This window comes from Thunnus thynnus, chromosome 8 (genome assembly GCF_963924715.1).
Source record: "Thunnus thynnus chromosome 8, fThuThy2.1, whole genome shotgun sequence".
In the NCBI taxonomy this organism is placed as follows: Eukaryota; Metazoa; Chordata; class Actinopteri; order Scombriformes; family Scombridae; genus Thunnus; species Thunnus thynnus.
Genome location: NC_089524.1, coordinates 743,976 through 867,938, shown reverse-complemented (window position 1 = coordinate 867,938; position 123,963 = coordinate 743,976). Strand labels below are relative to the sequence as shown.

Here is a 123,963-nt window from a genome sequence, read left to right as displayed (position 1 = left end):
GTAATGGAGTATGTTTACATGGCTGTACTGGTTTTTGTGGGTAATGTCGGCAGGTTTTGACCAGGAAGAAGAATATGTGGAATAAAATCTCTGATTCTTTAATATAAAATTAACAAACGTCCATCACGAGTCTGACGATGTTACAGGAGTGAAATAATGAATCTGTTGTTCCGTCCTCAACCTCCATCTGTCCACACTGCCTTTTAACAGTCGTTGTGTCCTTGAAGGCGACACGGTGATCAAAGAGTCACCACACACGCGCGCACACACACACACACACACACACACACACACACACACACACACACACAGAGTTTAAATAAGGGACAAAGTCTCCTGAAGGTTTCATTGATCAGAGTCTCTTCTCTTCTCGGCTGCTTTCAGGTCAGTTTGGATGATTTTATTTCTCTAATTAATGTTGATTATTGTTGTTCTACTTTTTCACAACCAGATTTGGTTTATATGGGAATATTTACTGTGTGTGTGTATCTGTGTTTGTGTGTGTGTGTGTGTGTGTGTGTGTGTGTGTGTGTGTGCGTGTGTGTGTGTGTGTGTTATGTAACGTGGCCCAGCTTTCAGCTGTGATGTGCTGAGGATGACGAATCAAAACCTCACGGAATAAAAACGAGCTCCATCCTCCAAAAACCTCTGCAACACTTCACTGATGTTCCTGTAATATTCGTATGATACTCCTGTAGTATTCCTGTAGTATTCCAGTAGTATTCCTGTAGTATTCTTGTAGTATTCCAGTAGTATTCCTGTAGTATTCCTTTAGTATTCCTGTAGTATTCCTGTAGTATTCCAGTAGTATTCCTGTAGTATTCCTGTAGTATTCCTTTAGTTTTCCTGTAGTATTCTTGTAGTATTCCAGTAGTATTCCTGTAGTATTCCTGTAGTATTCCAGTAGTATTCCAGTAGTATTCCTGTAGTATTCTTGTAGTATTCCAGTAGTATTCCTGTAGTATTCCTTTAGTATTCCTGTAGTTTTCCAGTAGTATTCCAGTAGTATTCCTGTAGTATTCCAGTAGTATTCCAGTAGTATTCCTGTAGTATTCTTGTAGTATTCCAGTAGTATTCCTGTAGTATTCCTTTAGTATTCCTGTAGTTTTCCAGTAGTATTCCAGTAGTATTCCTGTAGTATTCCTGTAGTATTCCTGTAGTTTTCCAGTAGTATTCCTGTAGTATTCCAGTAGTATTCCTGTAGTACTCCTTTAGTATTCCTGTAGTTTTCCAGTAGTATTCCTGTAGTATTCCAGTAGTATTCCTGTAGTTTTCCAGTAGTATTCCTGTAGTATTCCAGTAGTATTCCTGTAGTTTTCCAGTAGTATTCCTGTAGTATTCCAGTAGTATTCCTGTAGTTTTCCAGTAGTATTTCTGTAGTATTCCAGTAGTATTCCTGTCGTTTTCCAGTGGTATTCCTGTAGTTTTCCAGTAGTATTCCAGTAGTATTCCTGTCGTTTTCCAGTAGTATTCCTGTAATTTTCCAGTAGTATTCCAGTAGTATTCCAGTAGTATTCCTGTAGTATTCCTGTCGTTTTCCAGTAGTATTCCTGTAGTTTTCCAGTAGTATTCCTGTAGTTTTCCAGTAGTATTCCTGTAGTATCCCTGTATTATTCCATTAGTATTCCTGTAGTTTTCCAGTAGTTTTCCAGTAGTATTCCTGTAGTTTTCCAGTAGTATTCCTGTAGTATTCCTGAGTGATTGATAAACAGTGATTGATAAACAGTGATTGATAAACCGAGTGATTGATAAACATTGATTGATAAACAGTGATTGATAAACCGAGTGATTGATAAACATTGATTGATAAACAGTGATTGATAAACCGAGTGATTGATAAACATTGATTGATAAACAGTGATTGATAAACAGAGTGATCGATAAACAATGATTGATAAACCGAGTGATTGATAAACATTGATTGATAAACAGTGATTGATAAACGGAGTGATTGATAAACATTGATTGATAAACAGTGATTGATAAATAGTGATTGATAAACAGAGTGATCGATAAACTGATTGATAAACAGTGATTGATAAACCGAGTGATTGATAAACATTGATTGATAAACAGTGATTGATAAACCGAGTGATTGATAAATAGTGATTGATGAACGGTGTGATTGATAAACAGTGATTGATAAACGGAGTGATTGATAAACGGAGTGATTGATAAACAGTGATTGATAAACCGAGTGATTGATAAACGGAGTGATTGATAAACGGAGTGATTGATAAACAGTGATTGATAAACGGAGTGATTGATAAACGGAGTGATTGATAAACGGAGTGATTGATAAACAGGGTGATTGATAAATAGTGATTGATAAACGGAGTGATTGATAAACGGAGTGATTGATAAACAGAGTGATTGATAAACGGAGTGATTGATAAACGGAGTGATTGATAAACAGGGTGATTGATAAATAGTGATTGATAAACAGAGTGATTGATAAACAGAGTGATTGATAAACAGGGTGATCGATAAATAGTGATTGATAAACGGAGTGATTGATAAACGGAGTGATTGATAAACAGGGTGATTGATAAATAGTGATTGATAAACGGAGTGATTGATAAACGGAGTGATTGATAAACAGAGTGATTGATAAACAGAGTGATTGATAAATAGTGATTGATAAATGGAGTGATTGATAAACGGAGTGATTGATAAACATTGATTGATAAACAGAGTGATTGATAAATAGTGATTGATAAACGGAGTGATTGATAAACGGATTGATTGATAAACAGTGATTGATAAACAGAGTGATTGATAAATAGTGATTGATAAATGGAGTGATTGATAAACGGAGTGATTGATAAACATTGATTGATAAACAGAGTGATTGATAAATAGTGATTGATAAACGGATTGATTGATAAACGGAGTGATTGATAAACAGAGTGATTGATAAATAGTGATTGATAAACGGATTGATTGATAAACGGAGTGATTGATCAGGCTCTCTTCATGATTTTGACCTTCAGGATAAAAACTTTTCTGATCTTTAAAGAAAGAAAACAAATTGAACAGAAATCAGTTTAAACACTGAATCAGCAGTTTTCACAGATCAATAATCTGTCAGAATAACAGGAACCTTCAGCCAATCAGAGCAGAGTATCAATCACACACTGATTGATTATTGATACAGAAATCAGAACATATTATCTGATAAACATTTTATATTTTAACATGATGAAGACATGATGAAGAATGTTTTCCAGAACTTTCAGCTTCCTGTTGTGTTCTTCCTCAGCAGTTGTCATGGAGATGGTCCATGACTGCTGAGGAAGACCATGAGAGACAGATGAAAGCTCTGGAAGATCTGTCAGGTTTTAGAAAGGTTCTCCACAACACTGATGATGGTTCCACAGAGAACCGTCACGGTTCTGTCTGGAGAACATCAGCCTCAGTAAAGTTTGTTTGTTTTTTTGGTGAACGTTGTTAGAACGTTTAACACAGAACTCAAAGGGTTCTTTAGAGGTTTCACAGTTTGTTCCTCCTCCTCTGCACCTCCTCATCACTTTGACCTTCACTTGTTGTACTCCGTTATTTTCTCCTGCTCGTCTCCTCGTTTCACGGATGACACCTCCCCGCCTGTCTCCTCCTCTGCACCTCCTCATCACTTTGACCTTCACCTTTTTTGTTTACTTCTTCCCCACCTCCTCCTCCTCTTCTGTCTGTGAAACCTCCTCCTCACCTCCTCATTTTAATCTCCTCTTTCTGTTCATCTTCATGCCATTTTTCTCCCCTTTAGCACCTCCTCTCCTCTCCTCTTGTACACTCCCTTCACTTTGTCCTCCTCCCTAACTCCTCCTTCACCTCTTCTTTCAATCTTTCCCTTTGCCTCCTCTTTTCCTGTCAGGATCCCCTCTCCTCTGCACCTCCTCTCAGTCTTAGCAGCAGGAGGAGAATATGAGGAGGAGCAGAGGAGCAACAGCTCTCTCCTCTCAGCAGCAGCAGGAGGAGTGTCTCGGTGTTTCAGTGGAGCAGGAGGAGCAGCAGCCTCCTCTCAGCAGCAGGAGGAGCAGGAGTGCCCGCAGCAGCAGCCTCTTGGTGTTCCAGCAGCACGAGGAGAGGCAGAGAGGGAGCAGAGGAGCAACAGCTCGCTCCTCTCAGCAGCAGGAGGAGCAGGAGTGCCAGCAGCAGCAGCGTGTCAGTGTTCCAGCAGCCGGAGGAGGAGCAGCAGGAGTGTCTAAGTGTTTCAGTGGAGCAGGAGGCGCAGGAGTGTCTCAGTGTTTCAGCGGAGCAGGAGGAGAATTGGAGGAGCAGGAGTTTCAGCAGGAAAGAGGAGCAGCTCTCTCTTTTCAGCAGCAGGAAGGAGGAGCAGGAGTGTCTCAGTGTTTGAGTGGAGCCGGAGGAGCAGCAGCCTCCTCTCAGCAGGAGGAGGAGCAGGAAGGAGGAGCAGGAGTGCCAGCAGCAGCAGCAGCGGGTTGGTGTTCCAGCGGCACGAGGAGAGTCGGAGGAGCGGCAGAGCGATGCTGAGAGCGCGGCAGGATGAATTTCACCTCCTCCTCCTCCTCGTCCCGGACACTTGGAACCTTCCTCCTCCTGCAGCTCCTCCTCGTGCAGCCGTGCCTCCTCCACCCGCAGCCGTGCCACCTCCTGGCTCAGATCGGACACTCGGTGCGCGTCGGTGCGCTCCTGCCGGCGCAGCGGGCGGCTCGCGTGCAGGTTCAGGCGGCGCTGAGCCGCGCGGCGGCGGCGCTGAGCCGGGACAACTTCCTGCCCTACAACCTGAGCCTGGAGCTCGTGCCCCGGCAGCCGGCCGCCGCGGACCCGGAGTCGCTGTTCCGGTGCTTGTGTCAGGGCGTGGTGGTGCAGGGAGTCACCGCCGTGCTCGCCTTCCCGCAGAGCCGCGAGGAGCTGCTACAGGTGGACTTCATGGCCTCGTTCCTGGAGATCCCGTTCATCAGCGTCATTGAGCACGAGGAGCCGCTGGACACACAGGTAGGAGCGTTCACCGGCCATGTCCCCGGGGCTGCACGCGCGCTCCGGGGAAACATGTGGCTCCGGAGCAGCCCGGTCTGTCGCGGTCTGTCCTGGTCCGTCCCGGTCTGTGTCGGTCTGTGGCAGGTTTGTGGTTTTTGTGATCCGGTTTGACCTTGACCTGTCTGAGGCGGGTTTTGGTTAAAAACATGAAGCGCGTGCGGCGGCTCAGTAACAGCTGATACGAGGAAACAGCTGCGTGTTTGTTTATATGTTTATCTGTTTGTTTGTTTTCTAAAGTTTAGAATAAACAATCTCAGCTGCTCAGTTCATGTTTTAATATTTGTTGCTTTTGACACAACACACACACACTCACACACATATACACACTCATACACACACACACACACACATATACACACTCATACACACACACACACACACACACACTCATACACACACACTCACTCACACACACTCACACATACACACACACTCACTCACACACACTCACACACACTCACTCACACACACACATACACACACACACACACACACACACACACACACACACACACACACACACACACTCACTCACACACACTCACACACACTCTCACACACACACATATACACACTCATACACACACACACACACACACTCATACACACACACTCACTCACACATACTCACACACACACATACACACACACACACTCACTCTCACACACACACACACACACAGAAGTCAACAATGAGGTCACAGTCAGATGAAAAGCTTTTATCTCCAGATGTTTTGATTTCTGATCAGTTTCAGGATGAATCTGATCAGAATCATTAAAACTCATCAGTTTGGGGATATGAGGTGTGGAGCTGGACTTTTCCTTCAGTGAGTCACTAGAAACTCTTTTAATTGTTTTTATTTCCTGTTTCAGCTGCTGAATGAAACATTAGTGATGTGTGTCTGTCTGTCAAACATGTGACATGAAAACTGTCGTAATGTTTTCATGTTGGAACTTTTGATTGTTGGAACTTTGTGTTTTCTGGGTTTTTCTGTATATTTCAGATGAGATGTGAATATAATATGATGTGAATATTATTTCCGGCTGCGTTGTGGATGTTTGATGTTTCTGTTCATTCACTTCATCTCTACTCGTCATAAACACTGATTTATTTCTAAAAAAACACTTTGACCTTCAACACCTTAAAATCTTCCTCCTCCCCTTCCTCTTCCTCCTTTTTCGTTTGTCCCTCAGTGACCCAGAAAAGTGCGATCACTTCCTGCTGGAGGGTTTCAGAGTAAAAGGATTTTCACCTCCACGCTGCCGCGGCTGAAAACAATCCGGTTAAAGCTGCCGTCTGATTTCAGGGGTTTCCTCCTTTTATAACCACGAGATTCACGCTGCAAGAAAATATTATTCTACTGTAATCCAGGATTCACACAGTTTACACAGGAAGCTGGACGGAGACGGACAGGAGGAGGTAGAGGAGGAGAGGAGGAGGCAGAGGAGGAGAGGAGGAGGTAGAGAAGGACAGGAGGGGGTAGAGGAGGAGAGGAGGAGGTAGAGAAGGACAGGAGGGGGTAGAGGAGGAGAGGAGGAGGTAGAGGAGGAGGTAGAGAAGGAGAGGAGGAGGTAGAGAAGGAGAGGAGGAGGTAGAGGAGGAGAGGAGGAGGCAGAGAAGGAGAGGAGGAGGCAGAGAAGGAGAGGAGGAGGTAGAGAAGGAGAGGAGGAGGCAGAGAAGGAGAGGAGGAGGTAGAGAAGGAGAGGAGGAGGTAGAGGAGGAGGTAGAGAAGGAGAGGAGGAGGTAGAGAAGGAGAGGAGGAGGTAGAGGAGGAGGTAGAGAAGGAGAGGAGGAGGCAGAGAAGGAGAGGAGGAGGTAGAGAAGGAGAGGAGGAGGTAGAGGAGGAGAGGAGGAGGTAGAGGAGGAGGTAGAGAAGGAGAGGAGGAGGTAGAGGAGGAGAGGAGGAGGCAGAGAAGGAGAGGAGGAGGTAGAGAAGGAGAGGAGGAGGTAGAGGAGGAGAGGAGGAGGCAGAGAAGGAGAGGAGGAGGTAGAGGAGGAGAGGAGGAGGTAGACATGGGTAACATGGGTTGGTGCTGCTCTGCAGGGAACATGGATACACGTCTGCACAGCTGTTTGTTTGTTTGTTTGTTTGTTGTTTGGTTGTTTGTGAGCGGTCGGTGAGCCCGACATGTATGATGAAGGCGAAGGACTGAATGATGACGTGTGTTTTGGGACAAACTGACCCTCTTATAGTCTTCAGAGACAAACAAATGGTCACCGATTGGTCAAATCATACAAACTTATGGATTACAGCCAATGGCAAACAGCCATGAGGTTTATATTACATCACATACATGTAAAACTAAACCAACCAGCTGCTGGTTTACTCAGCGGAAGAGCTTCTGTCTCTGTGGGGAAACAGGCTGGAGAGAAGATGCACAACAACGGTTATTATCTACTATCCTGGTGAGGCAGCTGGATTCACAAGATCACATCAGAATCCATCTTGTCAGGTTTCTCGTTACGTGTTTGTGTCCATTACCAGTGATTCCAACCAATCAGCGACCTTGAACTACCGGCAGCTACAGACGTTGTTTAGGTATGATGACGGCGAGAAGCGATGATAGAGAGTTAGAGAGAGAGAGAGACAGTTTCTGAGTCTTCTCAGGTGTTTTAAACCATCAGGTTAGAGTAACACGAGGACGAACTCCGACTCTTAACGAGCCGTTGCTCTGAGTACCTGCAGACAGCAGAACCTGTAACCCGGATGTAGAACTGTTATTTATGAGTCTCAGACCGTTCTGAGTCTTAATCATTGCAACTGAAACACTGCACTGCCATGTTGTCGTGGAATTGCTGCTAAACACTGGACACAAACACAGAAATAAAAGCACAGACACTGGTTGATCTGAAGATTAATGGACTTATTATTATTGATCAATAAGGAGGCAGAACTCTGTCTCACCGTACAAAGACAAACTGAGCTTCTTATAATGGTCAAATCATACAAACGTATGGATTATAGCCGATGGCAAACAGCCATGAGGTTTATATTTACATGCCCATGTATGTTAGATAAGAGCCCTGACCTGTCTGTGACCTTCGACCCTTTAACCTGTCCTGTTAACTCAGGATGTTACTTTATCTGAGACGAAGCCAGAACAGAGAGAAAGGAGTCGGTCTCCTGAAACTCATTCCTTCTCTCAAGGACATTCTCACATTAACAGAACAAATGATCATCCTTCCACAACTCTGCACATTCAAATGATGAGCAAATCCTTTGACCTTTCATGACCTTTACAAGGTTTTGAACAGTATATTAAACGTGATATCAGGTCATGTAAAACATGCATACACAGCCGTCTGTCTAACTCTGACCATAACACTGATCACCTGATCTCCACATACGAGGCAGCAAACCTCTGATTAAATCTATCAATGCATGAACAGATGACCACAACGATCAATATAAGTTCCATCACAGAGGAGGTGAAGGACTGTATGAACAGAGAGAAGCAGGCCTTTCAGACCAACGATCAGTTGAACCGGAGTTTCAGAGAGACGATGGAGGAAAAACCTCCAGACTCTGAGACTCGATGAAAACAACCAGCAGATTGTAGATCAGACGTGTCAAAACTCATTTTCACCACATCAGCATCATCGTTGCCCTCAAAGGGACAGATGTAACTTTTCAATGTAACTAAATGTAATGTAAAATAAATGTAACTACTCCTTAATGTTAAATAACTCTGAATGTATTACTTATTCAAGTTACAAATATTATATATATATATATTTATATAGATGTAAAACCTTGCTCAGGTTATGAAACCTACGTGACTCCATCAATCAACCATCAAACTATCCAAGAGAAGAAAGAAAAATAACATCAAACACAAGTTATGACGTTAACTTTGTTCAAAACTTTTTAGTCGTAGTTGAGAGAAGCAGAATATTTTTATCATCCTTCGCTCTGTGTTTGTTGGATCGTTCTCTGAGACCACCGACGCCTCAGAACACAGAACACAAACATGTTTTCTTCTTCACGTCTTTCTTGAAACTTCCTTCCGTCTGCATCAGTTTTTCTCTTTCTGGACATTTTGGGGTCATTATTTATATTTCTCAATTCCACTTGTTGGGAAAATCGCATTGATGAGGATTCATCACCGTCTAGCGGCGGGAAACCGTCACTTCCTGGGTAACATAATCGGCATGCATTGTGGGAAATGTAGTTTTCGGTCGATGCCGCTTTTGACTTTTTTTTTTTTACAATCAGACATTTTTCTCTCGTGGGCCACATAAAATGACGTGGCGGGCCACATTTGGCCCGCGGGCCTTCAGTTTGACACACATGTTGTAGATGAACTGAATGTTTTTATAAGCAGTTTGAGTTGTGATTTCTCCGCTGAATGTGATTCGCTGTTAGATGCTAGTCTCTGCTATAGAGACTGAACCTGAATCCATCAACAAAGTCCTTCATAAAATAACTCCTGTCAACCAGACGGCAGGTCCAGATGGTCTCTCTGCTTCTCTGTTAAGAACATATGAGATGAACTGACGTCTGCCTGGTGCCTCGTTTTCCAGAAGTCCTTCAATTCTCACACTGAACCAACACAATTATCACACCTGCCCTAAGAACCGTCCACAGGAGAATAATGACTTTAGACCCATCTAACCTCTGCTGTGATGAAGTGTGTGGAGAAGCTCATGGTGAGCAGCTGGATCCTCCCAGTTCACAACAGCAGAGAGCAACTGATGATGCAGACAACAGTAAAGTGCACTTAGTGACTAAACTTTAACAGCCTGCAGCCTCACATCTGACCAGCAGGTCAGGAACCCTGTCTGGACCCCTGAGCATCTGCACCGGCGCCCCCCCCCCCCCAGCCATGCGTTAGTTCCCCGGTCCTGTTCACCATGTACACCCGTTAATGCACAAGCAGCACCACTAACAATTACATGGTGAAGTTTTGACGCATCAGATACAGCCGTAAACAAACATGAGATTCAGAACTTTGTCCAGCGGTGCAACAAACATTTCTTCAACATTAGGAAAACAGAGGAGATGGTGTTTGACCCCAAATCCATTGGAGATCATTGACCAGTGGTTATCCATGACCAGAACATAGTGGAGGTCGACTCTTACAGGTACCTGGACCGACACCTGGACACCAGACTGTTCAGGTAGAAGAGGTCTGCTGCAGTACGGCGTCTCAGCCTGGTTCAAGCCCCGATCAGCGGCTAACACAGAGAGCATCATGGGAGTCGGGCAGCATCACACGCTCCAGGCTGTCTTTAATTTCAGACCCCCCCCCCCCCGTGTCCTCCAGCCCGAGTAGCGGCTTCTTCCCTCAGGCGGGCGCTCCAGAGTCCCCCGGCGGCGGCTCGGCCTCCGTCCCCCCCCGTCCATCAAAACCCTGCTCATCTAGCCAGAGATGAAGCCTGTAACACTGCTTTCAGTTCACATGTTCACACGTTCACATGTTCACACGTTCACATGTTCACGTGTTCACTTCATGACGGCTCTGTGTTGATGAGGCTGCTTTACTCTCACTGCACATATTATGATATTATCTACATCATTATAACGACTGCAGGTGTGTTTTAGATGAGCAGCGTGCAGGTTGTTGGTCGATGTCAGTCTGTCTGTCCAAGACACATTTCCTTCTTATCTTAGAGAAGGAAGGAGAGAAGGAGGTAGAGGAGGAGAGGAGGAGGTAGAGAAGGAGAGGAGGAGGTAGAGAAGGAGAGAAGGAGGTGGAGAAGGAGAGGAGGAGGTAGAGAAGGAGAGGAGGAGGTAGAGAAGGAGAGAAGGAGGTGGAGAAGGAGAGGAGGAGGTAGAGAAGGAGAGGAGGAGGTAGAGAAGGAAAGAAGGAATCAGTCGGAGGTGTTTCAGGCGTCTGCTGTGACATCAGAAGCTACTTTACCAAATTAAAGTATTGAACTGTAAATCAGCTGCTTGACAAAAAACCTGCCGTCTAATGAAGACATTAACACACACACACACTCACACACACACACATTCACACACACACACTCACACACACACACTCACACACACACACACACACTGTTTTAGACTTATGTCTAAAATATAACTATTATTATCATTATTATATTGTGTATATTGTTTCTCTGTTGAACATTTAAAGACGAGATGTAAATACAGACATTCATCATGTTCATCATGTGACTCATATATTAATATTAGTCGTATTAGAAATATTTGTGTAAAGAATGAAAACAGCTGAGAGAGAAGTTGTAACGCCGCCTGTTTTCACATAATGAGAAAATGTATCTGTACATAAAATCAGTAAAATGTTGTTTTTCCTCTCAAATATCTGATCTGTCTGTTATAAACATCTGTGTGTCTGTTCAGTCATCAGAGAAACATATGAGTGTTTGCATATGAATATAATCAGAGAGAGAAAACACAGAAACTCTGTCTGAGCGAGTAAAACCAGGCGTCTGCTGCGTCTTTCAGATCACCTGATGGATTTAACATTTACTGAAGGACTGTACTTAGTTACTTTCCACCACCGCCTACAACAAAGATCTGTATCAGTTAATGGTCGATGTCTCCTGTGGTGTTCCTCAAGGCTCCGTCCTAGGTCCTCCTTTTATTTTCATTATATCTGCTTTAACTGATAATCTTCAGTCTTTTAAGTCGTCTGGATGATGTTAAACCCTGGACGGTGAAAACTTTTCTTCAGCTAAATGAAAATAAAATAGAAGTTCTTGTTGTTTGTGCTGAAAATGTCCCGACTGGTACGATCAGTTCTCTGGAGTCTCTGTCCTCATATCTCAGTTCACCAGCCATCTCCAAGACAGTACGTCCATATACGACTAAACATTGTGTCATCAAACGTTATCTCTGCCTTGATGATGTTCACAGTAATGAAGCTACATTTCTATGTGTCTCTGCAGTGGGAGGGAGGAGGTCGGGGTGGATGGGGGGGGCTACAAGATGCAGGACTCTGACAGCAGAGACCAGGTTCACATCCTGAGTCCTGTGTGTGTTCAGGTTGGTGAAAGATGCTGCTGTGGCTTAAATGTTCATAAACATGTTGAGATCAGGATCCTTCTCTGACCTGAACCGAGAGTCTGAACACGACCACAAACACTTTCATGCTGCTGCAGTTTCTATCAGCTGATGTTTTACTGCAACAGCAGATATTTTGGTGGGAAAAACGTTGCGTCTGAACGTTTCACTCCTACATTCAGTATCAACATTTTTGTAACTTACCAAATATGGTAATTAACAACATTTTCTTATTATGTTGAGAGAAAACGTGATTGAGCAGCGTTACGTTTCTATCATTTAGTCGTGTATGAACGTCATTTATAGGAGACAGAGTTGCAGTTCACATGCCGAAAATCTGACTCACCTTTAATATGTGACAATTTCTTCAACAACCAAACAAAATCTACATTTCTGCTGGTTATCGACACTAAATACAACACCAGGTGTGTGTGTGTGTGTTGATGTAGCAGGTGAAAGAAGGAGGCAGACTGTTAATATCTGGTATCAATATTCTCATTGATCATTTTAAACATGTTTCATTATCAATAATGTTTTGAAATAGATGTGTGAAGTGTAGCAGCAGAGGAGTCGGTGTCAGCGGCTGCAGGTTGCACAGATCAGAGGATTATCAGTCAGTCACATGATGAAGCAGCAGAGTCACAGTCGATCCGGACTCTGCTGTCGGCAGCAGAAGAGCCGCTGCTGAGCGCCGCACAGACACAAAGAAACAGAGAAGGATGGAGGGAGGTGTGTGTGTGTGTGTGTGTGTGTGTGTGTGTGTGTGTGTGTGTGTGTGTGTGTGTGTGTGTGTGTTCGCGCTGGCCCAGTTCAGCTGCAGCAGATTAAACTCACAGGTGATGAGTCATCAGACGGGGAGCCTATCAGAGATCAGCAGGTGGAGGCTGACAGGTGGAGAAGTTTCAGAGCGAAGAGTTTCTGCACTGAAACAACTTCAACAGTCAGATAATAACTGTGAACATGATGAAGACATGATGAAGACATGATGAAGACATGATGCAGTAATAACAGATCTGAAATAAAGCATAAAAGTTTAAAACAGTGAGTTTCTGCTTCTGAGAATGAAACAGTTCAGAGCGTCGTCACTTCCACCTCAGACGCGTGTTAAAGGACAGGAAGTAGAGCTTCCAGAGAGCTGCAGGTATGTTTGATATGAACACAGTGCAGGTTAAATGTCTTTGATGTTGACAGACAGCTGATGGTGTTATAAACTTAGTAAGGAAATGTGTGTTTGGTAGTTTATTACTTTGTTGTAACGATGCTTCTTGGTAATAAATCTCATCCAGTTGGAAAGTCTGTTTATTTCCCTTTTAAATGGAGCCACATTTGTAAGGAACATGCGTTTGTGGGATGAGCAGCAGAGTATGTGGGTTGCGCCCATGAAAAATATGCCAAATCTTCTCTGCCGACGCCAAACAGCTTATTCTGCCACGATCATCCCCTAACTCGTGGTTATTACTGTCGCCATGACAACAAAGATGGCGTAACTTTAAGGAAGTAGTAACTTTAACCCACCACATGTTCCTCTAACCTTAACAAATTTGAACCCAAACCATCATCTTTAAACCCGACCAGACCTGAACCACATCATCAAACATCATTATTGTTCAGCAGTGATGTTTGACGGTTTTATTAAACACAGACAGATGATGTTCGTTTCTGAACTGCTGCTGTCTGTGTTGCTTTGCTTGTGTTTGCTGTTAGAAGGAAATTCCAGTATTTTTCAACCTGAATCCTATTTTCTCATCATTTTGGGTCAAAGTGAACTTTTGGAGTTGGTCCAGTATTGAGGGCGATGATGTCAGCCAGCAGCCACGAAACAGGCTGTAATGTAATCCTCCGGGGCAACTGCGCCGGTCAAAGTACGTCCACTAAAAGTTCTAGTTTTTGCCACCGACAGGATCAGATTGTTGTTATAAGTGTCTGACAGCGTAAGTAAACACAGGAACTAGCCGCCTGTAGCAGCATTATGGCTAACTGCATTAGCATCTATATCCGGGGCAGCTTGTTGGTTAACCGAACCACCAACATATTCATCCGCGCACGCTGTGTTTTTACACGTATGAGGCTGACTTTCACACCAGTTAGACTGTAAGGAAACTAACTTATCCTGTGGACTAATATGAGGACGATCATGAGTCATTTCACCTTAACTTGCCATCTATATTTATTTGAGGCAGAGTACACAGAGAGAAGATTTAACAACTGAAAGAAGAAAAACAAAGAATGAAGACAGAAAGGCAACAGGACCGTCAGTAAAGTCAACGTTCCTGCCGTCACTGCTCTCTTGAACACCGAAGAGGAAAACCTTTTCGGACCTGTTGCTGCCAAACTCGGAAAATCTATAAGTGTCCACAGATGAGAGAGGCATAACCACGAGGTCTAAGTCTCTATCATCCATTAAAACTGCACAGTGTGGATCTGCTCATTTTATCCTTGTCATCTGGAAACCATTTTATTTCATCTACTACATTACTAACGTTACTTCTCTAGCAGGAAGCGACGCTGAGCTTCAGATGTAAACAAAGCATTCTGCCCTGGATATAGATGCTAATGCAGTTAGCCATAATGCTGCTACAGGCAGCTACTTCCTGTGTTTAGATGTCAAATGTTGTCAGATACTTATAACAACAATCTGATCCTGTCAGTGGCAAAAACTAGAACTTTTAGAGGACATACATGGACGTCACCAAGGATTACATCACTGGACCACTTTCAGAAGCTGAAGTAGTTACTTTGACCCAAAGTGATGGTTGAAAAATACCAGAATTTCTCTTTAAACGCACAATATGTAATTTCAGCCGCTAGGCGTCTCAAACAAAACAATAACAACAGACGGAGTGTGATGACGGTGTGAAGTAGCAAGGGATCATGGGAGTTGTTGTCTTCGTTGTTAAATAACCAGCTTCAGCGGGATAGGATTACTCCAGTGTTCATCATTCAGGATGTTTTTACCCGCAGAGGTCTCCTCCTCTCCAGAACAAACGGACCTGGTGATTACAGGTAAAAACACTGAATAAAATTGTTTCACCTAAAAAATCAGTGTTTCTCTGACGATGTACGGCGACCACCGGACTTCCTGGAGGGGCTGTTAGCCGAGCTGCTGCTAACGTTTGTCCAGTTTATTTCTCTTATAACTTAAGATCCAGACGTCCAATGACTAAAATCCTTCTTCCGGCTAAAAGATATAGTTAAAAACCACCTAAATTTATCATGAAAATGTGTCTTAAAACTGAATAAAAGTCCATTTTTAACAGTTTGTGTGGAACAACCACAACGCCGATGTATTATCTTGTATGTGTGTAAGTTACTCTTTGGTAGACGCCATTGTAGCGGACAAACACAGCGCCGCCGTATGCATCTGGTGCGTGTTTACTCTTTGGTAGAGGAGGTATGACGCCATCGACAGGCGACCAAATGAAACGGTCCGTTACTTTGATTAAATTACAGATTTCTCTGAGTTTGAACATTGTTGGAAACATTTGGGATAATGTAAGTACACAACTCAACAACATATATAACATAGGTCTAGTTGTTTTTACACATTTTAATGTGGAATAATTACATATTATAGTTTTAAGTTTTCATTTACAACATGAGTGTGACTCAACCTTCAGACAGGATGGGCGTGAAGATGTTTTTGTGTAATTCAGCATCATAATCAGTGTTTCGATGAGACGGACAGATATGTTTTATTTCCATCCTGCAGCAGCAGACGTCAGCTGATCTGTTTCAGGGTTTCTGACTCCACTCGTCCTCCTGCTGTTTGTTGTTGTTGTTGTTGTTGTTGATTTTTGAAAATCTCTGAAGGAGCTCCAACATCTGCCAGAGCCTCAGAGAGGGAAACTAACTGCTGTTTGATGTTACAGAACAGATTCCTCTGATCAGGTCAGAGTCAGTCAACAACAGCTTTTTATTCGGGCTTGTTTTTGTTCATCTGTTGTTTCATTAAAACAGCAGCTGGTAAAACCTTTGAAAATATGAATGAAGTTTGGTGTGCGGTTGGTTGTTGTTTTCTGTGTCACTGCAAACATCATCTTCTTAATCATAAAACATCTGACTGAAGTTCAGCGTGAAGTCTTCTTGACATTCACAGTTAAAGAAGCTGATAAAACCTGTGAAGTTTGGTGGCTGGTTGCTGGTTGATGCCTGACTTTAAATGTCAGCCGTCTTCAGCTGACAGCTGCTGTCGCCGTGGCGACACACTGGCATATCCAGAGAGACAGATGAGTTGACATCAGATCAGAGTTATTGATCTGAGCTGCTGTTGGTTTTGGAGACGAACAAACAGATTCAGATCAAACTGCAGCTGGAAACGTGTTCAGTAACTGGAAATATTTCTGGCTGGACAAACGATCAGCAGCAGGTTTATAACAGCAGCAGACTGACTGATGTGGTTTACTGAGTCTCAGGTGATGTTTCTCAGGTAACCTGCGCCTGTCTTCTCTGTTTTGATGAGTATTTGTTTGTGTTATTTTAGAAGTTGAGTTGCTATTTTCAGCGTTAAAGTCAGACTGATGGTGAAATAAATGAATCTTTTAATCCCTGCGAGGACGAGCAGCAGATTAGTTTCCAATCATGCCTCACTTGTCTCTTTTTGTTTGACCTCAGCAGGTCTCACTGGTTTTATTTAACCTCACAGATTAAAACTCACACCTGACTGACATCAAACTAAACATACTGCAGCTCAGAGCTCTGCAGGGACCAATGAGCTGCCAGGAAACACATGACACTGCACAGGTGGGTGGGAATCTGGGCCACACACATTAGTAAACCCTTTAAACAGGTGCATGTGGTGCCACTTAAATTACAATGTCCTGATGTTATACTGTGTTCTCTGAGATGTTTGATAGATGAATAAGATGCAGTGCAGGCAGAACTACTGCAGCTTCTCATACAAGACACAGAGTTGAGAGAGGAATTTATCTGCTGCGATGAAGTGAATATATAGAATATCATTGTCATCATATAAACAACTAAACATCACTTTATTTAAAGTTAGAGTGAGCTTCTGTCTTCTGCCCAGCAAAGAAAAACACAGTTGATTTCTAGACAGAAATCTAGTTTTGATCTTTTCTGCTGAGGTGTTGAATCATAAGTTTGTGTTCTAGACAGTTCCTGAATATTTAAAACATCAGTACTTTCAGTTTTTGGACCCTGAAGTGTTTGGTTATGGACAGAAGTCTGTTTGATAAGAGAGAGAATAAGAAATCAGACAGCAGGTTTGCCGTGGCCACATTCAGAGAAGAGCTGCTGACATATAAAAGTGTGTCATCCGCATAAAAATGTACATTACAATGTGAAGAACCACAGGTCATATTATTTTCTGTGTGTAGAGAATAAAAGTGGACCCAGTGTAGAGCCTTGTGGGACACCTTTACTCACCTGCAGAGCACCAGATTTAGAAACTACTGTAGAAAGTAAAATATCATAATCAGCAGTATTGATTGCTTAAAAAAAAGTGTGTTAATAATGTCCAAGACAATAACAATAAGCTGCTGCTCTGCTGTGACGCTGCTCAGGTAAAATAATAGGGTTATGTTTCTTTGTGACAGAAACATGTAAGTTGTGTTAGATGACAAGCAGCAGTGAAATGAGACGATGTTGTTGATACAAACAAACACTGGTTTAAGATGATCTACTGGAATATCTTTGCATGATTTCCAGTTAAAAACTCCTTATTGATCTTCTACTGGTCCTTTATGCAGCCCCTCAGTTCAGCCTCTGTCTGAAACAGGCCGTTTTAGCTCCTGTCTCTTTAAGCCCCGCCTCCTGATTAGCGCGCTCTGTTCTGATTGGTCAGCTTTCAGGAAGCCTCCTCCGGCTCCAGAGGCTACGTAAACAAACTATAGTAGCAGGATTTCACAGCTGTTTATGGGCGCGATGAGCCGACGTCAGCTCGTTAGCAAGATAGAAAAAAAACAAATAACTTTGACCACATTTAACACCCGACATCAGAACAAATAAATAACAGAAATGTGGTCTATAAAATGAAGCAGAGTCTACTTGAACCACTCGACACTCATTGATGTCTGTGAGCAGTTTTAACCAAAAGTTTCATTAGAATAATTTCAGAAGTTGTCAGTGTTTCCCTGTTGAGCTGTGGTGGAAGTATAGTAACAAAAAGAGGAACTTTGGCACTAAAAAGATGGGATGTCAGTTTTCGACAGAACTTTGCTTTCGACAGACTGACACCCATTAACTGATAACTAACTGGTCAATTTTTAAGAAAAGTTGTGACGTAGCTTTCGTTTGTGAGAGCTGTCCAGCAGTCGGTGGTCAGAGCTAACGTTAGCTTGACTTTTAGCTCATCCTTCTTCTCTTCAAAGTGTTTTCAATGTGTTTAGTCGCAGTAGCTCTTGATGGCATAACGTACCTGGGCTCGAGGTAAGAATATAAATAATAATACGAATATAAGGCAACCCTGATTATAAGACGACCCTCCCTTTTCCAGCAGCTGTTTTTGGAAAAATAATGTTACTTTTTGAATATAACTTACATCATAGTATAGTCACATACTCACACACTCTCCTAACAGGGTCTTGGAAGCGGTAAATAATTATTTACTTCAGCAGTTAGCATTTTTAAGACTGCCTGTTTGTCTTTTTGAGCTCCTTATCATCTGCCACAGTGGTATTTGGCAGCTTGATATATTCCGTTTCTGCAGTAGAGACGTCGGAAGACACTTTGGACTCATCATGAATTATTTCCTCCGTGGCAGAAAAACACGTTACATGAGCCTTCAGAATCCCTGCAGGTTAAACTGGACTAACTGACTGTAACACACTCACTATAAACAGACTTAAAGACACTTGCTAGCCTAGCAACATTAATGCTACAAACGACCCATAATGCAACATTAGAAGTCGTGTATAAGTTGGTTTTACGCTGTACTTTCCCCATTCAAAAAGAAGATCTGATGTTGCGAACATGTAACTGTCTTGCCGTTACTGGAGTGTGTTTGCAAATTAACCTGTAGACCGACACGTTTAACCGTTGACATCCCTAGTTGAAGATATCTACTTGATTTGACTCATTTGGACGCTGAAGCTTCATATTAGCTTCGGATAAACTTAAACACATGAGGACTGTGGATTTTGTCCCCCATCACTTCCATTGTAAGGTCATTATGAAGGGATCTTCTAATGGTCAGTATGAACAGGAGGAATGATTACAGCAAGAAACACAGGTTTCATTATTCATTTGGGCTCCTGACTGTTGGTTTAAGACACACTTGACCTTCATCCGTGATGAACTCAAACATGCCTGCTGTTACTGGTCATGTCTTCACTGCAGGGCTGAGACAGCAGATTCACGGAGTTAGTAAATAAAATCTGCAGACTGACGTCCTCTCTGACACTTCGTCCATCACAGCCGACACACTGAAGGTTATGTGGAGCAATGCATGATGGGAGGGCTCAGCTGGAGATCATTTCTCATTGATATCAGCATTTCAGTATCTGACAGTCTTTCAGAATATAAACCTCTGAATGCATCCTGCACCGAGACACCGTAAAAATAAAAGCCTCCAGAAAAACAAGCTCCGTCATGATCTACGTCAAACTTCTTCCTCGATACTCTGAACATCATAACTGTGAAACCGGAACATACAGACATCATACATGTGTTTTGTCGGGCCCCTCCAAAGGGTCAGCAGATAAATCTGAGGGGTGGTGAGATGATTAATGGGAGAGGAAAGAAGAAAAAACAAAGTTCTGATACACAAATCTGTTTTCAGTTTTTGGACTTTTTCTCTAATCTTTGATTTTTGCTGAACATTCATCATTCATTCATCATTTGAACATTTATTGAAATGAAAGCATGTGAGAAGTTTAGAGGGAAAAGGCTGTGGTGTCATCAGGATATCAAAATGTTGTGTTGTCGGCTGTCACACCGGCCAGCGGCTGCAGCAGCTGATAACATCAGCACAAATTTCCAAACAGGCGCTATTTGGATAAACTGACCACATACTGGTCATCTAAATGGTTACTTTCTTGCCTCAAATAAATATTAAAACTTAATAAACTGACATATTAAAAGTCCTACAGCGAAACTTCCAGCAGCTTTCAGCCTGGTTCAAACCGTTGCTGCCGCGGTGGCTCAGAACAGCTCTGCTTCTTCTTCTTCCTCTCATGTTGGACTGAAGGCAGACTGGAAACTAAGGTGACTCACTATCGCCCCCATAGTACAAACTGGTATTAAGAGACAAGATTAGCTAGCTGGTTAGCATGTTAGCTTCAGTAGATCTCTGCAACACAATACACAGACATCTGTGACATGATGTCAAAACTGAGATTTCTTCACATTCTTTTGATCATTTTAATTAATTTTTGAACATTTTAAACTAACGTTCTGCCCAAATCTTACATAGTGCCCCTTTAAGTATAATACTTAAATGAATGTACTTACTGAGTTTCCACCACTGAGTTTGTTGACATTTTTCCAGCTACTGTCTGCATGTAAACCAGAAGTAACTCTGTGAAGCAGATTCACCATCATGTAAACAAATAATAAGATATTAAGTTGTGATGTTTCATTTTTATAATGAGAAGAAGTCCAGATGAATCTAAAGTTGGTCTGAAGGCTGTGATGAAAAATTAGAAAGATATTGATAGAAGAAGGAAGAAGGTCCAGATTAAAATGATTTAATTTAGTTTGAAATGTGAATTTAAAAAGCTCCGTCTGCCTGTTAGATTCACTGTGGAGACGATCTCTGACTTCAGCTGCAGCTTCATGACGATCATCAGGTAAAAATATCACCTGTGAAACATCAGACAGCTTCATCTGAACAACAACTGATGCAAGTTAACGAATGTCTGAGTGTAAAACTGCAAACTATCACTTTGTTTACATCCTGCTGGCTGCTAGCACTTCCTGTCTAGGCTATTACCATGGCAACAGACAACAATCACCTGTCTGATACTGACGAATAAGTCTGAATCTGATGATGATGATGATGATGATGATGATGATGAGCATCTGCAGTCATCAGCAGCCTTCATCTCTGCGTGTGAGATTATTCTCTTTGGTGTCGATCTGATGTGTTTGCTTTGTTCTTGTGTGTTGATGATGTTTTCGAGGTGTGACTGGTTATATAAGAATATAATATTATAATGTATTTTCCATAGTTGTGAACATTATAAATGATTCATGTTTTGGGAAATGTTCATATTAGTGACATTACCCATGAGCCTCAGCAGGTTGCATCCACTGATCAACCTCCATAACTCTGTCTCTGAAAAATTACCTTCATATACGACTAAATTTCAACAACAAATACATTTCTTTTAGAAATGTAACACTGCTGAATCATAATCATCAAATGTTTTTTTTCATCAAAGCAGCTCAACATCTGCTGGTTCAGTTGTATATGAACAGTTCAGTTGTATATGAACAGTTTAGTTGTATATGAACAGTTCAGTTGTATATGAACAGTTTAGTTGTATATGAACAGTTCAGTTGTATATGAACAGTTCAGTTGTACATGAACAGTTCAGTTGTACATGAACAGTTCAGTTGTATATGAACAGTTCAGTTGTACATGAACAGTTCAGTTGTACATGAACAGTTCAGTTGTACATGAACAGTTCAGTTGTACATGAACAGTTTAGTTGTATATGAACAGTTTAGTTGTACATGAACAGTTTAGTTGTATATGAACAGTTTAGTTGTACATGAACAGTTTAGTTGTATATGAACAGTTCAGTTGTATATGAACAGTTCAGTTGTATATGAACAGTTTAGTTGTACATGAACAGTTTAGTTGTATATGAACAGTTTAGTTGTATATGAACAGTTTAGTTGTACATGAACAGTTTAGTTGTACATGAACAGTTCAGTTGTACATGAACAGTTCAGTTGTACATGAACAGTTTAGTTGTATATGAACAGTTTAGTTGTATATGAACAGTTCAGTTGTATATGAACAGTTTAGTTGTATATGAACAGTTCAGTTGTATATGAACGTTATTCTAATGAGACGGGTTTGACCTCCATCTTCACCTTGATATTATCTCCCCGGCAACAGAGTCTGAAGCTCTCTGATTGGATATTAAAGCTTAATCTACAGGTTTATTATGTAAAACATAATGTATTATTAAACACGGAAAGTAAATGTTCGTTCACTTCTCATTCACTTGTTGGGAGACTTTATTCTGTTAATTGTTGTTTTTTTCTGAAGACTAATTCAGAAGATTAAAAAACTGACAAAAACTAGAAATAATTAAGAAATGAAACTCTCTATTTTTTCTATGTAATTAGCTCCAAATTAAACATTTACTCACCTGTAATATTCCCGACTGCAATGCCTTCTGGGAGTCGTAGTTCTTCTGTGACCGTTGACCTTTAATCTTTGAAGCAGAGACGTGAGCGTGTACGACAGTGTGTCCACATGAGCTGTCAAGAGTCCAGAATCTCGTTAAGACTCCCTCGTTAGGAGACTTAACGAGCTGATAATTAGCTGCTGACGCTTAGGTCTCTGCAGGCTGATAAACAGACTGCTGATAACACACACACACACACACACACACACACACACACACACACACACACACACACACACACAGGACCATCATTTTACAACAATTACCAGTTTCCAGCTTTTAATAAATTCAGTTCACATCTTCGTTCAGCTTCATTCTGACATTTCTGCCCAACACACACACACACACACACACACACACACACACACACACAAACACACACACACACACACACACACATACACACACACACACACACACACATACACACACACACACACACACACACACACACACATACACACACACACACACACACACACACACACACACACACACATACACACACACACACACACATACACACACACACACAAACACACACACACACACCCGGCCCTGAGCTGCCTTCAGGCTCTCAGACGTCACTCAGAAACACATTTTCAACAGATAACCAGAAAAAAAAACATTTATATTCAGTAAAAACTAAAGTAGGTCACAGATCAGAGACTTTTATTTATTCCTGTAACGTCACTGACAGATTCAGACTTTCACCTGATTTGAAGGTCGTTTCTTCTTCTGTGGTTTCTGCAGAAATAGTCTCAGAACTTAATTTACCCAAATCCTCAAAGATGTAAAACAAATTCCCCTGAGTTAGTGTTTGAGAGGTAGATTATATTCTCTAAATATTTTCCCACCAACAGTTAAATGAATCCTTCATCCTGGTGATTTACAGCTGCTGACTGCTGGACTGGATTCATAATAAACAGCTCACAGTGAAGAGAAACTGACGCTGGAAGCTACTGAAACGTCCCGTTCAGTTTGAACGCATCTCATATTCAGAACAGCTGCTCAGCTTTTATTTGAACTTTCATTAAAGAGCTTTGATTAGAGAACATCATTAAAGAACTTTCATTAAAGAACATTCATTAGAGAACTTTGATTAAAGAACATTCATTAAAGTTGGTCAAATATGAAAAGCTGAAAAGGCCACAATTCACCTCCTTCTCCCTGCCGGTCGATGTCTTACACCCGTCGTAATATAGTTTATATTAATGTTGTTGCCCTCGGTGATCATCGTCACCACCTGTATCACATTTCACCTGCTTTCAGCGCCGTCGCCTGTCAGTAAACACGCGGCATCAGACTAACACCTGGTCACATGACCTGCCTGCCTTCTGTCTGCATGTGGCTCATATTTATCATCAAAGTGATGAACATTAATATTCATTTTTAACTCCAAGTACAAAAACACTTTTTTTTTAACCTTTACTTATTCAGGGAAGTTTCAGTGAGAGGACGATGACATTCACTCCTGAAGCTTCCCAGTACAACCAGTCTAACCACTGGAGCAGGTGGGGTTAAGGGCATTCTAACTTTAGAGGCTTTTATAGATTCATATTTTTGCTGTGATGACCTTGAACTGTATTTGAGCTCCTGTCACACTGATCATCAGTATTTTATTATCAGAACATGAAGTCGTTTCTTAATGAAGACAATCGTCACACTGACAACAACATTTCTAAACTGCGTTAGTTAATAATAAATGTTGTGCAGCATTATTATTAAAACTAAACGTTCTGTTTGGAACAATACGTGACTTTATTTCTGCTCACTTACATCAGAATCATGTTTATTTCATTTCTGTCAGAAGCTGCTGCTGAAACCGAGACGCGACCTGCTGCTGTGTGTTGTTGTTGTTGTTGTTGTTGTTGTGTATCTTCATGTGTTAGTGTAGCGTGTTGACAGTCTGTTTCCTGTCTGTGACTCAGTTTTATGTGTTTACTGAAAGAAATCTGCGGGATGTTCACAGACGAACTGAAAACCTTCACAAACAAACATTTCTTTACTATTTGGAAAGTCTTTGATCAGCGGAGGATTATCCTGCCGTCTCTCCGCTGTCGTCTCTGTTTCTCTCTGCACAGAAACATCAGCTGTGTGTTTCCCGGCTGCTGCAGCTTGTCGTTGGGTTTCTCTGTGATGGACAGGTGAAGACAAACAACAGTATAAATGTTTCTCTCAGTCGGCTTCAGGATCTGTCAGAGCTCAGAGGAAGCTCGACACACTGCAGCTTTTAAAAACATGCAAATAAACGTAGATAAAACACACTGAATGAAGACCGACAGTCGCTGAAGATTAAGGTTTTAATAATAGGAGTAATGTGACAGTTTAATATTAATATAACAATAGTAGAAATATAATAGTTTAGTAATAATAACAACCAGGTTGAATTATTTTAGTTTAGTTCATGTTTTATGACACAGTTGTTTTCAGCAGCTTTATGCAGAAACATCATGTGATAAAAATCTGTAGAAAAGCTCCGATCAGCCGCTCTGATGCTGAAGGTTAAAAATCATCAGCAAACCACAGCAGATGCTCTGCTGCTCTCTGATTGGCTGCTTCTCAGTCCCCTGAACTTTCTTATTCTGTTTAAATTTTCTGTGTAAACGAGTGAAATCAGAGCAGCTGTTCTCCCAGCAGGCTTTGCTCTCAAAGCAGCAGGAAGCTTCTCTGTGTCAGTACTTTGGTTCATAAATAAACAGCAGAGTGAGCACTCCTCCTCCCGACACAGCTAATGTTCCGGTTAACAGCTGTTTCAGAGGGTGTTCTCCACACGCCGACTGACGGAACCTGATAGAACATGTTCTCCACACGCCGACTGACGGAACCTGATAGAACATGTTCTCCACACGCCGACTGACGGAACCTGATAGAACATGTTCTCCACACGCCGACTGACGGAACCTGATAGAACATGTTCTCCACATGCCGACTGACGGAACCTGATAGAACATGTTCTCCACACGCCGACTGACGGAACCTGATAGAACATGTTCTCCACATGCTGACTGACGGAACCTGATAGAACATGTTCTCCACATGCTGACTGATGGAACCTGATAGAACATGTTCTCCACGTGCTAACTCATAGAACCTGATAGAACATGTTCTCCACATGCTAACTCATAGAACCTGATAGAACATGTTCTCCACATGCTAACTCATAGAACCTGATAGAACATGTTCTCCACATGCCAACTGACGGAACCTGATAGAACCAAGCAGGAAGCTCCTGGTCTGAACAGTGAAGCCATATAGTGGGACGTAACATAAACCTGCGTTCTCTGTAACGGCCAGCAGGGGGCGACTCCACTGGCTGTGAAAAGAAGTCTGTTTTGAAGTTTATGAGAAGATGATCCTACGTCTCTCTTGATTTACTCAGTAAACAGTTTCCTGATGAGTTTATGATCTCAGTCACTAGTTTCAAGTCTTCTTCAATACATCATGATGTTCATTTTGTAAATTATGGCCCCATTTAAAGTAAAATAGACGATAAAGCGGTGTATTTTTTAGGGTGTTGCTTGACAAGTTGCTACCATGGCGACAACATTGAGTACGTAACATAACGTAACCATAGCGTAACCCCAGACTGACACTAATCGTCACTATTTCAGTGTGTTTTCAGTTCATGAAAGTTAATTGTAACATTTTGTTTGCTTAAAGAAGTCGTGTTCAGTGTTTGGTTGAACTAAAGATGTTCTAAGGAGTCGGATGTTCAGTTTTTCCAGTGAGTACATTTTGTTTTAATGGTTTTAGGCCTGTTTTCTGCTAGCGAAAAATTAGCATTAGCATTATCACAGTTAACCATAGACTGTAAATGCTAACTAGGGGTGCAACGGATCACAAAACTCACAGTTTTAGGATCAGCAAAAAAATAAAAAAGAAAGGAAGGGGGACAAATAAAACCTTGTTTTCCATTTATTTTGTAAAACACTTACAGAAAGGAACATTTGCTCATGGTCTCAAATGAAAACAACATTCAAGACGTCCAATGTTCAAATAAAATCTTAAAATATATAAAATATTCAAAGCTTGATTGTTAAATTAAATTGCAATATGAAGCCTGATACCTTCTTCCTTTAAACACAGTAGTGAATGAAACAAAACATCATCAACACTTCATAACTGACAAACATGAACACACGTCTCGTCCTGCAGGTTAGTTTGTTGAAAACAAACATCCACCAGTGAAAAGTGCACCTCAGTAGCTGCTGAGCTGCAGCACGTTGAACAGGATGTAAATAACGTTGTTCCTGCAGACGTCACCTCGGACCTGTTAGATGCTGGTTTGGTTGTTGCTCTTCAGAATCCCTGTTAGCGACGCGCTGTCTGTCCATGACTTGCCAAACCGTGGGGGGGGCGATCTGTACGGATCACGGATCAACTACGATCCGTTGCACCACTAGAGCTAACCAAGCTAGCACTAGCTCCACCCTCTCATCCTAATATGGTCACTTCTGGCTCCAAAATCCAAGATGGTGACGGTCAAATCGCTAAACTCAAGGCCTCAAAACGCGAACGGGTGACGTCACAGTGACTATGTCCATATTTCTTACAGTCTATGGATAGAACGAGCTCTCCACCTAATGAGTGACGGAACCTGAGAGAACATTTATCACGATCTATCACAACTGTAGAACTCTGAAGTCTTTCTGACCCCAACGGACCCAGAAACACAGTCATCATGAATGTTCTGTCAACCTTGTGACAGATGAGGGCCGTCACACTCGGCCCCGCGGACCCCGCAGGGAGCCGGTCTCATGATTCATGTTAACGTTCTCATTATGAATCCATCATTCATCTGACGCCGCGTCATTAATCAGAGCCGACAGGAGCAGCGCCGCAGCTCACGTCTTTAGTAAAGAAACGAGACGCCGAGCGCCATCAGTCACACCGAGAACCATCGATCAGCTGTCATCAGGACACAGACACCACATCCTCACCAGAGGAACGTTACAGAGACACACTGATCCTCCTCCTCACTGTTACTGTCCAGCTGCTGAAGTCCAGAGCAGAGAAGATCTGAGCTGATAAAGTTATTACAGTGTGTTCAGTCATTATACTCTCCTGAGGGAAATATCTGGCTCTTTAGCTGCTAAATGCTCCACTATGTTCACCAGCTAGTCTACAGCTAACTGTGTCTGTTTGGTGCTGAGCAGGTAGTGAACAGCAGCAACAGCTGCCTGCTGCGGCTGAAAACGACACTATGAGACGCTGAGAGTGAACCAGAACAGTAAAAGTTGCAGCCGGACAGATAAACAATGAGCTGAAACTCACTATAAAGCTCCGTAAAGCCAAGAGGAGCTGCAGAGTCTCTGATAATTCTCTGTAGGTTCATCACTACGAGCCACAACCAACACGTTACACACTGACACATCAGACTGTGGAGGGACAGAAATATATGTTATTATATAAATATACAAAAGGATGTGAACACTGGGAGCAGCACAGTCTTCTTGTCTTGTATCATCTGTATTTTTTTCTGTCTTTATGTTGTTATTTTGAAGTCAGTAGAAGCGAGATGACAGGAAATGAAGGGAGCTGGTGTCTGTTCAGCTCCATCATGTTAGTTTGGAGGCAGAAACCTCCAAACATGGACACATGAAACATAAAACTGTCAGAGTAGACAGATAAGAGAAGAGGGAGAAAATGTTTTGTGGTAATTTGGGTGAACTGACCCTTAAAGTCAGCTTGAAATATCAAATAATACAGATAAATCCAGATGAAGTTCATAATTTTACATAATAATATAATCAAAGTTTAAGAAGAAGACTTATTATAAAGTATAAATGTCGTCAGCAGCTGCAGTGAGTTTCTGAAACAGAATCAATTCAGTTCATGTTGATTCAGTGTGTCCAACAGTCTGTTACACACACACACACACACACACTCAGAAACACACACACACACACACACACTCAGAAACACACACACACACACTCAGAAACACACACACACTCTAACAGCGGGTGAAGGTGACACCTGAGAGTCCGTCACCTGCTCATGTTGAACACGCTCAGTTTAACCTTTTAAGTTTCTTCACAGTCAGACACAGAATCACATGTTCTGACCCGTGAATTCACTCTGTCGACCAATCACAAGCCGTCCTGACAGAGCTGACCTTTGAGGGGATGGAGACACGATGCTAATACACCGTGTTAGCTTATTGTTCTGTTATTCTCTGTTCCCATTTCAGATATTTCTTTAATCGATTTCCTCGATGTTACTGAACATAGAACATCAGGACTCCTGCAGGTTTATATTCTGACACCAGTTTACAATATTTACACTTCGTTTCTGACAAATCACGTTTTTTCTGTGAGAATACTACAATACCCATGAGCCTCTGCTGCTGTTGCTATGGAGAAGAAGCCATAGAGACAGGTCCAGGTTTATGTGTCATGTGACCGGCAGCGTGTCCAGGTATGTGTGTCACATGACACATGGATACGTGGACACGCTGCCGGTCACATGACATCTTTCATTTATTGCCTATTTTTTAAAACCTAACTTTGTGGAAAGGAGAAGAGGAACAACAGGTTATGGAGAATCTCTTGAGAGCACTTCACATGTGTCAGTAGTTCAGCTTTATCTCTGGGGAACACTCCCAACTCTGGGACTGATGTCCAAGTAAGGAAATGTGCGTCATGCAGCAGGTGGATGTGACTCCCCTCACTGAGACCTCCTGATAGACGTCACAGCGGAGCAGAGGAGAGACACTGAGATAGTGATGTAACCGACCTGCAAACTGGTATCTGACATGGTTGTTTTTTTCTTCCTGAAAACAAATATTCATAAAAAAAACAACACTATTTGTGCTTTGCCGAATAATGTATTTGTATTGGGGCACACCCCTCGTCCAGGTATATGTGACTCATGTGACTAGCAGCGTGTGTTTTTGAGCTGCAGGTCGGGTCTGTCTCCACTTTTGTCTTCTCAAAGGTTCAGTTTTTCAGTTTGGCAGCTTATAAAACTGAGTTCTGGTTCTTCAGCCTGCTCCTGGTCATTGTTGTGTTGTTCGCTAGCAGACAGAAGTGACGGGGAGGCACCTTCACTCAGTACAGTCAATGGAGAATGGGCGGGACTTAATTGTGTTCTGTCTATGGGCATGAATCAGAACATGTGTTGCTATGGTAACTGAATTTATTCAAAAGTAACTCAGAAATTAAAAATGAACTGATTTAATCTGCAGATTGTAAAATCAGTTTTCTCAGCATCGTAATCTTTAACTTCTGGTCGCCGGTCGGTGATTGGCTTTTTCATGCTGAAATGCAACAATGGGAGTTGTAGTTAACCTCTTTATGTCCACAGTCACTAAAGAACCAGATATTTTCTAACACAGTTGTTTAACCAGGAGTTTCATGTTGATCCAAACTGTAGCAGAGAGAACTGAGAGTCTCTGACAGAAATATGCAACTCCATAAAACTGTTAATGGATGAAATGATGAACACTCTTGAGAACAAAATGTCAGGAGGAGAAAACAGAACAGAAGAAAGACAACGAACACGGTGACCAACTAGCATTAGCATGTTCCCACCAAGAACCAGGAAGAGCTCAGGGCTCCAAACCAGACAGAAGCCCAAAAAGCATTTTACCTGCAAACAATCACGTCTGTAAAACAGGGGATTCATGTTTTTAACATCACAACTCACAGAATGACTCGTTTCACTATCAGCATGTGATCCATTCAGTTCGATAACATTTGGAAAGTCTAGAAGAGCCACATGATCGAATAGTTTTTTTTTAAACTAAACAGGAAGTTAGCTGGCTGGGCTGGCGGAAGTCTCTGGTGTGCACATGCGGTTGGGAGGCGGGGTTAAAGGAAACGCTAGTGCCTTGATGATCATATGTCTCTGGGTTATTTTAAACCTGGAAGTCAAACTTTTTTGGCTTCATGCACCACTGAGCAACTGTCCTAGTAATGAACAGTATGTGTCCACGGTTCCCGCCTGGCTCTCTGGTCTCTGAACTTCCTGTTGGTATCGCTGCTACAGTAAACAAAAGTCATCATGATTGGTCCTGATTGGTTCGTACAGCTGCTATACATTTCTCTCATTAATGAGGAGGTCATGTGACCTGACAGCACAGATATCAGATGTCACGTTTACCAGCTTACAGCTAGCTCAGCTGATGATGCAGGTTATTTATGAACATTTCTACATTTTTTACTGATGATCAATAATCCTGATTGGTGGTTCCCATAATGCCTAATAAAATCTCCATCAAACCTTTTTGACTTGTGACTCTTTGAAAGAAATCAGAACGTAGTTACATCCTCTCATCCACTGATGGTGAAGTTTCATATTTTAGAGTTAAAATTATCCAGAAAATCAAAAGACAAAAAGCAAAAATCAGAGAAAAGTCTGAAAGAGAAAATGAAAAGGTTTCAGATTTATCCTGTGACCCGTCGTCAGGGTCCTGACCAAGCAGCAACCTCCGGCGCTGTAAAATGAAGCCAACAGGAAGTGTCAAAAACTGCAGTTCCTTGAATGAACACTTGAGGCTCCAAAAGCGAGTCAATCCCCATAGACCCCCATGTTAAAATACCAACTTTACAGCAGAAATAAACATGTTTACAGTCTGGTACAAACAACGGTTTAGGTCTCTGTAGATAATTTCCTCTTTCATGATAACTGTACGGGGGGTGAATTTTTTTATAACTCACCTGTTTAAATTTTATTAAGCCGTAAAGTTCTGCATAATGAAGGACATGGCTGCTTTGAGTGACAGATCCGTCAGCCGCTAGGTGGCTTGTTTCAGCCATTCGGCCCCGCCTCTTTGCCCATTTTTGATTGGCTGGGAGTTAGGCAGAGTCACGTGCTGCCAAGATGGCGACGGCCGGAGCGGCTCACTTTGAGCTTCAAAACCGCTCTTCAGAAACCAACGAGTGTTGTCACGGTAACTACGTCCATGTTTATATACAGTCTATGGTCCTGAGCCGTAGGTTGAGAACCACTGATATAATCTACCACAGCTGTAACGTTTGATTCTGGATGATGATGATGTCACTGATGATGTCACTTGAGTCAGCGTCGGCTACAAGTTAAATGTCTCGTCTGCTGTTTATTTGCTGGTTTTAATTGTTTCCTGAATGTTGGAGGCTGTTTGTATTTTTGAATATTGTTGCTGTAGTATTTGAATATTATTGATCCTTTAGTTACACGCTGAAGCATCGTGACTTTGTTGTTAACGAGCTGTAGCGCCCCCCTCAGGACAAACTGCTCCTCTGCAGGATTAACAGAGTTCAACACTTATTAAAGTTTAGAAACTTCAAATAAGAAAACAGCTAAATAGCAGAAATATCTTCCTTTATTTTCCATCAGAGAATCGATGCTTTGAAGTTGCTCTGGTTGCTCGTCTCTGTCTGCTGGCAATTAAATTCTCTTAATGAAAAGATTAATATTTCCACACTAAGAGGCAGACAGTTCAGAGGGTGAGGAAGATGAGGAGGAGGAAGAACAAGGGGGGTGGGGGGAGGGGAGAGACGAGGAGAATAGAAGCAGAAGGAGGACGATGAGGAAGAGGAGAAAGAGGAGGATGAGGAGGAAGAGGGGGATGAGGAGGAAGAGGGGGATGAAGAGAAAGAGGGGGATGAGGAGGAAGAGGGAGGATGAGGAGGAAGAGGGGGATGAGGAGGAAGAGGGGGATGAAGAGAAAGGAGGACAACAAGAAGAGGAGGATGAGGAGGATGAGGAGGAAGATGAAGAGAAAGGAGGACAATGAGATGAGGAGGAAGAGCAGGATCTTGATCAGAGAGGTTCAGCGGTAAAAGGCTGAGCGAGAACAGAACAGATTTCATTATCGACCTCCTCAGCTGCTACTGGACTGTGTGTGTGTGTGTGTGTGTGTGTGTGTCTGAGATTAAAGAAAGAGGATGGAGGTGGGGGGGGGGGGTTACTGTCTGATAGTGCCGTCCAATCACAGAGCAGAACAGAGTAATGAACCAATTCTCCAACTGTCTGAACAGAAACACTGACAGTCCTGACCTGTCTGTCTGTCTGTCTGTCTGTCATCTGTCTGTCTGTCATCTGTCTGTCTGTCTGTCTGTCTGTCATCTGTCTGTCTGTCTGTCTGTCTGTCTGTCTGTCATCTGTCTGTCTGTCTGTCTGTCTGTCATCTGTCTGTCTGTCTGTCTGTCTGTCTGTCTGTCTGTCTGTCATCTGTCTGTCATCTGTCTGTCTGTCTGTCTGTCTGTCATCTGTCTGTCTGTCATCTATCTGTCTGTCTGTCATCTGTCTGTCTGTCATCTGTCTGTCTGTCATCTGTCTGTCTGTCATCTATCTGTCTGTCTGTCATCTATCTGTCTGTCTGTCATCTATCTGTCTGTCATCTATCTGTCTGTCATCTATCTGTCTGTCTGTCATCTGTCTGTCTGTCATCTGTCTGTCTGTCTGTCATCTGTCTGTCTGTCTGTCATCTGTCTGTCTGTCTGTCTGTCGTCTGTCTGTCTGTCTGTGTGTCTGTCTGTCATCTGTCTGTGTGTCTGTCTGTCTGTGTGTCTGTCTGTCTGTCTGTGTGTCTGTCTGTCTGTCTGTGTGTCTGTCTGTCGTCTGTCTGTCTGTCTGTGTGTCTGTCTGTCTGTCTGTGTGTCAGTCTGTCATCTGTCTGTCTGTCTGTCATCTATCTGTCTGTCTGTCTGTCTGTCTGTCTGTGTGTCTGTCTGTCTGTCATCTGTCTGTCTGTCATCTGTCTGTCTGTCTGTGTGTCTGTCTGTCATCTGTCTGTCTGTCATCTGTCTGTCTGTCGTCTGTCTGTCTGTCTGTCATCTGTCTGTCTGTCTGTCATCTGTCTGTCTGTCTGTCATCTGTCTGTCTGTCTGTGTGTCTGTCTGTCATCTGTCTGTCTGTCTGTCATCTGTCTGTCTGTCTGTCTGTCATCTATCTGTCTGTCTGTCATCTGTCTGTCTGTCTGTCTGTCATCTGTCTGTCATCTGTCTGTCTGTCTGTCATCTGTCTGTCTGTCTGTCTGTCTGTGTGTCTGTCTGTCTGTCATCTGTCTGTCTGTCTGTCATCTGTCTGTCTGTCTGTCATCTGTCTGTCTGGTTGGTTGACATTCATTCATCATCAGGTGTTTTGACTGTAGAATCATGATGGACAGTTTTTTTTAAAGAGAATCAGAGAAATTGTGTTTTTTATTTCACATATTCTTCCTTGTCAAAACCTGGCACCTACATTACCCACAATGCACCTGGAGATTGTTGCGTGTTATGCTAGTAGCAGCTAATGTTTGTGCCTCTCATGTATCAGCAGACATTCGGGTCACAGAGGTCACCATCAGTTTCTCTAAAGATAATTAAGCAGCTTTTATTGTGTGTTGATCAGTGTTCTGTAATGTTTTAATAGATGAATAAACTGTCTGTTGTACTGGGCAGGTGTTGGAGTGTCACCCTGTGTTTGGATGTCAGATCATTTTAAATGAAGTATTGTAGAAACATGTATGTGGAGCCAGAAAGAGCAGCAGCTGTTACAGTAGATCGACTGTGTGTTAAGTGCTGCTGCTTTGTGTTTCATCTGTCGGCTGGTTGAACAGTTTATTTTGGGTTTCAGTATCTTCAGTGTCCAGCTGCTGATGTCTGAGAGTAAAGAGCTTTTCTTCAGCCTCACTGATCTGCACTCAGAGCTCACAGAGGTGAACACTCACATTATTACTGTTGTTTTACAGCTGCAGGAATCAAACGGAGCAGCGGAGACAGCCGTGTTTGGCTCGATGGATGCTGCGCCGCCGGCTGATGATATTAAAGTGCTTTTTGGCTGTAAAGTGAAAACTCTCCAAACTGCAGAGCAGAGCGTCAGGGTGCAAAGTTTAACATTACAGTTTACAGTTTATGATTGTCAGCAGATCCTCTCAGAGTAACCCTTCATCATACCCTCGTCATCATGCCCCAACGTTTACCTCACATTACACCCTGGTATTTTACCTCTTCATCATAATCCTTCATCACACCGCATCATTGTATACCGCCATCACACTCCATCATCTTACCCTACATTTACCTGTTCTTTGTACCTCGTCATCGTATCCCGTCACTGCACCGTGTTATCAAACGCAGTCATCGTACCCTGACACCCCTTTATCCAACCTGGTCCATGTATGTCATCATGTCCCGTCATGTATCTCCTCAATTTTTCCGCTCAACTTACCAGATCATTTTACCCCGTCATCGTACGCCGTCATCATATGTCATCGTACGCCGTCATCATATGTCATCGTACGCCGTCATCGTTCATCGTCATCGTTCATCGTCGTCATACGTCGTCATCATACGTCGTCATCGTTCATCGTCATCATACGTCGTCATCATACGTCGTCATCATACGTCGTCGTCATACGTCGTCATACGTCGTCATACGTCGTCATCGTTCATCGTCATCATACGTCGTCATCATACGTCGTCGTCATACGTCGTCATACGTCGTCATCATACGTCGTCATACGTCGTCGTCATACGTCGTCGTCATACGTCGTCGTCATACGTCGTCATACGTCGTCATACGTCATCATCATACGTCATCGTTCATCGTCATCATACGTCGTCATCGTTCATCGTCATCATACGTCGTCGTCATACGTCGTCATACGTCGTCATACGTTGTCATACGTCGTCATCATACGTCGTCATCATACGTCGTCATACGTCGTCATACGTTGTCATACGTCGTCATCATACGTCGTCATCATACGTCGTCATACGTCGTCATACGTCATCGTTCATCGTCATCATACGTCGTCATCATACGTCGTCATACGTCGTCATACGTTGTCATACGTCGTCATCATACGTCGTCATCATACGTCGTCGTCATACGTCGTCATACGTCGTCATACGTCGTCATACGTCGTCATCATACGTCGTCATCATACGTCGTCATACGTCGTCATACGTCATCGTTCATCGTCATCATACGTCGTCATCATACGTCGTCATCATACGTCGTCATCGTTCATCGTCATCATACGTCGTCATCATACGTCGTCATCATACGTCGTCATCATACGTCGTCATCATATGTCGTCATCGTTCATCGTCATCATACGTCGTCATACGTCGTCATCATATGTCGTCATCGTTCATCGTCATCATCATATGTCGTCATCATTCATCGTCATCGTTCATCGTCATCGTTCATCGTCATCGTTCATCGTCATCGTTCATCGTCATCGTTCATCGTCATCATCATATGTCGTCATCATCATATGTCGTCATCGTTCATCGTCATCGTTCATCGTCATCGTTCATCGTCATCGTTCATCGTCATCATCATACGTCGTCATCATATGTCGTCATCGTTCATCGTCATCATCATATGTCGTCATCATTCATCGTCATCGTTCATCGTCATCGTTCATCGTCATCGTTCATCGTCATCGTTCATCGTCATCATCATATGTCGTCATCATCATATGTCGTCATCATCATATGTCGTCATCATCATACGTCGTCATCATATGTCGTCATCGTTCATCGTCATACGTCGTCATCATACGTCGTCATCATACGTCGTCATCATACGTTGTCATCATCGTTCATCGTCATCGTACGTCGTCATCGCCGTACTGCCGCTGCTTCAACAACACAACAATCATTCCAACAACAGCAAACCGACACTCGTCATCATATCCTCGTGATCTCCTGGTTCTTCCTCTTCGTCCTGTATGTGTGATGTATGTGTGATGTATGTGTGATGTATGTGTGATGGCGTCTGACTGCAGAACAAACACAGCGGTTAACGTTGAAGCTTCAGGCTGTATTTTTTCTGCTCCCAGTGCTCCCATACTTCAGGCTATCAGCTTCCATCAGCGTCAGGCGTCTATTTATTCCCTTTAAGGACTTTTCTGGAAGGGCAATGTATTTGTGTGTATTTGTGTGTATTTGTGTGTATTTGTGTTGTGTATGTTGCTGCTGTGGCAGATTGGTTTTCTGTGTTTGTACCAGCGTCTCTGTGTGAGTCAGGACGTTAAACTGTGCTGATTGTGCACTCAGACCTCCAGGTGTTTTTTGCAAACAGACTGTAAATGATGTTTGCTGTCATTCATGATTCAGGTTCATTTTTCTGGCTTTGGACAGAAAATGCAGCTTTAGATTATTTTCTCTGTAACAGTTGCATGTCGGGTCAACAGTTATTATGTGAATGTGACAGTAGATGTTGTGTTAATGTTGCATAAAGACCAACAGAAATCATCATTTCTCTGCTATTTAAATGAGCTGAGCTGCTCCACAGTCTTATCTTATGTGCTTCCTGTGACTGCAGAAATTCCCCCTCAGGTACAAGTAGCCCTGGACTGTGACGTCATGCTTATTGTGAATTAAACATCCTGATGGTATCTGTAGTCTACAGTTTTCCACTCTCAGATGTTTTATGCTGTTTCAGTTTGATTGTTGATCACGTGTCTCTGCAGGATCCTGGCAGCCTGCAGATGTTTCTCCTTTGATCTGTTTCCTCTTCATGAAATGAGGTGGTGCTGCAACTGTTAATGCATCTGTCGCTGCACCTCTGAAATTTCTCCTGTCATCTCACATCTGCTCCGTAACTCTGTAACTGCAGCTCACTTCACTCTGACTGTGTATAGTAATATAAATGTATTTAAAAAACTGCTGTAATCAACATGAAGCATCATCAATAATTCAAACTGTCTTAGTTTAACAGCGTCCAAATGGAAAAGTCTTCTCTCTGTGAGGTCTTTATTTATTCAATGAAAACTATGATGAAAACACTGATTGACGAGAACGAGATTAAAACTGAATGGCTGAATGGTGCATGCCACGTAACCACAATGTCCCTGGTTCAATATAGATCCCTCTGCAGTTAGTTTCTGTTTACTTTCATACAGTCTCACAAACTACAAACAATTCATATAAAAATCACATTCTTGGTTCAGTTCCAGCCAGTGACCTTTGTTGCATGTCGTAACCATCTCTCCATCTCTCTTGTTTCCTGTCAGCCATTTTATAATCCTCTATTCAACAAAAAGGCAAAAAAGCCAAAAAATAATCTAAAACAGACAGACAGATGACAGACAGACAGGTATGATAACCTGATAACCGTCTGCAGAGAGCAAAGTTAACGGGACACATAGAGACACAACTGCCACATTTATGGAGAATAAACCAGGCTGAAATAAATTGGAATTTTCCTTTAATGTTCCTTTCAGTCGGCCATCTTTCCTGTTGCTATCAGAAGGAACTGAAGAGTCAGTTCAGGGTTGATACTTGTTCACTACAGTAATATCAGGAGGTTATTCCATCTTTTGAGCTTCTCCTCTCAACATAAAGCCAGACAGTCAACAGGTGAGTGACTACAGGTATCTGTGCTAATGCTAATGCTAATGCTAATTAGATAATTGTCTGTTTGTTTTTATGTTAATGAGACTAAAACAAACAATCATGTCTCTTTTAGGGGTGTGCCCGAATGCAAATACGTTACACTGCAAAGCACAAATAGTTGGTTTTTTTAACGAATATTTGTTTCACACAAATATTTTAAAAATTATTTGTTTTCGGGAAGAAAAAATAAAACATGTTAAATAGCAGCGTGCAGGTCGGTTACATCACTATCTCAGTGTCTCTCCTCTGCTCCGCTGTGACGTCTATCAGCAGGTCTCAGTGAGGGGAGTCACATCCACCTGCTACATGACGCACATTTCCTGATTTGGACATCACTCCCAGAGTTGGGAGCTGAGCTACTGACACAAGCTTCATTAACACTTATTGTAACACTTTAATTTTCTAAAATTAAAAGTGTAACAAAAACAAAAACAGGATTTTTATGCCTCTTTCCACTTTTATTCGAATACAAATACAAATAATTTTTCCTGCCTCAACAAATACAGATACAAATACAAATACTGGGCTCTCTGCACGTCTCTAGTCTCGTTATGATTTCTGCTCTCGTCTCAGAACAGATTCTCAACCAAAAATCATTTTCTCTTCACTGTCAGTTTATTTTCACCTCCTCATCCAATCAGACGCACTGAATTACCCCAGCAGCGTGTGTGTGTGTGTGTGTGTGTGTGTGTGTGTGAGTGTGATAATGCTTGTTCGTCATGCTGTGTAACGTTCGGAGAAACTGACCTGGCAGGCTGCCATAATACCCAGCATGCATCTGTCCTGTAATGACTGCAGCAGCTGCTGCTTCATTCAATTTACAACAACAATTACATCTGCTGACCTTTGACCTCTCCACTGTCACAGACCGCTGCTGGTGACATCAGCAGGGGGCGGGGCTTAGACTGTCACCTACACTTCACTTTAACTTGACCCACTTTCTGCTCCAATCTGAAATAAACAGCAGCAGGAAACGAACATGTTGCTGTAAACGTTTATGAAACATGTCATGAAGATGTTTTCTGAAATAATCTGTGGATTAAATGTTCAAACACAAACGTCATGTTTCTCTTCAGCGGCTGTTTTCATTATATTCATGATAATAGATCGTATCTGTGATTTAAACATTTCAATCAGTAGAGACAAGTGAATGAAGTAAAGATAATTGTTTATTGCACAGATGACATGGATAATTAGTCTTTGGCACTCAGACTCTACAGGGACGTTTTGTAATTGAGGGACATCAGTCCTGAGCAGCAGCGAGATAAATCTCCCCACAGAGTCCAGACACTGGTGGTGCTGATGACTTCCACTGAGACTGATAAGGCTGATGAGGTTGATGTAGTGATGAGGACTGGCGGTGAAGGGGAGGTGATGGGGGGGCGGTGGGGGGGCGATGGGGGGGTGATGGGGAGGTGATGGGGAGGCGATGGGGAGGCGGTGGGGAGGCGATGGGGAGGCGGTGGGGAGGCGGTGGGGAGGCGATGGGGGGGCGATGGGGGGGCGATGGGGGGGCGATGGGGAGGTGATGGGGAGGTGATGGGCTGCATATCGGCAGCATGAAAGCACTAAAGGCAGAGAAGGAGAAAACATATTTAAAAAGACAGCCGCATGATGATAGGCTGGTAATGGAGGCGTGTCACCGTGCTGTTGGATAGATGTGACCAGCTGATGTGACCAGCTGATGTGAACAGCTGATTGAGTGAGAAAGTGTGAGATTGGTGAAAGGCATGATGGGATGAGAAATACAACTACAGGCTTATACAGGTAAAGATCTTCTTTAGTTACAGAAACATCTCGATGTTCAGATTCAGGAGGATGAACTGTGTCCTTCTGGTGCAAAGGATCAAAGAGGTGGTCTGTTGGAGGTGGAGGTGGAGGTGGAGGTGAAGGAAGAGGTGTGGGTGGAGATGGAGGTGTAGGTGGAGGTGTAAGTGGAGGTGAAGGAGGAGGTGTAGGAGGAGGAGGTGTAGGTGGTCTGTTGAAGGTAGAGGAGGAGGTGTAGGAGGAGGTGGTCTGTTGAAGGTGGAGGAGGAGGTGGAGGTGGAGGAGGAGATTGAGGAGGAGGAGGAGGTGTAGGAGGAGGTGTAGGTGTAGATGCAGGTGAAGGAGGAGGTGTAAGTAGAGGTGGAGGAGGAGGTGTAAGAGGAGGTGTAGGTGTAGGTGTAGATGCAGGTGAAGGAGGAGGTGTGGGTGGAGATGGAGGAGGAGGTGTAGGTGGTCTGTTGAAGGTGGAGGAGGTGGAGGAGGAGATTGAGGAGGAGGAGGTGGAGGAGGAGGTGGAGGTAGCGTCCAGCAGGCTGTGTGATGGGGTGGAGCAGTGATGACCTAACTGTAAACAGCGGGTGGAGTACTGCATTGAGCAGCTGATGTGATGGATGTGTGCTGGGTGGAGCCAGCAGGCAGCAGCCAGCAGGCAGCAGCTCATTGATCTGTCTGCTGAGACTCAGCCGAGCTTTTAGTGAGATGAAGCTTCAAACTGCTTTTAAAACACTGAGCGACTCTGCAGACAGACATGAATACAAAGTGAGACTCAGTCACATGTTTCTGTTCATCAGTCACATGACACACTGAACCTGCTTCACTGGAAACCTCTCATGATAACAACCTGGAAATAATCATTTCAAAACATGTAACGTCTCCAGTCTGGCCCACGCTCTTCCCAACAACCATCAAAGTTCACTATAGCAGTTTATTTTGCAGAACTTCCCAAAACAACAAACAAAAGTAAACTAAACCCTGAACTTCCCGATCGAAAAATAGAAACAAAAGACAAAGAACTCCTAATCAAGAAAAACAGGAGAAAAAGGTTCACACACACAAAAAGGGTTTCTCACTCCTACAAAATAAACTGCTGCCTAAGTTATAATATAATAATATAATATTTACAATGTACAAGAAGCATCATCTAATGGAGAAGAGCTGCCCAGCAGACCTGGCTGACGTTACATCTGCAGCACTTTATCACTCCTACACACACTACGACCAGCAGGATGGGCCTCCATTGTTGGACGTGGGAGAGAGAGAGAGAGGGCGGGAGCCGGCATCAGCTGGTGTTTAAGTCATCCGTTCTGGCCAATCAGCTGTTCCGGCACCCAGGCCAATCAGGGAGCACCACCTGCACACAATCAGACACGCACACACTAGAGAGGTGAGGAAGAGAGAGAGCGGTAAAAATAGAAATACAGATGACCAGCAGGAGCAAAAAACACAATAATGACTGAGGGTCATAACAAATGAAGAAGAAATAATCAGAGTCTATTTGTAGGTCAGCAATCAAATATTTGATCATTGACTCGCTTAAAGGTTCTATATGTAGAACTGTGAAGCAATTTACAGTATTAATGTTTTTTACTGCCAGTGAGTGAACGAGTAGTGATGTAACAACTTCTTCGGTTGTCTCTATCAGCCTGTGGACTGTTTCTATGGGAAGGATCTGGGACGCCTCTCTCCCGCTAACACCAACAAACGGCCAGCATAACAACACAACAACACAACAAAAACGATGCTATCCGACTAGAAACACCCTGCAGATATCAGCTCTGCAGCTAATGAGACAGCTAGCTGCCTCCGTCGACCACAAACAACACATTTCACAACAAAACCGCAGCTCACTGAGCCTGCCGGTGTTTAGTAAACAGTTTGCGGGTCGGGTCAGATTCGGGTGGTTGATTAACACATATTTGTGCGAGTTAGCAGTGAGGATTGGTGAAGAGCCATCAGGAAAAAGGCATCACCTGCAACAGCACGAGCACCAGGATGTTGACTGCAGCTCGTTTAATGATGATGTCACTAATGAGACATACAGAACCTTTAAGTCCTTTGTAGCAAAGGTCAGATTTCTTTGAGTTGTGTCTCTTCTATTGAAGCGTTCAGATGACTCTCAGGTGGGTTTGATCGACTCATCACAGACTCACCTGTTAAAGGTTTCCAGCAGATCGTTGCTCACTAAGCAGCGTTGTGATGGCTGGAAACATGATGTCAGAACTAAGTGAAAGTGTCAGAAGTCAAACTGTGTTGCTCAGCATCACATCATGGTTGGACTAAAGGTTTCTAAGAGGCTGCATGAAGCTCTAAAACACTCTGCAGAAACTGGATCAGTGCATCCAAAACACCATCAGAAGATCAAAAGTGACCACACCATCAGAAGATCAATGCATCGAGCTGAGTTCCCTGAGAGATAGAAACTTCATCACAGATACAGAATTTGCTAAATAAAGAAGGCAAGACTCTAATTAGGAAAAGCAGTGTCAAAAGAAGGCTGCGTTGTAGCGTCTCAGAGGACGAGCAGCAGCTTCTAAACCGCTTCTCAGGAGGGGAAACAAGGCCAAACACTCGGGGTGAGATAAGAAATACCAGCGATTCACAGCAGATGACTGGAAAAAAGTCCTATTTACTGATGAATCCCAGTCTGAGATGTAGAGCAGTAACAGAAGGGTGAATGTGAGGAGACGAACAGGAGAGAGAACGATACCATCAAACCCACAGTCAGACATGCTGGAGGGAATATTCAGGTCTGGGGGGGGTTGACTACTCTGGACGGAGGAGAAGCAGCGCTCCATTAGTGACCATGGAAATATTATGAAGCCTTTAGTTCTGTTAGTGATTATAACGACCAACGCAAGCAGCGCTCCGACTGTTTCCTGGATATGTTTTGTCTGTCTGTGTGTTTTAGGTGGGAAGTTTGTGTTTATTCAGATGAAGAGTTGTTGGTGTTGCTGTGCTGAGAACAGACGTCACTCCACTGGCATGTCACTGTTTTTATCAACAAGATCAAACTCAATTCTTTCAGCAAGTGCACAGAAATAACAGAATGACCCCTAAATCCCACCGGACGCGTGTGTGCGCTGCGTCCTGGCTCTGATGCGGCTGCCGAAGCTGATCGCGGCCACTCTAGTCAATGTATCTGATTTTCCACCGGGCGCGCCGCGGAGCGTTTCAGAAGCGTTCCAGAAGCGGCTCTCCGCTCCGCTGCGCTAAAGATAGACGCCTCGTCTGTTTTTTACGGAGGCTGCGTCAAGCAGCACAGAGCAGATCGAGCTGGGCAGGAAGTCAGACACAGAAACAGCATTGAGCATCCGGTCAATTTTCAAAATAAAACACCCTGTGCAGACTCCTGGTCGTATATCAACAATAAACACAATTAAAACAGACGAATAAAGAAACCATTTAACTACGTAGCCTAATTAACCATATAGAAGCACAAAAATCAAGGAAAAATCAACGAAAGCTGAGCAAGTTAACAAAAGGACTTAATCAGCTTTGACTAGGCTACCGTAATTACTGTAGTAGGAGTGCAACTGACTTTAAACGGCGGAAGGTTTCCCCGCAGTGAAGACGCTCCGCTTCTGACACGCTCCCGGTGGAATAAGGCGCCGTGCAGAGGACGGAGCAAAACCGCGTCGGAGCCGGAACGCCGCGCACACGTCGCCGGTGATATCCCGGGGTAACGCTTAAAATATGAATAAAGTATATTTAATCAAACACTCCCCAGCCAATAGATGCATTTAAATTGGCATAAAACATAAAGTTTAATGTGGTTAAAGCGGTGAAGTAGTCTGCATTGATTTATAAATGAATATGATTGATTCTGACAGTATCTGTTGTCCGCAGCTGCTTTATACCGTATGAAAAGCTTCTCCGTCAGGTCATTAAATCCCTGCAGCATCTGAAGGCAGCAGGACACATGTGTTAATTAATCTGCAGCCTCTGTACACTTCAGACTGGTCAGTTTAACTCAGCATCCTGCCTGTTGTGCAGGACACATCGGATTACTCGAGCTCTTTAATCCTGTGTGTCATGAAACTTCTTTCCAACTTTGTTTGCAGTTTTTCAGCAGTTCATGTTTTATTCTTGAAATGCCTGCAATCACTGCTGGGTCACATTCTGCAGTATGATGTCACAATTTACAACATGAGATAGAGACTGAAAAAGTACACAGATCTGTTGAAATGTAATTGGGGAGATGGTTACTGAGTGAACCCCCCCCCCCCCAAACACACAAATACTGAAATAGGATATACTGTATATAGACAATCAATACGCCGTTGTGTTAATGTTCATATTAATTTTCTTTTGTACTCTTCAAATATTTTGACAAATTGTACTTTGATGCTTTGGCAACATTGTTCTTGAAACCTTCATGCCAATAAAACCCCTGAAAAAGCCAAACACACTGAACATTGTGGCATCCTGCTGGGATAAATAACGCGGCTCATCAGGGTTCGGACAACATGTGGAGTCCATACAGCTCGAGTGCTGCTGTCATTAAAGCAACAGAGGGACATATTCTGAAAGTCATGGACATTTTTTAAAGATTCAACTTTTCACTCAAATTGTAAAGCTGATATTTCATTTGTGATGAAAAATATAGTATTACATTTGAAACAAATGAAAAATATCTTCACTAATGGTCTCAGACTTTTGGACCCCACTGTATAGGACATGAAAGAGCCTACTATAGTAAAAAAAAACACTAGTATTATGAGCTTGATGTAGTTAAAGTATTGCAGTAAAAGTACATAAGTATTATGAGCTTGATGTAGTTAAAGTATTGCAGTGAAAGTACATAAGTATTATGAGCTTGATGTAGTTAAAGTATTGCAGTAAAAGTACATAAGTATTATGAGCTTGATGTAGTTAAAGTATTGCAGTAAAAGTACATAAGTATTATGAGCTTGATGTAGTTAAAGTATTGCAGTAAAAGTAGTGGTTTGGTCCCTCTGACTGATATATTATTATATATGACATCATTAGATTATTAATAGTGAAGCATCAGTGTTAGAGCAGCATGTTACTGTTGTAGCTGCTGGAGGTGGAGCTAGTTTACACTACTTTATATACAGTTAGCTAGTTTAGTCCAGTGGTTCCCAACCTAGGGGTGGCGCCCCTCCAAAGGGTCAGCAGATAAATCTGAGGGGTCGTGAGATGATTAATGGGAGAGGAAAAACATTCAGGTGTAAACTGTCACCACAAAGCTGAAAGAATTTTTTTTCCTAATTGACATAAACGTTGTCTTATTTATTTATTGGACCGTGTACAGTGTTAAATATAAATGTTACCATTTGATGTAAATGGATGAGAGTTAGCTCACAGACATAAAGGCTGAAGGAGAGAAGTTGACTACAGCTCCCAAGATGCAGTACAGCAAGAAACGTCCAATCACAGGCGATACGATAAAACATGTAAAAGTTTAAATAAATTCTCTTTAGTTTGAGGTCTAGGTCGATTCAGTAACCATGGCAACAGGCTTAAGCTCTGACTCACACCTCTGAATGGCTTCCTCTCCATAGCAACAGCGGCTGGGGATCATGGGTATTGTAGTATTCAGAACTGTTTGAGAAAATGTCCACAAAGAGGACAAAGTGTCTGTCAAACGCAGAGATTGATGAGATGGTAAAAAAAAGAGGAAATAAACTGTATTTGTTCTATAGAGAGCTGACTGTATTTACACTATATACACATTTATACACTATCAACCATTAAAACTACATAAACACAATAAAACAGTGATGTAATAAAAGATCCTCATGTGCTGCCTGTTGTTGTGTTTTTATCTCAGTGTGTCTGATTGACACGTGTTGTTGTGTTTGTGTGTTTTGTGTGTAAAATGAGCTTCTGTCTGTTGGTAAAGTTCAACATTTAGACTCAGTATTGAACCGTGCAGGAACCAATCAGAATAAAAAGCCTCCGTTGTTGTCCATAAACTATTAAATAAACACATCAGTGAGTCACAGCGCTGCACTGGGTGACATGTTCCTTCATCACAAAGAGTTTGGTCACGTTAGTGTGTTTAGAAAGGACTGATAACAGCACCATGTTTTCAGTCTTCAGAGAGTAGTTCTGTGTAAGGCAGACGCTACTGAGCATGTGCAGGAACGAGAGACTGTTTACAGCTTCAGAGTCATACAGGTTGTGATATGTACAACAAGCTAGAACTAAAACATGTTTGCATGCTGCAGCTCTCAGCGTCTCTCAGGCCGCTGAAGTATGTGGATGTTCACTTCCTGCTAGAAGCCTTCATGACGTCAGGTTGTCTGTCTGAGAAGAAGCTCTTTGTGTGAAACCTGCTGAGGTCATTAATGGGGTACTTAAGAGATCAGCTCTGTTTGACAGCAGCTCACTGAACATCATTTAATACTGCAGTGTAGTTATACAGAGCCATTATCCTAAAAACTGATTTAACACAGAGCCTTTAACATTTTTGGCTCCGAGCGACTCACCTCAGAGCCAACCTGCCTGCTGCTTTCACTCTCAGCCGACAGCAGATTGAGCCTGTGTTTGGAGCTTTATGGAAATGAATTCAGTTAAAAATAAATGTATTCAATGCAGTTTGGCTAAGTGATGAAGTAAGATAAAATTTAGTGCATTTCTCTGTGTTTCCTGATGTGAGTCAGAACACAAACACTGAGAGAGATTATTCGACTATCAGAGGCTGTTTTCATCCAAATCAAACAGAAAAGACAAACAACAATCATCTGAAAGGTCCTGAGACGCGAAGAGAAGCCGTCTGATAATGTGGTGAGATTTACATCCAGGAAGTCAGGATGTAAAATATGTTTCTTGGCTTCAAGTGTTTCCATATAAAGTCTGAATTTATGTCCCAGATATCCTTCTGAAACTATGCAGGCGGCTTAGTTCTTTCTTAAAAACCAAAGACACAATTTGTTCCACAGAAAAAACGAAGAAACGAGCATTTGATGAATCAGTGTCATGACGTTGCAAGATCGAAGACGAGGAAACAGCAAACTTTATGTCAACACATAGCAGATGATAAATTTGGCCTTTTATTGAGTATTAAGGTGGAATCATGTTTCTTTTATATTGGTATGAATCATATTTATGCTTCGGACTTTGAATTGAATCCAGCAACTTGCTTGATGTTCAGGTCTGCGCTGCATGTTGAGGTTTTGAAGGTGTGCGTGTCGGTGCAGCCTACAGTTACCCATAATGCACTTCTCTGCGTAGGTTCACAGAGATCACTGACAGACTGTGACTGTAAACGAAGTGCAGATTAGGTTTCAGAGTCGTCACAGAGAAGGTTGTGGTGGGAAAAAACTTTTTAACTTTATTTTACAGAAATGTGAGAGAGAAGCTTCACTGTCAATTATGTAGAAATAAACAGACGAGGCAAAGCGACTTTATTTGTACATCACATTCCAACAACAAGGCACAAAGTGCTTTATATAAAACATGAAGGGCCTCAAGACAAAATGTAAAAGAAAGACATAATAAATGTGTTTCTGGGCAGGTGCAACAACATGATAATAATAATAATAATAATAATGCACCTGAACCTTAAAAAGTATCCTGATGTTTTCTTTGTTGTGACATCTTCAAAGTGAATGTTCAGGCTGTTCCTTCAGTCTCTCAGCAGGACGTTTGGGGCTGTTATTGACATGAATGACTAAGCCCTTTGACTATGTGACAAGAAACGCAAAGTTAATAACAGCGACTTCATGCAGAAGCTCTGGCTTAGGGGCCCCTCGGGCCCCCGGGCCTAGCAGGCCCATTCAGTAATCCAGCCATGCCTCCACAACAACAAGCTTTATCTGTGATGCCCTCAAACGCTGAGGATGAGTCAGCTGATGATCAGGCTTGATGTAACGTTGCTGGATGTATAATTTGTGTCTTTGAGGCATCTGATTTTCCTCCTCTTCCTCTTTGTTGGATGCTTTTCTTCTGTTGCTGAGTGTGAAGTCTGTATGGATGCTGCCTGCTGTGTTTTGTGTTTCCTCCTCCGGGGAGAGTCGGTGGCTGTCAGTCTCCGAGCACTCAGCAGCTTCATGTCTGAATCCTGCTGATAAACGCGGAGCTGAAAGAAACACATGACTTCTCTTGTTGGCGGGAAACACCAGCTGAGCCTCTGAGCCCGAACACGTCGCCGGGGGAGACGGCAGGTTTTTGTGTTTTGCATCGGGGCCTCGGTCCCGGTCCGGGTCCCGGTCCAGGTTTTAGCTTGGTGTCGGTCTCTGGGGGTGCGATCACAACAAACGCCTGAAACCCCGATCGATATTTAATCTGTGACAGAGAGAGAAAAGTCAGACGGATCAAATCAGATGTGAGCGAGAGCATCATCATCATCATCATCACCATCTTTCAGTTTCATTTCATCCTGCAGACGAATCACTTTGATCTGTGATGTTTTTAACTCTTTAGTGTTTCAGACGGACGCTGAAACACAAACTCTTCATCATTAAAACTGATTCTACATGATGTATTTATTTATTATATTACATCCATCGAGTGTGTTTGTGTATTTATGTTCTAAATGATTGTTTGTTTTCTTGTGTAAAACATCATTATTCAATAATGTGTCATTTAGCTTTATATTATAATAATGTGACAGTCATCTTCATGCCAACAAATCTTATTTGAAGTTTGTTTTTAACTCAACGAGGAGGAAAGATCATTATACAAAAACAGACTTTTAGACGTTTTATAAAGCTACATTCAATGAATAATAATGATACTAAATTAAACCTGCAGTGTGACGTTCACACAGTGCAGATTAAGTTTATCACCAGCAGATAAATCTCTCTGTACTTCACAGCATGCAGAGTTGGACTTTCCTGCGCTGGCCGGAGGAATCATACTGAGCTCTGTGGACAGAACATGCAGCTAACGTCCAGTTAGCTTCCAGTTAGCTCTCTGCTAACTTGAATGGGGATAAAATAATTTAATCGTGTGGCTCCCCTAGACTTTCCAAATGTTACCCGACCGAATGGATCAAATTCTGAGAGTGAAACGAGTCGTTTCACAGGGTTTATATGACACTCAGAACAATTTATCCACCGTTTTACAGCTGCAACAGTAGCGACACAGTAGCAGAGTCTACGATGTAAACAGGTGTTGACAGTGTTTTTATAATATAATAATTTAATATAACATTAAATATTGATCAGACAAGGAGAATTTAAAGGTTCTATTATACATCATGTTGTTGATCCTCTGCAGCATATTGGCTTAGTGGTTAGTGCTGCTGCCTCACAGCGTGAAGGTCGTGGGTTTGAACCCCGGTCCTTCCTGTGAGGAGTTCCTAGGATCTGTTCTGGTTCTTCCGAGTGCTCCGGTTTCCTCCCACCATCAAAGACATGTATGTGAGGGTTAATACTCCTGAACTGTGGTTGAACGTGTGTATAAGATGGTCAGACGCAGAGGATCAGTTTCTTCATCGGGACACAGAAATGTTTTCTGATCAGCAGAACAAACATCGTCACACATCACTGCTGGAAAATAAACGTGTTTTATGATTGGACGACGCTGTGGTGGCGGTTTGGTGAGAAACATCGTGGTTGGTTGAAATAAATACTTTGTCACGGTTAGGAGACCTTTGTCGTCATGGTTACAATAAACACCGGGACGACTGTGGTTGTAAACAAGAAGTGAATGGTGATCTTTGTCACTCTTTAATAACGTCAGCTGATTTCCTGCTTTGTGGGCGTCATCATGACGACGACCTCTAGAGGGCGCCGTCGCTGAGACGACTCGTTGTGTCTCTTTTGGAGGACGCCTGACTGATTGTGTGATGTAGTTTGCAGGATGTGTTGTAACTATAGTGACATCTCCTGTAGCGCCACCATCAAGACAAAAACATATTTCCTTGAAATGTTCCACATCGTCTTCAGTCCTCCAGCTGCAAAAGTAACAGAGCAAAGAATTCCTTTATCCCATCATCCATCGCTCTGTATAACACACAGCAGCAGTACTGTAGTCAGAGCTGCACGGTGGAAAGTGTTGTGTCCTCTCTCACATCGAGTCTTTGTACTGCTGGACGCTGCTGTGTTGTAGTTTTTTGTATTTTATGACGGATGTGTGTCATGTGTCGACTATGTGTTGAATTGCTACCGATTGCTTCTTCTTCTTCCATGTGCGTGTTTTCTGTTCTGTTTTCTTTCTTAGTGTTTATGTTTTTCTTCTGGTTCCTTCAGTTGGATGTTTGAGCTTCTCTGTCAGAGCACAAAATTAGCAGCAGCCACCAGCCAACTGCTGGTAAAATATGCAAATGTCTGGTAGATTTATTTCACTCACCAGCCAAAAAAAAACAATAGTAATCTTTTGAGCGGCTGGTAAGACATGAATATTCACTCGTCATTTAGCCGGTGGAGTTTGTTCTCACATTCATCTGCTGAAGAAGGAAAGTTTCTCTGTGCCCGTCTTAAATCTGAGTTTAAGACGTGTACCTATGAGAATGATTTGTGACATCGCAACCAGTTTGGTCCAGTATGTTATGGGATTTTCCATCTTTAGCGGTTACATATGGGGTTACACTGGGTCAAGCACAGGCCTGGAGCTCACAGAGTAAATAACATCAAGTCTCACAGAGAGAGAAACTGCATCTCCTTGGATATACAGCTGTCTGTGATGTTTGGGAAACCTGGAGCCACTTTGGTAAAGAGTGAACCGGCGTCGTCCCGGTAACCAAGGTCAGGGAGATGGCTGGAGACTCCCTGGATGCCACAGACAGGTGAATGCGTAGATTCTATGACATAATTAAGCAATATTACACTTCAGTCGTGCCAACAATAAAGTAAATCACACCCTCAAGTGTAATATTGTGATTATTTACAACATTTACCAACAAAATAAAAGATATAAACAAAATGTATTCATATTGTGAGGCAGTTCGCTCTAAAAATAAAAAACTTTTTGCTTGTGTTATCTCTGTTTCCATGGAAACACATGGCGTATGACTAATACCTGGAAAACAATCACTCACGTCAGTAGACTCCTATGTAATGAAACCTAGTTTACTACTCCAGCATGTAGACCGACCCTTAGCAACGACCTAGCAACAGAGACGATTTCTAGTCCCTGCTGACTCAGCTAGCTAACTTCAGCTAACGCTTTCTAGAGATCGCAGCATTTCCCAAACTGAATAAATACTTCACATATAAACACAAAACTACGTTGCTAGCTCAATCTCGTTGTAACTAAGATATTTGCTGAAAAAAGTCATTTTTCAGAGTTAAATCCACTCGGCAAAGGGTCTGTTTTGTTTTCCCCACAACTGCTAATCAGTTCAGTTCAATCCAGTTTCACAAACATAAAAGGAGGAAAACTCAAAACTCCGCTCCGGGTTTTCACCGCAGATCCTCCCTACAAAACAAAACAAACCAAAGACACTAGCGAAGCAACACAGTACATAAAATAAAGCCAGCAGAAACGTCAGATAGGTCGGACCACAGTGTTTTACTATATATCTACAAACGTTACAGTTACGGCTGAAAAAGACAACAGAAAAAAAGTTGCCAAGTTCACATATCTACACAACTCAAATCAACCAGCAGTCGTCTACCCAGAAGTGACTGTTGTTGTTAGCGAGACGTCACAGTCTGTAGTTCTAATGAATGGCGGAGACAGTGTTGCTGTCATGCTGATTCGAGCACGTTCTAAATGTCTAGTTGACCAATCAGATTGCTCGGTCGGAACTACGTGTTGTATAATCATCAACATTCAAACTGGAATGTGCTGACGGTGACCAGAGAGGTTTTTACTACAAAGCAAGCTCAACATATCCAGGCTTTCTTTGTGTGAGCTGGTTCGACAAACCCTAAACTCACGATCAGAGATAAGCGGTTTCACGACGGTGGTTATGAACTTTCTTTGTTAACTCAGGCTTTCTGCTTCAGGCTCTGTGCGCGTCCCCATGAAGGGGGGCGTTTGGTGCGTCATTTGACTCTTTTTCCGCACATAATAGACCGATCGCGTGTCGCCTACTTCAGTCAGGAGGGACAGGTCGTTATAACGGAGAGCAGTGAATGATATAAATACATTATCACAGCAAAGAGCAACGCTGTTTCTGCACATAAGGCGAGAGAGGAACGCTGGCAGAAAATTGCTGACCGTGTAAATTTGTTAATTAAAAAATCAGGTAGTTGGTGAAATGGCGGCACTTTTTATTGCTGATTTAAGCTGAAACTCGAAACATAACCTGCTCTGGACCAGGTTAGGTTTGCAGCATCAGTTACCATGGTGATCTAGCCAGGTTAACAGAGAGCTTTAGGCTGAACATACCTCGCTAACCCACTAATCTCGCCTCATAGCACACCCCTCTGAACTAACGAGTAAAGTGCAGTTCCTCGTTTAGAAACTAGTGAACCAATTAAACTAATTTTCCATATTGTTGGCTGATCTGTTGGAGTTAAAGACTGAGAGTCAAACCTTCAGAAGGCAGAACAGGTTTCAGTTCTCTGCTCGGCCGAGTGTTCGATAAACATTCTCAGCATTAAGACATCAAAGACTCGTGTGCACTTTCTCCACTGAGATGCTGACCATCGCTCAATACTTCCACAACACAGTATAGATATATAGAGATTAGAGGTTTTTAAAGGTGACTGAACATTTCTGTGGAAAAAACATGTCAGAGACAATTTATTATTGTATGCAGAGGATTTGTCCTAAAACATGTCTGGAGGATCATAATAATAAAGTGAATCTAATCTATAGATCTCACTCCTGCTCCTCAGAGGATAAATCTTTTTACAGTTCAGTGATGATGTTTCCTCTGGCGCCACCTTCAGGAGAAACATTACAAAGAAAGAATGCAAGAGAAGAACCGTTAATGAGCTGTGCAGCCTGCAGGGGGCGCTGGCAGCAGTGTGTAGTGTTGCTGACTGTGTAGTAGAGACAGCTGGTTCAGGTTCAGAGTAATGAGAACATATTACAGCGGAACAAACTGGTGCTTAATATTTAAAGAGAGTGAGAGCAGCTGGCGGCTCCGCTGTCAGCTCTCATTATTACACTCTGACTCTGAATACTCTCTGCTCACATTAATGATGTTTTCCTACATGATGGAGATGAAACTCTGCAGAGAAAACAGAGGATTTAACAGCAGAGTCACTGACAGCGTCTCTCTGTGGAAACAGATTTATTAAACTCTGAACTTCAAGCCCCCCAGACAAGTTTTAAGACATATAAAATAATCTGCTTTGAATAATAATTTGTGTCTGATATGTTTTCCACAAAAAAAGTTCAAATACCTCCTTTAATATCCTTAAAGCATCATCTCCTCCCTCTGCTTCGTGTAAAAACCCAAACGTACACTGTGATGTCATAATTCAGTCACATGTCAACTCTGAATCTTTCTGTCAGCTGCTGTTTGATGTGAAACAAGTTTTTTTTTTCATTTCCTCGTCTTTATATTTTATTCACAGTTTATTGAATCACCTTCTTTCATTCTGTTTCTGTTTTATTGATTCACTTTGTTCAGTTTCAGCAGATCTGCAGCACTTTGGAAACTTTATTATAATATAAATGTATTTATATTTAGCGGGTGTAGTTTCACAGCATCCAGTCCTTTGTTGTCTGTGTTTTCTGATGTGAAGCCTCGGTGGAACTAAAACTACTTCATAGATCATCAGTAAAGGAAACTCTGATCTGTGATGTCAAAGTCTTTATTTGAGGCCTTGTGTTGTCGTTCAGTTGTTGCAGCTTGCTGTGTGTTTAGTACGGTGGCCCTGAAGTGCACATCACAATGACAAATAACAAAACACAACAACATTAACTTATAACGGAAAAGGTAGGTACCTGCTATCAACAAAGCTTGTTGCTGATTGGACGGACGCACTGTTTGTCTTTTTAACAGGAAGGAGGCGCTGTCCTATCTATCTATCTATCTATCTATCTATCTATCTATCTATCTATCTATCTATATGTATATATACATATATATATATATATCTATATAAATATGTATATATATTTGAAAGCATGTGGATTTCCTTTTTTTTTTTTTTTTAATTTAACACGAAAAACAAGAATACATTGATTGTTTATCCTGTTATGAATCAAGTTGAAGACAGCTTTGGGTGGAGACTACATGGACCCCAAATGAAGACGGACAGGGCGTCCGTCCAATCAGCGATGATCCTTGTCAATGGGAGAGCGTCCAATCAGCAACAAGCTTTGTCGATAGCAGGTACCTACCCTTTCCGGGAGAAGTTAATGTTGTTGTGTTTTGTCATTTGTCATTGTGATGTGCACTTCAGGGCCACCGTAGTTTAGTGATGAAGGTTCATTTACAGACTACGTTGACAATTTCTCAAGTGTGTGTTAAACCAGCAGTCAGGAGATCAAATGAACAGTGAAACATGTTTTTCTTGCTGTGATCGTTCCTCCTCAACAGGGAAACACTGTCCGAGGAAACACAAAGAGGGAATTAGATGCTAAAAAGACTGTAAATGTGTCAGATATCCACTTGATATGACTAACTCAGACTGATGAAGCTGAATAGAAGCTTCACACAGACTTTTAAATGACTGTGTGGACACACTGTGGATTTTATCCTCCATCACTTCCATTAAAGCACATTTGAAGGATCTTTTAATATCCAGTATGAACAGGAGGAATGATTACAGACACCTGACTGCTGGTTTAACACACTGGGAACACTGGGAACACTGGGAACCTGCTTTAAATAAAGTTGGAGCAGAGCTTCAGTCATTATTGAGGCAATTTTCTGACACAAATGGATGAAATTAGTGTGAAAACCTTTGGAACCTGTTTGTCAGTAATAATGTGCAGATTTACAGACTTTTCTCTAAACAGTCTGATGATCCTCTGACTTCTCCTCTAGCGCCACCATGAGGTCGCCTTTTTACTTCTTTACTGAAATATCTCAACAACTATTGAACAGATTGCTGTGAAATTAAAATGTTAGCATGTGCTAATTAGCAGTAATGTTAGCATGCTCCCTTCAATAGTTCATACATTCATTTTGTGTATTAAAACAATTTTCTGTAAAATCTCTGCAGACAGAAAGATATAAATCAATCAGGTGGAGATCAGATGTCTGTTCAGAGACACCAGCAGGTGTTTCAGGTGTGTTTGGACTCAGTGTATCTGCCTGCAAGTCCACTTTAATGCTGAATTTGTTTTAGTTTATAAAACCTTCTGTCTCATCAGCAGCTCCTTTACTTTTCTGCAGGAGTCTGCAGTTTAGCGTTCAAACATTTACAGTTTGTTTCCCTTCAGTCAGAAAATATCAGAGTGATTTGTGTATTTGTGAGAACCGAGAACAATCTAATAAGTGAGCGTCTGACACAGAACATTATGTTGAAAAGTAGTTTGTTGAAACCAAACTGAACAAACATCAGTTCTGCTTGGGTCAGGGATTTCCTACATTTCCCAGGATGCCGTGGGACAGACGGGCCTCAGGAGGAGAGCACTGGTTGTGTTAAAATGTAAAAACAAAAACGAGGAGTCAGCTGGTTTTTAATTTGTCCTCAGGAAACGTTTCCTGCTTCATTCTGCAGAAACACAGAACTGTTTGAAGATAAAAGTTCTTTTACAGACTCGTCTCTTTGTGTAACAGATACAGAAGCAGGTGAAGAAGAGTCTGTCTGTGATGTTTTTATTGATTGTTGATCAGCTGGTGGAGGCTGCAGGCGTGTTTACATCTGAAACGACGGCGGCATCTGCGGCTGAAGTGACGTTAAATCCGTCAGAACTGATCAGGTTCAAAAGTCTTTTCTTGCTCATCTCTCCGTCTCCTGGACAGGTGTGATGGATGACATCACTTCTCCTCCAATCAGCTCAGGGACAGCAGAATCAGACTGAAACAGCTCCATTTGCTCTTCTGCTGATGGAGAAGGAGGAGGAGGAGGAGGAGGAGGAAGAGGGGGGTGAAGTGGGCATGACAGGAATTCCTTGAACGTATTTTTTGTAGCAGTGTTCAGCAGGAAATGAAACATATCAGACAGATCATTCATTCTAATTAATTTTCTGAAAAGTGACCAGATGTGACAGATGAGGCCCAACCATTAAAGAAAAACCAGTAATATTTTAGATTACAGAGGTTATTCCCAGTTAAAGTAAAGTTAAAGAACCACCAGAACAGTCTGAACTGATACACACACGTGAACTGCAGGTACAGCAGAACAACGTGTGAGTTAGAGAATAAGGAAGTAGAATATGAACTGTAGGGATTATAATGGTGTTCTGATATTACAGGCGACAGTCTGTTTGGGGGATGATGGGTAATAAATGTCTCACGGTAACAAAAAGAGGATAAAGAGGAAAAATATACAGTTTCTTATTTATCTGTTTGGGGAAGCTGCTTCATTTGAAACTCTGCTGAGGTTTTTAATCTAAAGAACAGAACGTTCTACATAAGAGAACCTGACGTTTACTGTTCTGCACCTGAACTCAGATGTGTTTCACCTGTGTGTGTGTGTGTGTGTGTGCGTGTGTGTGTGCGTGCGTGCGTGCGTGCGTGCGCGTGTGTGTGTGTGTGTGTGTGTGTGTGTGTGTTATCAGTGTGTCAGGCAGAGTTACGGTGACGGTCAGTCAGAAGGAGAATCGGCGCCGTGTAGCAATTGTTGAGAAAATCGAGTCATTTCCTGCGAGAATGAACAGAAGAACAGAAACAGCAGCAGAGTTAATGACTGAAACTGCAACACATGTTCATGTTCTCATGTTCATGTTCTCATGTTCATGTTCTCATGTTCATGTTCTTGTTCTTGTTCTCATGTTCATGTTCTCACGTTCATGTTCTCATGTTCATGTTCTCATGTTCATGTTCTTGTTCTTGTTCTCATGTTCATGTTCTCACGTTCATGTTCTTGTTCTCATGTTCATGTTCTTGTTCTCATGTTCATGTTCTCATGTTCATGTTCTCATGTTCATGTTCTTGTTCTTGTTCTCATGTTCATGTTCTCATGTTCACGTTCATGTTCTTGTTCTCATGTTCATGTTCTCATGTTCATGTTCTCATGTTCATGTTCTCACGTTCACGTTCATGTTCTTGTTCTCATGTTCATGTTCTCATGTTCACGTTCATGTTCTTGTTCTCATGTTCATGTTCTTGTTCTCATGTTCATGTTCTCATGTTCATGTTCTCATGTTCATGTTCTTGTTCTTGTTCTCATGTTCATGTTCTCACGTTCACGTTCATGTTCTTGTTCTCATGTTCATGTTCTCATGTTCATGTTCTCATGTTCATGTTCTCACGTTCACGTTCATGTTCTTGTTCTCATGTTCATGTTCTCATGTTCACGTTCATGTTCTTGTTCTCATGTTCATGTTCTTGTTCTCATGTTCATGTTCTCATGTTCATGTTCTCATGTTCATGTTCTCACGTTCATGTTCTTGTTCTCATGTTCATGTTCTCACGTTCATGTTCTCATGTTCATGTTCTCACGTTCATGTTCTTGTTCTCATGTTCATGTTCTCACGTTCATGTTCTTGTTCTCATGTTCATGTTCTTGTTCTCATGTTCATGTTCTCACGTTCATGTTCTCATGTTCATGTTCATGTTCTCATGTTCATGTTCTCATGTTCATGTTCTCATGTTCACGTTTATGTTCATGTTCTCATGTTCATGTTCTCATGTTCATGTTCATGTTCATGTTCTCATGTTCATGTTCATGTTCTCATGTTCATGTTCTCATGTTCATGTTCATGTTCTCATGTTCATGTTCATGTTCTCATGTTCATGTTCTCATGTTCATGTTCATGTTCTCATGTTCATGTTCTTGTTCTCATGTTCATGTTCATGTTCTCATGTTCATGTTCTCATGTTCATGTTCTCATGTTCACGTTTATGTTCATGTTCTCATGTTCATGTTCTCATGTTCACGTTTATGTTCATGTTCTCATGTTCATGTTCATGTTCTCATGTTCATGTTCTCATGTTCATGTTCATGTTCTCATGTTCTTGTTCTCATGTTCATGTTCATGTTCTCATGTTCTTGTTCTCATGTTCATGTTCATGTTCTCATGTTCTTGTTCTCATGTTCATGTTCATGTTCTTGTTCTCATGCTCATGCTCATGCTCATGTTCTCATGTTCTTGTTCTCATGCTCATGTTTATGTTTTCAGACTGTTTTACACACAAATATGATTCATGAGATCAGATTTCATGTTGTTGTTTTAATCTCATTAATTCAGTATTTTGTTTGTTGTCAGTCGAGCTGATGAAAGAATAAACAAACGTTTCTCTTCACTTCGTTGCTTTGTTGCCTGAAGTGAATGATGACATCATCACTTCCTGTTTTATCACTTCAGTTTGGTCTCTGGTTGCAGCCGCCGTGTTTGTGTCTGTTCGGAGCTTTGAATGTGAAAGAACGCATGTTTGTTGTTGTTGTTGTTGTTGTCAATGCAGTTTGATGTTTTCTTCATCAACAGGACGTGTGCAGGGATTACAAAATAAAATAATAATCATCTAACAAATTTAAAGCAGACAGAATGAAGTTAAACTGGAACCTTCCCCTGTTGGTTCTGTGTTGATTCTCTTTGGTTCTGTTCGGTTCTGTTTATTGTCTGTTGGTTCTGTTTTGTTCTCTTGGTTCTGTTGGTTCTGTGTTGGTTCTGTTGTTTCTGTTTGGTTCTGTTGGTTCTGTGTTGGTTCTGTTGGTTCTGTTTTGGTTCTGTTGTTTCTGTTTGGTTCTGTTGGTTCTGTTTGGTTCTGTTGGTTCTGTGTTGGTTCTGTTGGTTCTGTTTTGGTTCTGTTGTTTCTGTTTGGTTCTGTTGGTTCTGTTTGGTTCTGTTGGTTCTGTGTTGTTTCTGTTTGGTTCTGTGTTGGTTCTTGATGTTCTGCTTTCACCTCCAAGCAGGATTTTTTTGATTTTGGATTATTTATCAGTGATTTTTGGCCTCTGACCTCTGATCCTGTCTTTCTGTTCTATCCCTGTTCTCTCCTTCTGGTTCTCGTCCTGGTTCTTTGTAGAACCGGTTCCACCTGCAGATGGTGACGGGGGTTCCAGAGTCTGGTCTGTCTGAGCTGCTGCTGACGGTGTTGCGGCGCTCTGGTTGGAGGGAGGCCACCGCCGTTTTGTGTCGTGGCTGGGAGGAGGCTCGGGGTCTCCTGCAGCTCCTGGATGGTCGCAGCGGTGCATCATGGGATGGTGGCGGCGTCACCTGGCACCTGCGCGCTCTGCTGAATCTGACGCAGTCGGCCCACGATGACACTCAGATCCACGACTTCCTGTCCCGACACTTCCGACAGAATCAGCCGCCGCCAGCGTCAGTGCTGCTGTTTGGAGCCGACCCACAGTGCGCTGCGGCGGTGCTGCGCAGTGCGCAGGACCTGGGCCTCACCTTACCCATGATGCACTGGGTGCTAGGCCAGCCGCTCAGCCCCGATGCACTGCACGCCATTGGCCTACCGCTCGGCCTCCTGGCCTACGGAGAGGTGGGGCGCAAACCGCTTGACTTCTACATCAGAGACGCCCTGCAGCTTGTCGCCAGGGCCGTCGCTGCGGCAACCGTGGTGAGACCAGACCTGGCTCTGATCCAAAACATGGTGAACTGCTACGACAAACCCAACAAACATGAGCTGCCGTCATCAGGACAGTACCTGTCCAGGTAACGTTTCACTTATGAGTCAGCAGATCTGACATGACATCATTTCCCGTTGTGAGTCACCTGACCACCTAATAAACACCTGCAGTCACCTGACCCCCAACATCTGTATTACACATGTCTGTTTTACTCATGACAGAAGTAATCACATTACTTCACTAATTACTCAACAGCAACAGTTTTTAATTAGTTACTCGCTCTGTCAAAGCCTCCACAGTCACATGTTCATCTTCTGTGTTTAACACGTGTAGAAGAAGAATATTTTCTCCTTCATGTGTGTAAATGAAGCTCCGCCCACTCTGACATCACATGTGTGAGTCAACAAAAACGTCATGTTTGAGCTGCTGTAATAGATGATTAGACGGGTGCAGGTGAAACTAATATAGTGACCAGTGTTTATTTTACAAAAGAAAATGAGAAAACAAGCATCATGTGTCCATATATGATATTATATGTATATAAATATATATATACACATATGTGTGTGTGTGTGTGTATATACATATATTATATCATCTTTAGATGAATCAGGATGCAGATGTGAAGATGTGAGCGTGTCTTTGTTTCCAAAGAAAATTTTTAAGTTTTCATGTTTTTCAGTCAGTAGATTTTTGCGGAGATAAATCTTTGAATATTTCAGTTATCAAGTCTTATTGTTTTATTATCAATATCTGATTAATCTGACAATCCAAAGTGTCTCTAAGTGTTAAACTTTCCATCACTGCTGTTTTCATTTTATTCCTGATAAGTTTCAATGATCTGTAACCAGATTTATTTGATTCCTCTGTGATATGTGAGTTCAGATTCACATATGAATATATTTATATTCATATATATTCATAAATACAGTTTCTGTCTCTGTGAGTATGAACATGTTTGAGGGTTTAACTTTTATTCATGAGGAGATTTATTGAAGCTCTCTCTCTCTCTGACCTGCATCTTCAGTAGAAACAATAAAAACATCTGCAGACGCCACAAATATTTCCTCCAAAACATGAAAAACACTTTGAACTGAACTCTCATCTCACAGCATCTCGTCATACCTGAAACTTTAACTGAACACCCTCACACAATGAACTGATGAACCAAAGTACCAACACAACAATTTAAAAATACTCCTGCAGTAAAAGTACATAAGTATTATGAGCTTGATGTAGTTAAAGTATTGCAGTAAAAGTACATAAGTATTATGAGCTTGATGTAGTTAAAGTATTGCAGTAAAAGTACATAAGTATTATGAGCTTGATGTAGTTAAAGTATTGCAGTAAAAGTACATAAGTATTATGAGCTTGATGTAGTTAAAGTATTGCAGTAAAAGTAGTGGTTTGGTCCCTCTGACTGATATATTATTATATATGACATCATTAGATTATTAATAGTGAAGCATCAGTGTTAGAGCAGCATGTTACTGTTGTAGCTGCTGGAGGTGGAGCTAGTTTACACTACTTTATATACAGTTAGCTAGTTTAGTCCAGTGGTTCCCAACCTAGGGGTCGGGCCCCTCCAAAGGGTCAGCAGATAAATCTGAGGGGTGGTGAGATGATTAATGGGAGAGGAAAGAAGAAAAAACAAAGTTCTGATACACAAATCTGTTTTCAGTTTTTGGACTTTTTCTCTAATCTTTGATTTTTGCTGAAATATTGGATCATTTGAACATTTATTGAAATGAAAGCATGTGAGAAGTTTAGAGGGAAAAATCACTATTTGGTGGAGCTGTTAACAACTCATAGACATGTGAAATGTGACCCCGACTACACACTGCTTTTTGTAAGACGTCAAAAGCCAAAAAGGTTGGAAACCACTGGTTTCATCTTTAACAATGTGTTGTATTTTAAAAGCTTGTTATATTATCCATTGTGTCAAATCTTCATCTGAAAAGTAACTAAAGCTGTCAAATAAATGTAGTGGAGTAGAAAGTACAATATTTCCCTCTGAAATGTAGAAAGTAGCATCACATGGAAATACTCAAGTAAAGTACAAGTACCTCAACATTGTACTTAGTTACTTTCCAGCACTGCATAAAACATCACAGCCGCCATCAAGAAACAAATATGAGTCAGATTTAACCTGGAACACACTCTGTATGCACAGAAATGTGTATCACCTGCACAAACATTTATACAAATTGAAATATCTACATTTTTGTATATTTTGGGCCTCTTCAGGAAAAGTAAACCAGAATATATGATTATTACTTTATTAATATGTTTTACCAAATAAATTCTGTAAACAGTTTTTTCACCTGGTTGTTGCCTAAAACATATGTTTTAAGATATTGAACCTGTGTGTAATATGTAACTTTAGTTTGTCGTTCTAAACATGAAGAGAAACGACTCTGATCTGAATTTGTTCTTCTGATTCTCTTAAAACTGTCGGTTCTCCTCCGTCACACTGCATCTGCAGCAGAGTCCGTCTGACGGGAAACACTGGGAGGATAAAAGGTTTAATGTTGCGTTCACATCAAACACATTCACACTAAATGAATTACACTCTGACTGAGAGACGAGATAAAAACTCACAGGACGGATTATCCGCTTCACAAGAAGAAAAGAACATAAGACAGAGAGAAAACGTGAAGAGAAACAGAAACATGAAACTGTCAGAGTTACATTTCAGGACATCTCATGAAGTCTGTTGCCTTAAAATAAAGAGGAACTTCTGATACAAAGAGCTGCACTGACTGTCCAACATGTCCTCTCTTCTCCTGTCTGTCCTCTCTTCTGTCCTCTCTTCTCCTGTCTGTCCTCTCTTCTCCTGTCTGTCCTCTCTTCTGTCCTCTCTTTTCCCGTCTGTCCTCTCTTCTACTGTCTGTCCTCTCTTCTGCTGTCTGTCCTCTCTTTTCCTGTCTGTCCTCTCTTCTCCTGTCTGTCCTCTCTTCTCCCGTCTGTCCTCTCTTCTACTGTCTGTCCTCTCTTCTCCTGTCTGTCATCTCTTCTCCTGTCTGTCCTCTCTTCTCCTGTCTGTCATCTCTTCTCCTGTCTGTCCTCTCTTTTCCTGTCTGTCCTCTCTTCTCCTGTCTGTCGTCTCTTCTACTGTCTGTCATCTTTTCTCCTGTCTGTCCTCTCTTCTCCTGTCTGTCGTCTCTTCTACTGTCTGTCATCTTTTCTCCTGTCTGTCCTCTCCTCTCTGTGCTCATTTTTCCCGTCTGTCCTCTCTTCTCCTGTCTGTCCTCTCTTTTCCTGTCTGTCCTCTCTTCTCCCGTCTGTCCTCTCCTGCTCTGTCCCGTCTGTTCTGCAGGTTCCTGTCCAACACGTCTTTCTCTGGTCTGACGGGTCCAGTCCGAGTCCATCAGAACCGGTCCCGTGTCCTCACCTCTCAGCGTTTCCACATCTGGAGTCTGCGTCGGGACGCGCTGGGCCAGCCCACCTGGGTGACAGTGGGCAGCTGGGAGGGGGGTCAGCTGCAGGTGGAGGACCAGGGGGTCTGGCAGGGCCCCCGCCCCCGCTATAGGACGGAGGGGACGGGTGGGAGGACCCGGGGCCGCTGGAGGGCCGGCATGCCAGTGGCGGGGAGCCGGGTGCGGGTGGTGACTCTGGTGGAGCACCCCTTCGTGTTCACGCGGGACGCAGATGACGAGGGCAGCTGTCCGGCCGGGCAGTTCTGTCTGGACGCCGGGACCAACAGCTCAGACGCTCTGGAGCGTTTTTTCCATGAGGTGGCAGGCGGGAACGGCAGCTTCCTGCCCACCGAGTACAGCAAGTGTTGCTATGGTTACTGCATCGACCTGCTGGAGAAGCTGGCTGAGGACCTGGGCTTCGAGTTCGACCTTTACATCGTCGGAGATGGGAAGTACGGTGCGTGGAAGGGTGGCCGCTGGACGGGGCTGGTGGGGGATCTGCTGCAGGGCCTGGCCGACATGGCCGTCACCTCCTTCAGCATCAACTCCGCTCGCAGCCGTGTCATCGACTTCACCTCGCCCTTCTTCTCCACCAGTCTGGGCATTCTGGTGCGCAGCAAGGACACAGCGGCACCCATCGGTGCCTTCATGTGGCCATTGCACTGGTCCATGTGGGTGGGCATCTTCCTGGCGCTGCACATCACGGCGCTCTTCCTCACGCTGTACGAGTGGAAGAGTCCATTCGGCATGACGCCTCACGGGCGGAACCGTATGCGGGTGTTCTCATACTCGTCAGCGCTCAACCTGTGCTACGCCATCTTGTTCGGACGCACCGTCTCCTCCAAGACGCCCAAATGCTGGACGGGTCGCTTCCTGATGAACCTGTGGGCCATCTTCTGCCTGCTGGTGCTGTCCAGCTACACGGCCAACCTCGCCGCCGTCATGGTGGGAGAGAAGTCCTTCGAGGAGGTAACAGGGATCCATGACGCCAAGGTGAGAAAATAAAGCTTCATATGTAAGTAGCCAACACCCTTTGTTTAAAAAAAAATTAAAATTATTAAAAAAAAAACAAACAAAATAAACCTTCTCATTCTTTAGATCCAATGAAGATTCTTCTCTTACAAACTATAAACTTTCATATTTAATCTGTATCTTCAAGTTCCTGAAACATTTTTCAACATATACACTGTCATTCATATATAAGTTATATTGTCCTAAACTTTCTCTGTACTCTGCAACATGGGCAACAAGGACATGATGTTTACAGATATGAGATTCTAATAACACAAAGCATTGTTTGTAGCATCTCCGGCTGGATGAGGGTCTAACTCTTTAACCGGTGGTTCATAAAGTGTGTATTTATCAGCACAGACACCAACCTGTGGCTCCATGATAACCGTGAACACACTGTGAACACACCCTAAAAAATTAAAGTATTACCATCTTTTCACATATTGATGAGAGGCTTCTTGCACTGTAGTCTTTCAATATTCAACAAAACTAAAATCATGTGTTGTTAACCTCTGACTGAAAATACATCACAATTTATATTCCAATCATGAAATATCACCCTTTTAACCCCTGTTAGCATAATAACAACCTCTAATAGAGTGCTATAGATAAGCATATTTAACTTTAATTTTTATGTCACATATGCAGATTTAATCTTATATATTAAAGTTACTTTGAAACACATACATAATGCTGCATTTCTTTAGCAATTCTTTAGTCAACATATTCAATATTAATACAGACATATTTAACTCTACCAACAGTTAAAGTCTGGTCAGTGTGATGATGATTATCTGATTCATGACTCAGTTTTAATGAGAAAGCATCACAAGTCAAGACTCTGATAAAGTGACCAGCTGAACTCTTCGTTCATTCACTTTCTGCTGCTTGCCATGAAATAATTATAGATTAAATTGGATCAGCTGCTGCAACCTAATTACACTTTAATTCATCAGCTGAGTGGAGCATGACACAGTCTGATGGTGTTTAAACAGAGAGGCTGCTGGGAGTTGTATTCCTGATGTCCACGTCTGATCTGCTGCAGCTGATTCACGTAAACTGCAGCACTGTCAGACATCTCCTGCCACTCTTCTTCTTCTTCTCCTTCTTCTCCTTCTTCTTCTTCTTCTTCTTCTTCTTCTTCTTCTTCTTCTTCTTGTCCTTGTACTTCTTATTCTTCCTCTCCTTCCTCTTCTTCTTCTTCTTCTTCTTCCTCTTCTCCTTCTTCTTCTTCGTTGGTGTGTCCAGCTGCACCACCCCTCCCAGGGTTTTCGTTTCGGGACGGTGCGGGAGAGCAGCGCTGAGGATTACATGAAGAAGAGTTTTCCAGAGATGCACGAATACATGAGACGCTTCAACGAGCCGACCACGCCCGAAGGAGTCGCGACCCTCAAGTAAGAGAACGCACGCCATCTGATGGTTCTACTGAGTCTACTGGTTCCACTGGTTCTACTGGGTCTAGTGGTTCTACTGGTTCTACTGAGTCTACTGGTTCCACTGGTTCTACTGAGTCTACTGGTTCCACTGGTTCTACTGGGTCTAGTGGTTCCACTGGTTCTACTGAGTCTACTGGTTCCACTGGTTCTACTGGGTCTAGTGGTTCCACTGGTTCTACTGAGTCTACTGGTTCCACTGGTTCTACTGGATCTAGTGGTTCCTCTGGTTCTACTGAGTCTACTGGTTCCACTGGTTCTACTGGATCTAGTGGTTCCATTGGTTGTATTGCTTCTACTGGTTCCACTGGTCCCACTTGTTGTACTGGTTCTAACACTGATTTGATGTTCTCTCTTTGTGGTTTTGCAACCTGCTGTAGTTGCTGTGGTTGATGTAGTTGGTGTAGTTAATGTAGTTGTTGTGGTTGATGTAGTTGCTGTGGTTGCTGTAGTTGCTGTGGTTGATGTATTTGATGTAGTTGCTGTGGTTGCTGTAGTTGCTGTGGTTGCTGTAGTTGCTGTGGTTGATGTAGTTGGTGTAGTTAATGTAGTTGTTGTGGTTGATGTAGTTGCTGTGGTTGATGTAGTTGGTGTGGCTGATGTAGTTGGTTTGGTTGATGTAGTTGCTGTGGTTGCTGTAGATGCTGTGGTTGATGTAGTTGCTGTAGTTGATGTAGTTGCTGTGGTTGATGTAGTTGCTGTGGTTGATGTTGGTGTGGCTGATGTAGTTGGTTTGGTTGATGTAGTTGCTGTGGTTGCTGTAGTTGCTGTGGTTGATGTTGGTGTGGCTGATGTAGTTGGTTTGGTTGATGTAGTTGCTGTGGTTGATGTTGTTGCTGTGGTTGATTAGTTGCTGTGGTTGATGTAGTTGCTGTAGTTGCTGTAGTTGCTGTGGTTGCTGTAGTTGCTGTGGTTGATGTAGTTGGTGTAGTTGATGTAGTTGCTGTGGTTGATGTAGTTGCTGTGGTTGATGTTGTTGGTGTGGCTGATGAAGTTGGTTTGGTTGATGTAGTTGCTGTTGTTGCTGTGGTTGATGTAGTTGCTGTGGTTGCTGTAGTTGCTGTGGTTGATGTATTTTATGTAGTTGCTGTAGTTGATGTAGTTGCTGTGGTTGCTGTAGTTGCTGTGGCTGCTGTAGTTGATGTAGTTGATGTGGTTGCTGTGGTTGATGTAGTTGTTGTAGTTGCTGTGGTTGCTGTAGTTGCTGTGGTTGCTGTAGTTGATGTAGTTGATGTGGTTGATGTAGATGCTGTGGTTGCTGTAGTTGATGTAGTTGATGTAGTTGCTGTAGTTGATGTGGTTTCTGTGGTTGCTGTGGTTGATGTAGTTGATGTAGTTGCTGTGGTTGCTGTAGTTGATGTTGTTGCTATAGTTGATGTGGTTGCTGTGGTTGCTGTAGTTGATGTTGTTGCTATAGTTGATGTGGTTGTTGTAGTTTATCTAGTTGCTGTGGTTGCTGTAGTTGATGTAGTTGATGTGGTTGCTGTGGTTGATGTAGTTGTTGTAGTTTATGTAGTTGCTGTGGTTGCTGTAGTTGATGTAGTTGATGTGGTTGCTGTGGTTGATGTAGTTGTTGTAGTTGCTGTGGTTGCTGTAGTTGCTGTGGTTGCTGTAGTTGATGTAGTTGATGTGGTTGATGTAGATGCTGTGGTTGCTGTGGTTGCTGTAGTTGATGTAGTTGATGTAGTTGCTGTAGTTGATGTGGTTTCTGTGGTTGCTGTGGTTGATGTAGTTGATGTAGTTGCTGTGGTTGCTGTAGTTGATGTTGTTGCTATAGTTGATGTGGTTGCTGTGGTTGATGTAGTTGTTGTAGTTTATGTAGTTGCTGTGGTTGCTGTAGTTGATGTAGTTGCTGTAGTTGATGTGGTTGCTGTGGTTGATGTAGTTGTTGTAGTTGCTGTGGTTGTTGTAGTTGCTGTGGTTGCTGTAGTTGATGTAGTTGATGTGGTTGCTGTGGTTGATGTAGTTGTTGTAGTTGCTGTGGTTGCTGTAGTTGCTGTGGTTGCTGTAGTTGATGTAGTTGATGTGGTTGATGTAGATGCTGTGGTTGCTGTGGTTGCTGTGGTTGCTGTAGTTGATGTAGTTGATGTAGTTGCTGTAGTTGATGTGGTTTCTGTGGTTGCTGTGGTTGATGTAGTTGATGTAGTTGCTGTGGTTGCTGTAGTTGATGTTGTTGCTATAGTTGATGTGGTTGCTGTGGTTGATGTAGTTGTTGTAGTTTATGTAGTTGCTGTGGTTGCTGTAGTTGATGTAGTTGCTGTAGTTGATGTGGTTGCTGTGGTTGATGTAGTTGTTGTAGTTGCTGTGGTTGTTGTAGTTGCTGTGGTTGCTGTAGTTGATGTAGTTGATGTGGTTGCTGTGGTTGATGTAGTTGTTGTAGTTGCTGTGGTTGCTGTAGTTGCTGTGGTTGCTGTAGTTGATGTAGTTGATGTGGTTGATGTAGATGCTGTGGTTGCTGTGGTTGCTGTGGTTGCTGTAGTTGATGTAGTTGATGTAGTTGCTGTAGTTGATGTGGTTTCTGTGGTTGCTGTGGTTGATGTAGTTGATGTAGTTGCTGTGGTTGCTGTAGTTGATGTTGTTGCTATAGTTGATGTGGTTGCTGTGGTTGATGTAGTTGTTGTAGTTTATGTAGTTGCTGTGGTTGCTGTAGTTGATGTAGTTGCTGTAGTTGATGTGATTGCTGTGGTTGATGTAGTTGTTGTAGTTAATGTAGTTGCTGTGGTTGCTGTAGTTGATGTAGTTGCTGTAGTGGCTGTGGTTGCTGTGGTTGCTGTGGTTGATGTAGTTGCTGTAGTGGCTGTGGTTGCTGTGGTTGATGTAGTTGTTGTAGTTGATGTAGTTGCTGTGGTTGCTGTAGTTGATGAAGTTGCTGTAGTTGATGTGATTGCTGTGGTTGATGTAGTTGTTGTAGTTTATGTAGTTGCTGTAGTTGATGTAGTTGCTGTGGTTGCTGTAGTTGCTGTGGTTGATGTAGTTGATGTGGTTGATGTAGATGCTCTAGTTGCTGTAGTTGCTCTAGTTGCTGTAGTTGATGTAGTTGCTGTAGTTGCTGTGGTTGCTGTAGTTGATGTAGTTGCTGCAGTTGCTGTGGTTGCTGTAGTTGCTGTAGTTGCTGTGGTTGCTGTAGTTGATGTAGTTGCTGCAGTTGCTGTGGTTGCTGTAGTTGCTGTAGTTGCTCTAGTTGCTGTAGTTGATGTAGTTGCTGCAGTTGCTGTGGTTGCTGTAGTTGCTGTGGTTGCTGTAGTTGCTGTGGTAACTGTGTCCTTTGTGTTGAAGGACAGATCCTCCTCAGCTCGACGCCTTCATCATGGATAAAGCTCTTCTCGATTATGAGGTTTCCATCGACGCTGACTGTAAACTGGCGACTGTCGGGAAGCCGTTCGCCATCGAAGGTAAAACACTGTTTGTTACAGAACTTCTGTCTTTGTGAGGACCGCTCCAGGTTTGGGATGGAGGATATGATTGGACAGTGAGGACGTTTAGTCTCGTCCTCCTTCAAACAGCTGTTTTAGAGCTTAGCATTGTGTCCGTACGGGTCCTCACAAGTATAGAAGTACGTGTGTGTGTGTGTGTGTTTCTGGGTTTATCTTCAGTTCACTTCCTGTCGATTGGAACATGTTTCATGATGTTTCATCATTGATGACATCATGTCCAATCAAATCAGAGGAGTCCCTGCAGACAGTTTAAAGTTTCCTCCCGCAGAAAGTTTACACTTTAAATATTAAAGCACACACACACACACACACACACACTGTTTATCTGGATATTCATCAGCTGTTACCATGGAAACAGCTGCTCTTTTGGGGGTTCTTACAGACAAAATACAGCATAATCATTAACACTAACACTTATCATTAATAATTGGTATATATACTGTTAATAAAGTGTTAATAACTCACTATAACGTAGGTATACGCAGATATGAGGACATTCTAAATGTGTAATGTTTATTAAAACATCATATTGAGTTCAGTCCAGCTTATTATGTATTTATGTATTTGGTGTTTAGGTTATGTTATCAGTCTGTTGTTTATTGTTTATTATTTGTTTTTTAGGTTACAAGTCGGTCAGTTGTTTGATGTTCATTGTTTGTTTATTGTTTGTTGATTAGGTTACGTATTGTCCAGTTGTTTATTGTTTGTTTGTTGTTTAGGTTACAGTATCAGTCAGTTTTTTATTGTTTTGATTGTTCATATTGTTTGTTTGTTTGTTGTTTCGGTTATGGTAGCGGCCAATTGTTTGTTTGTTCTTTTGTCGTTAGGTTACGGTATTGGTCAGTTGTTTATTGTTTGTTTGTTTGTTGTTTAGGGTACAGTATCGGCCAATGGTTTATTGTTTGTTTGTTTGTTGTTTAGGGTACGGTATCGGCCTCCCTCAGAACTCTCCTCTGAGCTCCAACATCTCAGAGTTCATCAGCAGGTATAAATCAGACGGATACATGGACCTGCTGCACGACAAGTGGTACAAAGTGGTTCCCTGTGGGAACCGAGTGTTCGCCGTCACCGAGGTCAGTCTCTTTATATACATATATATATATATATATATATGTACATATACAATATACATATAGATACAATATATACACCATATGTGTATATATATATATATGAGTATGTATTGTGTATATATTGTATGTTCTGTACATACAAAATGTATATGCATATCTTCCTGCACAGAATCTCTGCTGTTTACTTCATATATAACAGAAACATCATCTGTCCTTTTTGCTACATACATCATATAAATACAAACATGACTGATTAACATGAGTTTCAATGGTAACGAGCTCCAGTAGTGACACCACAAACAAAGACGTGTGTTTCTGTCAATGAGATATCAGATGTTTGTTATTATTTTACAGAATTATGTTTTTACAGCAGAGGAGTATCTTTGACCTGTTTTCACTGTCAGCAGCTTCAGTGTGTTTATATAAACTGTGTGTGTGTGTGTGTGTGTGTGTGTGTGTGTGTGTGTGTGTGTGATATATGCTGTACATATATCCTATATTTCTAACAGTATTCATTTTTCTCAATTGCACTGGCACATTTCTCAAAACATATTTAAAGTTCTCAGCACTGAAGATGCATTTCCTGAAACAGCTCATACGTGCAGCAAAACACTAGTTAACCTGCAGAAGGCTGTAAATCACCGAAAACCTTTAATTCATGTTTCAAAATGAAGTTATTTTGTCAGTGAAGAAGTCATTGCCACCAAAATGACAAAAATGTCTTGTCAGAATGACAGCGGACTCTGGAAGTGTGTCCCTCATCTCCTAATTTCCAAACAGTCTTGTCCGTCATGTTTTCACTGACACTGAGCGCCTTCTGTACCAGTCTGTTATTTCTCTGAAGCTAACTGGCTGCTACTGTGCATCAAAGTTAATACTCTTCAGACACAGATTTCAAGAGTACAATGTTTCACATTCTGCTTTGTAAAGCAAAAGAGCACTTTGATTTACATGTAATGTGAGGAAAAACTATTTTATTTTCCTGCAATGGTTCCTTAACACAGTTCAATACAGTAAACAGAAGAAAAATGAAAATTTACACAGCACTGCACAAACATGTATCACTACCAAAAAATGTGCTATGGAAATAAAACATAGGCCTACTATAAGCAGCAGTATAGTCGTAACCATCCTCTGCACACTTCTGCTGTTATGTCATCATAAGCAGCATCCACTGCAGCAAGCAAAGACATGTGATTTTGTGGTTGATGATTGTGTACTTTCCACCTCCATGTGGAAAATAATTCCTTAATAGGATTCAAGAATATCAATCAATCAATTTTTATTTATATAGCGCCAAATCACAACAAAAGTAATCTCAGGGCACTTTTCACATAGAGCAGGTCCAGACCGTACTCTTTAATTTACAGAGACCCAACAATTCCCCCATGAGCAGCACTTGGCGACAGCGGTAAGGAAAAACTCCCCTTTAACGGGTAGAAACTTCAAGCAGAACCCGGCTCTTGGTGGGCGGCCATCTGCTTTGACCGGTTGGGTTGAGAAAGAGAAAGAGAGAGGGAAAGGGGGAGGGGGGGACAGAATAACAACAATCATAACAATAACAACAACAGCAGCAACAGCAGCAGCCAGGGAAGGATGCCAACAGGACTGTGAAGGCTCGGCCCAGAACCCAGGGTTTCCTGCAAGATGGGAAAGCACAAAAAAACTCTTTTTAGTGACAAAACTTAGTGACATGCATTGATGTTACATGAATGCATACAGATGGAGAGGAGGAGGAGGAGAGAGGAGCTCAGTGCATCATTGGAAGTCCCCCAGCAGTCTAGCAGCATAACTAAGGGCTGATCCAAGGCGAGCCTGGTCGGCCCTAACTATAAGCTTTATCAAAAAGGAAAGTTTTAAGCCTACTCTTAAACATAGAGAGGGTGTCTGCACCCAGGACCGAATCTGGAAGATGGTTTCACAGGAGAGGAGCCTGATAGCTGAAGGCTCTGCCTCCCATTCTACTTTTAAAGACTGTAGGAACCACCCATATAATAGAGAGGATGGTGGAAGGAACTCCACTCTTCTGTATCTTCCTCTATTTTGCTGTCTTCCCCTTGCTACACCGCCATGCATCCTTACTTCCGTGGGCAGGCTGTTTCCCCCATCCAATGTTTAACTGAGCAGAGCTGGAGCTGCTGGTTGTCAGATCGATCCATGAGAAGGACCCCTGGCCTGGGCTTGGAGCCAAACCCAAGTCACAGATCTGTTCCACATCCGCGCCTTGGGAACCCTGGATTGTCATCCGGGGTGACAAGGAACGAGGCATGAACTCCTCCCGTACTCCTCCACTGGGATCTATCCAGCTGGGTAACAGGTTCGAGGTGCTGGGGAAGCTGAAGCAACACGCATCCACTGTCAGCCTGGAGCCCACGGCCAGTCCAACACTGCTGCCAAAAAAGAAAAGATGGCATACATCCAAACCTGTTGGGGCATTTCATTCTCTGTCACCCACTCTGGTGCTCCACTAACAGGTAGCCAAAACACTCCCACTATGTCCACTCGCTCTGACCAGTCCTACCATTATTGATGTCGCCGGGGTCCTAGCACCAGTCCAGTTGGTTCTTCATGCTTCTTTTCCATTACTTATGTGGAACCAGGACCCTCTAGCAACCCTATAAAGTCCCCTATTCCTGACACTTGTTTTTATAATAGGTCAACAAATAGTTTTGGACTTTTGAACTCCTCCTGCAATATAAATGCCACCAAGTCCAGTTGCAATGCGTACAGCTCCAGTCTGCTATCCCCACAACCTAAAATAACTGCCCAGTGCTTCCCCTGTCAGTGGTCTCCATCCCCTACAACCCCAGTCATCCGCAAAAACAGGTCATATCATCCCAGGAGGTCTCAGCAAGGAGGTAATACTTGCAACCTATATCACATCAGCTGTTTATCTACCCTTAATCAAGATTTAGTTGATACTTCTCTTGATTTCCGAAACCACAGAGGTCTTGGATTAATCCACATGAATGTGAGAAGCTTGGTACCAAAACTGGACTCCATTAGAATCTGGGTCTATTAAACCAGTCCAGATTTTTAATACCAAGAGAAACCTGGTTGACCGATAAAATTAAGGATGATGTCATTGCACTTGACGGTTACGATACATTTAGGGTGGACTGAACCACAACAGGGGGAGGAGTTGTTATTTTTGTGAGAAATTATTTTGCTGTCTCTGTGTCTCAGCTCAAAGAATTTCTATTTTTAGCATTAAATGTCTCTCTAAATCCTAATAATGATATGGTGGTAATTGGGGCCTATCGCCTCCATCTGCTCATCGAAGAGCCTTAGATATATTGGTAAAAGTATGAGAGTTCTGAAGTTTTGCTCATGGGTGACATTAACCTTGACTGGTTAAATTCTTCCTCTGAGGGGCTAAAAAATCACTGTATTGAATTAAATTTAACTCAGCTCATTTCTTCACCTACTTAGCCAGACACCTGAAATCTAGAAAAGTCGACCCTGATAGATAATCACAATGAATGAACCACATAAATTCAGCCATTGGTGTCTTTGCACTACACTTAAGTGATCATTGTCCAATTTTCTGCATTAGAGACACCAGACAAAAAAGATTCCATCAAATATTATTATAAAGAGAGACTTTAAACATTTTGTTGAGCAGGCTTTTCTACATGATTTATTTCTTGGTGATATCACAAGGTAATGTGCTACTCCTGACCCTGAATTAGCCTTAAGCCTTTTCACAGATGTTTTAGCAAAAAGCATGCTCCCTTTAAGAAATACAGAGTAAAAAAAATCAAATCCTTGGTTTACACCTGAAATCTCAGAGATGTTAAGGTTAAGGGATGCAGCATGGGCAAAAGCACGAGGCTCAAAGTCCTCTACAGATGGGCAGTTCTTTAGACAGTTGAGAAACAAATGTGTCAGGGCAGTTAGAAATGCTAAGTCGTTATTTTGTTGATATCCTGTCCAATTGTAGTGGTTATTCATTTAACAATTAAGTCACTAAATCATGGTCATGCTTACTCCCTACCCAAGCATCTTTCTCTAGATTCTGTCTTTGTCTTAGAAAAAGAACAAATCTGTGGTATTTTTAATAGTCATTTAGGGTGGTAAACGATATAATCTGTTGATTTGTCTAAAGCATTTGACACAGTGGATCATACTCTTCTCTTGGATAAACTTAGATCACTTGGTTTTGACGCAAATGCATCTAACTGGTTTCACAGTTGTGGACTGTCATCAATCTGACTTCCTTGAAATTACTGAAGGGGTGCCACAGGGTTCAGTACTAGGTCCTGTTCTGTTCATGTTGTACATAAATGACCTAGGCTCATTTGTAGCAAGAGCTCTATTCATTATTATGCTGACGACACAGTAATTTACTCATCAGCTCCCTCTATTGACAAAGTTTGTTTAATTTAAAGGCTGATTTTTTTTGGCTATTCAAAGGGCCCTGATTAAACTTAAGCTTTTACTAAATCCAGATAAGACTAATTACATGCTCTACACCAGATCTCAAGTGAAAAATCCACTAAGTATTACTATTAGTACAATATCTAGGGCTGAAATTTAAAAAAGTCCCATGTTATGAATACCTGGGTACCTGGTTAGATGAAAAATTATCGTTTAAAATTCATGTTGATGAACTGACTAAAAAGCTTTAGTTTAGTTTAAATTAGGTTTCTTTTATAGAAATAAGCAGTGCCTCTATTTTAGCAGTAGGCTGCAGATTGTACAAGCGACATTTTTATCAGTGCTTGACTATGCGGATGTAATTGCCATGCATGCTGCTGCCCGTACCCTCCGACCCCTTGATGCTGTGTATCGCAGTATTCTTAGATTTATTACAGGTGACAGTTTTAGAGCCCATCATTGTATCATTGTATCCTCTATGAGAAGGTTGGGTGGCCATCACTTACCACATGAAGGGAACAACACTGTCTTGTTTTTATTTACAAAGTCATCCTAAATAAACTACCATTTTATTTATCATCACCTTTAAGACTTAGAAATATGGGATACCAGACCCGTTCACAGGAATGCATTACCTTGGATATCCCTTGTATGAATACACAACAGGAAAAACTATTATGCTCCTCATAGGTGGAATAAACTTCAACTTTCTTATATTATTGTCATTTTCTTTTTGTTCTTTTGTATTTTATAGGTAATTTGTCTTGTGTTTGTTGTATTTATGTTTGGTATAAGATTGCTGGTGTTACACTTTTTACACTTTTCATTATAATGACTTGTTTGGTTTTGTATTTGTAGGGCACCATTGTTGCTCTCAATTGGTTTCCCCTGAGTAATAAAAGTATCTATCTATCTATCTATCTATCTATCTATCTATCTATCTATCTATCTATCTATCTGTCTGTCTATCTATCTATCTATCTATCTATCTATCTATCCATCCATCCATCCATCCATCCATCCATCCATGTGCCACTGGTTGATCTAAGATGTGAGAAACTCCCCATTCGTTAGTGAAGTTTGAGTTTCGTCTGACAACAACTTTATCAATTTAGCAGACTTTACAACATCATATCAATGCAATTAATGAAACATGGGCTCGGCAGATTTTGACTATCAGATGGACTATTCTACATGTGATGACTTACACAATGAAAGAACTCTAACATATTTTGAGAGTAAAACTATTTAACTGAGAAGAAATATGATCTATTTTCACAGACATATACAACCAATAACTGTTGAAATTGTAGATAATTGTCCTTAGTCTTTCCCTAAATGTGCTAAAATATTTGCAAGTAACAAAATGTTGTGAAGAATTTCACATATTGTTTTGATGACTTCAACTGTCATTTGAGAATTGAGCCAAAGCAACTGAGGAAAACTGTAACAGCAGTGTTGATATGCTGCCCTCTGCTGGTCATTCTGACACACTGACACAATCTGAGGAAGCAGTCTTCTTCTTCTTCTTCTTCTTCTTCTTCTTCTTCTTCTTCTTCTTCTTCTTCTTCTTCTTCTTCTTCTTCATCTCTCAGACTCTTCAGATGGGGATCAGTCACTTCTCCGGCCTCTTTGTGTTGTTGTGTGTTGGAGTGGGCGGAGCTTTGCTGACTCTGGCAGGTGAACATGGTTTCTACCGACTCATCTTGCCGCACATCCGCCGCCGACAGAACCTGAAGTACTGGCTGCACACCTCACAGGTACGACACAGTTTTACATTAATGTTCATTTATGTTATTTTAGCTTCAGATAGTGGTGGAAGAAGTATTCAGATCCTTTACTGCACAAATCAAAAAAAAAAACACTGGTTTCATCTTTAACAATGTGTTGTATTTTAAAAGCTTGTTATATTATCCATTGTGTCAAATCTTCATCTGAAAAGTAACTAAAGCTGTCAAATAAATGTAGTAGTAGAAAGTACAATATTTCCCTCTGAAATGTAGAAAGTAGCATCACATGGAAATACTCAAGTAAAGTACAAGTACCTCAAAACTGTACTTGAGTAAATGTACTTTCCACCAATGGCTTTAGAACATGTCAGTCCACTCGCTGTCATGTAACCACAACAAAAACATCAGCTGACACGATGGCAGGAAATAAAACCAGCTCAGTCTCTGATGATGATGATGATGATGATGATGATGATGATCACATGCTCCACCAGACTCCATTCAAGAATCTGCTCATTTTAGGAGGACTTGCAAAGCTACACACCTGATAGAACATTATAGTTAAAGTCATTTCTAAATGTTCAGGGTGTTGTGGTGAATTCACTGTTTCTATAAAATATCAGTTTATTGATAAACTGCAGGAGCAAAGTACTGAAGTTTTCCCCTTTTAACTGGGAGTTCCTCATCTCGTCTCTCATCAGGAGTGAGTGTTTAGTCAGATCAATCTTTGCTTTGGGGTTTTAACTATAAAGACAGTAAAGACTGAATATCATGATTTTAAAGAATGATAGTTTGTCAGATTTGATGTTTTATTATTATCTGACTCATTCAGTCTCCTCTTTTCTTTCATGTATTTTATTTTCTTTATCACTGTTTTCATTTCCTTTAGCTTGCATCTAATGTGTATGTATAAAAGGATTTTATAACCTTCTCCTGAGGGCAGATTTGACTGCTGGGAGATCAATGAGACGTTAAACTAGCAGCCGTCTTCATCTCAGAGACACAGAAGTCAAACATCAGATCAGTTTATATCCTGTTCAAACCTGATGATCTGTTTGTGTGTTTGACAGAAAATCCATCGAGCTCTGAACATGACGTATGAGGACGTGAAGAAGCAGCACGTTGAGAAAGAGAAAAGGTTCGTCCTGTGTGATGTCATCGGTGTGATGTCAGAGGCTGCTCCAGGTTTTGAGTTTGTCAAACCTTCGACTCACTGTGACGGTTAAACATGCAGCAGTTTACTAACAGACGACAAATCTGTTTCACACTTTCTAACACACAGACCTGATTATATTAACTGAGCTCAACAGTAAATCAAAGTCAAAAAACAGGTTTTTCCTTCAGTCCATCAGTGGAATTCAAAACAAATCAAATCAAATTATAAAATAGAAAAAAAGTCATAGGTACGTAGGTGTCAAATAATTCAAAACAAATCTTTAAATATGTTGAACTGTTGGCTGTGTAACAGTTAGATCGACGAGAGCTTTAAAGGATCATTCTGCTGATTTTCTGTATTTTTCTTCATGTTTGGATCCAAACCAACAACGAATTGATCTACTAACAAGTATTGTGTTTGTATCAAAGCTGATATATCTGATTAACACACGTCAGTGAGTCACACCGCTGCACCGGGTCACATGTTCCTTCATCATGAAGAGTTTGGTAACTTTTGTTTAGAAAAGACTCATAACAGCATCACGTTTTCAGTCTCAGGAGAGCAGTTCTGTGTAAGGCAGACGCCACTGAGCATGTGCAGGACTGCAGGTCTGTTTACAGCTTCACTAGCTTGTTGTGCTAAATATTACATCCTCTGGACTTTGTGCTACATCGTAACTGTCTCAAAAAACGTCTTTGTAAAGTTCATTACTTGTTAGTAGATCAGTTCATTGTTGGTTTGGATCCAAACTAGTCAATACAATCAAACAGTGCAGTTCAGTTAACTTAAAGCCTGGTCACACATAACTTCATATTTTGTAATCAGTTGTTTTTAAATATTTTACAGTGTAATGCGGAGCTTTGATGATGATAGACAAATTACATTTTATTTTATGAAACATGGCTAAATTCAGATGGGGCCTCTCTCTTAATTGAAGCATCCCCCCCAAACTACAGTTTTATCCACTCGATCCGTGAAGGGAAGCGAGGAGGAGGACTTGCTGCAATTTTTTCAGACATTTTTAAGTGCAAGAAATTGAGTTTTGGTAGCTATTCATCTTTTGAATACACAGCGATGATACTGGAAAATCAAACTTTGGTGCTGCTGATTACTATTTATCGACCACCGAAGTATACAGCTTCATTTTTATCTGACATACTTTCAGTCTGTTTTATTAACCATGATAGGAGTCTTATAACTGGTGATTTTAATTTGCATATCAATAACATCTCAGAATGTAGTGCTATGGACTTTTTGCAACCTTTGCACTCTTTTGATTTCATGAAACATACTGCTGGGCCAACTCACAACTGTGGCCACACACTAGACCTAGTGATCTCTAGAGGGTTTATTGATATAAATACATCAGATCACTACTGCTTACTTTTCAACATTACTGTCGCAGGGTTAGTAAATAATGATACTGAGCGCCTCATTAAATTATCTGTTAAAGAGGGAATGTCGTAGAGTTTAGCAAATGTGGAGGAAAAGCAAATTAACAATCAACCAAGAGATCCTTATAAATATCCATTTACGCTGTGAGAGACGTGCATATTTCTTAATTCAAGATTATTAGTGACAGTGGAAACAACCCCGCCTTTTAAATCCTTCCCAACTTAGTGATAAAATAGACAATGCCTCACGGTCAAAATGCAAGGAGTTTGCATCCTTCTTTGAAAATAAAATTGCTAATATCCGAGCTAGCATTATAAATAATTTTACCAATCAAAAACCTGCTAGTACTCCTCGAGGAAATCTAAATTACTTTTCTAAAATTAGTGAAGCAGAACTCTGGAAAATCATTACGCAGCTGAAATCCTCCACTTGCTCCATCGATGCCATTCCTACTTTCTTTTTTAAGGAGGTTTTATATAGTTTTATCCACAATGTACTTAACATTGTAAACTGCTCCCTAGAGACCAGCATCTTCCCAGATACACTCAAAACAGCTCTAGTCAGGCTTTTACTCAAAAAACACACTCTTGACCCTTCTGTTTTGAGTAATTTTAGGCCCAGATCAAACCTGCCTTTTCTGGGATGGTCTTCATGAGACAGACTTGACAGTTGGATTGGACTCTGGAACCACACTGAACTGGTTTAACACTTACCTCACTGGCAGAAGCTATTTTGTTAGCCTTGGTGAATATGTCTCAGACGAGCGTGACTTTCTCTTTGGTGTTCCTCAGGGTTCAATTCTTGGTCCGCTACTGTTCTCCCCGTACATGCTTCCAATTGGAGAAATTGTTCGCAACCATGGTGTAAATCTTAATTGTTATGCAGATGACACCCAGTTATATTTATCTGTAGCGCCAGACAATAAAGATGCCTTAAATCCCTTGATAGATTGCCTCTCTAGTATTACACAGTAGATGAGTGGTAACCTGCTTAAATTAAATAAGGACAAAACAGAAGTTCTTATAATTGGCACAGATGCACAAAGAGAATTTTCAGGCAGGCTTGGAAATCCGGCTCTACAAATTAAACCAGAAGTATAAAACTTGGGTGTTATCCTTGACTCTGAATTGCATTTTAAGTCATATCCACCATGTTACAGACAGCTTTTTATCATTTAAGAAACATTGCAAGAGTCAGACCCTACCTTACTTTGAAAGATGTTAAGAAGCTCACACTTTGTTTTTTCATGCTTAGATTATTGTAATGCACTTTATACTGGTTTACCAAATAAAACCATTGATCAGCTGCAAGAAGTTTTAACCAAAACTAGGAAAAGGAGACATATTACACCAGTATTAGCGTCATTGGCTACCTGTAATGTTGAAGATAGATTTTAAAATTCTTTTACTTGTTTTTAAAGCCCAAAAAGGTTTAGCACCTTCATACCTCTCAGACTGCTTGTCGGAATATGTTCCAAACCATTTGCTGAGGTCGCTTAACGCTGGCTTATTAAATGTGCCACAAATAAAATGCAAAAGGTACGATGAGGCAGCTTTTTGCAGCTACGCACCAAAGATTTGGAACAAAGTCCCACCACATATTAGACAAGAAGCAGCTCAAAACTTATTTTTATGCTTTTAATTAACTCATCCTTTAATTTGCTTTTTACTGTTATCAGCTGTTTTTACTACCTGTATTATCTTTCTTATCTCCTAATGATTTTACTTCTTTTATCTTTTTGGTTTTTATTGTTTATTGTTTTTTTGTTTCTTTTATTTGTTTTTTCTTGGTTGTTTTAATGTTTCCTATTTTTAAATATCCGTTAGTTTTTAATACCCTTTTTGTAAAGCACTTTGAGCTGCATTTATGCTATGAAAGGTGCAATATAGATAAATTTCATTATTATTATTATTATTTTTATTACTGTTATTATTATAGAATTGAACCAAACACATGGCTTCCATTTTAAATGTCAGATTTAACATCAGACTCTGATTGTTATTAATATCACAAAGATCAGATCAGATTGATCAGAACGGCAGGTGGTTATTGGTCGAGTTCAAACACAGACGAATCGTTGTGAATTCAGCTCATCAGGGCTCTACTTCAGTTTGAACAGTCAGATTTAAGCTCTGAGGACACATTTCATCATAACAGCCTCAACAGCTGTGAGTGTGTCTGAGGTCATGGAGACGCATCCCAGTTCTGATGTGAATTATTCATTTGAATTTGGCAGAACAACACTCAGCACAGTATTTCTCAATATTTATTAGTCAAATCTCCTGAGCGAGTCTCTAAGCAGACGAATCCCAGTTGAGCCGCAAGTCCTGATTATAGCTCGAGTCCTACTTGAGTCTCAGGTCAACGGCTCAGAGACGCACTGACCTCAACGTCCTGTAAACAGTTCAAATACCTTTAGAGTTACAGGATGTAGACGTTCATATGAGTTCATGTAATTCAGTAATAGATTCATATTGTTGGTAATTCAGTTAATGTTGTTTATTTTCTTTAACCTGTGACATGTAGACTTCCTGTCACTTCCTTTCACCTGTACTTATGTTTACCTGTCCAGCTGTAACCTGCAGAAGGCTCAGCCCCCCCCGGGCCCCCCCGGCCCACCGGCCCCTGGAGCCTCAGCCAAGTGGAACAACGAGACCAGCAAGGATGCTGCTGCTGCCGCCGCCGCCGCCGCTGCTGCTGCCGCCAAGGATGGCCGAGACTTCAAACGAGTCCACTTCAACCTGGAGACTCTGAACACCCGCCGCCTGCTTGCACGCATCGCTGCCTCCGACGCCAAGGCAGGAGGAGCTAAAGGGGAGAAGGAGGAGCCGGCCAAGCCGAAGGTGGGGCCAACGAGTAGACTATGTGAGAATGGAGGACCGGCGGCTTCATTGGCCAGTCTGGTGCTGTCCCTCCCCTCCTCATCCTCCTCTTCCACCTCCGCCCGCCCCAACTCTTCTGCTCCTCCCCCTGCCAGTGTAGCCCCTCCCCCTGCAGCGGCGGCCCCACCCCCTGTCGCCGTGGCCCCGCCCCAGCCTGGCGAGCTGCAGGAGCTGCAGGAACAGATCGAACAGATGAGAGAGAAGCTGAGGATGGCTCTGGCCAGGAGGGCCGAGATCCAGACGTCTCTGACCAAACCCGTCGCCACGGTGACAGCGAACAACCCGACTTCTGTTACCACAACAACGACAACGTCAATGACAGTGACAACAACATCAACGACAGGAGCCCCGCCCACCGTCACCACGGTAACGCCCCTCCCTGCCAACACAAAGTGCGTGACGACCATGACGGACCCGCCGCACAAAGTCCTGTCCAAAGTGCGGCCCCTCCCCAGGAGACTGACCAATGAGAGAAGGTGATGCTCTCTGCACCCGTCACGTGACCTTCTGCACACGGCGGCCATTTTTAACTGCTGAGGCGGGAAAACTCATTAGCATCTTATTTTGTAATTTCAAACAGGTTCATCGTCATGGAGACAGAGAAGCTGATTGTCTGTTTCTTTAACGCTCAATAAGTTTCTTATGAATTTCAATAAACAAACAGATTATTGATAAACTCAAAAACCATGTCATCCATTAAAAATACATTATTATTAATAATAATCGTTATTATTAGAATCCGCCATTGGATCCAGTAATTAACCCAAACAGTGTGGTGAACACCTGAAAAACAAATTAATATTTTTAAAGGGTTTCCCCCCTTTAGAAACCCCTCAATCCATGCAAAAACCCTTATCTGTATCTATAATAAACATTCTGTGTTAATTTGTCACACATTAATGGATGCACTTATTAAATACATGAATTCTGAGTAAGAATCTCTTAAAAAATCATTGAATTGCTCTTGAGGTTTAGTTTTTCAAATGAATGGACAAGTTAAGGGATGATTTAGATGAAGGCGTTTGAGGTGTTATCAGGGTTAAAATAAGGATTAATTAAGTATTTCAGGGATTGTTGTCAGTGTGCCACAGACTAAAGTCAGAAAGAGAAATAAAATATTAGATTTAAACATCTGGAGACACTTTGTGTAAATGAGGAACAACAGAGGAACCTGAATGGAGCCCTGAGGAAGACCAGATTTAACCCATCGTTAGTTTGGACAACAAAACAATAAAACAACAATAAGTGAAATGTAGAAATATATTATATTATAATAGAAGAATGCTTGTGTTAACCTTTAAGGAACAAATGTTCTTAAAGAGTCCAGATTCATATTTTTTACAAGCTTTTATATATTTGGTAATTAAACTAAAAGGTTTTAACTAAGTTTCTTCTTCATTAAAGTGGCTGATAATGTTGACTGTTGAAAATGGCCGCCATGACAGTGACAGAAGTGCGGGTGGCTTCAGGAGCTTTAGTGAACTCTGGTGGTGCAGAAACAGGACTTCCTGTGAGCCTCAATGCAGCAGCACGGCAGCTCCGCTCACCAACAGCACGATACAAACTACAGGAAGTGGACACGCGACACCTGAACAAAACAAGCCGCAGACGTTCATGTTGCGGTTCACAAACGTTAGTGTCAGCGTGCGAAGTAGAGAGTCTAGAGAGGTGGACGGTAAACCCGCTCGCACGTCCAGTGGATTTTAGGGACAGAAAAGATTCAAATTTACAAAAACACATCACAGTTACGAACAGAAACGAACCTTTAAAGGACTTTAATTTCTTTATTAAGATGAAAATTCTGGTGTTTCAACACAAATCTGGAGTTCATTGATGGATAAATATATAAGCTATAATCTCCACAGTTTCAGGGTTTTTTTAAGGTTTAAAAATAAAAAAAAATAAAAAAAGTCAAATAACATGAAGATGGTCCCTGAAATTTCACTTTCATCTAAACATTAAAGTCCTTTTAAGGTTTATTTATCTTCAGTCACAATGAAAGTGACCCCATTCACTTTCTACCTTAAAATTCCATTAATTCACATGTTGTTAATGATCTACTTAAGGTATTTAATTGGATGATTAATAAATACATTAATGGATTATTGTATGTTGAAGTATTTTTATGTCATGATTATGTGAAACACTTAGGAGGCTTTTTCAAGGTTAAAGTCTACCAAACAAAATAGAAACATCCCATTATTTATACCTTAAAAGGGCCTTAAAATGAAGGGATGATTTCATGCTATTTGGTTAATTTTAACCATGTTTAACCTTTTAAAACCCCTAAATTCAGGCAAATTAAAAGGCCTTAATATATTAAAATCCATTCATGTGTCCATAACTGAACCCCTGACTTGAGTTTTTAAGGCTTTTTGTCTTAAAATCGATCTCTCTGACATTAACCAAACACACAGATTTTATAGAAAGTGTAATTTTAAAATCTTTGTTCTGAACAGGAAACACAATGAAGTACTGAAAGCTGCACACTTTGAACCTTACTGCATTTTTATCAGCAGGTGTTTGACTTCCTGTTTGTGTTTCTGATACGAAGCTTCGGCCTGACAAGGTTCGTTTATTTCTTTATTTCAGTCATGCAGACGCTCTGGAGGCTAACTGCAGCTAGCAGCTACAGCTAACAGGCTCAGGGAGCTTCCTGTACCAACAGAGCCACCTGCTGTTTGCACTGATAACATTTTATATTTACATTAAACTTCAAACTTAAGGGGACAGTCTGACCTTTATATAAATGCTCTTATTGTCTGTCAGAGTCTCATGTTTCAGACGGAGATCAGTTTCATCTCTGAGTCCAGGACTAGTTAGCCTAGCTTAGCACAATGACTGGGAGCAGGGGGAAACTACAAGCCTAGCCTAGCCTAGCTTAGCACAAAAGCTGGAAGGGTGGGGAAAAAAACAACGTAAAAAAACTACTTCAGTATTCAATCCAAATTTGGGGTAAATGGATTATAATGTATTAAGGGATTTTAAGGGGTAAAACATGAAAGCTTTCCCTTAATTTCATTAATGTTCAGGGATAACTTTCATTCTATGTAGTACATTTAGTACAGTTTTTTAACCATTAAAAACACCTTGATCCATGAAAATGAATAATTAATTGATTACAAGCCATTAATTTATCTACTCTGATGATTCAGTTTAACAGTGAAACATCATGAAACTTTGTTTTCTCTCTTGATGGAGCTAGGCTAACAGTTTCCCTCTGCCTGCAGTGTTTATGCTAAGCTAGGCTAACAGAGATGAAAGTGAAACATGTGGACAGATAAATGTTGGACTGTTCCTTTAAGGCTCCTGCAGCTGCAGGTGTTATAAACCAGGTGAGATCTGTTCTTCATATGTGGATTTTCTTTATCTGATTGTTGATGATTTGACACAAAGTCTGATGTTTCAGGATTATTTAACCCCGTCTGAGGAACAGGTGTTTCAGGTGTTTTCACAGGTAGAATCAACGTCTTCCTCCTCACCTGTCTGTTTTTGTTTCCTGCGTCACTGATGAGCTGCGAGGCGTTCGCTGCCCTCACGTTAAAATCGTTTGTAGGTTTTCTGATGTTTCTGTTCATGTTGATCTGTTATTTTCTTAAAAATTAAAAAGGAAGTCATGGTTGAAAAAAATGTTCAAGTTTTGTCTTTATTTAAAACACACAGATGCAAAATGTTTTAATTTCACAGTAAATTTAATCACATGATTAAAATATAATCACACAATTCTCTCATGTTAAAAAAACTTCTTTTCACACATGAAGTGATTGATTAAAATATGAGTAAAAATAAGAATTGACAAATATGAAATAAATATAGATATGAATGTTAGAAGCATTGCAAATATAAAATATATTATATGAATATAATTACTCTTTTACAGAGTAATTCAAAAGATTTTCATCTAAAATTACATGAAAAAACTCATACTTGATATGAGCTTAAATTAATTGTAGATTGATGCAATTATAAACCTGATTACCTGTTTTACAAAATGTTTTATCATTTTATTACATTGAATAAAGATTAAATATACAAGATTTAAAATAATTAATTAAACTCAATTTATAACAGTATAATTTTAAGCCTCATTATTTGTATTACAACAGTGTCAGTACATTTGTATAGTAAATTGAATAGTTTTATAGGTGGAAATACCCTTATTAATCATTGAAAAGCTAAAAAAAATTCTAAAGATTTCATGTAAAAGTTATAAAAAAAAAGTTGTAAACTGTACTTTAATTATGGAAAATGTATTTTTACAGGATGGTTAGTTTCTGTTATTTTACAATATTTTATTGGCTCCCAGCCGCCCGCGTTTTCTTTTTTTAGTGTCACTGTATGTGAATCAAATTTATGAACAAAAGATTTAAAGTTATGTCGCTTCAACAGACAGCTGTAACAGTTCAATATGTGCATGTAACAAATATATAAAAATACATCACTGCTATTTCACTACTAGTAAAATGAATATTGATCTTAGCTCAGCCTCCTGAACCAAACACTTTACAGCTCCGATGTTTAGTTTTGGAATTAATAATAATGCAGCTGTCAGGACGTCTTCTGTCGGTATTAATTAGACCAATAACTGAATATTAAGCACATTAAAGGAGACGCTCAGAGCATTTCCTGTTTTCTCTTTCTTTTCTGAAAGTTTCCTCCTTTTCTCACAGACGGCTTTAGAACTGATCCAGGAAATAAAATAAAAACATTTAATTAAAGAAATATAGAAGATATTAAACTGATGATATTTCTAATGAACACTTGAACGTGCACCTCTAAACATCACCGTGACAGTTATCAGCTCATCACTTTCTGGTTAAGACCTGATGATGTAACGACAGGTGATATGATCGATAACTTCCTGTTCTGCCCTCTAGTGGCTGAAATCTGCACAACACTGAGACACCTGAGCTCTCATGTGACTGATTCTTCTTCCGTTCTGAACCTGAAACTTCAAACAGACGAGTCGAGACCTTTGTGACATCATCCAGGTGTTCAGGTGTTGTGCAGGTAATCTGCCAGCTGGTTGTGGTGCATCCTCCTCAGGATGTCCTGGGCGACCTGCTTGGCGCCCTCGTTGTGGTACTTCTGGACCATCAGCTCCACGATTCTGGCGATGTCGGCCGCCTCCAGCCGGCTGAGCGGGATCGGATCGGACTGCAGACTCAGGAGATGCTGGAAGGTTTTTAGATCGTCTGAACGCAGAGAGTTAAGCGTGTTGAGCAGCAGGAACGTCACTTCCAACGAGTCTGAAACACCAACTGGATCCACAGAAACTATTATTAGTTATTTAATATTATCATTATTATTATTATTATGACTTTATGATCTCAGTTTCAAATAAAAGTATTGCTTTCTGATCACTGCTTCAATTAAATTATTGTCTTTGTTGCTCATTTTATTCTTTAAAATTACCAAAAATAAATAATCAGGTATTTAGTCAGCACAGTTTTTAACTGATATCATATGTGGCATGGTCAATATTTCATGATCATTTGGGTTAAACTGTGACTGAACTGTGAACATAATGAAGCTAAAGTGATTAAAAGATGACTGTCGATGTTCCTGACTGTTTACTGTGAGAGGATGTCGGTGTGTTTGTGTTTAACTCACCTGCAGCACAGACAGCTGAGGAAACACCTGCAGCAAGCAAACAAGCACAGAGACGCCAGACATCATTAGTTTTGCAGATATTTTTGACCAGATGGTGGCACTAGATGAAAAGTCAGAGGATCAAAGTTATTACAATTCATCCTGAGGGGAACATGAATGTGTGAAACTAATTTCACATCAGTCCATCCAGTTGTGTTGAGATATTTCAGTCTAAATCAACAACAACAGACTGACAGACATTATTGTCCATAGATTCATGCAGCTCACACAGTTAAAAAAGGCTGATTTGTCAACTTTCTTGATACAGTAAAGCAAAGCTGCTCACACCAAATATTTATTTACTTTCTGCTGTTTATTCAACTTTGGATCAAGTTAACTGATCGATAAAAACTATTCATGAATGTTCCTCACTTTACTTTTAGTGCCTAAAACCTTTGCACAGTAGTCTATGAGGCACAAATGTTAAAGAGCAATTAAAAACGTTGTCAAAGTCTTGAATGACTGAAAACAGCCATGAGAGCTGTTTCATGTCTGGTTGAACCTACAGACACATCTCAGTCTGTATTCAGATGTAGGAAGACGTTCAGTCTGACCAGATCTTCTCCCGCTGTTACAGGACGACATATATATATATATAACTGTGTGTCGTCAGCATATTGAAGATCATTTTCTTTTTGATAAAGCTTATAGTTAGGGCCGACCAGGCTCGCCTTGGATCAGCCCTTAGTTATGCTGCTATAGGCCTAGACTGCTGGGGGACTTCCCATGATGCACTGAGCTCCTCTCTTCCCCTCCTCTCCATCTGTATGCATTCATGTAACATCAATGCATGTCACTAACTTTGCTTCTTCTCCGGAGTTTTTTGTGCTTTCTCATCTCGCAGGAAATCCTGGGTTCTGGGCCGAGCCTTCACAGTCCTGTTGGCGTCCTTCCCTGGCTGCTGCTGTTGCTGCTGTTATTGTTGTTATTATGATTGTTGTTATTCTGTCCCCCCCCCCCCCCCTTTCCCTCTTTCTTTCTCTCTCTCAACCCAACCGGTCAAAGCAGATGGCCGCCCACCAAGAGCCGGGTTCTGCTTGAGGTTTCTACCCGTTAAAGGGGAGTTTTTCCTTACCATGGGGGAATTGTTGGGTCTCTGTAAATTAAAGAGTTCGGTCTTGACCTGCTCTATGTGAAAAGTGCCCTGAGTTGACTTTTGTTGTGATTTGGCGCTATATAAATAAAGATTGATTGATTTATGTTGTACTTTTGGAAGATGTGATCAAGTGGTCCAAGATCTGATCCCTGTGGAACGCCATTTCTAACCGTAGAAGTTTTATTGTAGCGCCTTTAGACCAATCAGCTAATGAACAAGTTAATGAACTGACCTTTCAGCTGGACAACTCGACTCCACACCGCACACTGAGTGGACCCCAGCAGCCAGCCAATCAGATGGATCAGAGACACTTTAGTCCTGAGCTTCAGCTCCACCCTCCTCACCTCCGCCTCCAGCTGAACCTCAAACGATGGCAGGAAATTGTTGTAGTCGTTGAAGTTCACAAACTTAGCGCTCTGAAACAAAGGAAACAGGCTTTATGTTTATTGTGATGAAAAAACTGAGCTGATTGGTCGAGTTTGACCACCAGTTCTAGTGACCACGTCTCCCCTTTGGCAGAAGATAAAGGAGGGAGGACTGAACAGAGCTTCTTCCCCAGAGCCGTACAGCTGATGAATACACAAAAGTTGGTCTTGTATTATATGGTATGATGAGCTGTTTAGGCTACTTTATGTTTCTTCTTTGGCGCTTATTTCCTTTATGTGTGCAGCGGTGATGTATGTGATGTATTGTTACAGCTGTTCCATCCGAGCTGACATTAATTCCAGCAGCCCAGCCGTGTGCTAATTAAAGAAACTTGAACTTGAAGGTGTGACGACAGAGATCATAGCATCAGGTTTAGAGCAGGCAGGGTGGCTGATGGTCTACAGGTCTGAGGGACTGTAGCTACCAAATATGATGTAAAATCATGGTATTCTGGAAATTATAAGGTTGAGTATAATTACACTGAATAATTTGATTTAATTGATATATGTGCACACATATCAATCATAGGTCTAAATATTGCTAAATTTGGCTGAATTATTAAAGCCAGATGTGATAATAACTGAAGAACCGTTTGGGAGCTGAAAGCCGGCTCTTATTGCTGAGCTGAACCAAATGATCTGTTTCACTAAGAAAAGCTGGAATTCACTTCACTATAATTTCAGTGTTCAGTTCTCCTGTTTTATATTTGATCATATTTGAGTAAGAAGCTTTCCTGTTTTCTGATCTGTTTCCAAATAAAAACTGTGAAACATCTGCACAGCAAAGTAAACCAACTGGAAACAATGACTGAGTGATAAGAGTGTTGTTGTTAACCAGAGTTTTCATCACCACTGTAGTTACTGACGGATATCAGCTTTGGAAGAGGACATTAAAGACAGAACAGGAAGTAACAAGAACAGGAAGTGTCAGATCAGCTGACCTCAGGTTGGATGACAGTGACGGGCTGTCCGTCCAGTTCGTACGTCTGATTTGGGATCAGCTCACATTCAGGCAGAGCTTCCACATACTCCGCCCCGATCCGTCTCTTCCACTCCTTCATCACCTGAAGTCAGAAACAAGAAAACACTGAGTCTGAAGAGTAAAACACTGAGTCACTAAACACTTGTCGGTCTTCCTCTATAATCTCCAGATAAGAAGTCGGTCTGTTAACTGTAAAGGAAAACAAACCGACTTCTCTATCTACCTGAGCTGCAGTGGGAGGGGCTTGTGTACCTGCGTGATGACAACGTTCCTGGGCAGCAGCAGGACGTACAGCGAGGAGTTGAGCATCACGTCGTCCGACAGCCGAGAGAACAGAAGCACGAGGCCACTGATTGCATCGCTGGACTCCGCCGGCATCACCAGACCGAAGCACGAGAAGCCGGACACGTCGACCACCACGTGACCACCTGTCACCTTACCAGGTGTGAGGAAGTCCACACGGTCCTCAGTCGCATGAGCCACACGCAGGAGGTCCTGACCGCCGTCTGCACGACAGGAAAACTCGAGTTCAACAAAACGCTTTCACATGTGAAGATGATGATCAGCAGTAACCTAAACTTCGTACAGTCGTCTTACAACTTAGGAATCATTTACACTCATGTGTGGAATTTTGAAAAAGCCTCAGCTGCTATTTTAGAAAAGTTTCTGAATCCATATGGAGACTCCAGCAAGACACTGACTCAGTTCTATACACGTTATAATGTTTTGTGTTCCCTTCTATGTCTGCATTAAAAAACAAATGGCAAAAAGAGTTAGGAGCCCAAATATCAGAAGAAATTTGGCAATTAAGTATAAAAAAGATTAACTGAGATTAACTCTAAACATCACCTGATACAGTTTAAAGTCGTGCTACTCCAAAACATTTCCTGATATATCACAGCTGTGATAGGTGGAAAACTACAACAGGCAGATCTTGTATTTAGTTTTATCAGTTGTTCAAAATTACATCATTATTGGACTAATATCTTCAATTTATATCTAAATGATTTAAAAGATCCTAATAATCCTGGGGACATGGGAATCAGTATCAACATGAATAAATCACAACAACAACTTCTTTCTATTGTTTAATTACAGCAGGATCTCCACCTGATACGTTTTGTTCTGAGACGGCGGCTGTGTGGAGGTGTGTTGGTCACTGCACCATGTTGGTGATGTTCTGTGTATTGTATTTGAAGATGATGATGATGATGATGGTTGTATGGCGGTGATGATGAGCTGGTACTGACCTGAGAGCAGCTGGCAGTGCGGCAGGTGGAGTCGGTGGAAGCTTCCTGTCAGCAGGGTGAACCTGAACAGCGGTCCGGCAGGCCTCAGACCTTTAGAGGACAAGAAGTCCACGTCCCAGGGAACCGTCTGGTAGACCACATCACCAAAACCCTCCAACAGCAGACCGGTCTCAAGGCAGCGGAAGACACCAGGCTGCAGACACCGCAACCTGCACATAACAACAACATCAACCAACAACAACCTGAAGCAGCTGACAGAGCTAACGTTAGCTTAGTATGTTCAATGAGCTTGAAGAACCCTGTTGTGGTTCTCTGTGGAACCCTCTGAGACAGAGATACGGACTGGTACCTGAACATGTCGCCGTCCTTGTGGACTTCAGGTGTAATCTCAACCTAAACAAACCAAACAAGTGACCAGTTATACAGCCGTGCTCATTAACCAATCATCAGCCAGCAGCAGTGTAATTAAAGAGACAGGTGCGGGTTGTGTTTGTTGTTGTTACCGGTGTCGTGTTAGCTTCCGTCTCCCCTCTGCTAACAAACAAGCTCTCTGATGTCACAGCTTCTCCTCTCAGAGGCAGACCTGCAGCAGAGTGACATCATCACATCACCTTCTACCTTTACTTATTGATATCAATATCTTCTATTGATCAGTTTCATCTCTGAGTCCAGTGAGGGGAACTGTTAGTGTAGCTTAGCACAAAGACTGGAAGTGGGGAGAAACTGTTAGCATACTGTGTGGAAGGACAATCTTCAGCAGGACGTTCCGAGCGATGTTTTCCGCCTGTTCGGGTCCAAAGTGTTTCTCCAAAAGTCTCCATGTCGTCGGCCTGTCTGCATGCTCCAGCTGCTCTCCACCAATGGGAGGGCAGCTTTCTCCTGACAGGTGATCACTGACCAACCACTGGAAAGCTCTGAGCTCGTCTGACACCAGACACTCTAACATCTCTGTGAGGACAGACGTCTCTGAGGCATGCTGGGAAATAAAGACAGGACAAGACCGGTCAGCAGAGGGATGACACAGTGATGACATCATACACCAGGGTCATGACATCACACACCAGGGTCATGACCTCAGATGTTCTTTAGACCTGATGTTCTTTAGACTAAATGTTCTTTTAACTGCATGTTCTTCAGCCCTGATCTCTCCCTTAAAACCTCACTGAAACTGTGATGTGGTCTACAGACCTTGTCCCTGATTGGATCGTGGTCCAGCTCCTGCAGCAGGAATGGTTCTGATTGGCTGAGAACCTGGTAGAACACTTCTTGTGCTTTGTCCCCATTCCTCAGGACCAAGTCCACGAGAACCCGGTTCTTGTGCTTGCGGAGGGCGTAGATGTTGATGGCGTCACTGTGTGAGGTGTTCAAGAACCCGTGCCGCTGCAGGACGTTCAGGACGACTTGGGGCCGCTGCATCCTGCTGATCAGCTTCCTGCGTTGCATTCTGACAAAGTCTGGACCGGGTCTTGGACTGAGCCCAGGTCTCGGTGGAACCGGGGAGTGGGACCTGCAGAGGTTGTAGATCTGACCCTCCCTCCCAATCAATGCCAGGACCTCCGCCAGCACTGTCAGCGCCCCCTCCTGCTGGTAACACTGCAGCAGGATCTTGGTGGTGCCGACGGTGTCGGCGGTCCAGAGCCAGCGAGGGGGGACGGGCGGGAAGTCCTGCAGGTGGTCCTGACTCAGACCCCAATGGACCCGCCACAGATCCACCGCCGGCAGACCCGACAGCTCCGACATCAGCCGGTCCTCCTGCAAAACCTCCTGTCCGTTCATCTGGACGCTCAGACGCTGCTGCGATGTCCGACCCAACATGTTACCCATGATCAAACTCTGCCCTCAGCTGTGACTGACAGGCTGACAGACGATCCTCCTGTAAGGCGAGACGAGGGGAGAAGAGACGAAGAGACATTAACACCAGAGATCAGAAATTCTCAAATTAACCCAAAATTTGTGGTGAATTTTTTTGTTATCAATTAATTTCAATATACAAATTGTCAAATTGCCCCTAATTTGTCTCATCTCTGAATAAGTAAATCATCATTAATAATTAATTAATAAATCATTAATTAGCAGCTGAAAATGTTTCAGAACTCTGACGTAAACCAAAAATCAGAATGAGCAGCTACCCAAAGGTCGACGTCCAGAAACGTCCTGAACACAGCAAATAATAAGAAAACACAGCAGACACACACGTCTACTGGGTCACGTGATGACTGAGAGCGAATATTTTTGTACGAGTCTATACTCCTTTTTTTTTAGATAAATCCTGCTCATTCTGCCTTTAAGCTTAATAACACTATAAACTCATTATTAATAGATTTGACAAATATCTCCACTTAATGTGTAAATTAAGGGGAAAGTCAAGTACCCCTTAAAAAATGTGGGTGTTTGTTGTGTTTACGAGGGTAAATTCAGGGTTATGAGGGGTAAAAATGTAGCAGTCAGCCATTCTTGGGACTTACTGTTATTATCCTGTTATTTTTCCTTATCATCATTATTATTGAAGCAGCATTTCTTTATCAAGGGGACATTTTCATTGTGAAGGCACTTGTGAGGATGGTCCTCCATGTAAATATATATTTTTTTGTATTTTATGACATGAAAAACATCCTATAATTTACACTTTTTTTTTAAAAAAATGAAGGGATGTCTATCTTTAAGAGATGTCTTTATTTGTTATTTGGTCATTTTAAGGGACCTGGGGGGTTCATTGATGGATAAATTAATTGATTATAATATATCGAGGGGTTTTTAATAGATTATTTCCATATTTCTAGTTTTTTTAGGGGCTAAAACCCCTTAAACAGGAAAGCATTTCTTAATTTACACCTTCAATTAAAAAGTGCAGCCCTTTTCAAGGTATTACATTTTTCAATTTGAAGGTTTTTTTACCCTTTAAAATCCCTTAAACTGTTAAGTTAGATAATCAATTAAAATACCTTCATATTCATTACACTAATTACAGTTTGTATCTGATTGGTTCCCTGCAGGGATCAATACTGAGTCCACATGTACAAACTCTTCAACGGCAACAATTCTGGATCAAACTGTGACACATTTGCATTCAGTGACTACAGCCTTCAAATGTCCTCAAAACATTTGACATGTTTATATCCTCACTTCCAAACTCTTCAGTTTATGTTCAAACACTAACATGTATTCATACTGAGATACATCTATATTCAACCAAAACACAAGACCAAAGCTTCCTGCTGCGTTTCTATGACTCGTTCCTGTAGATACACTGTAGTACGTTCTATAGAGAGCTACACATCTGACTGTATTTACACTATATACGCATTTATACACTATCAACCATTAAAACTACATAAACACAATATACACATTTATACACTATCAACCATTAAACTACATAAACACAATATACACATTTATACACTATCAAACATTAAAACTACATAAACACAATATACACATTTATACACTATCAACCATTAAACTACATATAAACACAATATACACATTTATACACTATCTACCATTAAACTACATATAAACACAATATACACATTTACACACTATCAACCATTAAACTACATAAACACAATAAATCAGTGATGTAATAAAGATCGTCATGTGCTGCGTGTTGTTGTGTTTTTATCTCAGTGTGTCTGATTGACACATGTGTTGTTGTGTTGTTGTGTTTGTGTGTTTTGTGTGTAAAATGAGCAGCTGTGTGCAGCTGTCCAACATGTGGACTCAGTATTGAACCAAACAGGGAACCAACTGGAATAAACTGTAATTATTAACTACCTTGAGACCCAATTAAGAAACTTAAAGGCTTCAGTCTGATTGTTTCATTCATACTTTCATTTCACTTTTCATGTGACCACAGTGTGTGTGTGTGTCCCACTAAAGTCCCAGTTTCCAAACCAGTAGCTCGGTTCACCTAACCCTACAGACGACCTGCTTCTCACCACAGAGGAGTATTTAAAGTCTCTGAAACCAACAACACATTTCAGCAGACAAACATCTGTTCATCACGTCCCAAATACGAGAGTAAACACTTCAACACAAACAGGATGAAACACGTGAAAACATGTTCACACCCGAAGCAAAAACAATCAAATAATCAAACAGACAAAAACTAAAGATTCAAAAGAGTTCCAATAATCAGAGAACAGAAACTAATAAACGTATTGATCCTGTCACACCGACATACAAACACTGAATATTCAGATGTTTACATATAATTTACAATTTACAAACATCCTGTATGTAAAAGAAAAGATTTCTTACCTGTGACAGAAGGTGAATGATTGATCTCCGCTGTGTTAATATATGTATGTTTCTCCACTTCCTGTTTCCTGTTTGAGCAGCGGTTGTTGGTTGGGGGAGGGGTGGGGAGCGTGGGGGGGGGGGGGGGGGATTTTACAAATTCCTGTGAAGACTAAAAACAAACAAACATGTTGATTCATAAATTCCACCATTAATGATCGGTTATTTATTCAAACTTTTTTGATTTGAGGATGAAACAATTTAATAAATAAATAAATAAATAATAACGATCAAAAGAATTTAAACACAAAACAAACAAACAGACTAAATACAGTTTGGTCAATAATACAAGTCGACTTATAAACTGAAACATATTGAATAAAGAACCATAATGGAAGAAAAATAAATCAAATATTAAGAATATTAAAGAAAGTTGAAGGTAAAGTTTCGCTTTATTGACACTCTGAGTTCTTAATGTTTGTTTTAACAGTAAAGTTCATTTAAATGTAATAAACTCAACAGGTTTGATGAGTTAAAGGCTGCAGCTGCTGTTTCATAAACTGATCTGGTTCCAACCAGAATGAAACTTCTGATGATGAAATGTTTTACAGCTCAACCAGCACGAAGCTGAAGTTTTACTTTTATTTTAGTTTCTGAGGTTCAGAAAGAGAAACTGCTCACGACAATAAATTCTCCAGGACTTACCCCGAGCCGACAGGAGAGAAACCACACAGTCGTCTTTGACTCAGAACTGAACTTTAAGGCTCAAGTGTCACCAAATCTTTTTTCCAGCGTGTCATTAAACCAACAGTCAGTCATCAAATGAACATTAAAGCTGTGTTTCTTGCTGTAATCATTCCTCCTGTTCATACTGACCATTAGAAGATTCCTTCATAATGACCTTACAATGGAAGTGATGGAGGACAAAATCCACAGTCTGAAGCTAATATGAAGCTTCAGCGTCCAAATGAGTCAAATCAAGTAGATATCTTTCAACGTTACAGTCTTTTTAGTGCCAAAGTTCCTCTTTTTGTTACTATACTTCCACCTGCAGCTCAACAGGGAAACACTGTCCGAGGAAACACAAAGAGGGAATTTGATGCTAAAAAGACTGTAAATGTGTCAGTCTTCACATAGAGCAGGTCCAGACCGAACTCTTTAATTTACAGAGACCCAACAATTCCCCCATGAGCAGCACTTGGAAAAACTCCCCTTTAACGGGTAGAAACCTCAAGCAGAACCCGGCTCTTGGTGGGCGGCCATCTGCTTTGACCAGTTGGGTTGAGAAAGAGAAAGAGAGAGGGAAAGGGGGGGGGGGGGACAGAATAACAACAATCATAACAATAACAACAGCGAAGGCCCAGAACCCAGGGTTTCCTGTGAGATGAGAAAGCACAAAAAACTCCGGGGAAGAAGCAAAGTTAGTGACATGCATTGATGTTACATGAATACATACAGATGGAGAGGAGGAGGAGGAGAGAGGAGCTCAGTGCATCATGGGAAGTCCCCCAGCAGTCTAGGCCTATAGCAGCATCACTAAGGGCTGATCCAAGGCGAGCCTGGTCGGCCCTAACTATAAGCTTTATCAAAAAGGAAAGTTTGAAGCCTACTCTTAAACATAGAGAGGGTGTCTGCACCCCGGACTGAATCCGGTAGATGGTTCCATAGAAGAGGAGCCTGATAGCTGAAGGCTCTGCCTCCCATTCTACTTTTAAAGACTGTAGGAACCACCAGTAAGCTGCATACTGGGAGCGCAGTGTTCTAGTGGGATAATACGGTACTATGAGCTCTTCAAGATATGATGGTGCCTGACCATTAAGGGCTTTGTAAGTTAGGAGAAGGATTTTAAATTCTATTCTAGATTTTACAGGAAGCCAATGCAGCGAAGCTAAAATGGGAGAAATGTGGTCTCTTTTTCTAGTTTTAGTCAGAACACGTGCAGCTGCATTCTGGACCAGCTGGAGAGTCTTTAGAGACTTGTTAGAGCAGCCTGATAATAAGGAATTGCAATAATCCAGCCAAGAAGTAACAAATGCGTGAACTAGTTTTTCTGCATCTTTTAGGGACAGGATGTGCCTGATTTTTGTGATATTACGTAAGTGAAAAAAGGTAGTCCTTGAGATTTGATTTATGTGGAAGTTAAAGGACATATCCTGATCAAAGATAACTCCCAGATTCCTTACGGTGGTGTTGGAGGCCAGGGTAATGCCATCCAGAGCAGCTTTATCATTAGATAATGTGTTTCTAAGGTGTTTAGGGCCAAGCACAATAACTTCAGTTTTATCTGAGTTTAGTAGCAGAAAATTGCAGGTCATCCAGGTTTTTATGTCGTTAAGGCATGTTTGGAGTTTAGTTAACTGATTGGTTTCATCAGGCTTCATTGATAAATATAATTGGGTGTCATCTGTGTGTTTCCTAATAATATTACCTAAAGGAAGCATATACAAGGTGAATAGAATTGGTCCAAGTACAGAACCTTGTGGAACTCCGTGTCTAACTTTTGCCTTCATGGAGGATTCATCATTAACATGTACAAACTGAAATCGGTCTGATAAATAGGACTTAAACCAGATTAATGCAGTTCCTACAGACTGCTGAAGCCTTTTAAATGACTGTGTGGACACACTGTGGATTTTGGCCTCCATCACTTCCATTGAAAGCACATTTGAAGGATCTTTTAATATCCAGTATGAACAGGAGGAATGATTACAGCGAGGAAAACCTCTTTCACTGTTACTATGGAAACCTGACTGCTGTTGTTCCGACATGTTGATGATGTTTGAAGCCTCTCAGGTCAGTTTCAGGAACAGTCGATGTCTTTAATCTTTAAACCTCTTCAGTCTGGCTGCTGATTACAATATTTTATTCTCTCATTTATTGTTGAGTCTCTTAACTATTCAACTTTATTTGTAATTGTATCTGTTTTATCTTTATTCTAAATCAATTTTATTGGTTTTATCAAGTTTTCGTCACTTTTATTTCTCGTGTGCATTAAAGTTATTTTACTGTTGATGCTGTTCTGACCTGAAGAACGGTGACAAATACCAGCAACTTCCTTTAAATCACTTTTTAAAACTCATTTTTATAGACTTACTTTTATGTGATGTCATCTTTTTATCTCTACTGTATTTTTACATCTTTTTATCTCTACTGTATTTTTACATCTTTTTATCTTATTATTATTGAAACCTGACTGTTGATCTTTGTTTTATTGCTCTTTGAGTTTCCTGCCTTCAGTTTTTAAAGGTTCTATAAATAAATCAACACCATCATCATCAGCTGGCAGCGTCCTCTGATGTGTCACATGATGATGAACATGTTCGCTGTGGTTTGGCTGCTTGTGGTCAGATTATTTCATGTTTGGATCCAAACCAACATGAACTGATCTACTAACCAGTATGGTGTGTGTATCCAGTCTGATATATACTGGTGGAAGAAGTATCAACACCACAAAGTAAAATCCTACTTCAGTAAAAGTACATAAGTATTAGCAGCTAAATTTACTTAAAAGTATTAAAGTGTCAGTAAATCAGACTAAATAAACAACATTATTCATATTGATGAATCAGTGTATGAGCAGCATTTTATTGCTGTAGCTGCTGGAGGTGGAACCAGTTTGAACCAGTTTGAACCAGTTTGAGTTGCTCTGTCAGCAGATCAATCTGAGGGGTTGTGAGATGATTGATCAGGTGGGAAAGAAGAAAAAACAAAGTTTAATCTTTGCATTTTTGTGAAATATTTGGACATTTTTACGTCTTTGGGCCTCAAACAGTTATTTATCTGAAACCGTGTGACACAAATACAAACTGACTTTATGTAAAGAGCCAAAACGTTTGAGAGCCGCTGGTTTCATATTTAATAATGCAAAGTGATTTATAATCTCATCATCATTATGTTATTTTATCTAAAGCTGTCAAATAAACATAGTGGAGCAGAAAGACATGCAGCAGCTTCCTCTTTGTGTCACATCGTCTTGTTTAAATAAAGTTTTCTACTTCAGTGATTTACTGACTTTAAGTCACATTTAAATAAACTGAAGCTGCAGAGAAATTCACAACAAATAAAAAACCAAACTCAACCTTTATTTTGTTGGAAGTTTTAATACAAAATGACATAAAAAAAGTGACATGAAGAAAAAAATCTATTTACAGGTAGAAACAAAACAAAACAAACATCAACAAGATCCGATCAGGGCCTCGTTTCCCCGGTAACCATCGATCTGATGATCGATCTGATCAGTTTCTCAGAGCAGAACTTCTTAACGTCGCCTGTCTGTGATGAAGATGATCAATTAACTGTCTTTAAAAATAAAACAGTCTACAGTCTTTATGATTCATGTTCCTGGGTGGGAGTCAGTCACTGATTGATTGATTGATTGATTGATTGATTGATTGATTGGCAGACGTTACTCTGAAGATCAGATTTTAACTAAATGAAGCAGTGGAGGCGTCAGACTGTCTGTATGTGAACGTGTGGAAAACAACTCACACACCATAAATAACAAGAGAGAAGAACCTGAAAACATCCTGAAAACATCCCGTCAGGAACGTCTCGTCTCCGTCAGAGGAGATGAAGATGTGAGGAAGATGATGACCAACCAACAAACTGATAAACTGTACAAATCAATCGTTGAATTCATTGTTATTCTTATTTTCTCATTTACACGTCATCACTCGTTTTACATCAATCATCATTTAACAAAGAAGGTGATGTTTAGTTCCTTCACATGTTCTCTGATCATCCGTCAGTGTGTGTGTGTGTGTGTGTGTGTGTGTGTGTGTTCATGTGTATGTGTATGTGTGTGTGTGTGTGTGTGTGTGTGTTCAGGTGTGTTCAGGTGTGTGTGTGTGTGTGTGTTCAGGTGTGTGTGTGTGTGTGTGTGTGTGTGTGTGTGTGTGTATGTGTGTGTGTGTTCAGGTGTGTGTGTGTAGGTGTGTGTGTAGGTGTGTGTGTGTGTGTTCAGGTGTGTGTGTGTAGGTGTGTGTGTTGAGGTGTGTTCAGGTGAGGATGGGGGGGATCCTCCTCCACAGACCTCCACACAGACAGTTCTTGATCCAGCGCTGCTCCCACTGCTTCATGGCGTTGGTTTTGTTGGGAGATCGAAGCATCGTCACGCAGCCGCACCTGAACGCATCACAACATTTACTGTTCCTCGTGTTCCCAGCAAGAACTCTGCTTCTATGGTTCTAAACTGGAGAACGTCCTTCAAACATGTCAGAACAGAAAACCCACCTGCTGCCTTTAAAAAGACTTTTTCATTTCCTGTTTCTGTCATCAGACATTTTATTATAGTTTTATAATTGAAGAGCTGCATTAAAGACGCAAAACAAATCATTTCTGATTAGGGATGCACGATATTGGATTTCTTAAAGTGTTCCTAATATTTTGCCACCCTCATGTATGTTAATGGAGTGGACAGAATATTAGAAGCACTATGAAATGTCCTCCAGTTCACCAGCAGCCACTACGACCTCAATAACAAACATAAAGCAGAATTAATATTACTTTTTATTACTTTATCACCTTTCTGACAATCAACAAAAACTGAAAATGTAGAAACTTTGTTAAAGTAGAACTGATGGCAGAGTTGTTGTGTTTATACACACACACAACACACCTGCTCACTCAGGTGACATCACTTCCTGTTCACTCACCTGGTGCAGGCTTTGCTCTCCTCAGTGGGACAGACGCCCATATGAACACAACGCAGGTTATCCATCTTCTGAGAGCCTGGACTCCTACACACACACACACACACACACACACACACACACACGGTTACAGTCTCTCAGTGTAACGTGGAGGCGGTAACGGCTGTGTTTCATCGTCAGGTGCAGGTGTGTGTGTTACCTGGTGAAAACCTCCAGCGGGGCGGTGGAGCCGACGCCGGGCAGAGACGAAGCTTTTCCAAACTGCAGTCTGAGCGGATGTTTTCCCTGCAGCTTCACGATGACGCCGTCGTTCACTGGGAGCCAGTCCATACTGGGAACCAGCAGCTGACTGGGCAGCAGGCAGCACTCGTCTATCAGACTCTCATCAGGGTCCTGAGGGGGGCCGTCCTCCCGCGCTGAGACACACACACACACACACACACATATATATATACACAGGTTTATACCACTAAATATAAAAGCAACACAGCTGAGACAAAACATGATGAACAAACAGAAAACAGCAGCAGGAAGAAGTACTCAGATACTTTACTGCAGTAAAAGTACATAAGTATTATGAGCTTGATGTAGTTAAAGTATTGCAGTAAAAGTACATAAGTATTATGAGCTTGATGTAGTTAAAGTATTGCAGTAAAAGTACATAAGTATTATGAGCTTGATGTAGTTAAAGTATTGCAGTAAAAGTACATAAGTATTATGAGCTTGATGTAGTTAAAGTATTGCAGTAAAAGTAGTGGTTTGGTCCCTCTGACTGATATATTATTATATATGACATCATTAGATTATTAATAGTGAAGCATCAGTGTTAGAGCAGCATGTTACTGTTGTAGCTGCTGGAGGTGGAGCTAGTTTACACTACTTTATATACAGTTAGCTAGTTTAGTCCAGTGGTTCCCAACCTAGGGGTCGGGGCCCTCCAAAGGGTCAGCAGATAAATCTGAGGGGTGGTGAGATGATTAATGGGAGAGGAAAGAAGAAAAAACAAAGTTCTGATACACAAATCTGTTTTCAGTTTTTGGACTTTTTCTCTAATCTTTGATTTTTGCTGAAATATTGGATCATTTGAACATTTATTGAAATGAAAGCATGTGAGAAGTTTAGAGGGAAAAATCACTATTTGGTGGAGCTGTTAACAACTCATAGACATGTGAAATGTGACCCCGACTGCTTTTTGCTACTTAAAGTTAGTTACTTTCCACCTCTGGAAACTACAGAACATGTTGTAGTAACATGAAATATTCTGGCGTCTCTACACATGTGTACATAAGACTTAAATATGAAATAAAACACAAAGACTGAATAGAAACGTTGTCGTATACTAACAACACATCAGATGAATGATTCCCTTCCTGGTTCTCACTGACATCTGCTCATATGTGTTTGGTTTGAACAGTTTATAATTCAACAACCGTCTGCAGCTGCTTCATATCTGCATTACATTATAAATATCAAACATGCTTTAAAAGTCATAAAGTTATAATCTGACTGTTACTGTGTGTTCAGTAGATGAACAGTAGATGACTTCCTGCTGTTCATTCAGGTGTCTTAAACTCTGATATCCCCTTAAAATGACCCGATGACATCATCATTACTGGAGAAATTCAAACTTTTGTAATGGAAAAAGTTTGGTTTCATAGTGAGTTTTTATACTTTCATGATTTCACTGTTCAAATAAACACTCTGTGTGTGTGTGTGTGTGTGTGTGTGTGTGTGTGGTGTGTGTGTGTGTGTGTGTGTGTGTGTGTGTGTGGGTGTGTAACAAACCACCACACTGACCTACAAACAACCAGCTCGTCACCACACGGATGTGAAACAAATTCATGAAAACATAATTAAGAGCTTTTTTAAAGGTTTTCTGTGTGTATTAACTGAAAGTGTAAAAACTTCTTAAAATATCCGCCGACTTCAACGAGTAACCAGGTTACTCAGAGAGACCAGGTCATACTGGTATTTCTGGGTTTTGGGCAACGTGTTTACATGCGAAGTGGTGAAACGGTTAACATGCCACAGATCAGTGACCACTTTTCCATCACAATGTTCCAAGTGTGTCATTAAACCATCAGTCAGTCTTCAAATGAACATTAAAGCTGTGTTTCTTGCTGTAATCATTCCTCCTGTTCATACTGACCATTAGAAGATCCCTTCATAATGACCTTACAATGGAAGTGATGGAGGACAAAATCCACAGTCTGAAGCTAATATGAAGCTTCAGCGTCCAAATGAGTCAAATCAAGTAGATATCTTTCAACGTTACAGTCTTTTTAGTGCCAAAGTTCCTCTTTTTGTTACTATACTTCCACCTGCAGCTCAACAGGGAAACACTGTCCGAGGAAACACAAAGAGGGAATTTGATGCTAAAAAGACTGTAAATGTGTCAGATATCCACTTGATATGACTAACTCAGACTGCTGAAGCTGAATAGAAGCTTCACACAGACTTTTAAATGACTGTGTGGACACACTGTGGATTTTATCCTCCATCACTTCCATTAAAGCACATTTGAAGGATCTTTAATATCCAGTATGAACAGGAGGAATGATTAGTAGTAGACGGGTTGTGTTGGGGATCAGTAGATGTGGTCGGTTCTTACAGCAGAGCCACAGCTTGGTCAGCAGTCTGAACAGCAGCTGCATGCTATCCTGGTTGTCCGACGTGGCGGTGAAGGTGGGCAGGCAGCCGGGCTTCAGCAGACCCCAGATCCGGATCATCACCAGCATCTCCCTTAGCATCCCCAGAGACGCTCCGTCCCTCATGAAGCCAAACCCCGGCCGGACCATGGAGCCCTGCGGGACACCAGGACCAGAGTTCAACAGGTTCTTTAACACGTCAAGTCAGTTTTATTTATAAAGCGCCAAATCCCAACAGAAGTTATCTAAGGTTAACTAACGAAAGGCTGATCCAGAGAGGAGTCCTTTGTCTGATGCAGTTAGATCATCTGTAACTTTCACCAGTGCTGTCTCTGTGCTATGATGCCTCTAAATCCTGACTGAAAACCCTCAAATAAACTATTGTTATGTAGAAAGTCACATACAGTCACATACAGTCCCCTCCAGAAGTATTGGAACAGCAAGGCAAATTCCCTCGTTTTTGTTGTTCATTGACGACATTTGGGTTTAAGATCAAAAGATGAATATGAGACGAGTTCAGAATGTCGGCTTTTATTTAACCCAGGCCAACAAGAAACACCTGTCAGTCACATGTTCCAATAGTTTTGCTCACTTGAAAAATGGATGGGTTCAAACAAAGGGTGGTATGTCCTGAGTTGTTTAATACATAGATGTAATACAATACATACAATACTAGATGTAAATACCAGGAAATAAAAGCCGACATTCTGAACTCTTGTCTCATATTCATCTTTTGATCTTAAACCCAAATGTCTTCAATGAACAACAGAAACGAGGGACTTTGCCTTGCTGTTCCAATACTTCTGGAGGGGACTGTAACGGATTAGAGACTGTAGGCTTCTTAAGAAGAGGTTTAACTACAGCTACTTTAAAGGACTGTGGTACATATCCTGTTACTAAAGACAGATTGATCATATCTAGTAAAGAAGTGCTCACTAAGGTTAAGACTTCCTGAAGCAGCCTAGTTGGGATGGGGTCTAAGAGACAGGTTGATGGTTTAGCTGAACAAATCATCGTTAGTTCAGGAAGGTCGACTGGAGAGAAACAGTTTAAATATATGTCAGGATTATCAGCTGTTTCTAAGGTTCCTGTGTTTGTGGATAAATCGGCGCCTGTTGAGGGCAGGAGGTGATGAAGTTTATCATTAAAGAAGCTCATGAAGTCGTCACTACTGACAGCTGTAGGAACACATGGATCAGTCTCTGCTCTCATCATCTCACCTGGTTGGGCAGGTTGGCCAGCAGGTAGAGGACGAAGTCTCCCACCCATTGGATGAGCTGCTGCAGGGACTGCAGGGGAGGACCGTCCAACACAAACTCCTCCGTCTTCAGATTTATCATCACCTTATCAATATCTGACAGACACAGTGATCAATAATCACAAACACAATCCAACATCCGCTTCCTACTGCCAACACAGACACAGTTTCAGTGTCTCAGGTGTTTTACGGGTCCCGATGTCTCACCTGTGTCGGTGTTCTTGGCGCAGATCTCGGTCAGTCGGTCACCTGGACTTTTGTCGGGCGTGTTGAGGACGTGCGGCCTCAGCAGAGACTTTAAGGTGGAGCTGATGGCGATCAGCAGCAGTTTGGCGTGGAAGTCACAGGCTCGAGCCGCCGTCGCAGTCGACAGTTTACACAGAGACGCCTTCACCGCCACGATGCGCGTCGCCAGAACCTGTGACAGACGTCACTCTGATGACTTACAGCGACAGAGAACTTCCTGAGAACTTCATCACAGGTCAAATGTCTGAACTGTTTGGATGTTTGGTGCTGAGGCAGTAACAGTGAAATACTGGAAGAGTTTAAAGATTTGGAGCTAAAAACATTTGAAAATGTAGTTTTAAGTTTAAGTCCTGTAAGCAGCTACATGGTCAGTTCGTACGTAAACACTGAAAGGTGAAGAATAAGAGCTGAATCAGCTGACTGGTAGCAGCTGAAATGTCAATCAATATCTAAGCAGTTGAACTGATATTTAAAGAAACAGAAGCGATTAAATGTCAGTTGAAGTGTCTGATCTGAGAGCAGCTGGACTGTTACTGTGTGACGGACAATAAAGTTTCTAAAATCCTGACTGTTAGTTGACCAATAAAAACCAAATAAAGTGTCAAACACTCAAACAATCAGCTGATAAATCCTATTTTGGTTTTGTTCCCAGCAGCTCGTAACCCCTCGCCGTTCTCCCATCATGCTTTGCTGAAGCTACAGTTTCTGCTGACCTGCTGCAGCGCCTGGTTCTGCCTCATGTACTCCTCGTGCAGCTTCTCCACCAGGTTGTGGACCATGGTGGGCTGGACGTGCAGCAGGACGTCCCACCAGTCGTAGCCCGTCACCATGCAGTACTCCAGCAGGAACAGCAGGTGGCGCAGCGTGGTGTTCATCTCCAGCACCTGACCCATAGAGGGCGACACTCGCAGCATGTGGAGCTGCAGACGACAACAACAAACCCTCGATTTAAACAGTCGACGTTCAAAACTGATTCAAACATCTACAATCCTTCAAACTCAAACTGCAGAGTCAAAGTTCTACATGTTTCTCATTTTCAGGTGTTTTAGATAGTTTAGATGTTCATGTGTTCATGTGTTCATGTGTTCACGTGTTCAGGTGTTCATGTGTTTAGATGTTCATGTGTTCATGTGTTCACGTGTTCAGGTGTTCATGTGTTCAGGTGTTCATGTGTTCATGTGTTCATGTGTTCAGGTGTTCATGTGTTCATGTGTTCATGTGTCCTCACCTTGCCGTGGTTGTCGACTCCAGCCAGAGCCAGTGACGTCCAGGAGAACTGCAGGGCCTTGAAGTGGAGGGCGGGGCCTCCGGTTCTTTGGCGTTTAATGGCGGACTCGTCTCCGGGTCGCTGGCCGGGTCCAGAGGAGGACGAGGAGCCGTAGAAAACCCCCATCGTGTGGAGGGACAGGCGGTGCAGGATCTGGATACTTCCGTCATGGAAAGCCAGAGCCAGACCTGAAAACATGTAACATGTTTAAACACATGAACTGATTATAATGAAGACACCAGAGGAAGGTTCTCAGTGTGTGTGTGTGTGTGTCATCACATTATCTTCAACTATATCAGTGTCTTTTTATTTCAACAGTGTTGAGTGTTTGCAGGTATCTTCCACTGTAAGGGGTGTTTGGTGATGAATGGGACCTAAAGTCATGTGTTAGACGATGTTCCGGCTGTGATGAAGGTGCGGTTCTCCTCACCGAGTCCGGGGCAGAACTTGGTGTCTGACGCCACCTTCAGGTCGGTGTTGGAGATGGAGATCGGCAGTTTGGGCAGAGCGACGGCCGACACTCGCTCCAGATCGTTGGTGGTCGTCAGGATCCTCCACTTTAGGATGGTCGGCTGCTTCTCCCCCACTGAGCACAGGGAAGGGTCAGAGGTCAGAGGTCAGAGGTCAACAGAACGTAGTTGTGACGGTGCGACAGGTTCTCGTCTCGGTTCTTACCGACTGGTGATCGATGTTGGAAGATGTTGTTGACAGGAAGTCCCTCCTTCCTCAGAGACCAGCACTCCACGATGCTGCCGCTCTGATTGGACGCACACAGCAAAACCTACAACACACACACTTCCTGTCAGGTTCTCCAGGGTTCTACAGCTGACCCACTCTCTGGTCTGTTCTACATGTTCTACTGTTCTCAGGTCTCTGAAACAAATCCTGATCTCACTGAGAGCACCTGAAACACAGAGCCGTTCCTAATGTTCGGTTCCAGTGGTTACCTGCTCAGAGTTCTCTCTGGTTCTACAGATTCTCAGGGTTAACTGTTCAGAGGGTTCTCTGGTTCTATAGGTTCTAAAGGTTCTCCTGGTTACCTGCTCAGAGTTCTCTCTGGTTCTACAGATTCTCAGGGTTAACTGTTCAGAGTGTTCTGTGGTTCTATAGGTTCTAAAGGTTCTCCTGGTTAACTGTTCAGAGTTCTCTCTGGTTCTACTGATTCTCAGGGTTAACTGTTCAGAGTGTTCTCTGGTTCTATAGGTTCTAAAGGTTCTCCTGGTTACCTGCTCAGAGTTCTCCCGGGTCAGGAACTTGAGGTGTGTGACTGCGGGGTACTTTTCTCTCCTCAGCGGGTCGGTGGTGCAGCGCAGGAACAGAGACGGTAACAGTTCGGTATCGATGCGACACTTCTCGCTCACCACGCTCACCACCACCTGAACACAGAAATATGAATGTTGAATGTTCTGACGGCGACTCTGGAGAACCCGGAGGCGATAATCAGTGTTGATCTGGTTCTGACCTTGTAGAACTGAACGGGCGAGGAGCTGCTGCCGTCGGTCGCCGCCACCACGATGTTCCCGCCTCCGGTGAAGGCGATGTCGGCTAACGCCACGCGTCCTCGCAGCCGGCACAGACTCTCGCTGGCCGTCAGCAGAGCGCCGCCCGGCTTCAGCAGCGACACGGTGACCAGACCGCTCACCGTCACCGCCAGCCAGCCCTCCATCGGCTTCCCCCCAAACAGCGTCAGAGACGGAGAGAACTTCACCCGCGAGAACTTCTCCCCAAAGTTTGTGGAACCCGACTGAACGAAGAAGAAGAAGAAAGCAGACAGGAAGTGATTTATTCATCTGCTGACTCAAACTTACTCTGATTACACGACTCTTTGCTTTAACACGTTAACATTTCTACATGTTTGTTACCATCTCGACGTGCAGCGCCAGCTTCACTCCGTTGTGCAACCAGCTCAGAGCCACGATGGGATCTCCGTCCAGAGAACTGGACAGAACGCTCTCCCAGCTGTTCACCAGGTGATCAGACATCGACCAACATTTGATGTGACCGTCACCGTCTGCAGAGAGCAGCCTCGAACCTCCACACACACACACACACACACACACACACACACACACACACACACACACACACGTTACTACACACATGAACACATAACATGTTCAAACACACACGTGAACACAGACTCTGATCTGCCTGCAGCAGGTAGAGAACCGCAGCTGAGTGAAACCTCACCTGATTGGTCCCACTCCAGACAGGAAATGACCTCAGCGTGTCCGGAGTTGATGGAGTAGACGTCCCAGGGGTGCTCCGTGTCGATGATGTGGATCATGTGACTGACATCTGCAAACACACATAACAGTGATGAAGGATATAATGTTTATTTCTGCTCCTGTCTCCTGCAGCAGGTGTGTGTGTGTGTGTGTGTGTGTGTGTGTGTGTGTGTGTGTGTGTGTGTGTGTGTGTGTGCGTGTGTGTGTGTGTGCGTGTGTGTGTGTGTGTGTACCTTTGTCATCATCGTCGTTCTTCAGGTCGGTGGTGAAGGCCACCAGGTTCCTGCAGGACCAGGAGCAGACCAGCGGGATGGAGGGACAGTGAGTACTCTTCGGACGTTTCTCCCACTCACACACGTACGCCAGCTCCATGATCCACCACAGAAGAAGAAGATGGAGGCCAGGAGGACGCCTCACCTGAAAACATCACACACTCATTATATTAGTGAAGGTCAACTTCACACCTGGATTAGAGCATCTGTTCCAACACATCTTTAAAGACACACTGTTCTGTTCCTGTTGTATTTGATGTGTTAAATTGTTGATTAGGCGCTATCTAGTGGTCGACTGGGGTATTTTCAGTAGTTACTCCATGTTCCACGTCATGTGATCAGACAGGCAGACCTGCAGTTAGTTACTCTGAATCCATCTGAACTCATCTTATGTGTCTGACAGCTTTGCTTTTTATGCTTCAGTGTATTTCTAGAGTTTCATTTTTTATATATTTTGATCATTTTGTGAGTATATAATATCCTGTATTAGTTCATACTAAGCTACAGCTATATTTCTCTAGTTTATAGACGTATTTACAGTAGTTATATACTATCAGTACTAAAAGATAATTTAGTTTAGAAGATCAATTAATAAGCTAAGCATATAATAGCTTGTTGTCTGATTCAATGCAGTTGAAGTGATCACACCTTCTGTATCCAGCCAATAAACCTGCAGGCTAAATATCATCTTGTCTGTGGAGTCTTGGTGACAGTGAGGAGTTTATCTGACCAGCACACATACGATGCTGCATTTTCCTAACAAACTATTTATAGATTGAAGAATAATCCCTCAATCATCACGTATGAGCCGCCAGCAGAGTGAGTCTGTATCTGCAGAGACTTCTGGGTCGGTCGGTGTGTAGCTGTCAGCCAATAACAGTGCAGGTTGTGAATGTGGGACTGTATGAAACCATAGCAACATGGACAAGAGGAAACTACAAAAATGGTGGACAGAGCGCCGATGTTCTGCTTGTTCAACAGTTGCTGGTATGTTCTCTGTTACAGCAGCGAGCAGTCAGAGTCTGTTTTCTGCAGCACAAACCCAAAATATTCACTTAACAACGATATGAAACAGAGAAGAACAGGATGGACGAGAAACTGACACCAAAATAATGAACTGATCATCCAAACAGTTGTGTCTATCTGCTCACAGCCTTTCATCACATATAAAATATATTATAACATGTTTCATCTGTAACGTCTCGACCTCAGACACAGACTGAAGGAAGTCAGAAATCTATAATATTATAAAAAGCCCAGAAGACATGAAAATCCATTATGTTGCTTTTTCACACGTTACATCCTGTAAACACTGCAGTGTGATGCTACTTTCTACATGTCAGAGGGAAATATTGTACTTTCTACTCCACTACATTTATTTGACACAATGGATAATATAACAAGCTTTTAAAATACAACACATTGTTAAAGATGAAACCAGTGGTTTCCAGCTAACTTTAACTAAATACATCAAGCTCATAATACTGATGTACTTTGACTTGTAATGGAGTATTTTTACTGCAGTGAAGGAAGTGAGTACATCATCCATCACTCTTGTTATGTCTCAGTGTTCATTGACTGGACTGCTCAGCTGGACTTTTATTTATTTATTACATTATCCATCACATCTGTTATTTCTCAGGTTCATTTGTTTATACTCTGTCTGTACAAACCTTATATATTATATACATTGTTTAAATGATTCATGTTTCAATGTATATTTAATTCTAACATCCATGGACACTAATCTACAGTCTACTATACTACTACTAGCATATTAACCTCATTGAACATTATTATTATATTATTATAGTGATGGTCATATCACTACTGTCGTTTCTATTTATTTTATTGTTTATATTTGAGTTCATCTATTTAGTTATTGTATATAATGTAGCAGTTCTACCTAAGTTTGACTTCACTGTTCTATTAACCAGAATATAACTAACGAACAGACTTCAGTTCCTTTATAAACTCTGAACTGTAAGGAGTCTGGACAAAGACACCGCTGCAGTCACAGTAAACTTTATTCAGTAACTTACTACAAGCCAACTAAAGCTGAATCCTCAACGTTAGCTCAAGAAGAAGAAGAAGAAGCCTTGAGACTGAACGTGCTCTCTGAGAGCGATGCTGCAAACAGAAGTGAAGCCTGCAGACTGTTTCCGAGACGGTTTGATTCTTTACGTCTCTGCATCTCCGAGGACGCGACGCAGCTGATCCGGTTCTTTCACTGCAACGACACCGCTGGACCTGCAAGATGACGCCTCTACCGCCACGAAACACCTCAACATGGCTTTGTGGTCGAGGGTTGATGTCGAATAACGTTAAAATTAAATGAGTTTATTTAGAGAAGTTGAATTAGCTTCTCATTAGCATTCCCCGGTGCAACACATGAAGCCTCGAATCACGCACTTCGAGCCACTCATGCTGAATAATTTTCTTTAATATTTATTATCATGCATAGATCTTATTTATTTAGTTATTTTACTTTCTTTTTATTTATTATTTTCTGTATATTATCTTATGCTTTATCATGTATCATCAAGACGTTTAGCTATTAATAAATGTCTTAATTTATCCTAAAAGTGTTTGGTTGTTTCTGTTTGGGACTTAGATCATGAGACTGATTCATTGATTAAATTGAACAAGGTTTAGTGTTTGCTCCTGGCACTAACAAATCCTAACCAAAGAGAAGGTGATGCCCTAATGACAAGGTAATTCATTAATAAAATATTAATACTCCTACAAGGTGTAATTAGTAAATTGTTATTAAGTAATGAACCGTTGAAATGTAGAATTGAAGTGTCAGTTAGCCGCTAACATTATCTTACCTGACTTTGATTTCAGCTCCAGTGACGTAGATATTAACTTAAATAAATCCGTTTTCTTGACAAACGATGAACGAACCTTTAAAATAGAAACAAACAGTTTCTGCTGAATAAAAACGATATTAAATCTAAAAGTTGTAAGTTAGCAGACGTAACAAACAAACCGCTCATCGTTCACTCACAGTATCATCAGGACCCCGCAGCCCACAGGGCTGTCTCTGCATGTGCCTGTCCGGGAAACTTCAGGACCCCGCGGGCCACAGGGCTGTCTCTTCACGTGCCTGTCGGGAAAACATGGAAGAAATCAGCAAAACTCGTGATCAGACGGGATAAATGTCTTCCAGTACTTGTATCATGTTTTCTGTAACATGTTTTAATAATGTTTTTATTCTTTATATCAGCTCTGTCGGACTGTTGTTTGTGTTTATGTGAGATGGCGCCGTCGGGCAGCTTTATTTATCTTGACGTTTATACCCTAAATGCAGCCTTACAGGTGCGACTCAATGGAAACAAATCATTGCCACAATTGCCAAAGCCATGATGTTTGTGCATGGAAATTGTTCAATAAAATAATAATAATAATAATAATAATAATAATAATAATAATAATAATAACAACAACAACAACAACAACAACAACAACAACAACAACAACAACAATGACAATAATAATTTGAATTATATCGGCGACTGAATACCAAATTTTGACCTTCAAATACCACTAAATGTATTGCAATTAAATATTTGAGTTTAACCTCTGCAAGTAAATACACTCAAACTCAAAAAGTTCTTGTTACTGTGCCTTTAAACAGGTTAAAGGATGAGACCCTGACAGTATTCGGATAGATCATGTTTTTGTTTAATTTTCAGATGCAGTGAGATCACATTTTCTGAAGGAAGGCAAAAATATTAACCTATCTTCTTCTTTATTTGGTCTTCATGAAAACAGAGAGAAAAGCAAACCCATTTGGATGCAGCTACTGTATAATCAAAATATCTTCTTTTGACTTTTGAAATCTTTTTGTTTGTGACGAATGTTTGTTTGTTTGTTGTATACAGTAAGGTCGTCCACCAGATGTTAGATTCATCTTCACAAAGTTTGCTCTGAACTCTTCTTCAGTTCAAGATGTGGACTTCCTCTTACCAACGGACTCTCTAGTTGAAAACAAATGTGTCTGGGTTTGTTTGTTGTTACTATTGTAATATTGTTATTTTATGTTGTTTTTGAGGTTTTAAGTTTTAATACACCACAACAGACTGTTTTTCTTCTTTCCTCTCCCATTAATCATCTCACCACCCCTCAGATTTATCTGCTGACCCTTTGGAGGGGCCCGACCCCTAGGTTTGGAACCACTGGACTAAACTAGCTAACTGTATATAAAGTAGTGTAAACTAGCTCCACCTCCAGCAGCTACAACAGTAACATGCTGCTCTAACACTGATGCTTCACTATTAATAATCTAATGATGTCATATATAATAATATATCAGTCAGAGGGACCAAACCACTACTTTTACTGCAATACTTTAACTACATCAAGCTCATAATACTTATGTACTTTTACTGCAATACTTTAACTAGCTCAAGCTCATAATACTTATGTACTTTTACTGTAGGAGGATTTTTCATGCAGTACTTTTATTTGTAATGTAGTATTTTTATTGCAGATTCAGGTCTGTATATAAGTATTTTTACATCGCTGTATTGGTATTTTACTGAAGTAAAGTATCTGAATGGGACAGAACCACGGCGGAGACTCTGTTGGACACATCTGATAAATCCTTTAAATAAATGAGGAATAATATTATGTAACTGCGCCCTCTGAATATGTCACTGAAGATGTTGTAACACCTAAGTCACCCACACACACCTGTCAGACTGAGCTCAGGGAGGAAACACGTCACAGTTCAGGACCCGTATCTCCGCTCTGCTCGTAGTTCCGTCTCATAACAGCAGCCGTCAGTTGCTGCTAGCTGCTGTTAGCTGCTGCTGGCTGAACAACAGCTCAGAGATAATCTTTAAACTCCTGAAGAATCAAACTGAGTCTGTTAAATAAATCTGAAATGAGTCCTCACAGAGTCCCGGACGGGCTGGCTGCGAACTAACACCGCTGCTGTTTCACTAGCGTTAGCTGCTAGCTCCTGCTAACAGTGCTAACCAGCTAGCTGTTGCGTTTATGAGTCTGCTCGTTTCATCTGGAGAAAACATCGATAAGAAAACGTTAACATGGACACACAGCTGCGGGATAAATAACAGGTAAGTGAGCTAAACGCTAATCCAAAGCTAATGTCAATTACAGCTCTTTATTTTACGGAGATAAAGTGTTAGTTAGCTGGATGTTTACCTGCTGAAGCAGAGGCCCGAAAACCTGCAGGACCAACAACATTTCATCATCTGCTGACAAACATAACAACAACACATCTGCAGTAGTGGAAGAAGTACTGAGATTCTTTACTGCAGTAAAAACACCAATACAGCAATCTTAAAATACTCCATTACAAGTAAAAGTCCCTGTATGAAAAATCCTCCTACAGTAAAAGTACATAAGTATAATGAGCTTGACGAAGCTGGAAACCACTGGTTTCATCTTTAACAATGTGTTGTATTTTAAAAGCTTGTTATATTATCCATTGTGTCAAATCTTCATCTGAAAAGTAACTAAAGCTGTCAAATAAATGTAGTGGAGTAGAAAGTACAATATTTCCCTCTGAAATGTTGAAAGCAGCATCACATACTCAAGTAAAGTACAAGTACCTCAAACTGTACTTCAGTACTTGAGTAAATGTACTTAGTTACTTTCCACTAATGAACCTCACAGAGAATATTTAAGCACTAAAGTGTCTTTAAGTGTCGTCATTGAGGAGCTTCAGATGTTGTTCTGAACATTTATTTCCTGTGTGAAACATCAAACATCTGATATTAACTCACACATGTAAAGTTTAAACTATAAAAACTCTCACTGAGGAAAGTTTTCAGTCTGATTGTTTGCATGAGAAGTTTAGGTTGAAAAGCTGAAAGCAGTTGAAGTGTCAGCTGGTATTTAAACATTAAGACCATTAAAGTAAGTCTGTAAAGTTCTGATTATTTCCATTATGGAATAATTGTTTTGTCTATAAAATGTTAGAAAATAGAGAAAAATGTTTGTTATAATCTCCCACAGCCCGAGTTGATGATTTAAAATGTTTTTATTTTGTCCGACCAACAGTCCAAAACTCAAAGATGTTATTGATTTATTGACTAATGGTTCCAGCTGTCAGATGAAAGCAGCTGAAGCATGTTGAAAACATTTGACATGTGACCATTAATACACGTTAGAAGCGTTTCCAGCTTCTTAAATGTGAATATTTTCTGCTTTCTTTAGTTGACAGTAAACTGAAGATCTTTTGGAAACATTGATCCACATTTTTCACAATTTCTGACATTTTATGGACCAAACAACTAATTGATAAATCCAGATACTAATCGTCAGATTAATCAATAATTAACTAATGGTTAGTTGCAGCTCTGACCCTCATTTTTACACTCCAGGTTTATTTTATTTTATTTTAGTTTAGTGAAGCGTAATCTGCTCATACAGCTGTTTAATATGCTGTTTATATGTTATGAACATATTAACAGTATCTATCTATATCTATATTGATTGATCGAGGCAGTAAATATCTTCTCCTGGATCCGACGTACGTTTCTGCTCTGTGAGTCGACTCAACGGATCACGTCTCGCTCTAAACGCTGCAGACAGTCGAGTCATCGGTTTCCATGGAAACACCGAACTAACAGTTGAAGAGAAGAGCTGCAAACATCGATTATTAATCAATCGATCAATGAGTCTATAAAACAACAAAACTGTGTGACAGATTTCCTGTAGCCCGAGATGACGTCATTAAAGGATCATTCTGCTGATTCTCTATATTTGTCTTCATGTTTGGATCCAAACCAACAATGAAATGATTCTTTTTCAGAGATGTTTAATCCAGTATAAAGTTCAGAGGTTGTTTATCTGCAGCACAACAAGCTGTAAACAGAACCGCGTTACTGCACATGCTCAGTAGTGTCTGCCTTACACAGAACTACATGATGCTGTTAGACAGTACCTGTTAGACAAATATATAAAATCATCAGAATGATGCTTTAATGTTTGTTTGAAGACGTTTATTGACTGTGATGGACGAGAAGCAGAAAACATCAAATATTTGTTATATTTGCTTTAAAAATGATCTTTTTCAACACTTAATTGATTATGAAAATAGTTGAAAATTAATTTTCTGTTGATTTAAGGTATTGATACTAATCACAGCAGCTCTACTGAAGAGCAAATGAAAGCAGGTGAAGTGTCATTTAAAGATTAAATGTCAGTTGAAGCAGATAGAGCTGATAGAGACCAGAACAAGATAAGAAATGTCATCTGACGTCATAAACACTGAGAACTTTATGAAATGTTGTTAATCAGGCCTGATCTATTATCTATATCACCACTGATCTCCTGATCTGACATTCAGTTACACTAATTTTGCATAAAACTCTTCTGAGTTTATCAACATCTCAGGCTGTTTCCTGCAAAAAGACTAAAAGACGACGATGGCAAATTAAAGGAAAAACCTGAATAAATGAGAGTAGAAGATGTTTCCACACAGCTGCGCTGCTCCAGTAATGAAGTTATGAACATCCAGTGATGCTCTGTGACTTGTATAAACATCCAGCTGATTCTGATCTGGTATCGAGGTGACGAGAGGAAAAGATGTGAGCGGCTGAACGAGGGTTGATTGTTGGGGCGGACGGCAGCAGCTTCAGTCACAAAGACGCTCAGCTGGCTCGTCTGTCGATAAGAACAGTGACTGAAGTGACGTCTGCGTTTAGATCTGCGGGAAAGACGTCAGTAAACAGGGTCATGTGATGACGTGATCAGACTGTCAGCAAAGCTTTATTTATACAGAACTTTTTAAAACACGAAGAATATAAATGAATAAATAAATTATAATATGAAACAGCTACAACGAACCGGAACATCAGACAGGAAGGAGATCTAGAAACAGGCTTCTGTCCAAAGATTCATCAGATCTGGTAGTCGGGACTCGTGAGCCCGTCGACAACCACATAGAGACGGACGTTACAGTCGGCTGCAGCGATGAAACCCTCATTACAAAGATGAACCAACATCTGAGAGTTCAGTGGTGCAAAATCCATCCAGGTTCTGGTCTACAGAGACGTGGAACACACTGATATGATCAGATGAGTCCTTCACCTGAGAACTGGTCCAGGTCTGAGTGCTGTACCCCTACAGTGAGGGGGTCTGGTCCAGGTCTGAGTGCTGGACCCCTACAGTGAGGGGGTCTGGTCCAGGTCTGGATGCTGGACCCCTACAGTGAGGGGGTCTGGTCCAGGTCTGGATGCTGGACCCCTACAGTGAGGGGGTCTGGTCCAGGTCTGGATGCTGGACCTCTACAGTGAGGGGGTCTGGTCCAGGTCTGGATGCTGGACCTCTACAGTGAGGGGGTCTGGTCCAGGTCTGGATGCTGGACCCCTACAGTGAGGGGGTCTGGTCCAGGTCTGGATGCTGGTCTCTTCCAGGATGACAATGAATGATGTGAATCATGTTATGACCTTCACAGTCACCAGATCTCAACCCAGCATCATCATCACAGCACCACATGAGGAAGATCTTTATGATCAATGATGATCAATAACGAGGAGCTCTGAAGATGTTCTGGTGGTCCAACAAACATCTCACTGACACACTTAGTTGGTTTTTCTTTTCATTCGTCAGCCGTCTGTGTGTCGCTATCTGTAGTTTTTATGCGTATTTAAAATAAATAAACATCCCATAATGCTACACGTGGACTGTCGGCGCCTCAGACAACAGAAACTGTATTTAAAGGTCGGTGTGACGTGTGCAGACGGCTGCTAGCTAGCGTTAGCTCCCCGGCAGCTAAAGACGAACTGTTCAGTCTACGTCCACGTCGTCGGAGATAATAGATCAGCGTGCGGAGCTTCGTCCACGTAGACGTTATAACAGAGCAGATATCATCTACATCTGTTTTTAACTTAAAATAATGTAACTGTAACTGAACCGTTGACAACAAGTAAACAACGTTTAGTTCACATGTTTACTGAGTAAAGGTGCCGATGCAAAAATCAATCTCTGGATTTCAAGAATTGATTACTGATCATTCAAATAAGAATCGCAATAAATTGATTATTTACTTAAATCCAGCCCTATTAATCTACTATTAACTTTATAATAAAACTTTATTTTCCATTGTGGATTGTTTATTATGTTTTGATTCAGTGTTATATCGACGATAAGTTTTATTGACTTATTCAGACACAATATCAGAATAATTAATTATCAATGAGCTAATGACACTAATAAATGTTCATTAATTTGATGAAAGTGTTTATTGATGAATGTTGTGTTGAACAGTCTGAGGTCTGTGAAGAAGTTGAATCCATCAGCTGCAGAGGTCTTCATCATCATCATCGCGGTGTCTGTCAGAGGTCAGAGGTCACAGACGGACGTCCCTTCTCTCTGAGCGACGCTCCCGGCAGCCATGCTGACCTAGAACCAGCCTGAAGCTGTTTGTTCCTGCCGTCTGAGAACAATAAACCACAGAGAACATGTCTGAGAACCAGGCCAACAACAACAACGTCCCGCTCAACAACAACAACAACAACATGGGACCCAACAGGATCCGCAACCCCAACATCAACCAGAACCCCCTCATCAACGTCAGAGACCGCCTCTTCCACGCGCTCTTCTTCAAGATGGCCGTCACCTACGCCCGACTCTTCCCTCCGTCCTTCAGGAGGGTGTTCGAGTTCTTCGTCCTGCTCAAGGTGAGACAGGCCGGATTATTAACACATCATTAACCTGGTAACCATGGTAACTCTCTGTTAACCTGCTACATCACCATGGTAACTCTCTGTTAACCTGCTACATCACCATGGTAACTCTCTGTTAACCTGCTACATCACCATGGTAACTCTCTGTTAACCCGCTACATCACCATGGTAAGAATCTTTGATTATGAGACAGAATCAGACAGTTTAATGTTTAAATCTGCTGCATCGAGTTTAAAGTTTAAGAGCTCTGGATGTGGGAGGCACTGAGAGTGCATTGACTGGTAAAATATGATATTTTATCAGTCAATGCATATATAATGCATATATTTTATATGAATAAATTAATGAATTAGTTTTTTAATTAACAAATTTACATCAGCAATGTCCTGCCAGCATTCTTCGCTTATTTGCAGCGACAGCGTTGCTTTTTGCTGTGATGATGTATTTATATTATTCTCCATTATTCTCTCCGTTCTAATTACCTGTTCCTCCTGACTGAAGCAAGCAGCACATGATTGGTCCATTTTGTGCAGAAAAAGAGTCAAATGACGCGTCAAACGCCTCTTTCATGGAGCCCAAAGCAGAAAGCCTGAGTTAACAAAGAAAGTTCATAACCAGCATCGCTTATCTCTGATCATGAGTTCAGGGTTTGTTGAGCCTGGATATGTTGAACTTGCTTCGTCGTTCACCCCTCAGGCTCTTTGCTGACGATATTCTCAATCAATCTATGAATCGTTTGGTCAGAGTCAGAGCTGAAGCCCTCAGATGTCTTTCTTTATCTGCTGATAAAGAAAACCTACAGATTCTACAGAAAAGCATTTAATCATCACATATGAGAAGTTTTGACATTTTCCTTTAAAAATTACTAAATTGATTAATTATCAAAATAGTTGCTGATTTAATTAAATGCAGGTCTAACCTCAAATACAACATGAAACATAAGTGACAGTGAATTTAACTGGTTAACTGTTAAAAGCAGGAGAATCTGTGAGAACACAAACTGATCTGCGTAGAGCTGAAGATTATTTAAATTGTTGATTTATCTGTTGATTATTCTCTCCGTTGTTTGGTCTATTAAGTTTCTGAAACTTGTAAAAAAATGTCCAAAAGAGTCAAAGCTGATGTCTTTAAATGTTTGTTTTATCCAGAACACAAGCAGACATCAGAGGAGGAAGTGGACCAGAATGTGTTTTTATTTCAGTCAAGGCGATTTTATTAAAGGGAACATTTATGACGTTTTTCCTTATTTTCAGTCATATATGTGATGTCACAATGTGGGATGTTCATATTAAACATGGCCGACATGTCAAATAACGAGGTAAACGTGTGTAGCAGCGGCTGCTCTGAACGCTCGGTTTCCAACGTTTTTTTCTACTTTCAGCCCGAGACGACGTCGGCTGGTGACGGATTTCTTTATATGGTCATCTGCTCCACGCGCAGCGCGCAAGTTCGCTGCTCTGCTCCGCTAACGTTACGGCGTTACTGTAGCGGTTTCTGCATTAATTCTAACTAAACCACTGAACAAAGAGCTCCAGATCTTGTTGTCGACCGCGAACAAAACTCCACTAAAACGGCGGATAAACACATTTCATCTCCTGAAAAGTCTTCACAATAAAAATCTCCTGTTATCTGTTCATTTAAAAGATTGTGATCTGAAGCAGCAAAAGCAGGAAATGTTGGTTTTCATCAGCAGTAACTTAACACGACTGATTCGGCTGAAAGCGATCAGCAATCAGCAAATAAGGCTGATATCTAAACTTCAAGCACAGAGATTCAGTGAGAAGCTACAGAAGTCCTGAGAGCTGAGCAGAGAGGATAAAGATGTCGCACAATAAGTAAGAAATTAACGTAATATTTACCAAACAGAGACGTCCTGCTGTGTACTCGCATATTTCAGATCTGATTTCAGCTCCAACAAATACGGATGTGTTTGAGAAGTTTATATTGTGAGTAAAGAACGAGAAGAAGAAGAAGAAGCGAAATCCGACGACTATAGTTTGTTTACGCTGCCTCCGGAGTCTCCTCCCACCGCCGGGGGAAGCTTCCTGAAGCTGACCAATCAGAACAGAGCAGGCTTTTAGAAGGAGAATCCAACACAGCCTGTTAGGCTGAACAGACGGCTGCATAAAGGGCCAGGAAGATAAAAAAGCTGCTCTACTGGAGTCCAAAAATAAAAATATAGAGCTTGAAATATACATAATAGTTCCTCTTTATCAATTAATAAAAAAACAATGTTTGGATTTCTTTCTAAATATTTCTGTCGGACATCGTCAGGCCGAAGACTGGAGACACAGCTGGAGGTCGACATGTTCAGATGTACATGTGCCATATAGAAGCAACGCTCTTGTTCCTTTTCAGTATAAAATATCTCTAAGTACTAATTAGAGATGCAAATTTTAAGCAGTTCCCTTAATCGAAAGTCGGTCGATTAATCATTAATTTATGACTTATGGTGGACGTTCAACTGTGACCTGCGTCTGACACAAATCAGAATACATGAGGAATTTAAAGAACAGATTAAGTAAACACAGTTACTTAAATTATAAGTTAAATTACAAAATAATGACTGCATTTAAAAGTTCAGAGCTCCTTTCTGTCGCTGGACGACAAAATCAAAGTATTAAACAGCAAACAGCTGCAGAAGCTTCATGAATCAGTCAGTTAGATCATCTTTAATTGAAACTGCTGCAGCCTTCAACAGTAAATGACCCATAACGTTATCGAACAAATAAAAAGCAGGTTACTCCCCATAACGTCTGTCTGACTGGTTTAATATGAATTAATACTCGTACTTTATCTACATGATGGACTGATTGTTGGTCCAGCTGCTGGAAACAGCTGCTCAGCTGCGACAGACACACAAATACCGTCACTCCAACTTCATCAGTCCAGGAAACCTTTAACATTTACTGCCACGCTAAAACGTATTTATACTCCGAGCAGGAGAGCGTCGCTTACACAGCTCATCACTTTTGTGTTGATTTTGTTGGTTGTTGTGTAATTTAGAGAACTTCTGTCCCGACCGTCGGCGCCGCAGCTACAGCGATGCTAGTTTAGCATTAGCACGAGTCTCCAGATATCTGAATCACACAGCCGCCACACAACAAACAACAACTCCGTGGAATTTTCACAACATGATGAGATTCAAGACGCCGCGGTGTTCATCAACACACCGGCCTCAGTGAGCAGAGCGAGGCATGCTGGGACTTTTTTCTTCCTCAGACGGCAGGGAGGTGCGTTTTTTTTACAGTTTGTGTGGCTCACCTGTAACACACCTGTAATTCAGTCTCATTAAAAAGTAACTAATACAGCAAACGTACAGAACGCTTCATCCTCTGCATTATTGGTTAATATATTATTTATCGATTATTGATGAATTGCCATTAATAATTTAATCGATTAATGATGGACATCCCTAATACCAATTAAGAAACTGATAAACTGGTAAAACATTTCTCTGCTATAAAACAGTTAATCAATGAAAATAAACCAGGGAATAAAAAGTTTGGATTTTTTTATTTATTGCATAAATACAACCTGATGTAGGTAGGTTTACATGTGCAGAACAGTTGATGCAATCATTCAACTTAAAATCACCATTAATCAGAATATTTTTTATTATAATTCCAGTTGTTACAGTTGATACTTAAATGTAAATTTCTACTTGACTGTACACAGCAGGGGATTTTAAAACTGCATTGATCAATATTTTTATTCTATAGATATTATATAGTTAATAGTAATTGTGCATAATGAGTATGTGTTATGATGACAGCACTTAACAAATCTGTGCGGGACAAACAACAACACAAAGTTCCTTTAAGTTAAACGTGTTAATCTGCAGCGATCAGGATTAAAATGACGGAATTTTTAATGGACTCTGGTGTAGAAGTCCAAGGTTTAGTCCAGATTAGCAGCAGTCACACCTTCAGGCTTTTCTCCACAAACACTCCATGATGCAACACAGTCTGAGTCATATAACAGACTGCCGATTCATATAACAGACTGCCGATTCATATAACAGACTGCCGAGTCATATAACAGACTGCCGAGTCATATAACAGACTGCCGAGTCATATAACAGACTGCCGAGTCATATAACAGACTGCCGAGTCATATAACAGACTGCCGAGTCATATAACAGACTGCCGAATCATATAACAAACTGCCGAGTCATATAACAGACTGTCGAGTCATATAACAGACTGCCGAGTCATATAACAGACTGCCGAGTCATATATAACAGACTGCCGAGTCATATAACAGACTGCCGAGTCATATATAACAGACTGCCGAGTCATATAACAGACCGCCGAGTCATATAACAGACCGCCGAGTCACATAACAGACTGCCGAGTCATATAACAGACCGCCGAGTCATATAACTGACCGCCGAGTCATATAACTGACTGCCGAGTCATATAACAGACTGCCGAGTCATATAACAGACCGCCGAGTCACATAACAGACTGCCGAGTCATATAACAGACCGCCGAGTCATATAACTGACTGCCGAGTCATATATAACAGACTGCCGAGTCATATAACAGACTGCCGAGTCATATATAACAGACTGCCGAGTCATATAACAGACTGCCGAGTCATATAACAGACTGCCGAGTCATATAACAGACTGCCGAGTCATATATAACAGACTGCCGAGTCATATAACAGACCGCCGAGTCATATAACAGACCGCCGAGTCATATAACAGACTGCCGAGTCATATAACAGACCGCCGAGTCATATAACTGACCGCCGAGTCATATAACTGACCGCCGAGTCATATAACTGACTGCCGAGTCATATAACAGACTGCCGAGTCATATAACAGACCGCCGAGTCACATAACAGACTGCCGAGTCATATAACAGACCGCCGAGTCATATAACTGACCGCCGAGTCATATAACTGACCGCCGAGTCATATAACAGACTGCCGAGTCATATAACTGACTGCCGAGTCATATAACAGACTGCCGAGTCATGAGAGAAATGACTTTCTATCCTCTGAAGTTTTCGGTGTTTCTGTGTGAAGAGTTGGTGTTTGTCAGAGTTAATGACTTCATGTTGATTAGTTTTTCTGAGCAGGACTGTGCACACAGTCTGATCTCCTCCTATTAACTCCTCACTGCTCCTCTCTGACTCCTCTCTGCTCCTCCTCAGGCGCTCTTCGTCCTCTTCATCCTCGCCTACATCCACATCGCCTTCTCCCGCTCGCCCATCAACTGTCTGGAGGTGGTGAGGGAGCGCTGGCCTCGTGACGGCATCCTGCGGGTGGAGATCCAGAGGAACTCCAGCCGAGCGCCCGTCTTCCTGCAGTACTATGACTCCACGGGCTTCCAGGAGGAGCTGGAGCCTGAGGAGGGAGGAGGAGGAGGGAAAGGAAGAGTGGCGGGGCTCAGCCTGGCAGCGCTGCAGGAGGAGGAGGAGGATGAAGAGGAGATGACCCTGGAGATGTTTGATAACAGCTCAGTGCAGGTGAGCACAGGTCAACGCACGCAGGTGCAAAGATCAATGAAATATTTAACTTTTGAACCCAGTTATACTCAGCAATGAGTTTTAAAGCTGCACTAATCAATGTTTTTATTGATAACTGATACTTATTGTGCATTATTAGCACAGATCATAACGAATGTGTGTAATGATGAACAGCTCACCTGTGTTTGAAACCATGGCAACTACAACTTCATGTTCCGCCAGTTTGGTTTTTGGTTTGGTTGTAGCTTTTTCTTTCCATTTCTACAGTTTGAGCTGGACATCGAGCCTCGTCTGAAGCCGTCTCTGATTGGAGGAGGTGGAGGAGGCGGAGGAGGCGGAGGAGGAGGAGGTGTGAACGACAGTCAGGACGTCTCCTTCAGCCAGACCACTAAAGGTATGCAGCCGCTGAAGGACTCTGTGTCTGAGCTGGAGATGATAACCAGAGCAGGTAAACCCTCCTTCACCTCCTCCTCTGTGACTCCTCCTCCTCCTCCTCCTCCTCCTCCTCCTCTTCTCTGACCCTGCCTCCATCCTCCTCTCCTTTTCTCCTCTCTGACTCCTTCATCTCCTCCTCCTCCTCTCTGGTTGAATCCAAATGTCCACCCTCTGGACTTGCGGACTGAGCCCTCGCGGACTTCAGCGATACGTACCGTGACGTGTTCGCCGTCGTCACGTCACGTCCGCGAGGGCGCCGGGCTGCGAGGGGACTAAAATGCGCTCTGAGACGGGACGTATGACCTCCAGTGTTTCCATGGAGATAAATTGAAATTCCTGACCCTTTTCTGCTTTACTGTCAACACATCTGGTCAGAGTGATCCTGAGCTGCTCTAATCCAGCCTGTTAT

General features: G+C 41.6%; 4 protein-coding genes and 1 non-coding gene across 21 annotated transcripts in view; 2 read left to right on the top strand and 3 right to left on the bottom strand.

Moving 5' to 3' along the window:
* Window positions 1-4,096: 4,096 nt before the first annotated feature.
* grin3bb (glutamate receptor, ionotropic, N-methyl-D-aspartate 3Bb) lies at window positions 4,097-82,069 on the top strand. The gene is made up of 9 exons (XM_067595988.1): window positions 4,097-4,956; window positions 58,292-58,929; window positions 62,164-63,256; window positions 64,523-64,668; window positions 67,984-68,099; window positions 69,063-69,214; window positions 75,190-75,354; window positions 76,395-76,462; window positions 80,448-82,069. The coding sequence occupies exons 1-9, from the start codon at window positions 4,504-4,506 to the stop codon at window positions 81,235-81,237; spliced, it is 3,621 nt and encodes a 1,206-aa protein (XP_067452089.1). The 5' UTR covers window positions 4,097-4,503; the 3' UTR covers window positions 81,238-82,069.
* LOC137188543 (small nucleolar RNA SNORA16B/SNORA16A family) lies at window positions 15,822-15,953 on the bottom strand. The gene has a single exon (XR_010929433.1). It is a non-coding gene; the product is annotated as a small nucleolar RNA SNORA16B/SNORA16A family (small nucleolar RNA).
* Window positions 82,070-84,850: 2,781 nt separating the features above from the next.
* LOC137187242 (uncharacterized) lies at window positions 84,851-94,514 on the bottom strand. 2 transcript variants are annotated; one of them, XM_067596009.1, is made up of 11 exons: window positions 94,426-94,514; window positions 91,351-92,035; window positions 90,898-91,138; window positions 90,666-90,745; window positions 90,512-90,555; window positions 90,163-90,371; window positions 89,165-89,418; window positions 88,872-88,994; window positions 87,738-87,921; window positions 86,371-86,397; window positions 84,851-86,018 (listed from the first exon to the last, which is right to left on the bottom strand). In XM_067596009.1, exons 2-11 carry the CDS (start codon window positions 91,984-91,986, stop codon window positions 85,753-85,755), a joined length of 2,064 nt encoding a protein of 687 aa, XP_067452110.1. In that variant the 5' UTR covers window positions 91,987-92,035; window positions 94,426-94,514; the 3' UTR covers window positions 84,851-85,752. The 2 variants fall into 2 exon arrangements, 1 of the variants encoding a protein (XP_067452110.1); XR_010929173.1 differs by having other exon boundaries at window positions 85,899-86,018; window positions 86,371-86,470.
* Window positions 94,515-98,465: 3,951 nt separating this feature from the next.
* On the bottom strand, window positions 98,466-111,058 carry med16 (mediator complex subunit 16). Its single transcript, XM_067596003.1, has 17 exons — window positions 110,985-111,058; window positions 110,806-110,881; window positions 107,936-108,119; window positions 107,665-107,772; window positions 107,337-107,506; window positions 106,937-107,218; window positions 106,701-106,850; window positions 106,150-106,255; window positions 105,905-106,060; window positions 105,436-105,662; window positions 104,921-105,127; window positions 104,169-104,379; window positions 103,924-104,057; window positions 102,667-102,859; window positions 100,255-100,471; window positions 100,059-100,142; window positions 98,466-99,528 (listed from the first exon to the last, which is right to left on the bottom strand). Exons 3-17 carry the CDS (start codon window positions 108,072-108,074, stop codon window positions 99,402-99,404), a joined length of 2,511 nt encoding a protein of 836 aa, XP_067452104.1. The 5' UTR covers window positions 108,075-108,119; window positions 110,806-110,881; window positions 110,985-111,058; the 3' UTR covers window positions 98,466-99,401.
* A 1,640-nt stretch (window positions 111,059-112,698) lies between these two features.
* tmem259 (transmembrane protein 259) overlaps window positions 112,699-123,963 on the top strand; it is a 21,589-nt gene continuing 10,324 nt past the window's right edge. For 14 of the 16 annotated variants that reach the window (XR_010929172.1, XR_010929160.1, XR_010929171.1 and 11 more), the window contains exons 1-4: window positions 112,699-113,058; window positions 117,221-117,633; window positions 122,805-123,119; window positions 123,387-123,567. Coding sequence is in view for 3 of the 16 variants with exons in the window: in XM_067596004.1 (XP_067452105.1) it covers window positions 117,415-117,633; window positions 122,805-123,119; window positions 123,387-123,567 (715 nt within the window). In the remaining 13 variants the exon portion in view is untranslated. The remainder of the gene's footprint in view (window positions 113,059-117,220; window positions 117,634-122,804; window positions 123,120-123,386; window positions 123,568-123,963) is intronic. The other 2 variants (XM_067596006.1, XM_067596007.1) reach the window with 2 other exon arrangements.

Bases quoted from the DNA above. Each gene is read 5' to 3' on its own strand.
- grin3bb (XM_067595988.1), top strand. From the start codon at position 4,504: ATGAATTTCACCTCCTCCTCCTCCTCGTCCCGGACACTTGGAACCTTC. The intron at 63,257-64,522 runs GTGAGAAAATAA...TGGTGTGTCCAG, and splicing joins CAGGGATCCATGACGCCAAG to CTGCACCACCCCTCCCAGGG. The intron at 64,669-67,983 runs GTAAGAGAACGC...TTTGTGTTGAAG, and splicing joins GAAGGAGTCGCGACCCTCAA to GACAGATCCTCCTCAGCTCG.
- LOC137187242 (XM_067596009.1), bottom strand. From the start codon at position 91,986: ATGGGTAACATGTTGGGTCGGACATCGCAGCAGCGTCTGAGCGTCCAG. The intron at 91,139-91,350 runs GTCTGTAGACCA...TTTATTTCCCAG, and splicing joins ACGATCCAATCAGGGACAAG to CATGCCTCAGAGACGTCTGT. The intron at 90,372-90,511 runs GTACCAGTCCGT...TGTTATGTGCAG, and splicing joins AAGGACGGCGACATGTTCAG to GTTGCGGTGTCTGCAGCCTG.
- med16 (XM_067596003.1), bottom strand. From the start codon at position 108,074: ATGGAGCTGGCGTACGTGTGTGAGTGGGAGAAACGTCCGAAGAGTACT. The intron at 107,219-107,336 runs GTAACAAACATG...TTCTTCGTTCAG, and splicing joins TGGCGCTGCACGTCGAGATG to TCGGGTTCCACAAACTTTGG. The intron at 106,256-106,700 runs GTAACCAGGAGA...TGTGTGTTGTAG, and splicing joins CCCGGGAGAACTCTGAGCAG to GTTTTGCTGTGTGCGTCCAA.